Raw genomic sequence first — 141,391 nt, 5'->3', positions numbered from 1 at the left:
TTATTTCTTTTATTCATTGGTATTTGTACGTTTCCTGATTTAATTGCTTATGCCTGTTATGTTATTTGAATGTCAAGTACCCGATATTCGAATTAACCTAATGATCTAATGCCAAATTAATTGATTGAATCCGTAATTGTTCAATTGATTAATACCAGTGGCGACTAGCGTAATTGGTTTCATGTTAGAGAAATGTATGATCTAACTTAAACAAACCCTCGTAGCGTGTTTGTTGGTTAGGGTTGGGCTTTTCTAATTATTAATGCAATAGGGTAATTAAATCCTATGGTCGTACTTAGGGTTATTTCTTGGTTAGGGAAATAGTTAACGGTCGTACCTTAACTATCGAGAAATTAAGGAAAGGCTGGTTGTTTATCGCGTGTGTGACAACTATAACCAATCTAGTAATGAGTAATTAGATTATCTTTGCATCGATGATCAAGTGAATGGACCGTGTCTGAAAAGTTGTACCTTTGGCTAGAGTCGTATTGGTTATTGATTAATTTCTATTCGTTGTTTTATTAGTTAGTTAATCAGTTATTTTATATTCTCCAAAAATCCCCCATGCACTGAACTCTAGAAGAAACAAATTATCCCCAGTCCCTGAGGAGACGACCCTACTTACCACTGTCTACTATTTAGCAAATTTCGTCAATTAATTAATTCTGCTATATCGGATTAAGCAAACTCTTCGGGAACAGGGTGAATCAAGTAACCCATTGCACACTTAGAGTCCCTGCTCCAGTACCTAGGATTAATTATTGACTGCTTTTAGTGGTAGTTAGGTTTTATTTTTATTATTGCACAGGCTGACGCCCTGTCAACTCACCCGAAGGATCATCAATTTCCTCAGATCACACATCTCTTACTCATGGGTCCTCCCCAATTCCAACCTCGATAGAGGAGCAAACCTCCCCGCCGCACAGCCCACCTGGGAAATTGCCTCCTAAGCCTCAGCTGCCAATGCCGGCTATCAATCGCTACGTCGTAGGTGAGCCCTTCTTAGTGTCCAAGATGGCATATTCAGGTGGGCAAGGAGGAAGGGGATCAAGGGTAGGCTCATTTCGGTGAAAGGGATCAAGGATTTGCTATCACTGGGCCAATTGGGAAGGAGTGTGCTGATCTTTAGCCTAGGATTGCTAGTGCTGCCACTAAATACACTAAATACTTCTTACAGGTAATTAGCTTTTTTATGTCAAAAAAAAAATTGAGGTCTTTCGTGAAGAGCAGAGGGAGGTCTTCCCTCACAACCAGACCCAGGCTCACAAAGAAATCATCCCTGTAGTCATACTGCTTATTATCGTGAGGAGAAGCAAGAGCAACAACAGCTGTGGCGGTGGCATAGGTGGTGGGGTGGTAGAGGGGTCGGTGGGGCGAAGGTGCTTGGTAAACCATTCAGAAACTATAATACCCTAGATATTTGATCGCGTGTCTCACGAGATGATGCTTCCTATTAATTTTAACTGTTGGATTTGACAGAAGGGCTATGAATATATTGTTTTATTAGATCGAGGGCCAAACCTTTATTGTTAATTATTGAAGGGCTAAAATTTTACCTGGGAAAGAGTTGGAGGGCCATTGGGACTCTTTTCCCTAAAATGAACCTAGTGATCCGACCCAGAAGAATGATGAATAACGATTATCCAACTTTACAGTGATGACCCTTTTTATTTTTTTAACAGAATGATGACTTTTGCTATAGTAAGTAATTTGTTAAGCAATGGGCTAAACATAACCAGCAGACAACAAACACGTATCAAACCTCTCAGTATAGCAAAACCAATGGTAGATAGCATCTAATCCCATATCTAATTTCAGAAAACCTAATGGTAGATTTGAAACAAATGATTTCAAAATCTTGATTTAGTACTGATGATGTTCCTTTATGAGGATTCATGATCATTTAACTATTTTAACTTTTAGATTTACGAGTAAAACAAACATAAATTCAGGGTTCAACTCCAATTGAGCAAATCCATAAGCATTTAGGATGCACATGCACCAAGCAAAGGATTATATATATTAAGTATTTCACTAGTTTTAATTAAAGTGACTTCAGCAGATAGACACCTGGGAGACTTCAATAGATACAACAGGTAGCTACATTGGTTTATTCAACTGCAGGATAGAGTTGCTTTCACTTAGAAAAGGAAAAGAAAAAGTCTTCAATGCTGCAATAAACCCTTAGCCTTGAAATAAGCAAGGGCGTCATCATAAATGTCCTCAATTCCATGCTTAAAATTGAAACCCTCTTTGATAAGCTTCTCTGATGAGATGATCAACTTTGCTTTGGATGGAAAACCTTCAAATCTGCAATTAACCATGATAGTGTGAAAATGCATGGTGACATTTGTTTTGTTTAGGCCTCCAAATCTATTGGGCAGAAAGATATTACTGCAGTGTCTTGAAAGCGTGCTTACTCTGTTGGGATTTTGTAGTCTGGGTATCTTTTACTCAGAAACTTTGCGAGGTCAGGAACACTAGTATTGGCAGCGCAGCAAATGTAACGACCGGAAGCCGATTTTTTCTCAGCTAAAAAAATGTGGGCTTCACAGACATCTTCCACATGTGTAATGGAGATTGATCCTGCGAGCATCTGCATCCCTTTCAAGCCATTAATGAGGAACTCGTTTCCTGTAAAATGTTGGACACTTTAGCTGGAAATTAATTTGGATATATGCTCAAGTGCATTTGGGAGTTGGGACAAAAATTTTCTGACCTGATGGATTTACGACATGTTACAGCATGTGTGTGAGTATGATCATGCAAAATGCTTTGATTTTACCTGTGATCAAGGACATCGCAAGATTGACGCTCGAGGGAACGTTTGGTGTCAGGGGAGGACCAGCAATGAGACTTGGAATGACGGTAATGAGATCAATCTTATTCTCTTCAGCAAATTTCCAAGCTTCCTTTTCAGCTAGAGTCTTGGAGACAGGATACCCCTGCAGAGCAGATGTAAAATGTTCCCGATCATCATTTCATTATGCAAAAATGGAGATTAAGAAAAAAAAATGAATGCCACTATGGATGGACATAACATTGTTTATCTTAAACTAATAATGCAATCGAAGTCGAGAATTGCAAGTGTGCTGATAGTTACCCAAGTAGGTGGTTTTGCAGAAGTCAGAAACTCAACATCTGCCCAGTTCCCTTCATCCATAATCAGCCCTGTACCCTTAAGTTCGTTGATGGTTACAGCTGCAGCTGAGGAGGTAAAAATTACGCGTTTCACTGATCCAGCTTTTACGCAAGCTTTTAGAACATTGACAACTCCTTGAATTGCCGGTTTTATCATATCATTCTGCAACATGCGGAACAAAAATCTTAATCTGATTTCTGATACAGAAATGATGATAACCTTGTTGAATTGCTAATGTTTATTTGATTATCAATCTCATACCTCTGGATCCTCAGAGGCAAAGTTGACTGGGGCGGCCACATGAAAGACAAGGTCACAGCCTGCTACAGGGGCATCAAAGCTTGCTTCATCTGTAAGATCTGCTTTAAAAACTTTTAAGTCTCCCAAACTCTGTAGTGCCAATAGGTGAGTGATCTTTTTCTGATTACCTGGGTAGAAAAAGGAGAAGACGATGTTAAACAAGGCAAAGTACAAGTGTTGGAACAATAAACATGAGAACTATCTAGGAATTAATTACTATTCCAGAGCACAGTGATGTTGAGAGTTTGTGTTCCAAGTCCAACTTCTGTATTCTTAACATTTCCCAGCCCCAAACTAATGAATCAGAGCTGATCGCTACTTGGCTTCATTCTCATACATAATCTAAAATGTTGTTATACGTTTACATGCTGAGAATCGAGAAGTGCAAAGCTCCTTTGGCATTGGAATCACGTTCAAGAATGGAAACAATCTTCTTCCATTCTCCTCTACAAGGTGAACTCCGTACTTTTCAAGGGAATTAACTGAAGTTAAAAAGAACCACAGAAAAAGATAAGCATTGCATTTTCTTTGCTTCTTTGTGATGTCAAGAATAAAGTTTTCTTCCATAACGCGCCTTCGCATCATCCATCTTTTTCTGTGCAGATCACAATGATTCGGGCAAAATACCCTGATAATTCTTGGCAAATGGTTGTGTCGGGTCTAGTTCTAGGAAATCTTTGTCCATCCTAAAACGACCTTATCCTTGTTAAAGCCAGGGGATCTTTTAACAATAGAATTAGCCTTGACAAAATTGAGCATAAATGTAGGTTAATTTGCAGAAGAACAAAAAATCACACATAAGCTATGCATCTAAAATTGTATCAACTAAATACCACAGTAAAAAAACATAACTAACCAGGATCCCGAACGGTTGTATTCACTGCATACCCTTTCTGGAGCAATAGCTTCACCAGAAATGATGCCAAAAATCCACTGCCACCGATAACACAGGCTTTCTTCAGTTCAATTGCTTGAGCTGCCATCAGTCCTATTCCTATAGATTTTGGAGATTGGTACTGATCAAAAGCGAGCAACGGGGGTTAAATATGGTTTCAGCTAAACAAATTGTGGAAGTAGACGGTAAACACGTGAGGCCACTCTCACCAACTCCTCAAAGCTAAGGATGTTGTGGCTTGCAAAAAAAAAATTATACCAAAGAGTCAAAGACAAATATGTCAGATGCCCGGATTGCATGAAGAGCTTATGCGTATTGGTTAGCAGCTAGCACTGTAAGTTGACAAATTTGAAGTCCATTGGGATCGAAGAGCAGAAAATTAGAAGTTAATAGTGTGAGTAGGACTATGGTAGATATTGCCCATTTAAAAAAAAAAAAAAAAAATCTGCCGATTTGAAAAAAAATTAAAGCCAATAGTCAATAATAATTTATAAAAAGGAAATGTTCTTCGATAAGATCAAACATGTTTTAGTGCTACATATGTATGATCTGCTACTTAGTTTCTGTAAACTGGCCATGGGAGGTTGGCTTGCAGATTAGAGAATCCTACTTAGAAGGTTACTACCAGCCTACATCAAAATCAACTTTACTTTATCACTTGAGAAAAGATTTTTTTCGTTCAATTTTTATCTGTTTGCGGCGGACGGGCTCACTTGAGAAAAGATGACCTTTTCTATTTAAGCCAATTTGCACTTGCATGTAGTATAGCTCTTTAGTCTTTATTGCTTGTATTGAATTATCGAAGCTTAACTTCAAAAAGCTAAATTATAGCTGATCTATTGTGGCTTAACTTCAAAAGCTAAAAGTTTTTTTTAAAGTACAGAATACAGCTCTTCCAAAACTCCATAATATATATATATATATATATATATAGATATATTTATAGACACACACACACACACACATAATTCCAATTTTCAGTTGGTTATTGTACTTAATCAGAGATCGCTTTAATTACTTTACTCGTTTTTCATTTTATCGTGACTTTGTTTGTTGAAAATTTTAACTCATGTTCGATGTAGCTATGTTTTTAATTTACTATGAAGAAGTTTGATAACCCCATTAAGGTCCATTTAGGTTGCTGTTACTTATGAAGAAGCATTTCAATTAAATGAAATCCATGGCAAAGTACTTATTAAATGCTTAATTTTATTGTTTGGGCGCATACTTGCATAAGTGCTTTTTCTATTTAATAATACATAATTTTGAATTTCTAAAACATATTTATCTCTTTATTTAGTTCAAATTTTTTAATAAAATTGTTAGAGTAAATTTTTTATTCTTTTGAAACATAAAAATTGTTTTAAAAACATCAAATTTGAACTTATGCCAAAATGCTCTTATAGGCAAAAAATCCACTCCTGAATTCTAGGACTAATACTCACCAAACATGTTAAAGATGCTTTTGTCTTCCAAAAACACTTTTTGTGCAAATGTACCGCAACCCCATGCGGGCCGGGGCCTTAAATTTAATGCATTAAGTGCTTTTTCTATTAAGTTTGTTTGATAACCTAATTTGTTTACATATTTATACATTAAGATTTACTTAATTTTTATGCAAAAATTTGATTGAAAGTTAGATCACTTAAGTTGCTAAATTCTTTAACTAGCACAATATTCAAATATACATATACTTTCTTCTCACACAAACATATACGCGCAAACACACTTCCTCTATCATACACACACACACACACTTTCATATCACTTATTTTTTGGAGTAAATTTTCCATACACAATTTAGATCCACTTAATTAATTAAAATGTTCTATTTTTTGTTATTAAACACATCTGAACATGTTAAAATCTGAATCCACTAAATTTATGTGCTGAATTGGTTTATCAAGAAAGGCCTTACTTTTATCCATATGCACATGCTCTCTCATACACACACATACATTTTAAATAATGAGACATTGGTTTAGTGGCTAAGGTCGAAGTTCTTCCTCCTTGCTTCTCAAGTCTCACCCCTTCCTTGCTGAAATTTTTTTTTAAAAAAAAAACACATGCATACAGTCTCTCTCTTGGACATATACATATATACATGCGCGTACACTCTCTCTCTCTCACACACACACACATGCACATTCTTTTTCACACGTACCTTCACAAATGCACACACACCCTATCTCATATGCATACACACACACTCTCTCTCTTCTCTACACATTTTCTTCTAAAAGACACTTTTCACAAAATATTTATTTTGATTCTCTTGAATGCACACATTTTCAAACTAAAAACATATACTCTCTCTCTCACTCAGATACATACACACAAAAACACGCTTTCCATATTAGCATTAAGTTTATTAGTTTCACAAAGCAATATTTAAAAACTTGGTATAATATGAAAACAAACTCTAACATTACTATTCAACTATAAATACACATCATATTCAGTTGGTTGTCAAAATAGATTTGGCTTTAGGATTTAGCAAATTAGACTATATCAATTAAGTTTTAGTTCTCAAATTTCAAACTTCAATTTTTTTTCAATTTATGCTAACTAACCATCACAGGCCCCTTTTTATGCTTTGTAATTTAATGTGTGCCGTTCTACAACATTAGCATCCCTGATTTCTGCACACTGCCGTTTTTACTATAAACTATAAATACGTTTCTCCCCTTTGTCACCAAAGTTTTTCATCCCCCGTTATTTTGTTGAATTTCGGTTTTCAGATCAAGGACAAAACTGCTTCTCAATACGTCCCTGAATGGTAGAATATTTGTTAAGGTTGGAAAGCGATGGGGATTTGTTAGGTGGGATAACTCTCTGGTTGGGCAACGTGCTCCTGGGCAATCACGAGCATGGCTTTGTTTTGCAGATGGGAGTCAAAACTCAAAACGTGCACGGGGTATCTTGAAAGGTAGGCAGGTGAATAAAATATTCTGGTTTTTAAAATATTCTCAAATTAAAGTAGGCATCATGAGTTGGTTTTGCAATGTGTACTTACACTTTTGCTACGGGTGAACATAATTAATTATTAATATTGCGACATTTACAATATGAGGCCTGGAAGATGGAACAAGGGGGAAAGCAATTAGAGGTGATTAGTAAAGGTATATGCCTATATATTACTTCTAAACTGAGCAGTAAAATTCTCAAAATTAGTGAAAAATTCTCAGCTAACCACAAAAAAAACACAAACGTGGATAGAGGATGGGAGGCATTGGGATTTTTTTCTTTTTTCTTTTTTTAAAAAGGATATACGCGGGCTTAAAATTGGTCCAATGGATTGGGTATATTGGTGGATGAATCTCAAGGGCTGATCCACCTCTTTTTCATGACCCATGTTGTTCCTTAACTCCCTTCCCGAACAATCCCCAAAGAGGTTAAGCCCGACTCCAAGTCCAACTTGGGCTGGTCATGGTTTGGTTAAACAGGAAAAAACCTTCAGACCCAACTGTTATTGCTTTTCTCGTTCAAAACTGGCTTAAAATATGGGTTTAGCCGACATATATTGGACCCATATCATATATAAACAATAAAGTTTAAGTTTAAATTAAGTAGCATATATCTAAAGCTATTAGTGTGTGTGTATATTATTATTGTATAAGAGATTAATTCCTAAAATATTAGGTAAACAATTGTAATTAATCTTAATTTTTTATGATGGAATATGGATTAACTCAATATAATCAATTTCTATATAGACAAGGCTATATGCAAGAATTTTTCACAAAAAATAAGTCCCGAGGGCCATTTGGATCATCGTATGTAAAATAATAGTTATCTTCAGAAATATCTTTTCGTATACTACATTTTCAATTCAACAAATGCAGATTCAATTTTGATCTGTTAAGTTCAAATGTGAAAAAATAAAGAGACATCACTCTTAGATAATTTTTTTTTTTATTCTCCCAGCCCTCCTCACGTCTTTTTCAGTCACTCTAAAGCGATAACCTGGCACTTAGCACCATCTTTTTCAGTCTTACTCAGGGGAGGGGAGGAGCTAAGTTGTCAGAATTCAAGGCATGGGACATGGCTGATCGGAGAAGATGTTTATAGAGCAACATGCATTTGGGGCAAGTGGGCAACTATTCTGTTGACATGTTTTGGATAGGAAAATGCTATTTCATACCCCATGACTTTACACGGAGCACAACCCTACACTGTAGAAACACAATGAATGAGGATGGTCCACTTTTTTTTATTTTATTTTAGATTTACATTAGAAACAGACTGAAAAATGATTCACCTTCCTGATTTTAGGAATTCTTATATTATTTTGTTTCTATCAATTAGGCGTGTCATGATTTTTGTAGATTAATTTATTGAATATGTTATCTTATCCCTAAAATTTTTTTAGTTTTCAAAGTAAGTAAAATAAGCCCTAAAACCTATTCTTGGTAGCGAATAACAATAGGAAATTTTTGTGCATCAAGACATAAACTCTATGACCAACTCTCTCCTTAGATGATTTAGCTATCAAGTGAAGCATAAAGTGCAAACTTCTGGTTGGTTGCGGGCAGTAAAATGCGAGGGTGTGTAGTAGTTTATCCCTTTAACTTAAAGGCGGGATTTTTTCTCTCTCTAACCCCCCCTTGATTCAGTTCGACCCTACTTTAGTACAAATTAGAATAGATGTAGGAGTAGGGGTTGACAGTTGTAAAAAAAAAAAAAAAAAGGACATAAATCCTATGGTTAAACTGCAAGTTTTGACAAAATTAATACTCAAAATTTTTTGTGTCAAAGTTTTTTGACGGCAATTTTTTTTTTTTGTTTTTTTGCCTGCACATCAAGGGGTAGTTGGCAAAATCTTTTGGTTCTCAGCAACGGCGAAAATTGTCTTTATTTGCTGAAATTTTGCGAATCCAACTTGCTGCAAAAACATATCATTCTTGCATCTAGAATTTAATTTGATGTCATAGTACGTGAACTGCAAATTTCTGTGATGTTATCCGTAGTTGTCCACGCTAAAGTTCAGGGTGTTACGAAGGTTTTATGGGACTCGTAACTCTCCTGAAAGTAAATCTAATTAAATCACATTATGACTTTCAGTTGTAACCTCTCAGATACACTAGAATGCTAGGGCTAGCAGCCACAAACATATGTACAATTAATTTTTCTTTAAGCAATAATATCATATAAAAGAAATGCATTTAAATTTGCAGTTAGTATTATATTATTTCATATTTTTTCAGTGTATAGAGGAAAGAGTAACCAGCTGATGTCCGATTGATGTTTAAGGACAATAAAGCACGACTTAAAGATCAAAATTAGTGAAGTAAAGGATATGGAACTACCAGAAAAAGCATGTCAAAAGAAAATATACAGGAGACGTAGTTTTAAGGGAAAATCGTTCAAAACGCACATCATATTTTGTCAAATAAATTTTTTCGTTCTTTACTTTTGAAATGATAATTTCAATCCTCACAAAATTAAGTCAGTAAAATTTGACCGCAATTTAAGTTTTCGACCACTTTTTACCTTGAATCCATCATGAGACTCACACATTGTCATTTTCTTAAAGACAAAAAGGTTAGATCCAATATCTAGTTAAACAAATAAATCGATCTATATTCATTTTTGCTCCTAAAAAAATAGGATCTGATTCAAATCATATTCATATTTTCCCTAAAACAGTGAGATCGGATCCAATTTCTATTCATTTTTGCTAGTGTGATGGACATTTTTATACATTAAAAATGACTACATGCAGTGATTGAAAACTTAAATTGGAACCGAATTTTGTTAATTTGAATTTGTATGGGAGGGTTTGAACCATATTCCCTAGTTCTAACTTTTAAGTTTTAGGCAGACGTTAAAAAAACCAAAAAAAAAAAAAAGCATGCTGGGCCCCTATAGCAAGACAACGCAATCAATTTTCTGAACTCGGACGAGTCGAGAGATCAATTTTCTATCTTGTCTTGTATGTTGCTCCAGCTACACAGACATTCAACTGGGATATTTGTCCGTTTTCACAAATTAAATTCAAATCCCAATGCAATAGAGGACGTACTACATGTACTGCTAGATTTCTGGGCGTTTTCGTTAACTGAACGTGCATATCTTTGGATTGAATTAAGAAATCCCCAAAGAAATGAATCATCCATAATTTGGAAAGATTTGGTGTAAATTTGGAAGGATTTTTTTTTTTTTAATTTATCTTTTTTAAGAAGAGGACAAACGAGATGTACAGTGAAAAGTGAACCTTGTGATTAGGCGGGAATTCTTTCCCTTGAATGTTTACTCTTTGGTAGGTATACAATTACTCCATTTTATCTGCCCCATTCCCGATTCTCCAAATGAATAATTCAAGTTGGAAAAAAGAAAGACATGTACCTGAAGATAAATAAAAAGAGGGGGGGGGGGGGGGACTGTACACTTGATATGAGACAGATTCAGTTTCATCATTCGTGCAAAAACAAAAGGAGTAAATTTTATATATATTGATAATATATACATTATCACCGTTTGATCCATGATATGTGTACAAATGTTGAATTTTAAATTCAAATTTTGTATAGTTGTCATTTATTCAACACCGACAGTGTCAGCGTAGGAAAGATTAATCCAAAAGAAAAGAGTACCCCCATTCCATTTCCAACTTTCAAACTACAGAAGGAAAGAACGAGATCATTAATGGAAAGTTCAATATAAGTAAAACAATTGTCCTTGAAGAGAAAAAAAAATTGCAGAAGGGAATTTGATACAGAAAAAATTATATATATTTTGTCTTTAACAATGCAATCTTTCTTTTATGTTTTGCAAATCACCACGAAACAAGGAAGGAGAGCTTTGGCATTGAGCAAATAGAGTTCTTCAATATTAGAGTATAAGCCAACTTTTCCAGCCAATGAATCGAAACCTGATTGACCAGCCAGTTCTTGGACATTGTCCAGTGGTTTATGAACCCTGCCTGCAATTACTCTGCATACTATTAGAGCCTTCCTTAGAGAAGTTTTATCATCAGAAACTTCAACTGATTCAAATGCTCTGTTACTTGTGGATGCTGTGAAAACGCCAATCCCATTGTTCGATTCCTTATTCGTCGAAAAACCATGTCTTAGGATTTGACAAACGCCGCATTTGCCAGACGTACATAGGCTGGCTGAGCCATTCGTCCCAAGGGGGCATTCAACTGTTGTGCCATGGAACCTTAAAAGTTCATTGCCATCGGCCAAGCACCGCGGGTGTTTTTTGGCAAGTTTGCTAGCTTTGATCTTCACCGTTTCTCTATAGTCTTCGAATTGAGCTAGTGTCTTTTGCATATTGTGGACCTTCAAAATCCTCTCTATTCCTCCAGCATTGTTATCAGATTTTGACGAGCTAGTCCGGCATATTATCTCCACTATTTTCCTAGAAGAATCTCCTTCAAGAAGTTCAGTAACTGCAGAAGAAGGAAACATGGTTAAATATGACAGAAACGTCAATCAAAGACCACAGATTGGTGATTATTATGCAAAAGATGCAAATTGCAATGATTGAATCATACCTGTCCAAATTTGAGGCTTATGAACTAGTCAAGAGAAAGAGTATAGGCTAAATGTGCCTTGGCATTGCAAGTTTGTGACAAACTTCCAAAAGGTACCAAATGAAGTCGAAGATATTTTCCCTATTCACAATGATTCTATTCAAATGGTTCCCAATGAATTTCTTCTTAGAGATTAATCTTGCACAAGACCTTGCGAAGTCCGATTTATATGTATGGCAGGACTGGAACTGAATCATTTAAAACACTAACTGAAGAGAAGCATGATCTATCAAACATTCCTGTTCCTTTGGATTCAGTTTCAGTTGTACAGAACAAGTGATATAACTCATAAAGAGAATTTTTTTTATTGCATAATTATCTCTTACCAGCATGCTTGGATAGGTGATGTGCTTCAGCTGCTTCCCACTTTACAAATTGCTCACCACATTTATGGCAGGCTAAAGGTGAAAAGCCATGGGAATCTGCTCCAAAGGAATACCTGGTTCTAGAGCTATTACCACCAAATCCAGAGGCCCTCCTCCTGGAAAGGCTGCTGGAACTCCTCCTTGCAGGACTAGCTAGGCCTTTAGGATGGTGGCCTCCAGGGCCTGGAGTTCCTGGCTTCAGGGTTCCCACAAAGGCTGAACAACCACTTTCTACACCACCATTGGTACAATTAACATCTGAGAAACCACAGCCAGTTATTTTCAGTTCACAAGTTGAATTACTGAGCACCACCTCATGAGTAATTGGGTTCAGAAGTTCACTGCTTCCGATGGATCTTGGACTACATATTGGGGGCTTCTCCAGATGCCTCTTGCTTCCATGAATAACATCTCTGAGATTTGCAATAGACCTTGAACATCCAGACCTGCCTGTTTTCTTTGTCAAAATATTGCTCAGATTATTATCATTTTTGTTTCCACTCACCTTTGGATCGTGAACATCTGCTGGCCCTGATTTACAGTGCAACGATCTCTTGAGAGCAAACCAGACAGCAGGCATCTTTCCACCAAGCTATCCTTCTTGGCCCTTTAAGGCTTTTGGTGTACAAGACAAAAAACCTTTTAAATCCTTCATCAAGATTTTGTTCTATAGAGCAGATATTAGATAATAAACCAGGGAAACATATCTTTCTTCCATGTGTTGTTTCTAGTTTTACAAGAATCAAAAGTGACCATATTTGTCACACTGTTTCCATTCTTGGGCCAACTATTGTGGCACTATATACATACATATATATATATATATGCGTAATTTCATTTCATTTTATTTCAACTTCTCGTGATGCATATCTCTCACCTTCTCTCATCTTAAGCATTGAAAATAATGCATTTATCGGTTATTGTTTGTTAATTAAGTATTTTTGTATATTAATTTAAATTGAAGTTGTCAGACGAAAAATGATATTCGCACTCCTCAAAACACTTACACGTCAAAAAACTTCGCATGAGATTTTTCCGAGGACTTCTAATGTTGAAAGGGAAAACACAGGAACAGAACATCGAACAACGTGGTGACTTTGAATATTGAATGTGTATAAATGCTAACTTTGACCCCTCAAGTATATACAGTCGAGACAGGGTACTGCTGTTAATGAATCTGGAAAATTCATTCATTATACTTTTCATGAGACTTGTGTCATATTAGAGAAAATGTTTAAAATCTGACCTGACAATTTCAAAATTAAGAGAGAAAAGTCAGTCAAATTGCAATGATGGGCGAATAAGTTTAATTTTACAATAGATGGTAATTTAGCTAGTCAAATTGGTTGGTCAGCCCCTCCTGGGCAGCTCATCTGGCAGCGCACGCCTCCTTAGGAGCGCTTGCCAGGGGTTCGAGTCGTGCAGGGTTACCGTGCTTGGGGGGATGGGGCCTCTCCTCCCGGGCCGCTGGGGATTAGTCGGGCCGCCTTCGGGTCTTGACTCGGACAACCCCCAGTGTCGACAAAAAAAAAAAAAAAAAAAAAAAAAAAATGGTTTTGGTCAAGTCATTGTAATTTCAAAATTAGAGTAGGGGTACTTCGTAAACGTGATAAACTTCAGGGGAGCTTATGAATTCACATCACAAGCAAACTAAAATACATGTAAAATCAGCTGGTGTAATTATAAAAAAAAAAACACACAATTATAATCCTAATGGTGCAAAAGCATTGACAGCTTACTGGTTATTGACTGCCCCATATCCATATGGGAAAAACATGCATGGCCCTTAACAGGAAAAAGGCTGTCATCAAATTTGCTAGGGCAAATTACATTTTACCCCTTATGGTTTAGCATTTTTTTACGTAACCTTCATATGATTTCAAAAACTATACATAATCCCCTCATGATTTGGAACAAAGTGTCAAAGTGACGGAAATAGTCACTAATAACGGAATTTCTAAAAATGTCGAAATTACCCTTATAAATACATGACACATTAACCCCGTATGATTTTTATATTTTACTATATAACCTCCGTATGGTTTAATACTTTACCATATAACTCCCTTATGGTTTTCAAAATATACACATAACCCCCCTTGATTAATAAATAATTTTCAACTTTATATAAGGGTATTTTTGATATTTTAGGTGACTCCGTTACGAATGGTCATTCCCGTCACTTTGATACTTTAATTCAAACCATAAAGATGTTATGTATATTTTTTGAAACCATAGGAGAGTTATGTAAAAAAAACTTTAAACAACAAGGGGGTAAAGTGAAATTTGCCCAATTTGCTACGACAGAGCCGTCCAGAATATTAATCCCAATGCCTCTTTAATGTATGTGAACTTTTAAAACACGAGGAGTTTAGTGGCGTGTTGTTTATTTGCCCCAGAGATTCTTCATTTATTACACAAAACAAAGTAGTAATGCGGTAGCACGTTATCAAGTACAAAGCTCATTCAAATCGTTGCATCGTGGAGGGCCCTGTTTTTGATTGATACTATTTGATTTTAAATAGGGATAATTTCACAAACCTCCCCTGAGGTTTCTGACACTTGCATTGACACCCCTAAGATTTTAAAATTTTCACTAACCACCCTTTTGAGATTTTGGCAACAATTCAGTCCAAATAGGCTTAAAATATTATTTTCATGAGTAAGATGAGATTTTTATTCCATCAATGCCCTCTTGGTCCCTGTATTAGTAGAAGATTGCAAGTTATCAAAAGATTGAAATGATTAGTAAAGTTGAGGGAGTGTCAATATAATTCAAAAACTTTCAAACATCACACGGAAACATAAGCAACGTTTTAACAGGCATAGCAACGGCTACCTGCAAGTTTTAACTGCCAGATTTTTTATTCAGGTGGAAATGTATGTAAACATCACAATTACATCTACACCCTCGAGATTATGATTATGAGCAGCAAGGGTTTGGGTGCATATAAAGTTATTGTTTTGTGCTGCATTTAGAGTTCATATTGAAAACATTTAGTAGAAATTATAGCCTCTTCAAACCATAGGGGAGAATCATGGAATTCACCCTCATCTTTCAACAACAAAATACAACTTTTACTTAACATAAGATTTAAAACAATACACCAATATTTATTTCAACTCTTAATATCTTTCTATTATCCCTTTCTCATAGTTTAAATTTACACATAACAACATGATACATGAAGTACAAGAATTTAGTTTTATTACCAACTAAAAAATCTACTGATCAAGCAAAGTAGTTCATAATGTACTGTAGATAATATACTAGTTTTCTTGAAACCAATTCACAAGAACACTTTGTAATAGTAGGCTCTGATGAAAAGAAAATTTATACCTTGATTTCTGCTTTAAATCAGCTTTAGTCCTAATAAATGAATAGCATCTTCACTTTGTCTCCATTTTCTTCTTCTTTTTCCTTTGTCTCTTTCTTCTCTATTTCTTCCCTTCTAGTTACATGGCTACAATATTAGAAATTTGTTCAATCATCTTTGTCAAAGCATACCAGTCACAAAAATGGCACCAAATTTCTTCCTCAATTGGCACCTTTTTGTAATGGAGTTTTAATTAGCTTAATTAGACATCAAATTTATGTTATTCTAGTTAAATGTAATTAACTAATTTTGATGCATTTTTTCCCCAAATTTACATTAGTTATTAGTCCCAATTTCATAGGACAAAGTGGTAATTTCAGCTATCATGATGTAAGCAAAGGGTTCCAAATCTCTGCCAGCGGAGGTCAGTGAAATTTTTAAAACCTTGGGGGTGTCAGTGCAAGTGTCAGAAACCTCAGGGGAGGTATGTGAAATTATCCCTTTTAAATAACCTGTTATTGGGATATTTCAATTGTTTTTCTTTTAGGCTTTGAATTTTCTTAAGCTAGAAAAAAAAAAAGCTAAAATCAGAGGTTACAAGATACTAAAATATGAATGAACTTACCTCCCTCTTTTTTTTTGTTTTTTGTTTTGTTTTAGAAGAGATTTCAAGCTTTATAAGAGATGATAGAGAGAGAAAGAGAAGAACGGGGCACTTGGATTAAAAATCTCACGGTCATCTGATTAATGTTCTTATCGGCCAAACTGTGTCTTGGGGTCAAGAAAACATTTATAAGTGTGGGGAAACGGCTAGTAATGGACAAAATTGTTAAAAGCGACGGATAACTGAAATTTTTAGTGTTCCTTCCATTTCTCTGCTAAGAATCCTTCATCCCTGCAATCCACATTATCACCATATAGGCCCCATTTTACCCATAATCTGTAGATTATTCTGGCAGATAAATGTCCACAAAGAATTCATTAAGTCCTTGAATTTCGTTTGAACATGTAGAGTTTATCATCTATAGTATTATTACCATTTTAAAGGAAGAACTCACTCTTTAATATTTCACCCAGAGAGAGAGAGAGAGAGAGAGAGAGAGATTCTCTCCTTCTTTACATCTTATGGTCTATCTGAATTGGTAGCCGTTGATTCGTTTTTGTTTCCTTCTTGGTGTTTCTTCACCAAAACTCATACACTTAAGACCAAGTTGGCTCTATAAACAACAGAGAAATTGCATACTTGAACTATGTATGCTCTGCCCAACTCAACAACCGTTTTGATACACTAGAAGACTTTCAGAAGAGAACTACAATTGAACCCAGATATATCCCCAAGTAAAGGCGGCCTGGGGGGATGTCTAAATTTGGAAGCATACCAATCCTTTGCTTTGACTAGTTTTATTGCACCAAATTATTCCTTTCTCACCATCATATATAATGCAGAAAAAATTAACCTCTGGGCTTCGTTTTTTTTTTTTGGCCCCCCAGTTTGATGCTAGACAATAAAAAAGTAGTAATTGAGGAGATGCAAAGGACCATCAGGGTCTATTATGCGTACCAAGCAGAAAGAGTTGAAAGTAGTTGCCCGGACTCCACTTCATTTGCTTCTACTTCTCGAATTGGTTCGGGTACCAGAGGAAAACGGAGTCAATCTTGCATTCAAGTGCCAGAATCATTGAATTAGGTATCACATACAAGTGTGGAACAACTAATGGACTAGCAGGACAATAGTGGGTGAAACTTTAATTGCTTAAAACATTGTTACTGTTTAAAACCAGGAGAAAGAAAGAAGAAGGAAAAACCACCACAGTTAACGACCAATCGAGGTAAATAATGATGGAGCCACATGAAAAATGCCCTGTTTATCGAAAAAATGCTATGTAGAGTTACTTCAAAAAGGCTGATTAATTGACCCCTTGCAGAGTTTAGATAAAAGTAACAAGCATGTCCATAACTTCAAACAAAGTGTAAAGACTATAGAGCTCTTGGACAATAATGAGTCTTTAGACAATAGTAGGTTTTGGGAAGGGTATTTTAGGTAATTTTGCGAATAAAATCAAATATAGTTTATAAATACAATACAAGTATACAACTAAAACTTGATTATGGGCTTCTAATAGAAGCATGACACTTAATTTGTTTTCTCTAGGGAACACATATCTATGAAGTCAAATCACCACAGAGTACAGACCAGAAATAATTGATACAACCATTTATGATGCATTAACTCAGTTCTAGCAACCCGTGGTCACAGCGCACATTAACTTGGCACATGTTCTCAGTAGGGAACGGTGAGGGAGGGAAATGGATATTAAATATCAACTGCCGAAAGGATCAACATCAACAGCTAACGTTTTTTAGAACCACATGCGACATATAATCCCGAGTCCAAGTAGAAAAAGCAATTCAAAATTACAACATTATTATACATACGACAGACACAAACATAAAATCCCTAAAATCAAATAAATGAGTCATTTTTTCAGTTTGTTTCTAGGGATAATTTCACAAACCTCTCCTGAGGTTTCTCACAATTACAAAGAGCTCTCTTCAGATTTTAAAAATTACATATACCTCTCATACTTTTACTGTTTAGTAACGATGTAGATCTAAGAACTTAAATTTTCTTTCAAAAATTCTAAATTACCCTTTTGTACAAAACTAAAAAAGAAAAATATAGTATACTCAATCGTTTTCTTCCACACTTTGCATAAATCAACAAGTTAAATCCCTAAGAACTATCCAAACATAAGTTCTAAAATCAAATAACCATCTTAAAGATTCCAAATTGCATAGACAATATCCATACTTCCACGATAAAAAATACATACACACATACACAAAAAAACCCCATTGACAACTAATTTTATACCTCCAAATTAAATATCAATACTAAAAAATAAACTAATTTGACCTAAAACCACCATTATAACCCTCATATGGCTTTAAAAATATTAATATCTGAAATGTGAGAATAAATTCTACTTCCACAATAAAATCATAATAAAAATTTCTAATCCAATGAAAGAAAGCATTATGTAATTATTAACATTTTATAAAATTTTTTCTTAACAACAAACAAAATATGACAAATTCCACATCTTTAGTTCTTTTTCCTATTTCAATCATCAATTTTATTATTTATTTCTCTATCACTGCGAGTCTCTTCATTTTCTTCTAATTTGACATATAATCTACTCCCTTTGTAGATTTTGTAATTTCAAATTGTTAATATCCACAAAACTGAAGATAATAAAAAAAAGATTATATTAACTAGAAAATAGACAAGAGACAGCAAAATAGATTTTTTTTTAGATTTTGTAAATTTATTACTTTAAATTTCAAATTGTCTACTAAGTGAAGGGCATTATAGGTATTTTACTATGTTAAGGGAGGTAAGTTTAATTTCTTAAACATAAGGGAAGTAGAGTGAAATTGTCAGAAATCTCAAATGTGCTTTCTGAAATTATCCCTTATTTCTATCACTTAATTTGTAGGGTTAATTTCACATACCTCCCCTGAAATTTTTGACAATTGCAGAAAACTCCCCTTAAGTTCTAAAAATTACACCTATCTCTCTTATTATCACTATTTAAGTAACATTTTAGGCCAAAAGGCTATACTTTTTCTCAAAATTTCTATAATGCCCTTGAATTATAATTCACAACAAAAATGTAAATGGAAAAGATGGTTTGCAGTCTCTATTTCATTTATCTTTACTTGTGATCACTATTACCTGTCCATCAACATCCAAATCACCAATAAATAAACACTTATCTTTGTTCTAATGTTCATTTTTTACCTAAAAATTTCTGATATAGACCATTATATCAGCTATAAATGCTATATCAGATACCCAAAAACTTACCCACAATCTTATATCAATATCAGATTTTATTTAATACACAACAATATTCATCAATATCCCTAAATTTTAATTCCATGGCTGCCAACTTTTTAATACAAAATAATCTGAATCATCACTACTAATATTAATATTCAATATACTCCATTGGCACATAATTCAAAATCAATCAAATTCTCTCTATAGGAATGACATCAATAATTGTAAATCAAAAATAGAAATACAACGTAGTTATAAATATATACCAAGAATACTTTTTTTTTTCACTTCCTATCCTTAAATTTTTATTTTTTATCACTATCACTATTTTGATCTCCATCTGGTTTGATAATGAAATTAGCACTCAATTTGTCATTTGACAATTTTAAGTTGCTAATGCCTATCAAAAATTGGAAGCAAAAATGGGCAAGGAAACTATTTAATAATAGTGAAAAATCGAGAATTGGAAAAAATACCAAGATATATAAGTATTGGTGATTTGGTGTGTATGGTGATTTTATTAGTGGCGACAGTACACATTTGGTTGATATTAATAAATAAATGAGTTTGAAAGGAAAATGGATATAGGAGGAAGATGATAGATAGTTCAATGGGAAAGATGTAGTTTGAATTATTGGTTGATAATAAATGAGAGAGCTTTAATAGTTAATAGAATTTTTTAATGAGTTGATAATGAATGAAGGGCAGTGTTGTGTTTTTATCACATCAAGGGAGATCTCCGTAATTATGTAAATCTCAAGGGAGCCGAGTGAAATTGTCGAAAACCTAAGTGGAGGTTTCTGAAATTATCCCTAATTTGTATTGTTGATTAGTATAAGATTTTCCATAAATAATCCCACATTCATAAAGCAAGGTAGGCACTTGCCTGGTGAAATAAATCAAGATCCATAATCAATAAATCAAAAAAAAAATTCTACTTACTTGAGGGGAGATATGAGATTTTCAGCCAGCACCTGTTAGATTCATTCTTTTTTTTTTTTGTTTTTTTTGTTTTTGGGGTCCTACGTTGCTATGAAGATAAATGGCTATTGGTTTGTCAACAAAATTATGATTTGATGCAAACAAAAAGGGGATGGAAATGGTTTACTATTTGGCCCAGCAATGCCATAGTTGATTAAAAGTACAATGATTTCTCAAGCTGTTCTTCGAAGGCAATCCTTTGCTTTCCCAGTAGCCAACAGTGTCTATGAAGACTAACAAGGAACATGGCACAAACATCTTGATTGTAGGCCAATCATCAATTTCTGGGTTGTGCTGAATTTCCACATTGAGAAATTTAAACTATTATTTGGCTAATCGTGCCAATGAAGGCTAACCGGAAATATGGCACAGAAAAGTCATTGCTCTAGACTAATGATCAACTTGTTGGTGGTAGTATAGTCCCATCGTGACAATTCTAGACTATGATCTGGTTTTGTCCAAGTTACCTAGCATGAACTCTGTTTAAAAGTCAAAGTCCTCACTCCGCCTGATAGGCTGAAACAGCCCTTGGAAGCTACAAGATGCCCAAGTTAGTTAGCATCATAATCACTCTTCAGGGAATTTTTTGTAACTAGTCTCCCAGGTTAGTTGTGTCCATGTTCTCGCACATTTCACCATTTAGTTATGCTTCTACTCTTGTATCAGTTGTAGCTAGAAATGTAAGCAGTTTTCTTGAAATAATCTGCAAAATAAAGGAAATTAATACAATTTCTGTTTATGTTTTTGGTTTCCTCGTTGCCTCGGGTTGATCAGAAGAGACGGATATTGGACACTACAAATGGAAAAAGTCATAGAGACTACAAAGCTTACTTTCCCCCTTTACCCATAAACGTACATTTTACTCTTACCTTGAAAAGATCTCATAAGCAAAACCTCAAAGACACTAACAAGCAAGCAGATTTACAGACCTCACAATCAACATTTCTGTGCCAATGCAAGCAATGAGGTGGTTGGCTCATGCTAGTTGGCCATTATGTTAATGTCATAGCCAAGGCAAGGATCTAGATAACATCTCAACTCTACAAAATGCTGCAGAATGAAAACTTATAACAGAAAAAATCGCTTGATGAGGACGTCAACAATATCATATGGCTTGTTTGACTTTCTCCCATTGTTCCCGCGCGGTCTTCTACCTCTGCTTTGTCATTATCAGGATACACTCACTTCCATATTCGCTTTGGACAACTGTATAGTATTAGTTTTGGGCTGGAAAGGAAACGGAAGTGCCAAGTTTGGACATGATATATTCATTGACAAAGCAGTCAAAAGATGAATGTGATCTCAGGCAGCAAATTTTAAACAAGGGAACCCATAGAAATTCTGCGTTGATCATTAACGAACAAATCACATTGTAAGCGAAAGGTCCATGCAAAACCAGATGCTGAAAACATAAATTACGACACCGGCAGTATCTGAAAACGTGAATAACATATTCAAGTATTTTAATTCCCTATACACTTCCCAAGTTAATTAGAATAGAAAATGTGAAGAACCAAGAACTGATGTATGATTTTTCCCCAGGTTGCGCCCTCGAAGACACTCCGGGTCCATAACTTGAGAGTGATCCAGGAAAAGGTTCACCTAAAAACAAAAGATATGACAAAAATGTGATAATATTCTGCAAAGCGTATGATCATTTCTATAGACAACACAAAAGAAAGGGCAGCTTGCCTTGGGACCATATTGGAATAACTCAAAATATTTATTATGTTGGGAAAGTTAAACCACTTTTAGTCTCTCTTTCATTATTGTCTTTCTTTCTAATCATATGCATGTCACCATTCAAATTTAAATTGTGGGGTTAAAATTGAAAAGAGAAACACAAACATCACAATCAAACTATTATTATTTTTAAAAGGTTGGATTCTCCAAACATGATTAAATTATTAGGACGGAGGGAGTACAATAAAAGCCCTTATATTTCTTAATATAAAAATACCAATGTTTATACCATGATTTGTTCTCAAACATTTTAAGTATACTAAATAGGAGTATACTACTGTCATATTAAAAGATCTAAGACTGGACTTTTTCTGAAAAATTTACATTACAGCTGTTAAAGTACTATAATGCATCCTTAAAACATATTTCAATCGCCTTATATCTACATTAAAATGGCATACTACAAACATAAATTCCACTTGAATATGTCTTGGGAAAAATTGCTGATTTCTTGCTTTTTCTTTTATTTTTTTGGCATCTACATACTAGTACACTTGTTGTTCATGTCCGACATTTAATGACACGTTACACACATAAATTCGGTGTGACTTTGTTTGGGAAAATTGAGAATTTCTTGGTTTTTTTTTTTTTGGAACGTAAATTCTCTTGTGCTTTCATTTTCTTGATTAAAACATTTAATACCCAAAATATGTGATAAATTTATTAAAAGTTCCCAAAATGTATTATTCATTATTCTATTTCAGACAGTTGCATGTTAAATCGACTAAAAATGTGTTGCAGAACTTATAGGTAGTGAGTGTTTCTAGAACATGAACACACATGTAGAGATGAAATTTCTTCTTTACTTTTTTTTCCCCATGAAGTTCGACTACTATTTTTGGACTGACAAGTGCAATATACGGGTACTTGTTGACTGATTTTTAATATGATTTGACATTTTTTTCATTTTCTTTTATAACTTTCAATGACTTGCCAATTGTTTTGCACGTAATATTTTGGATGCACACGACTTCCAATTAATTTGTGTGCTGACTGATCAAATTTTAAAACGTTGATAGAGACCATCCATTAAGGCATTAACTGATACATCAATTGCAAATCATACAGGAATAATCCATTCTGGGAGGCTTAATTTTGGGTTCAAAGTTATCACATATAATTAATGAAACCACAAGCACTGGCTAGATAGATTTAACAAAACATTTGGGTACTTTAATTGAGCCATGCATGAACATTGAACGGCAATAGTTTGGTCTGTTCATTGTCAATGAAGTTGGACCGAACATGGTCTCGAGTCTCACGATCTTGGACGCCAAATCCATCTCCGTGTTGATACATAAAATGTGCTCCTCTTGCTGCATTTGTGATATATTTGGCTGGTTCTTGTAGAAATGGAGGACACGAAATACAGTATCCATTAATCCCTTTCCAGGCCTTCACCATTAGGCTTCTGATATGCTCCCTTGCCACTGCTTCTGAAACGTTTGCTTCTCTCATGTAACATAAGATTGATGAAGCAGCGTCTCCTCTCTCTAGTTCCGCCTATATCATTAGGACAATTAATTATCAATTAATACCAACATTTGTCAATTATGATGAACACAAAAAACAAAATTAAGAGATTAAAGAAATATATGATTTGCTGTACTAAGTAAATTAAAATCTGACATTAGCTGACAATAACAAGTTATGAAAACCATAACCCAAGTAATTATGTACCGCAGATGTTCCCTGATCATTGCAAAGCCGGATTACGAGTGAGGAATGGTGGATAATCTGCTGACAATCTTTAAGATATTCTGCAACATTTTGTGTCTTCCTATCCGCTACACCCAGGATTGCAAGCACAGAAAGCAGAGGCCCAGATGAAGATATCCAACCATTGTTAAGATACTCTTCAAGTGATGGCGTGTAACCCTTGTTGTACCACTTAGCTTCCACGAGCAAGGATTTCAGAAAATCTGTCCACTGGAAAAATGGGGAAAAAGAAACTTAAATAAATACCGTTGATACATGAAAGCTCACCAAAAAACACTTTCAAAAACTGATTTGGAGTAAATTTGATCAGATAGCTAATTACCGTTTTCTGTAGATATGGTAAAACTGATGTCCAACCATTTTCTTGCTCGATTTCAGCTGCCATTTCATTTGTAGTATTTAGCAATGTCCAGAAACATATCTGTATGCCTTCAGGTAGCTCTTTAATCTCCTCAGGGCTCCACCTAATTAAGACAATTCAAGTTATAGATCCTATGATTTGTCACGTACAACTTTATTTGTTGCCAGTAAGTACAACGGTTGACAAACAGGATTATAGTTATTTGCAAACCTCTCAACCGCATTGGTGAAGATTTCTAGTTCATCCAGGGTACCATAAACGTCATAAACATCATCTGTTATTAGAATCAAATTAATGACTTTGCTCAGCCATTTTCTTAGACTTGCTTGTTTAGGCTCAGGAGCTGTTCCCGCAGCATACAGAAAACTTTCAACCACTCGGTCCCTCGAAAAGCTCAGCCTTTCCTTGATTCCAAGATTCATCCACCACCTAAACGAAGAAATTAAAGGCTTAACAATTACCATTTGACAATTAGGATTCCCGTTAGTTGCATCTTCCTTTTTTTTTTTTCACTGCATGGTAAGAAGAACAAAGTGTAATAATCCTGAATAACTGAAGGCTAGAACGTAAAATTATCAGAACTCAACGGACTTTTTTCTTTAATTTGAAAAAGGAATCAGTTCAAACAATAAGCTAGAACAAATTGGATTTTTAATCTCGAGGTTAGTGTCCTTTCATTTGCCCTCCAAGATATTTTCTTTATTGTTATTCATTACCTTGAAACCTCCTTGAGATCTTCTTGGTGTGAAGATTGAAATTGAGCTTTGCTAACTCGATCAATTTAGACTTTGTTGATCCATGATTTTTTTCATGTGCCTGGACATGTTTCTTCACATTGTACCATTCCACTCTCCATTGCATTGGAAGACTTGTAGCTTCAAACACTTGTTTGGCAAGCATGTTATCCGACGAGGCCCCAAAACCACTAAGATTTTCGATGGAGAATAATCCTGCCTCAGTCAAAAGATCTTCTCCTTCTCCACCTAGATTTGATGCTTGAAGAAGCTCAAGCAACCCTTTGATGCTTACTTTCGGGCTAGGGATGAATTTATCAGCTCCATCCACAAAATCTAGGAACATATCTGAAATCCATCCAAATTGAAAGTGAGAGGAAAAAAAGTAAATTCTTTAGGCTGTGTTTTGATTGAGGGATTCGATGAAGGATTTGAAATCCTTTTAAATATCTCTAATCATTTAAATTATTTATGAGGTATTTAAATTTGTAAATCATCAATTATGTTAGTATTTAAAATATATTCTAATATTTGGTGAATTACAAATCCAAATACATGTTAAATAATTCAAGCAACTAGAGCGATTTTAATGGATTTGAAATCTTTCATCTAATTCTTCAATTCAAACGAAGCTTAAAGCGTTTCCTTCAATTGAAGTGTTACCCCTCCAAGACATATTGAATTACGTAGATTAAACGATTCAGAAGTCAATTTTTTTCTTCCATAGTTTGCTTTTCACATTCAATCAACTTTTGCCTGCTTTTGAGCACTCATAAATACTTTATATTTACAAGGAACTCTCTCAAGTAGTTTTTCATGTACGTACCTTGTGAAGCATGATAACCGTAATGCCTAAGAAGCCTAAAGCATAGTGCGGTAGCGTAAACGTCTCCTTTTAAAACAGAGCTGTTGTTCCTCAAGGCTATGGCATCTAGAGCTTCTGTGATCTCCTCCATGAAGTATTTGTCGAGACCCAATTTTGATATGCTGTCTATAAGCTCCAGCTTAGACAATGTGTCACTAGCTTCCACAAACATGCATTTGACATCCTCTTTTAGTGTCTCGGCTCTAGTTTTGTATTTCTTTTCCTGAAAAGAGAAAAACAATTTCAAGTAGAATGGAAGTATTGTAGCTATGGTGCAACCACCTTATCACGTGGTTAACTAATAGTTACTATATGCCAACTAACTATATAAAGTCCTTTTATTTATTTATTAATCACACGTACAAGAAATGAAGTTAATTAACTTTTTCTTAGGCAAGAAGTTAATTAACTTAGTTACGCTAATGTTTTAACTTACTAAAAGCACTCCTAATTTTAGCCATTGGTTGTGTATTATTTGGGCATACACAAAACTTCCCCGGTTCATCTGGAGAAAATATCACTAGTCGTTATAAATTGGGAGAACTCTAATCAACATGATCAAAAAGGTGACGTGGTTCAATTTGTACCTACAATGCTTGCTTTTATGCAAGAGAAATTTTTTTTGAAAAAAGAGGATGATAATTTAATAGGTCACTCTAGGTAGCATGGATATTTCCATTCTTGTGGATTGGAGCTTAGCTATCACATGCGTCTGTTGATTACATGCATGGCAATCAAGAACCAGAGTTCTTACCGAAAATTGGCTAGTGAGAGATTGAAGGAGTTCATGTTTCCATATGTTTGGCTTGTAGTTGGCTGTTCTCCTTTGAACACTTTGATCTATCTTGTCACTACTAGTTCCTGCCTTCGCTTTTGGGCTCGACAAAGGTTGCAATTCAACACTAGTCAGGGAAGAAGTAGAAGAAGAAAAGATCAGCATATGGTGATTGAAGGATCCTATCCTAGAGTTCATGCCTATGGTTGTTGAAGGATACATGGAGGAAAAACAAGAAGAAGGGATATACAATGCCGAGTGTTTAAAGATGGTTAGGCCTCTTCTTTGAACTCCATTATTTATAGTGGAAGCGGGCTGAAATTTCTCTATAAACTAAACTACTGGAATAAAGAATTCATCAAAAACGTGTTCCAATTTGATAGAAAAAGCGCAGAAATGCGCACGATAGTTGTGAACAACAAAGAAACTGTTATCTATTAGTAAAATGTAGTTTAGATAAATAGCTGTAAAATGCTCAAATGACGAATTAGCCTTTGATTTATTTCGAAGAGAGTTGGATTGACTGATAAGATAAGGGATCATAAGTAGGAGGAGACGTGTTTCACCGGTCGATAATCGAGAATTCAGTAATATATTTTAGATTTCTAAAGACGTACTTGACTTGGGTTAATGAATCGCTATTAGGTGTACTTAAATAAATGAAAATGACATTTGCATACACTTAAGTAAAAAGGTTTGAGATTTAGTACTACTTCAACAAACAAGTTTTGTTTCCATACTTGTTTACATTTAACTTGTGATTTTCACTATTAGGTGTACTTAAATAAATGAAAATCACATTTGCGGACACGTAAGTAAAATGGTTTGGGATTTAGTACTACTTCAACAAACAAGTTTTGTTTCCATACTAGGTTGACCAGTAATGTTTGGACTTAGGGTTTGAGTTCCGGTCGGGTTGGCAAATTTAGCCTTGACACGTCTGTTATGATGAATGTGGCACAATGTGATATTTCTAGAAGCCGCATTCCAATCTTTTCATTTGTCTAGTTTTATTGCACCAAATTATCCCTTTCTCATCCTCATCGTATATAATGCTGAAAAAAAATTAACTTCTGGGCTTTTTTTTCCCCAGTTTGATGCTAGACAATAAAAAAAAAGAAGTAATTGAGGAGATGCAAAGGACCATTAGGGCCAGGGTCTATTATGTGCACCAAGAAGAAAGAGTTTCAAAGTAGTTGCCCGGACCCCAGTTCATTTGCTTCTGCTTCTCGAACTTTTGGGTACATACTGGCTTTAATACTGATATTCCAGACGAAAAGAGAGATGCAATCTTTTTTCTTAACAAAAAGAAAAAAAAAAAATTAGCTCAACACTTGCATTTGGATTGTGATTTAAAAAAAAAAAATTACGTTTTTTTTAACATAAATTTCAATCATATTTTTATACTCGTACACATTAAATCGTTACAGTATATTTTCCTACAAAAAAGTCTTAAAAATAGTGGCAAATGGTAGGAGATAAGATTTGAACTCTTGACTTTTCACCCCACCAAATCTAAAGGCCATAGTGATGGCTAACAGCCATTTGAGCTGTTCGTTCTCAATTTCTTCATGAGGTTTCAAAATCTAATAGTTTAAACTTTTGGATTAGAGTTGCGCTCCTAACATATATATTAAATTTTTTGGTGAGCTCTCTTGAAATGTTTTCTCCCCTAACATGCTCCATTCAATAGAAATTCTCAGTCTTGTATCAATGATTATTCCACCGCACTTCTCAACTTCTTCATTCAATTGAAATAACATGTGTATTGTCCAAGATTTTTAAAGAAAGAGCGAAATACGCAAAACCTTGGACAATACATGTGCTATTTCAATTAAGCAAAACCCCAAGGACACTAACAAGTAAGCAGATTTACAGACCTCACAATCAACATTTCTGTGCCAATGCAAGCAATGAGGTGGCTGGCTCATGCTAGTTGGCCATTATGTTAATGTCATAGCCAATACAAGGATCTAGATAACATCTCAACTCTACAAAATGCTGCAGAATGAAAAATTATGACAGAAAAATCGCCTTGATGAGGACGTCAACAATATCATATGGCTTGTTCGATTTTCTCCCATTGTTTCCGCATTTTCCCTCCCCTCTTCTTCTACCTCTGTTTTGTCATTATCAGGATACACTCACTTCCATATTCGCCTTGGACCACTGTATATTAGTTTTGGTCTTGATGGGAAACGGAAGTGCCAAGTTTGGACATGATATATTCATTGACAAAGCAGTCAAAGATGAATGTGATCTCAGGCAGCAAATTTTACACAAGGGAACCCATAGAAATTCTGCGTTGATCATTAACGACCAAATCACAATGTAAGCGAAAGGTCCATGCAAAACCAGATGCTGAAAACATAAATTACGACACCAGCAGTATCTGAAAACGTGAATAACATATTCAAGTATTTTAGTTCCCTATACACTTCCCAAGTTAATTAGAATGGAAAATGTGAAGAACCAAGAACTGATGTATGATTTTTCCCCAGGTTGCGCCCTCGAAGACACTCCAGGTCCATAACTTGAGAGTGATCCACGAAAAGGTTCACCTAAAAACAAAAGATATGACAAAAATGTGATAATATTCTGCAAAGCTTATGATAATTTCTATAGACAACACAAAAGAAAGGGCAGCTTGCCTTGGAACCATATTGCTTAATAAACCACTCAGAGGTCTTAGGATTTGAGGCTTCAAACATGGTTCTCTCAAGGCCAAGACGCCCAATTATCTTCGCAATGATATCTGCCCTAACAGAATCAGCCTGCCGGCAGACATCATCACCATCAATCATTATCATGTCTGCCCCAGCTTCTAAGCATCTTTCGGCCCTTCTTATCAGAAGATCAACATCCTCAATGAATTCTGCAAGGTATAAGTGAAACTCACCAGTTAAAAGGCAGTAGCAGAGGAATTTCTGCTTGTAATCTTAAGCTCTGGATGCAAGACTGACAGTTTGTGATCCTACATCTCCGAACTGAGGACATGACATTCCTCATTTTTTGATTTTCTCTTTTCTAGTTTGTATTGAAGAGGAAAATTTGTTGAGGGTTGAATATACTCTGAACTGTCAAAACTTTCAGCCATCCATGCAAGCTGAACACTTAAAACTTCAAATCCCACTAGTGATCATTACTGGTACTATAGATTGGATGCCACAAATTGCTATATAGACTTTCATAAGAGCAAACTGAACTTGGTTTAAGCAACACTCAGAAATCATGATGTAATTGCAATAGCAAATTTTCCTTATACGGTGCTGGGAAAATTGAAGAAAGGGGAGAAAAAAAAAATTATAATTTCCTCCAAAGATGGATGGGGCAGAGTTTTAAAGCTCTGCAACAAAGTCATTCTCCAGAATTCTCTGTTATAACATGAGATACCAGTTCAGAAAGACGCCTAAATCTGCATTTACGTGATTAAGGTCAGCAACGATTCTAAGCCCGAGAAGGCAGGCCTCAATTTCTCATTCAGCAGTTCTGCTTCAACTGGAGAACAATTGAGATAAAATCAAAACTTATTAAGCACAGTAATCAGAAAGTTTATAATACACTTTAATCATAAGGCCAGTGCATGATCTGCACTCTCGTCATCAGGTTAACCAAATCATGTCTGCATGGGCTTTTGATTTATCAAACATGAGGATCAAAATAAAGTCCCCATTAGACCCCACAATTTGAATCACGGAGCATATAACTTGCTTGGTTACCAGAGCTTCTAGGTGCAGGTACCACATAAGATTCAAATGCTCTATCTCTGTTGACAGGTATATCAGACTTGTTAGTCTTGACTGCAAATTGAGGCTTAGCTCTAAGACCACCATTCTTTATCAACCGCACATATCTTAACAAAGTTTCTTCGGGAAACCCCATCGATCCCATGTTGAGCTCGATAGTGTCAAATCCCAACTGCTTACATTCCTGAGAGATGAATATCCGCAATGAGATATCATCACCTTGGGCTGTTGAATGCAATAACTGGAAAGGAATAACAGTATGCATACCTCGAGATATTCCTTAAAGGCAGACAGTCCTTTGCGGAGCATATGTTCAGCCCAGTCTCCTGTAGTGACATAGACATTGTGTTTATGAGCCATATCAGTAACTTCTCTTATGTAAGTCTTTGGCAATAGACTATGGGAGCCTCCAGTGAACTTTAACCCATCAACAAACTCTCCCATTGATTCAAAGATGTCCTGCAAACAATAATATCAAATTAAGAGAATTAAAAACATAAGCTGTCCTCCATTATGAAATGTAAAATGGGCTTCTAGCCACCACAAAATAGGCACCACAGAAAGTTCAATAAACAAAAGCCATCCTACTTATAGGAAGATTAACTCTCACAGCTAGTAAATCACCTGTTAACACCACAAACAAAATGGAAAATGCAGATTATTAATGCTAAGATTGGACCCTCTGGGAACTTAGTTGAGTTAAAAAGGACCAGTAACCAAAATCGCCTGAACTAGGGAGCAGGTAGGATTTATAATTTTCCAATTTCATGATAACTACAAAGGAAATGCAGTTAATCAGTGCTTGTGAAAGTTTTGACAAATTAGGAACTTGCATTGCCAATCAAGTTAAGATCCATTTACAAACTTATCAAAATACTTAGACTGAATCCATGTTCATCTTCGGTTATGGAAGATTTTCTTTGATTTTTAGTAAATGAAAGGGATCCTCTGTCTTTAGCATATCCAGAATGACCTGTTTATAGTATAGTGAGGATATATGCACACAGAACTTGCAAAACGAGAATATAAGTTTCCCTTTTTCCCTAGCTTTCTCCAACACACATCCCAGATATATTTGCCAGTTCATCAGGACCTTGAATGTATTCTAGTGCACAGATTTCATGTTGAAAATGAGCCTGCTAATCAGAATGATCAAGACGTAGTAGCCAAATATCAGAGAGAGACATTTGTTTGGCTAAGTGATGCAATTTAAAAACGGATCAGACCACTATTTCAGCTACTTCTTGACCATCCGGGGTACTACTTCTAAGCCAATTATCCCATCCCTCAACCCCATTTCCATAATCTCTCTACAAGTTTGCAGAAATGATTCAACTATAGATAACCCTATTAGACGCACCAAGTGTGATATCAATCTTTAACTGCAACATTGAATCTTCCGTGGAAATTTACCATATTACCATCCAAAATATCAGTTCCATTTCCTTCACTTCCTGCAAATTTCTATTTCCTTTTGTTAAAACAAGGACAGGCACATAGCAAATCTAGTGTCCATGAAACGCGGATTTGAAACAAGCCCTAGATACAAGAAAACTTTTATCACTTTAGCTCCAGCTCTTTTAGGAGGTCAAATTCCTGGTTCCTATGATGAAAAACCTACCAAATTTAACCTATCAAACAACTTGCATTACCATATTGAAGCTCACTGCCAATCAAATTGTACCCAGAAGGGATCCCCAAAAAATCAAACAGTTCAATAAGAAATCTAAGTATACCGCTAAAGCCATTTGATCATCAATCCATCTTCCTAAACTACTTAAGAAAAACCAACACCTTTATAAAGAATTAATGGAAAAAAAGAGAATCATCTAAACTGAAAGCTCCAATTGGGAATCTTGCAACAAAAAGGAAAAAAAAATCACATGGAAGGGAATTTCGTTCCATTCCACTTCAATCCAAAGGATTACAATTAAAATAAAAAGGGGGAAAGTATCAAAACCCATGGCATTTTATTCAGTAAAAAGCTAAAAGCTTTGTTTTCAACGTACCTCAAGGAGGTTTTGAGAGAAAAGGGAGCAATGGGGTCCCCTGACTTCAGTGACACCATAAGTTCTTGGCTTCTCAGGACGATCCTCATCTTCATAGAAGCTCTTCCATGCAAATGCCGACATTTTCTTTCCCCCTTCCCTTCTCTTTTGCTCTGAAAATTGTTGGGGATAGAGCTCAAAGTTTAGAGAAGCTTCACAGACTTATAATAGGGATCTTTACTGGATGTTTTCTTTTGATTTTTTGAGCAGAACAAAAGGAAAAGCTGGAGAAGCCTTGAGTGGTTTCTAGAAATGTAAATTGGATGTCATCTGTGATAAATTATTGATTAACGTCATTATCCAGTTTCTAAATTCAATGTGGTGTCACCCCAATTTTTCAGTTACACGTGTATTTTCTAGATTTTCCTTCTCCATCTTGAAATTTGGACAGGCCATCGACCGGTTGAGATCAAGGGTCAGGTCAATGAATCCATCCAATAATCGGATGATATCATTATAATGTTATAAATATATTTAATTTTAAAAATTAAAATATTATGTAAAATTTTTAAAAACATATTAATACTAAGAAAGATAGGTTCAATGTATGTTTGATGTTTCTAAAATATTTTTCAAGAAAATACAAATAAGGTAGTATAATTAAGTAGCAATTTATGCAATTTACAATTTAATGCATATTCAACGGGTTTATAACCAAATTGGAGGGCTTATTTGAAAAATAATACAAGAATTTAGGGTTCTAGCTATATGTTCTAAAATGTTTCTAGATGTAATAATAGTTTTCTAGTACTCTAAGGGTCAAATCATAAAATTGATAAAATGTTTCTAGGTGAATTTTTTACTTTCTTTTTTTTTAAAAATGTTTTATCCCTTTTTGAACTTAGATCCTCCATTGGAGTTGTTTGAGAGAGATTTACAGTACGATATGTGAAGAGATTTAAGAGTAGTTAAAAAAAAAATAAAAAAGGAAAAGGCGGAAAAAATCCGATTCCAAGCAGCTTTTCCCATTTATGATCAAATCTGATTTTTTAACTGAATTTAACCAAGTTTTTATTTGACGTTTGTTTAGGACAACTCGGATCGGATGTCTACCCGGTTCAACCAATTGAACCGGTCAGTCTGATCTGAATTTTAAAACGCAGCAAGAAACATGGAGTGGGTAAGGTTAGATTATCGTCTTAGTTTAAGGGAGCAAAGTGTGACTTACCTGTACATTAATGACAATCTATGTGTATTGACAAAATTCTTCAAAATATTTAATCAATAGTTGGAATGAGCTTCCTTACATTGATTCTTTTTTCGTTTAAATTGATCAATGGTTCTCAAAATTCTAAGAAGCTTTTCGTTTTAAGTGGTTTTGAATTAATTACGAGCAGCTTTGTTATGCTAAAAAAACTTAAGCATTAAAGCATATTAGAAAGAGGTAACTTAGAGACTTGGGCATAAAATGGTATTTGAGTATGGATTTGTGGTAATTTTTTATTAGTTAATCATAAAAGGGTAAAATGAGCCTGGCATTAACAGTTTTTCAACATAACACGTGATTTATATAGAGATATTGTATACAGGTAATAACTTGGGATACTAGATGAGAATTAGATGCATTATCCCTAAAACTGATCAATAATGAGTGCTTCCTAGGTAAGTATTTAATGTTACGTATCCTCAAACTTACAATTTCATGATTGTTAAGTTGAGTGCTCTCTTCTTTTTTTTTTTTCATTTTTCTTTCTCATTCTTGGGGGCTTCTTCTGTCATGTTCTTTCTTATTTGTTGAGGATTTGGGACGATACCAAACGATAGAGTGCCCGAAGGGAAAGGAAATTCCTTGCAACTTATCATCTTCAAATGCGTTGAGTAGTTCTTTGTTATGACTGATAGGGCATTGTGCATTATTTAGGTCTTAGGATCAACTTTTCATGCTTGAGAGAGCGCCCAGAAATGAAAATTCCTATGATGTTAAGATAACTAATCAGGATCGCCAGAAAGCCAGAACGAACTTAAGTAACTTCTGCATGGTATCAAGGTGACCGTTTAATTTAGAAAGATGGCAGATGGATATCACCCTGAAGAGTGAAGGCTGTAGAAGAAGCAGGAAATAACGCACAATAGCCTCAAGAAATTCCACGCTGCCCGGAACGAGATTGGCCTCGAAGAGGGCCTTTGGAAGTTTTGCTTCGCCCCAGATGCATAAAACTGGACGTCTGAAAGCACTTCTGTGCTAGTGTGTTTGGATTGTTTTCTATTTCACTTTATTTACACCTTATTTACACACATCGATTTACTCTTGTATCATCAACACATTTTTCAATCATCTTTTTTATCTCACATACATCACATCAAAAAAGTGCTACAGTACTTTTTCACAAAATTATCTCAAATAATTTACAATCCAAACACACATTTAGTATGTTTTAGGCTAGATTGTTTAAGAGCACTTTCTGCAGCAATTCAGCATTAACATTTTAGGCTACTGCTTCATATGTTAAGCTCAACAATTTCGGATTTAAACAGATAAATTTGAAATGTCTATTTGTTTACCAAACAATGCAGAACTACAAAATTGTCGAAGTTGTCGAGCGTTTTTCATTTTTTTTTCCGCGCGGGCGGGGGGTTGGAGGAACTGCTCATTTTTTAAAATATGTAGCACTGATGATGGTCAAATTTTGTACCTCAACCAGGTTAACTACACAAAGTAATCAACTTTTTGAACACATATGCTCATACAAGCATCACTTGGGATCCTCAGTGCCACTTTTTTAATGACCATTTAATATCACTTTTATATTTATGTTAAGTATTCTGTTTATTTAATTTGTTATGTGCTGTTTATTTAAATTTCTTCTACTATCACATGATATGTGAGATTGACACTGAATTTGGTACCGAATAATGGCACAGAGGATCACAACTGCCCAAATCTTGAAGTTTTGGGAGAGGAAAAGATGAATGCAGCGCTAATGCCATGGTGCCGTGCTTGGCTTGTCACCAATGAAAAGAATCCAAATCTCAAAGAGCAGAGGGAATGAACGTAGAATAAAGTCATCTCTGAAGACAAAGGAAGCCTTTCTGAGCGGATTATACTGCTAGCCATTCTTATATATAAGGATTGATTGCATTTGCCTCCCTTTAGGTTTGACCAAATTACGAATCAAACCTTGAAGTTTAACTAAATTACATCTGCCTCCCTTGTCAATAACACCGTCAAGAGCAAATAAATAGAACAAATAAAATGACAAATTTACCCTCTACTCACAACAATAAATAAAGTCCATAAAAAAAATTTCCAAAAATAAAAATTGTGAGAGTTTAATAGAGAAAACATAAAGACAATTGAACAAAATAAATCTTTATCCTAACGCCTAAAGTTAACAAATTGATAGATAAAAGAAAAGATGGCAGAAAATAATAAAAAGGAAGTTCATTAGTACTAGATACGGGAAAGAATACAAAAAATTAAGAAGAAAAAAGATTTCCTGTTGTCCATGGATCGTACTCCTCAAAATCGTAATTGCTTCTCTTCCCATCTTTAAGTTATCAACCATCTCTAACACACTCCCACTTCCAAACTATTGCAAAATCATTCATCTTTTAACACCATAGCTTGTGTTTTTTATCATCTCCTTTAAAAACCCACAAAAAATAGACATATAATTGCCGTATACAAAACCAAATCATGCCAACTCAATTCTTTGTACACATTCAATTGAAGCAAAGTCGGCAAAATAGAAACAAGAAAGCAGCAAAATTTGATGCTAGGAGAGCCACCAAAATCACACGCAAAACCATAACCCATCGTAGCCACAAGCAATGCTCAGAATCTCTTCTCTAGCTCCTCATAAATAAGGTTCATCATTCAAGTCTCATGTTTAGAGGAGAATCGTTTGGACTAAAGATTTGGTTTTGGTAGTTAAATTGCAAGATCTATATTTTGAAAGGAATTGCAATTCGTGTTTTTCCTTTCCTTTCTTTTCCTGCTTTTGATTGAATCTAAGGCTGACAATTTGTGAAGAAATAGTGTTTTAATGGAAGAAGAAGAAGGAAGAAAAAAAAAGCAGCAAGGAGTGATTTTGATAAGCAACTAGTGAATGTGTACTCATTTGAATCCATTCTACACGAACAACGAAGAACTATTATGCAACCAACAATTTTGCAACTCCGTTGCTTTTAGTCCCCGAGAAGAAGGGCTGAAGACTTAAAGGGAATAATCTTGTGGGTAGTTTAGGACATTCACTGACCTTTTCGTTTAATATCAAGCAGTCAACGTTTGTTGACTAATGATAGGTGGCTTTTAGTTAAGCTTTTGTGAATTCAGAGGGCTCTCCGTAGTTTGGCCAAATCTCGGGGCTTAGTTTGTAGTTTGGCCAAACCTCAAGGGAGATAAATGTAATTAACCCTATATATAAAGGTATGATGCTGCCCAGCTGCATGCATCCTTCCACTTTATTCAGATTCTTCAAAGAAAACTCTAATTAGCCGTACCATTCACGAAAGGCAGCATAGAATGAAGTCATATATATAGTTATATGCACAAGGCTGCGCCATCTTTGCCTTCCACAGCCATCTATCTCTTTTAATTTTTGGAAGTTGCTGATTAAGATGGTTAAAGAGGTTTATTACATAGTTGGCCTTTTGATCATGGTCATGGACGTTGTAGCTGGTATTCTAGGCATCCAAGCTGAGGTTGCCCAAAACAAGGTACTGGTCAAATTTATGCATTTATATATTCATTCGCTCGTTTGGAAACACTGTAGAAGATATGGTAAACCGCATGCCATAGTAGTGGTTCAAACATGAGTCTAAAGATCGATACAGTACAGAGTTTGGGGATCACGGGAGGAAAACTTTGAATTCATCTACCACGGCTTTTTTGTTTAGGGCTATGCTTATTGTGACCATTGCAAGAGAGCTCTGTTTTGCAGGCCATAACCCTTCGGCTGTGGATATTTGAATGCAGACACCCAAGCTATGAAGCTTTCAAACTAGGCATGGTTGCAACAGTACTATTGACCTTGGCACATGTCGCTGCCGTTATGCTCAGCGGGTGCGTCTGCATTGGGTCTAGGGAAGAGTTGGATCAGTCATCTAACATTAAGCGGCTTGCAGCAGCTTCTCACGTTTTAGCATGGTACGAGATTACTTTTATTGCATTTTGTCCCCATACAAACTATAATCACAGATTAGTCAATAATAAAGAGTTGCGAAATTGTTTGGTGAGCGAAAATTAATTTTCACCAAACTTTTCATGCAGCAGCAGTTCATGTGAAATAATTCTTGCTATAATTGATTTTGCTTGAAAAGCATTTCGCTTCAGCAGATTAAAGCCACAACCACCAAAAACATGAAGCAATAGGGGCTTAATATGCTCCCACGATCTTTGAGAATCCATCTTTATCTATCATTAACAGACTACCGTGGTGATGTATCAGGGTCATAATGGTTATAGCATTCTTAATGCTAATCAGTGGGACAATATCGAACTCAAGGTCGAGGCAAAACTGCGGAATTTCAAACCATCATCATTTGTCCATAGGAGGAATTTTGTGTTTTGTCCATGGACTTTTTGCCGTCACTTATTATATTTCTGCAACAGCAGTCATTCAAGAAGGAAAGAAGTTGAAGCATCCTGCAACTGCAGGTGCAGCTGCCAATGCTTGAAAGGACCTGAAAACTATTCAGTTCGTTTTTTGTTTACAATTCAAATGCTATTGATTTGTAATTATTTTGCAAGAAGCTTGCTGCAATGTGCTTTCATCGTTCTTTCTTCTCTCTTTTCAAATAGGTTCTTGCTGATGTTTAAGGCGTGTTTGTTACAAAGTTGGAGTTCATTATCTTTCTGAAGCAAAAAAATTTAGCGGGACTATAGTGTTTTGCAGGTTTGCTTAATTACAAGAGTCTGGTGAATAAAATTCTACTGATCAATTGTTAACCAAACAAGGCATGACAGGGGGTTGGTAATTCAGTTTTATGTCATTCATAGGATCAGTAACCCATCATGTGCCATCCATGGATCAAATCGTGCCTTATTATCTGGTTTTGCCAAATGTTGTGGAAGATCATTTATCTGGTTCAGATGCTTTGAGTCTTTGACCCTGTTTCATTTTTTTTTTTTTTTGTTACAAAAATGACTTTTGAAAAAAAAAAGGGGGGGCTTTTGGAGAGTATTGAAAAATGAGTCTTGTGATCCGCAGCCCAACTTATGACCTAAAATTTAACAGGACTACAGAGAGACGCGGACCTAATCAATTAATAATTCTCAGCAAAAAATGTTAGGTTCATGAGTAAAGGATTATGTCTCACGTTAGTTCGAAAGATGGAGAAAGAACGATTAATATGTAAGTAAGGGTCCGAGGCCTAATCGCTTAAACTTTTGGATCAGAGTTGGGTTCGTGACTTACATATTGAACTCTTCGGTGGGCTCTTCCAAGGTATTTTTCCCTATCAAATTGGTATCAGAGTTTTAGGTCACGAGACTGGACTACTTATGAGTAAGTGGATTCTTCTTGGAGTTGGACCAGTAAAAATTCTCTTCTTGATAGTGAACCGAAGTGCCAAAGAGTTTGATTGGTGTTGGACCAAGTGTGCCAGAGTGAGTCCATGTTTGGGAAAAGAGATGATGACCTTAGGTGATAAGGTAAGCTTGCGTTGAGTATTAAAGTGGACTCGAGACCTAATGGCTTAAGCTTTTGGATCAGAGTTGGGTCCTGACTTACATATGGGGAGGGCCCAAGGCCTAATGGCTTAAGTTTTTGGGTTAGAATTGAGTTCCTGACTTATATATTGGCCTCTTTAGTGGACTCTCTCGAGATGTTTCTCCCTATAAAAAAAAAAAACATAATAAAATAAAAGTGTTACAAATGCTTGTGGTTATTTACTATGACAAGGAGTCCAATGCACATTTTCTTTGTTAAGGAAATGGACTCTCATAGTGTAATTGGTTGTCTTCCATGAGCACTTAAACTTGTAAACCAAGTGCATTTAAATCTTTTCCTGTTTCTTCATCAAGAATCTCAGTTTTCAATCTTCTTATCCCAAGCAAACGTATGATACGGAAGTTCAGTTAATATAAAGTTGATGATTTGGGTGTTGCAATCCAATTGTTAATGGTTAGTTCTTCCCTTTCACAATCTTAATTTTTAATGGTGCATTAGTGGCTGATTTTATTGAACAGTACAATTTGGACTTTTTATTGATAGTAAATCTTAACAAAAGGTTAGCAGCCAAGATAAATTATGTGGGTCACTCTGATTGCCTTGATGGACTAAAAAACAGTTTGTAATAAGCAGTTGGACTTTTCTGTTGTTCTGTTGCCTTTGCTTTCTCTATTGGAATTGGAATGATGAAATTCTGCATAGATACCTAGAATTTCTGTGTTTCTTGGGATCAAGTTTGCTCACTGGGAGATGTAAACGAGATTTGCAGAAGCTGATCAGAGAAGACCAAAAAACTAGTAGAAATATTACTGCAAAAAACTGATGTTCAGATCACGAAATAAAATTCTTCCAGCCCAATGAAATTATTTTTGAGATCTTAATTAGACTGACTGTGAAGTCTGTTGGCAGATGTAAATGCGTGTACAAGACGTGGGATGTCATTGTTGAGGAACGCAAATTCATCGAAGAGCAGATGAATCGATCAGACGGTTTATGAGTACAGGGGAAAGGCATATGCTATAGGAGATGAAGAATTCTTATGGCCGTTTGTCATTGACAGACTGGTTTTGAAGAGAAGTAGCTTGACCAAAAAATATCGTGTCAGGAACCCTGCAACCAAGAAAATGCTTGATCTGTCTGGTCCTTGAGACACAGTCAATGAAATGTGGATGTTGTATCCTCAGACCACGAACAAGTACAAGTTAGCCTGTGTGTGTGTAGGGAAAGGGACAAAACATGGTGGCTGTGGTGTCCTAACGCTGGGGAGGAGAGATCTCAATTGGAGAACCCTTGATATTCCAAATTTGTATGATCTGGGTAGCAAAGGGGTGAGGTCCTATGTTGTAGCTACCGGCGATTTGTTCTTTATCACCAAGCTTTGTGGTGCTCGATTTGTCATTTCTGAAGTAGTCTGCCTTGACATGGGAGGTGAGAATTTTGTCAGTATCAGGATTCCACGGGATCTTTTCTCGAGTTGGAAGAATGTTAGGACTTTGCTGTGGGACAAGAAGTTATCTCTATTGGATTTAGTGAAACAGGAACTTCAAGTCTATGTGCTGGAAAATTATCAAAAAGCAATCCTGAGTAAAAATCCAGACTTCCAATTTACTTTTCCAAATAAAGTGGAAAATGGTTGGCTGCGGTTTTATCCAGCAGATGCACGTCATATTGCACATAACTTTGAATCCAAAAGACTGCACATTGCTAACCGTCTACCACCAGGAAAAAGGAATTCAGGCTGCATCCAGTACAGCCTAGTTAATTTAGAAAAAATTCAGGCAAAAGAGCAAGCCAAAGGACAGAGTGAATTTGGAACGGATTCAGCAAAAAAGAGGAAGTGAATTTAGATGGGATTCAGCGAACAGGGGACGTGAATTTGCAAGAGATTCAGCCAAATGAGAACATGAATTTAGAAGGAACTCAGCCAAAAGAGAATCCAAACACGCAGAAACCGGAATTTTCACTCCTTGTCTTTTATCACATTCGTGAATTCTCACTCATTTTTTTATTTTTTTTTATTTTTTCGGTTTTCTCTTGCACTTCTTTCTTTCAAACACTAGATCGCATTCTATATAAAACGCTGTTTCTTTCTTTATCCAGGCGGTGGTTGCGCAGACTTGTCAAGTGACGATAGGAGGGTCAAGAAATTATGCAAGGTGGAGTAACTGACCAGTTTCTTCTACCGTCTTCGACAGGCAATACACTGGCACTCTTCAGTTCTATATTTTTGTTAGAGAGCAATTTCTCTTAATGATTCTACCAAAATTGAGATTAAAAAAGGTCTCCTGAATAGTTTTCATCGTACTGATGAACAGTTTATGCATCTATTCTGCTATTAATATCCTCAGAGACGCATGAGTTCTTTTCATGGTTCTATAACTTCTCTTTATTATCTTTTCAGCAATTGTTCATTGACGCTTATTCTGGTAAAGAATTGCGAAGGCTAACTGCAGCAGAAGTGATGGCTCTTGTTACTGCTGTTCATTAGCATTGATAATTTTCGTTTATACCATGCAATTTTGCGGCACAGAATATTTTATGTATTGTAATTTGAGCATTCGGTCCTTGGTGTCTTTGAGAAGATGGGGAAAAGGCAATGATTGATTTTTCAATGTCGTTTGATTTCGGAGGGAGAAAGATTTGGACCTGAAAAGACAGTTTTTGTTTACGAGAAGAGTTAAATTAAAATGAATTTTAAATCAATAGTCAAGATCACTTCGAGTTGAACTTGCCTGATCTGAGCCTTGAAATCCCCTCTACGGTCAAAAAAACCCGGATCCCCATTAATCTTGGAGTAAGAAAACATTAGGAGCTATTGAAACCTGTGTTTTCAGACTCGGACCGGACCGGCCGGTCGGACCGGTCGAACCGGGAACCGGCCAGTCATCCGGTCCGAGTTAGTTTAAGAAACCGGGTGTTATAAAATCGGTTATAACCGGGTTTGACCGGTGAACCGGAAATTTTGGTTAACCCCGGTTTTTGTATTTTTTTTCTTTTTCGGCCTTTTTTCAGTCAAAGTTTGACAGTTGACTGACCAACTAAAAGGCTAAAAAATGACTGAAAAAATCGATTAAAATTGACAAAACTTGGGTCGGCCGCTACTCTGCTTCTCCTCTCATAAGTTTTCTACTTTTCTTCCTTTCTTCTTCAGCGCCGATAACACGCCATCTCTTGAGATTCATCGATCGTTTCTTAATCACGATTTCTAATATTCATCTGTCCTTCAATCTCTAGCCTCCACCGCCGCAACACCACCAGTATCTTCAGATTTCAAGACAATCAAGTAATTAACATGCGGGTGAACTGAAGCTAAATCTGGTAATTTTTACAGTCTGAAGGCTATTATTGCTGATTCATTATGCTAAAGTTGATCTGTGATTGGAATTTCAGTATTTTTTTTGATTCATTATGCGGGGCATTTAGGTTTTGGATATTACGGGTGTGAATAATACTTCCTTATTAGAGAATCTGGAGAAAGAAAAAGAGAAGCAGGAGAGTGAGAGAGAGACTAAGAGTCTGCGAAAGATATGAATGGGAGTGGATCACAACAGAATTATTCTTCATATTGTTATTAACTACTGTTGCCGCTTGTATTTTGGGGAAATTTTGAATTGAATGAGAAAGCCGCCTACTTTACTTTCGCTAACTATAGATATAGCCACTTGTATTTTTGTTCTCTGTACTATTCAATTTGTTTCCTATTTCGCAATTAGTTTGAATCAGATGTTAATTCGATACATTGCTAGTTTAAAGATTGAAGAAGTTTTATAAGGGCCAAGGGAAAAGTAACCTTAGAAATGGCCGATCGAGAATCCCCTGATCGGTTCTCTAGTGGATTGGATGAATATTTGATTAGTTTGAGATGTGATTCAAGTGGCATATACTGTTGCTTTAACTTTCTTGTTGCAATTTATGTTTGTGCTACATGATGTACTAGAAAAAAAAAAAGTTTGGAAGTTGTCATCTAAAGTGGCTGTGGATAAAATCAAAGATTGAAAAGAAAAAGGAAATGTTGTTTTTTGGAGTGACGAATTGTCGAAAAGCTGTAGAACAAGTTTTAGTTCTGAGCGTTAATCTGTAAAAGATGCAGGATTGCAAATTATCATTTTGAGTTTTTTCATCTTTGACGATAGTTTGGTTCAAATTGTTTGAAGTGGGTAAGAAAGCTGTAGTTACAAAATGTAAATGGTTGGCGTGGGTTTTTGCATAATCTAAGGATGAGAATTAGTAATGGCTTGAAGGTAGCCACTTTTGAGAACACGGCTCAATGTTGTGTTTGGATAACATTAATCTGAATGATGTTTTTCTATGGCTACTTTTGTTATATTGTTGACTTAGAAAGTTTGCTAACTAAGTCTTGTGGTAATTTTAAGTGCCATTTGTTTCTTCTTTCTACTATTGTTGCATAAAACTGGATGTCTCTTAGTTGTGTTATATTTTTTAAGGTTTGAGCTAAATTTTAAGCCTTAGAATCATTTATTTTTGAACTAGGTTGAATGAAACATGGGCAAGTTCAATGAATGCCTGTTAGGATGGCTTGATGAGACTTAGGTGCCCCCACTGCTCATTAAGCTTCTTTATAACCCACTCTTTTGCTCTGTTTTGGTTTTCTGTGGGTTGAAAGTTGATATTTGTCTGCATCTTACTATCTTGTGCATCAACAAAATAAATATAATTTGCTAATTATTGAATTACCTTGAAGTTTGTTATGCTGGTTCTGATGCTCTTACCTATGTTCCAACTTCCAAATGCTCAAATAGAAAGTAGAATTGAAAGGTACTGATTTATAGAATTGAAAGGTACCTATGTTCCAACTTCCAACTTCATGTGTAATAATTGATGTAGATTTTCATTTATAGGAGGTTTTTAAAATTATTTAATATTTTCAATGTTCTTTCTAATGTAGGACAATGGAAGATGAAGATGAAGAATGGCTTAGATAGTTTTTTGGAACATGTTGTTTTATTTAAATTGATATTTATCAAGCATTTGAACATGAACTTGTTACCTTATTTGGATTGCTATTTGTTAAGGATTAAACATGTATGGGATTTCTATTTTATAAATTTTGTGAGTTTGGATGAATTTGGTGAATTGTTTGGTGAATTGGATATAAATTAGGATGATTGGGCTCTTTGGTTATATTGTGTAAATTTGATTTGCAGGAATATATATATATAAATATATATATAAATATATATATATATGACGTATATATGACGTCATCCGGTTCGACCCCCTATCGACCTCGGTCGAACCCATTGACCCCTGACCCCTAACCTCGACCGAGTCGAGTCCCGGTCCGAGTCTGAAAACATAGATTGAAACCAAAGATATATTGCAATGTTTGGTGATATGTTAGTCAACCCCTTGTTGCCACTATCAGGATTAAGATGGAAAGAATTAGAGAATTTGTTCTATGCTTGGATGGTAATTTTCCAATTCAACTTGTGAAAGTGTGCTATTTTTGTCACGACAAAAAATGCTCCTGCCGGTAACATGCTTCTTTTCCGTATTAGCCAACTTTATACAATAACAGAGTGATCAAAACAGAGCAACTTCAATGGGTATATAAATTGACCCCAAAAAAAAAATAAGTGCAACTTGAATGGGTAAATTGACCTGGCTAAACTTGAAACAGTGGAGCACTTAATGCTAAACTGTCAACACACGCAGCAGATATGGAAGGCAGCACCATTACAATGGGATGGTGCTATAGACCAAACAGGGGACTTCAGAAGGTGGTGGATCAGAATCACTGATGCAAGGAATAGGCCAAGGGGGATGGAGCATATTGGCCTGACTGCGAATATTTTATGGCAAGTGTGGAAAGAAAGAAACCAGAAGGAATTTGAAAACAAGACCAGCTGCTCTCCTGCTCGAACAGTTGAAAAAGCTCATAAAGAGTGGCTGGAGCAAGAGGAAATTATGAAAGGCAGAACTAGCCAGAGCACAAGAGAAACATCTTTCACTCAGGAAGAGCACTATAAGGGACAGGATAAAGAAGGGACCATCTGTCTAGACGTGGCTACAACAAGTCAGCATGGCCAGGTCTCACTGGGGATTGGAGTGACTGCGATAAAGCACCCAAACACTAGACTTGCGGAATGGGCACTTAAAGAGCGAAGTAAGGGAGACAAAGTCACAGATGAAGCAGTGGCTATCCAGCTGGTCATGTGCAAGGCTCTTGAGCATCAGTGGAGCAGAATCACGATCCAGTTTCAAAGCCAGGACCTTATGAGGCAGATAAAGCACAAGAACCCTTCTAGCAGTAGACTAGCTACCTTGATAGATGACATCCTGAGCATGCAAAAGTTGTTTCGCATGTGCTTGTTTAGTTTAGCAAAGGAAGAAAGTAGTAAACGCAGTAGAGAATTAAGTTCTCATGCCTATGGCATTTTAGTGGATGAGGAGTGGAATCTCATCAGTGCTAGATGAGCGCTATTTGTACAGTTTCCTTCGAGCCTTTGCTCGTACATGTAACTTCTTGTTTCAAGGAATGGAAATCTTCTAACGTTTCGAAAAAAAAAAAAAAAGAATGGGTAAATTGACCCCCAAAAAAATCGGAAAAATTACATTTTACCCTCCTATGGTTTAGCCTTTTTTTACATAATTCCCTATGGTTTCAAAAGTTATACATAACTCCCTCATGATTTGGATTAACGTATCAAAGTAACGGAAATAGTCATTCGTAACGAAACTTTTAAAAATGTCAAAATTACCCTTATAAATACATGACACACTAATCCCTTATGGTTTAATACTTTACCATATAATCCCCTTATGGTTTAATACTTTACCATATAACCCTCTTATGGTTTTCAAAATATATACATAACCCCCCTTGGTTAATAAATAATTTTTAACTTTACATAAGGGTATTTTTGACATTTTAGGTTACTCCGTTACGAATTATTATTCCCGTCACTTTGACACTTTAATCCAAACCATGAGGGGATTATATATAACTTTTAAAACCATAGGGGGGTTATGTAGAAAAACGCTAAACCACAGTAAGGTAAAGTGGAGTTTGCCCAAAAAATATTATGTTATTGAACTTTAGGTAAAGAATATCAAAGATAAAACACACGCTGTCAGGTGTCTCCAACTTTATCTAAACAATATCAAAGGTTGAGCATATTGTAAAACTTGCTTTTTTTAGAGGTAATTGTGACCCACATGATTGATTCTAAAATGATTGATATCTTGATTAATTGATTGATATTTTGTCAATAATTAATTAATTTCTTCCATTTGTTAATGATTAATTGTATCTTCTGCTAATTGATATCTTATTCAATCATTTAACTGATCCAATCAATCAATTAGTTAGAAAGGGTTATGGATTATGCCAAAATTTCTTTAAAGGAAGAGAACCCTAGAAATTCTGGTATTTGCCAGTAAGGATCCCTAATCTAATCTATAAATAACCTGTAGTATTCCATCAACACACCCTCTAGTTAGGCATATGTTAAAAACTCCTAACTCTTACAAGGAGAGATCAACTTAACTTGTATTTGACAATAATGGTTGGAGGTAAGTCTATTCAGATTTCTACTGCGTAGTATATCAATATGTACATAATTAGTTTAACACATATCACTATTGTCCTCAGTAAATTAATCATATACTTTAGTGTATAAGACCCCATTTAAGAAATGCAGTCTCTTGAAGGCGTGCTGATCAATTGCACTACATAAAATACATAATCCATCATCAGGCCAACTCCCAAAGGCCCTGACTATCACGCCTTTGTTGCAACCCCTAGAAGCTTGGATGTTGTGTTCGATGTTGGTTTCATTAAGTTGTAAATCACGTCAAAAAAAATTAAAAGTTGTAAATCACGTCTACTCTTAGTATGCAAACTAAAGAGGCAAAGCTACAATTCATTTGAAAGAGGATTTTCATTACGCCGAAAACATTTGGCTAAAACTTGCATACTTTGCAAAGCATTTAGCCATGTGGCCTTAAACAATGACTAAACAACATTAGCATAAATATACCTTTTGTTTCTGGATGCAAGCGAGGTAGGGAATTTTGGTTGGAGATAAAACTTAGATGCACTTGTTTAAGGAGAGAACTGGAAGAAAAGAAAATTAATCATAAGCTAATTGATTAAATATAAGGAAACCTGGTATAAGAATGGATGAAATTAGAAGGTAATTGATTGACTAATTGTAATTAATGAATCAATTTCTTAATTAGTGAGTGTCCACAAGCAGGGGATGGATGTGCCTATAATTTAGAAAAATAAGTAGCTTAGTTGTACTAAAGTACAATGAGTAAAATGGTTTTTAACAGCCCAGATCACAATGTCTATAACGTTGAATTTGTGTGTCATTTGATAAGGGTTAATAAATAATGGTTAATGGATAAAGTTAACACTAAATTAAATAAGAGTTAATGGATAAAGTTAATATCAACTGAACTACACACCCTTTATTATAGTAAAGACTGGGGGAAGGGAAGTGCCTGCACATCGCGCGGGTGTTTAGTGCGTGTGGCTATGTTTTCAAATTCGGATCGGGCATCGACTCGGTCGAACTCAGGGGTCAGGGGTCAATGGGTTCGATTGGGGTTGAATCGGATGACATCATAAATAAAAATAATTTAAAAATTAAAATATTATATGTAAAATACTTAAGAGCATGTTAATATTAATAAATGTGTATTCATATATATTTGATGTTTCAAATATATTTAATAAGAAAATACAAAGAAATTAGAATGATCAAGTAGAAATTTATATTATTAAATGAACATTAACAAGTTTAGAATTAAAATTATGGATTTGATTGAAAAATAACACCAAACTTTAGGACAACATTTATAAAGTATGAAATATTTGAGATATATTAATAATTTTTAACAGTCTAGGTGCCAAAACATAATATTGAAAAAGCTTTGACCTTTTCAAAAAAAAAAAAAACTTGACATCAAACCGGTCCGGTTTTCCGGTCAAACCTGTGTTTGACCGAGTTTTTATACACCCGATTTTTCAGAGTAACTTGGACAGGACACTTGCTCGGTTCTCGATTCGATCGGTAGGACTGGCCAGTCCAGTCCGAGTTTAAAAACATAGGCGTGTGGTTAAAGAGAACTTTTCATTGGACAAATAATAGTACATTCTGAAAAGAAATAGTCATCAAATATAACAAAAATAATAATAGTACATTCTAATTGCATCACACACTTGTACACTTTACTTTTACAATTTTACCATTTCTAAAAGACCCCCACATATGTGAAAATAGCCTAAGAGGAGGCATAAGTTGTTTCAGACAAAAAAATACCCTCCAACGGCTAGTTATAATAATGTATTAATTGCACAACGTGTTAATATGTTTTTGTGTTAATTGCACAACAAAAGCCACACTTCAATTAAATATGTCTATAATACCATTTCAATAATTACACCAACACATAAACTTATATGAGTTGTACTCGATGCAAAAATGGTTGCAAAATAATTCCATGTTCTAGAAATACCCAAATGTCTCCATAAATCAAAACTTTAAATGTACCAAAATGAGGACATTTCGGTAAATATACCTAAACACATGCTGCCCTTGATTGTATCAAAAGTTTTAAAAAAACTACACAACATTCCACATTCCCAAAAAATCCTTATCCATGCGGTTGAAATTCAAATCCATCTTTGAGCACAACTCATTCTTATATAGTATAAGGATATTGTATAAAGGTTTTTAACTTGGGATACTAGATGAGAATTAGATGCATTATCCCTAAAACTGATCAATAGTGAGTGCTTCCCGGGTAAAGTCAGTTGACGTTACATATCCTCAAAACTTACAATTTCATGGTTGTTGAGTTGAGTACTCTTTTTTTTTTCATTTTTCTTTCTCACTCATGAGGGCTTCTTCTGTCATGTTCTTCATATTTGTTGAGGATTTGGGACGATACAAACGATAGAGTGCCCAAAGGGAAAGGAAATATGTAGCACTGATGATGGTCAAAAATTGTATCTCAACCAGGTTAACTACACTAATTAATCAACTTTTTGAACACGTGCTCATACAGCATGGCTGTTGGAACTTAGAAACATGAATTTTCAGGTGAATATAATTTGAAAGGATAAGAAAATTGAAGACGAGTTGAAGACACCGTAACATGCAAGTGAATATTGCTTTTGGAGTTTGGGATAGGCATATTTCCGGTTTGTGGAGAAAACTGGAACTGAATGTGAGCTGTCCAGATCTTGAAGTTTTGGGAGAGGAAAAGATGAATGCAGCGCTAATGCCATGGTGCCCTGCTTGGCTTGTCACCAATGAAAAGAATCCAAATCTAAAAGAGCAAGAGGGAACGAAAGTAGAATAAAGTTATCTTTGAAGACAAAGGAAGCCTTTCTGAGCGGATTATACAGCTAGCCGTTCTTATATATAAAGGTATAATGTTGCCCAGCTACATGCATTCTTCCACTTTATTCAGATTCTTCAAGGAAAACTCTAATTAGCTGTACCACTCAAGAAAGGCAACATAGAGTGAAGTCATATAAATACACAAGGCTTCCCCATCTTTGCCTTCCGCAGCCATCTATCTCTTTTAGTTTTTGGGAGTTGCTGATTAAGATGTCTAAAAAGGTGTATTACCTAGTTGGCCTTTTGATCATGGCTATGGACGTTGCAGCTGGTATTCTAGGCATCGAAGCTGAAGTTGCCCAAAACAAGGTACTGGTCAAATTTATGCATTTATATATTCATTCACTCTTGTTCGGATACACTGTAGAAGATAAGGTAAACGGCGTTCCATAGTAGCGGTTCAAACGTGAGTCTAAAGTTCGATATGGTAATATGGTATAGTCTTTGGGGATCAAGGGAGGAAAACTATGAATTCATCTACCACTGCTTCTTTGTTTAGGGCTATGCTTATTGTGATAATTGCAAGAGAACCTCCGTTTTGCAGGCCAAAAACCTTCGGGTGTGGATATTTGAATGCAGAGACCCAAGCTATGAAGCCTTCAAACTAGGCTTGGTTGCAACAGTACTATTGACCTTGGCACATGTCGCAGCTGTTATGCTCAGCGGGTGCGTCTGCATTTGGTCCAAGGAAGAGTTGGATCAGTCATCTAACAATAAGCAGCTAGCAGCAGCTTCTCACGTTTTAGCATGGTACGAGATTACTTTTATTGCATTTTGTCGCCTTTCAAACAATAATTACAGATTAGTCAATAATAAAGAGTTGCGAAATTGTTTGTGAGCGAAAATTAATATTCACGAAACTTTTCATGCAGCAGCAGCTCATGTGAAATAATTCTTGCTATAATTGAATTTACTTGAAAAACATTTCGCTTCAGCAGATTAAAGCCACAACCACCAAAAACATGAAGCAGTAGGGGCTTAATATGCTCCCACGATCTTTGAGAATCCATTTTAATCTATCATTAACAGACTACCGTGGTGATGTATCAGGGTCATAATGGTTATAGCATTCTCATTGCTAATCAGTGGGACAATATCGAACTCAAGGTCGAGGCAAAACTGCGGAATTTCAAACCATCATCAATTGTCCATAGGAGGAATTTTGTGTTTTGTCCATGGACTTTTTGCCGTCTCTTATTATATTTCTGCAACAGCGATCATTCAAGAAGAAAAGAAGTTGAAGCATCCGGCAACTGCAGGTGCAGCTGCCAATGCTTGAGAGGACCTAAAAACTATTCAGTTCGTTCTTTGTTTACAATTCAAATACTATTGATTTGTAATTATTATGCAAGAAGCTTGCTGCAATGTGCTTTCATCGTTCTTTCTTCTCTCTTTTCAAATAGGTTCTTGCTGATGTTTAAGGCGTGTTTGTTACAATGTTGGAGTTCATTATCTTTCTGAAAGCAAGAAAATTTTTCAGATTCGTTCAAACGGATACATTTGTATGCAATTGAACGTAAGCACAAAGAGAGCTTAAACTTGGGGTTCAAATTCGATGAATCTTTCTGTTCTATCTTTCAGTTCCAGTCAATGAAATATTTACATTATCAGAAAGCTTGCAAGCTACTAAAGTGAAAAACATATTCAAAACAAGACATACTAGCATCAACAGAAGCAGCATTCAAAATTCTCAATAGTCAGAAATTCAAATTGCTGCTTGCCCAAAAACCTGCCAAGTCAAAGTTGATTTCAGACTTGGTGACAAGAACCAATGAGAAACTACCAGTGCAATGACACAACATAATTTTCAGATCATGAAAATAAGGGAATATAGATCATTCAAGTAACAGAATCAGTTATTACAACCAGGTATCTTTCTCCAATTGATAGATGGATTACTCCATTGCCGAATAGACCAGAGATTGAAGTATCAGATCCTCAAACTCAAGGTTTCGTTTTATTTTTCCCTTCAACTCTCTACATGAAGACTACTTGGGACCATCACAGGGATGACAAAGACTAATTACTCGAAGTTAGAGATCAAGCTCCTAAACTACGCTAACGATAATCTGCTATCATCCTCTCAGGCACAAACAATGTGTCCCTGCAGAGGAAATTGACCAAATATACCTTTTTAACTTGAAAATTAGGAATCGCCAACCTTCAATTAGTCATTGTCTTGATTTTCTATTCTAGTTACTGCAGGGAAATCTCCACTTGTCAAAGTTGTTTATTGTAGCTACCTGACTACATGAAGTTGGCAACGATATCAATATTAACCACGGTACTGCAAAGCCAACATCCTAATTCAGCATTTAGATAACGAAAATATCACCATCATACAAGTTGCAACGCTATTAGCATGCAAAATATCATCTACATAAGGCCAACTATAATCCATAATTAGCTAATTAGCAACCCTACAGCCATAAAAGTGCTAAAGATCAATTAAGCAAAACAATGCACCATGTTCCACCGCATCAATCAACACAAACCCCATTAACATAACTGACCTTTCACATTCTTCCAAAAACTCAACGCCCTGATTGTTTCAAGCCATTCAAAATCAGCTTAGTCAACTCAGCCATCAACTCCGACCTCCTAAAGGCCCTGACTTACACACCTTTGTAGCAACCCCTAGAAGCTTGGATGGTGAGTGTTCGATGTTGGTTCCATTAAGTTGTAAATCACGTAAAAAAAAAAAAGTTGTAAATCACGTCTACTTTTAGTATGCAAAGCTACAATTCATTTGAAAGAGGATTTTAATTACGCCCAAAACATTTGATTAAAAATTATATACTTTGCTAACATTTAGCCATGTTGCCTTAAAACAATGACTAAACAACATTAGCATAAATATACCTTTTGTTTTTGGATACAAGCGAGGTAGAGAATTTTGTTGGGGATAAAACTTAGATGCTGTGGCTAAGGAGAGAGCTGGAAGAAAAGAAAATTAATTATAAGTTAATTGTTTAAATATAAGGAAACCTGATATAAGAATGGATGAAATTAGAAGGTAATTGATTGACTAATTGTAATTAACGAATCAATTTCTTAATTATTGAGTGTCCATAAACAGGGGATGGATGTGCCTATAATTTAGCAAAATAAGTAGCTTAGTTGTACTAAAATACAATGAGTAAAATGGTTTGTAACAGCCCGAATCACAATGTCTATAACGTTGCGATTTTCTTGTGATACCACAACAACGCAAAGTTCTAGAGCAACATAAGCTTTATCGATTCCTTGATCGTCTGAAGACACAAACCTAACTGGCATTAGACTGCTACTTATGCATCGAAAAATTTAAAAGTATAGAATTCGAATTCTTGATCCTTTTTTCGTTCACAGATATAAATATTAAAGTACAGCGTTTAAATTCTTGATTTTGTCTTCATGCTGATTCCATCTGATTAATAGTCGTATTAGATCTTACCCATAAAATATGGTTTTCCTTCAGTTGGAAAATATCTAGTAATATGCCTTGAAGTAATAGTCATTGAATTTCTGCAAAAAGAGCAGAGCGCGGAGACTGAAGAAATTCTTGAAATCAACTCATGTTATACCCGTGATTCATGTATGTATTTAGTTCTCTGACGATAAGTTGGTGCTCTCCTGTTTCAAATTGTTAACTTTTGAGTATCATGATGCTTTGTTTTGCTTTAAATCATTGGTGTAATCTCACATGCACTGGCTTAAGATAAAGATTGCCAGTTTTTCAGGAAATTGTAGATCCCACAACTTTTTAATACTGTTGGAAGGCTAGAAATTGATAGGATAAACCAATAGAAGTTAAATGAAGGTGGGCAGGTGATGGGTTTAAGCTTTAAGGTAGTAACTTCATAGTTAAATCGGTAATTTAATCAGGACATTATTAGAAGTATCCAAGAAAAGAAACAATTGTTAGACTACTATCATGTGGCATCCTGTCTGTTTCTTAGCTATCATTATGTTCTGCTTCTGCTTCAGCTTATGCGTCTGATACAAACTATTGCGCTTTGCTGAGCCAATATCAATCTCCTAAGTATCAAGTCTTTGGAGCAAAATGTACGAATTTATGAAAGCATGGCGCAGTTTGAGGATATATAACAGGGTTCGGGACAAAGAAAAATTTCTTCCTGATGAATTAATTGTTGAGATCTTAATTCGATTGCCTGCGCAGTCCGTGGGAAGATGTAAATGTGGGTGTAAGTCGTGGTGTGCTCCAATTCAGGATCCCAAGTTCATCGATGAGCATTTGGCACGATCGAAAGTTGTCTACATATACGGAGAAAACACAAATGAGAATGGAGATGAAGAAATACTCGAGCATGTGGATGGTCACGATGGATTATTGCTTGAGAAGAGCAGCTAGACAGGAAAATTTCGTTTAAAGAATCCTATAACTAAGCAGATGTTAAATCTGCCTGACCCACATGGTAAAGGCGAAAACATGTGGCTGTTACTTGTTCCAGAGAGTAACACTACTAAGTTGGTTGATGTCTATTGCAAGGAAGAGACAGAACATGGAGGCTGTCAAGTCCTAACAGTTGGCACTGATCTCTCATGGAGAGCCATCGATTGTCCTAGAATTCAGAAACTCGGAGAAAAAGGGAAGTACTTGACTGCAGCTATCTGTAAAGTATTCTATGTCATAAGTTTTTTCATAATGTTGGATTTGGTGTTCCTGCAGAAGTAGTTTATTTTGAGGTTGAAACCGAGCATTTTGCTGTTGTCAAGATTCCGCATGCATTGTTCCCAAGTTTTGAATGTGTTAATCCTCTTCCCTGGGATAGCAAATTGGGTCTGGCTAATCTTGTGGAACAAGAGCTTCACATCTGGGTTCTAGAAGACCACAAGACGCAAAAATGGACTGAAAGGAAGGTAGTTAATCCATCGACATTCTTTGGCAATCATTACTATATAAAAAGTATCATGAGCCCTAGTAACTTGGAGTGGTGTATAAGCACTATTATGATCTTATTTTTTTGTCATTCCAATTACGCCTTTATTAATTTATGATTAAAGTTTCATATAATCTTAATTGTAGGTAGCTTAGAAGAAAATAATGATTGATTTGGTAAAATCACTATATTACATCATACCATATTGATTTAGAAAGAAACATTTTCTTAAAGTTACTAACAGTGAAATGATTTGAGAAACATTTCTTGGATGAATTAAATAACTTGTTCACATCCAATTTAGAAGGGGAAGAAATTTTCTTGTTCTACCCAATTGAATTTCAATTTACAAAAAGGTATAACAACTTTATAACTGAAATAGTAATATTAAATTGGAAAAAAAATCTGAAATAGCACCATATAAACCATTATTATCATCAATAGTAACCCCTCAAAACAAGAAAAACTGAAACTATTTATAAAATGACATAAAGTGAATGACAAATGAATTAAAAAGCTGGAAATACAATTCAAATAATATCAAAGACAACATCCAAATCACTGACATTTAAGGGAAGATAAGCATTGTTATTTGTAATAATATAGTAATGCTTCAGGGAAGATAAGCATTGTTATTTGTAATAATATAGTAATGCTTCATTTGTATTGGTTTGAACAAACAAGTCCATCCATCAAGCCATGCAAAAGTCATCTCCAATTATAAAATAAGAATTATAATAAGAGTAAACTTAAAATGAAGAATGATATCCAAATTATTTTTTTGTGATGCCCAAAACAACCTTATTTTTCTAATGATTACATGTGTCTATTGTACTGCAATGTTAGTGAATAATGGTAGCAGTTATGAAATGAAAAACTTTAAAATTAAGTAAATTTCATTTATGGTGACAATTGTAATTAGACAGATTTAGTGCATTCCAATAATTGAAAAATGGTAGATGTTATGGATTAAAGTTGGCAATTGAAAAAATAAAATACTACAATATACTAAAAATTAATATTAAAATTGTTAATTAGCCAGAATTCTCGTTCCAATTCCATGATTATTAAAAACACTGATATCGAAACAAAAAATATTGTGCTCATATGAAAAAAGTAGACTTGTTGCTTTTGCTTTGCATTGGATTGTGCTAAAAAATATGATTAAAAGAAAAAAAAATGGAAAAAACTCAACTATCTCTATCTATGAAATTTCAATTGTCAGAATATACAAGCCAAAAAAAAAAAATACTTTACTTGGTGGATCATTTATACTCCATTATTGACAAAAATAGCAATAAAAAGAATACAAATAATTCAAATTACATGTATGTTTATTATTTTAGCTTAATTATATTCTTCATTTATAAAAAATTGTAACGATTGTAGTCATATGTAATAAAATCATGAATATACAACAATTTTGGTAAAACATGATATTATCAATATTTGATATGTTAGAGTTCAAGCTATAAATCAAAAAAATGTTTGGTTTATGATTCCAAATTTAATACTATGAGACATGTTAACTATATTGGAATGCTTTTTGTCTCTTTCCATTTAATAAAATTTCTAAAAGTAACTGGCTAAAGAAAATAAATAACATAAAAATACTATATTATGATGTTGATGATCAAAATTTCACAAAAAATTTTAGTATCTAAAAAATAATATAATTTAGGATATTATAATTACGTGCAAATCACGTAAACTATTACTAGTTACCCCAAGAATCTGGACACGCTATTCCCTTACTCATTTGCCAACGATTGTTTCTGGTTTGAGCGATGTGACGACTTTCAAGTCCTGTATAACCTCCAAAAGAACCGAAATACATTTATAGTCCTCCAGCAAAAAGGAATTTGTGTAAATTTCTTCCCAGCCTGGTTAGCTGGGAAGTAAATCATGCACAAGAGAAACTTAAGCGGAAGCAAAATAGAAAGTCTAGTAAAGCTTAAAGGAAAATCGCCAAAGAAGAAAAAGTAAAGCGTAGAAAAGCAATTAACAAATGTTGTGTAAGGTCAGTAATTTGTCATTCGGCTTCTTTCTTTTACCTGTGATAATTGGTTTCGTTGTTTGTTATTTTCTGCAACAAAGTAAGATGCATATTGCATAGTTTTAATAACTTTTGTGTAATTTATATGGCCCAACAGCATCTTTGTTTTGCATACTCAATCTCCCACGAGTAATATAAACATTACTTGTACAGGCTGAAATTGTTTCTGCCTCTCTTTGTCCAGCTGACTTATCAATGTTATCATGCATCTGCTTCTAAAGAGGTGGTCAAGATTTGAAGAGTAGGAAAGTATCTAGATTTGCCTCTTTTTTTTTTAACGCTTTTCTAGTATGATTATGAGATGGAAAACTTTTATCCTGAGGGTTATGTTCAAGTCTTGAATAGTTTGAGTCCTAGAAATTTGCTTCTTGATTCTCTTCGGCGTTAGCAATGAATTACTCGGCATGTGGACGGAGAAAAGCCTGACTTCTAATGTCCCATGCTGGTTGTGAAGTCCTAGACACATCTTGTCTGTAATTCTGCAAAATTCTGTAAAATGGTCCATAAACTGAGGGGATTTGTCGTGCTACTTTTGCGTTCTTAGGCACAATGCTCTATATTGCCTGTTCTGTCTTGGGCAAGTATCCCTCTGTGATGAATCAAGTTCAGAACTTTCTCATGCATGCAATTTCCAAGCAATTTAACGGAGTAAAATGTCAGACACCTTACTAATGGTTGAACTTTCTCTGTTCCAGAACATTCAATTTTGTGGCAAACATTTCCTGCTCTCTTTGTCCAGCTAACACAGCATGCGCAAAAACGTATGATTAAGATCTCAAAGCGTCAGGCTATTTCAAGATTTTCCTGCTTCTTCTTGAGGCCTCACTACCATGAATATGACATGAAAAACATTTTCAATGTCAATTCATCGACTCGAGCTTATCTCTGTCTTTGGCTATCAAATTTCAAAATTCTCACAAGTTGTGAGGTGCCGCATTCTTGTTATGGTCAAAAGGGAAGAACTTTTGTACAATAAACATTTCTGCTCGTGAACAAATTTGTTATCTTATTCTCTTGCAGAGCCCAATATCTGTTCAGGATCCTATATTGGTTTCTGTTTACATTTGTGGTAATTGGCATCCTTGACTGAGTTAAAACAGAGTATTTATCCGATGATATTCAGTTTTAAAGGGCCACGATCCCTCATTCTCTTTGATTAGCTGGAGGTCCTGGACCTAAATCAACGTCTTGGACGAATTATTACGGCAACTGCTACTTTACACCAGCCTAAGACTCAGGCTTGAGCACATAAAGTGATAGTTTTGTGGCTCTCTATTTGCCTTTCCAGTTATGAAAGATTCCTTGAGAAATTAAATTTGAAAGTGTCATCTGATTTCTCAACAAAAGCTTACACCAAGGTACATTGATTTTCTTTAACCAAGTTTTGATAGAACATCATTTAAAGTAGATACAGTTGCTGCATAGTACTTCTCTGCTTCAGGAGTGCTCTTGATCTTCGCTGCATGATCCAACTGTTATGCCAAAAAATTGCACAGTTACATGGCTTCGGCCAATTAAAAAGTATGCAGTTCACAAAAACAAAGTTGGCATGAAGGAATATTTGGTCAACTTACATCGCTGATGGTCTGGAACAGCTTCCCGGTGAGATCTTTCAGCTGTTTCTTCTCATCTTTGGGTTTTGCTGAGATGACAGTGTTGAGATCATAGCGAAGTAATTCAGCCTTTAGACGAAGGTCATTTTGTACATAAGGCCAAGCCTTCTTGTCTATCAATCCCTTTACATTAATAATATCCTTGGCACTATCCTTCGCCCTCGCTGCTGCCCCAGCCGGTGACAGCGCCTGAATGAAGAAACGGTCCTTCAGTGGCAAATCAAGGTCTCTCGGAATGTCTGAGTTCAAAGTTCCGGCTGCCAAATGCACAAATTTTGACATAATGATTAGTAAAATCTCAATTGCCGACTAGCAATCTAACATTATCTATCCAAAGAATCTGACTCTATGGTCAAACCTTGTGGCTCTATATATCTCAGATGATTTTTAATCAACAAAAACCAAATTCATTTCATAGATTGAAAGAGATATCTTGAGGTAAAATTTCGATAGGTTATGTGAAGTAGCTGACAGCAATGGAAGTGTGGAAATTCTTAGCTATCCAACATTGGATCACCTATTTTTAGGATAAATCAGCAAGAGCTCATGTGAAAACAACGTGGCCATGTTCTTACAAGGAAAGTCGTAGAAGATGGGAATGGAGAAGAACTTACGCAACCCGCCAGAGGGCGGTGGTGGTCCTCCAACCTTGATTGCCCTGGCTTCAGCAAGCGCTGCCTGAACAAAAGATCCTGAGGCAATCCCAGCTGCAACAAGCCCCAACATGGCTCGGCGGCTTGTTTCGGTCTCGCCTGATCCTTGCTGGGCTCTAACGCTGAATCCTGGTCTAGCCAAGGCAATTCTGGTGGTGCTGGATGTGCTCAAGCGGCCAGAACCGCTGAGCTGGAGGCTGCCATCCAGCACAGCTTGAGAGGATCCACGTAATCCTGCCATTGAAGCCATAGCTTGGGCCATTGCTTGTTTATTTCAGTTTGCAAGATTTCCAAAATTCTCAGGCAAAGTGATGGAAAGGCAATTTGCCGAATATAACTTTCGCAGCCGGATGATGATGTAGGGGTTTTGTTTTAATGTTTCTGTGATGGAGAGCGAATGCTCAAGAGCACCTTATCTGCCTTTGGATATGCCCTCGGCCAATGAATGTTCAAGTTTTTGACAAGTTGGATCAGGTTAGAATTGGTTCAATATCGTTTTGACACGTGGACTTACAAAGATTTCATATGTGCGTAGAAATGTCAAGGGATTTTTCATGAGCATCAGTTGTATGATTTATTTTGAAAGCAAATTGAAAACCAATGAAAAGTAATCATACTAACAAACAGGGTCATCTGGCCTAATATAGAATATTTATATTTGGAAAATTGGTGCTATTATTGGATGCGTTAGCTCCCAAAATGTCTATCTTAATTACCTAGTTTATGGTTACTTGTTATAAGTTGTTAGTGTGAAAATTTTTCAACAGAGCATGTTAACATTTTAGTAATACATAAACTCTTTATTAATCGTTGTTGGGTTAAGTGGCGAGGAACTTGATATCCCTTAAACAAGATCTCAAGTTCAAATTTTGTGAATCGAAAAAACAACGTTAAAAGAGTTGCTCGACTTCGGATTAGTCGAGGCCCAATACGGTGACTAGTCACCAGATTAGCGTTAACACAAAAAAAAAAAAGAAAAAAAAAAGAAGATATAGAAACTATTCTAGTTCCAACCCAACAAAAAGAATATTAATAGAATATAAAAGTTCAGAAACATAATTAGCAAATTGAACTGCGAAAAATTTTAAAAATTTAAGAACACTGTTAAACAAACTCTTTTCTATATTGAGCTGAGAAAATTGAAATGCCTTTAACTTCCTCAAATTTCATATATAAGTATTGCATCTCAGCAGTTTGACAAAAACCATTAGCAGAAACCAAAGGTAAGTTTGTTTTGCCAAATTGCACGCATAGCTAAAAACAAGAGAAATTTTTAAGGCAAATGACCCAAATAGTCCTCCAACACTTTTATTGAACTACTTCTGGTCCTTCAATTTTAATTTAGGGCAATGTCATCCCTTATCCTTTTACTAGATCAATTTGCTCCTTTCACTTTAGTTTGGGATAATTTCGTATCTTAACCTTAATTATCGAGCTAATTTGGGCATAGCCCCAAATTAAAGTAGAGGGATCAAATTGATTGAATAATAAAAATTAAAGGATGACATTATCTTAAATTAAAGTTGAAGAACCAAAAGTGATTTAATAAAGAATTGAAAGATTATTTGGGTCATTTCCCTAATTTTTGAAGAAGTAACTTGATTGTCATATCATTTCAATATGTCATATCATTTTTGAAAATTATTGAATGCGGGACAAGGACGGTCATTAGAACCACCATCCTTAAACAAAATGTCTCTTGGGCTTCAATAAGAGACGCTAGTCTTGCTACATGAGTGGGAATAGAAGAAGAACAAAAAAAAATAAGAGAGAAAAAAACCACTAAGTGATGTCGGAAAAACTAAAATGTCTAGGCCAACAAACGAAGGGATTAATTTCGTGAAAATTTTTAATCTCGTCAAATTTGGATATTTCATATGCTCGCATTTTGTCCCTCTCTCTAATATTTCAACTGCACAAAAGTCTCTTTTTCTTTTTCTTTTTCTCACTCATATAGCAACTTTAAGGTGCAAGGGAAGGAAGCAGAGTGGAATTTTTGGATTGATGGGTTTTAGGACGATGATCTCAGCCCTTTTAATTTCAAATTCAGAATTGAATTTCATTCTCTAAGTCTGCCAATAAAATTTTAATTTGAGATTTGCCGTGTATCTTTAAAGGTGTTAATTTGTAGTTATATAGTGATTACACACCCATTTCACTTTTCAACTTCTCCTTGCAAATTCGTATTCGCCTTTGTCCGTCTGGAATAGAGTCCAAGAAAGAAAGATTTTAGAGACAGATGAGTGCCCTCATGATCTTGATTTCTTGAACTAGTATTTCCTAAATTGTGTGAACAAATCCACATAGGAGGATTTGCTTCAGGTCCTCAAAGAATCTTCAACCTGACCCGACAAATGTTAATCCAATCTACTAAAGAATGGGCAAATGCACTGTGGGCTGTGGGTAGAGGTGGCAATTTGTCCCAAGTCCCAATGGGTTACCCATGCCCATGGGGACTTTGGGCGGGATGGGTATTGGATTTTGATATTGGGTTTAAAATGGGACAAATCCCAATTGTACCCATTAATTGATGGGAATACTTGGGAAATACTTGGGTACCCATTGGGCTCAAATAACAAGGGCTCTGTTTGGTTTAACTATTTTTGGGGGGTATTTTTGAAATATTTTATTATAGCAGTGTATATGAAAAATTTTTACTATAAAATTTTTTTGAAATATTTGATATACTAATATGGATGGGATGTTTTTTGAGTTATTGTATATTACTGTAACATTGTATTTGAAAAACTTATTTTTTGAAAAAATAGCCAATCCAAACGGAGTCTTAGATTCAAAAATTATCTTTAACAATTTTTATAGTCATACTAGAGAATATAATCTAGTAGTTTTCCTAGTCATTATCCACAAGAATTTTCAACATTTCAGTCAATTTAGACATGTCATCTTTGGACAATGATGAGAATAAATATTCAATACCTTAAGTACCTTGGCCATCTTGAAATATGTTGGAATATGACTGTATATCTATTTTTTCCTTTATTTGTTAATCCAATTTTTTATGGGAATCCTGAGTATAAAGCACTTGCATGTTTATTTAATAAAATTAAAAAAAATTTAATAAATCAAAAATATTAAAATTATATAAAAAATAAAAATGAATTAAAGGAAAAAAATATGTAGAAAATAGATTTGGGTATTGGGCGGGATCAATCTAAACCCATCCCAAAGTGATCCCGCCCAACTTAGTCCCAAAATACATATGGGTAAGATTGGGCCCAAACCCATATGACCCGGTTCCATCACAAACCCAAGCAAATCCCGCCCATCCCGCCTATTTTGCCACCTCTAGCTGTGGGGACTACATAATTGCACAATGTATATCCACAAGTGGGGTCCGACGCCTCAATTTAGCAGTGATTTGCTTTGCCATCTTCTGGAAAAAATTAGATGTGATCTTTCTTTAATGGTTTAACTACGTATAAACATGTTTCAACAGCTATGGTGATTTGATATTTCTAGCTAGCCAGGCCATCCAACTGCAAGAAGAAGAAGAAATGGAAGGGCAGGAGCATCAAAGTAAGTCAAGAGTTGTCAAGGTGGATTCGCTGGAGTCCTGGAATTTTCATGTTAATCAGGCAACAACTCGAGGCAATCCTGTACGTTGTGTTGTATCTGCTTAGCTCTTTGTACTTTAAGCTTGCATATGCCTTTAATTCTTCCGCCTGCTCACTGATTTATCTTCCTCTCTATTATTATACAAAACAAAGCATCTTATTTTCACTGTTTCTGATGTAATTGGAAAAGGGCTCTTAAGGAATAGTGTATGGGAACAACCGAGCAATTGTTTCAATTTTTCGGAATAAACCTTGAAAGATTAGTTCGTTTTTATCTCTATTTAAGCAATTCTTATATGAGGAGTCAGGCGTCCTGTTTTACCGAAATTACATGAAATCAGTGAAATCCTGAAGTGTTTTTTAGCATTGAATTGCATTTTAATTTAATTTCCTCAATGAATTTAAGCTCTACAAATAAGTATTGATGGGTGGGGTGTTGTATTGTATGTACAGATTGTGGCACACTTTTCAGCTTCTTGGTGTATGCCATCAGTGGCAATGAATCCGTTCTTCGAGGAATTGGCTTCAGATTTTCAAGATGTTTCCTTTTTGTCCGTTGATGTGGATGAAGTCAAGGTAATACTCCACTTTGTTTCCTGCCATACAAGCACCCCCCAGAAAAACCCAACCACCCCGCCCCCCTTCGCCCCCTGGGGTTAGAGGTGATTTTCTGTTGGCATTTAATTTAAGTTTTAGTATGAACTCGGCTGACAAGTATGTAGAAGGATGTTGCATTGGTAGCAATTGTAAAGCCTGTGTGCTCCTTTCGATTTTGTACTGCATTAGTAGCTATGCATCTATGGATTTTTTAGTTTAGCAGAAAGACTCAGGCAGTTCACTTTCATTTGCATTTGTCAAGTACAAAAATCACTAAACTGCACAAGGATGAACAGAATTAAGCTTGTTTGTTAAAATCTTAAGAAAATTAGTACTATGCTAGAAGAACCAAGGATGGATGCACCACCTGTTGTCTTGATGTACAACAAGCTTAATTATGCATGCTTTAGCTACTGAATTGTCATCTCGTCTAAGATCATGGATCAATTTAATTTCCACTTCAGTCAACCAAAGAAGGGTAATAGAGATTTTCAAATTGTATGCATATTCTTCCCCTTCCATAACTTTGTTATGCTCAAAAAGATCGAATCTGATTCCAGACATCTTTAATGTTAATTAAAACTTGCTAGTACTTGGGGAATAATGCAGGACACCGCTCAATACGTAGTGTAACCATTTCAGCTTTGCTGGCTTCTATCAGAAATAGTCTTTGTTTCATGATCCTTCCAATTGCGCTCTCTAAAAGAAATATCTTATGAATTTCATGCGTTTTTACATTTGTGCAGAATTCTCCAAACCAAAGAGTTGCCTGGATAAAAGCTGATAATACGTATGCAAATCAAATTTGTTTGTCTTTTGTCTTTGAGCAGATCTAAGTTCTAGTTTATCTGTACTCGATCAATAGACTGCAATTTAAGATTGTTAAATCTCCTCTATGTTTGGCGACACCTTAAATCCTCTTTGGTTATCATATGAACTGCTCTGGCAAGCTGCTCAGTATGACTCTCGTATTTCACCTGTCTCAAAGGTTTTTTTATCCTTTTCCTATGCTATTTTGGTGAAGATGCACTGGTAAATCCGTTTTAAGTTTTCTGTACTGTTGTCCACAAAATCATTAAGGTCTCCGGTGAAGTAATTTTTGTAGAACATGGAAATACCCAGAGCTTAACAGGAAGGTAAATACTTCCAGTCAAAATATTCAAAACTTAATTCAAGAAATTTTATCTACTACCATTGCAATAGTTGAAAGAATAATGGTATAATACAGCCTATGGCCTCTGACTACCATCAGCATTCTAAAGATCATATGAAGTACATTCCCTAGAGCATTTCAGTCATCTAAAGCACATGATAAGCTTGCATATAGAGTGTAATATAGTGGGACTTCATTATCTGTCATTTGACTCAACGAGACTGGTAGCCTTGAATCTTACTTTTTGTGACCGCACTAACGTCATCTGCTATGATTCTTGGCTTCCTATAGTTCAACTGTTCATCTCTGTAGTAGTTGCGGGTGGGAACTGTTCCATCATGAATACTTATGGTATATGTTTGTGATTGTTGTAGTTGTAGAATAGATAAATAGAAAGGAAGCCAGAAGCTAGACAGAGCATCCAGGGCTGGACTGCACAGTTGGAAGAAAATTGTGAGCTAGTGTTAGTACATTCTATTCAATAGGTAGTTCATGTTGTTTACAACAGAAGGCCATGATGAATGTGTTAGAATCTGCACAATATTTTGAAGCAATTTAAGATAGATAATGACATTCTTGGCAGATTTATTCTGCTTGCCTTGTGTGTTCTTGAGGTTTGGGATTCGACTAGCTTGTTTTCTTAGCATTTTTTTGTCTAATTACTGTTGTTTACTGGAGGCTAATCAGAGGCAATTCCTCATATGCAAAATAGCTATTAAATTTTCACATGACATCTTTACTGAGTCACTTGCTGCAAAGTTGGATAGCTGACTGTTATGGTTTATATATATCTTTACCATATCGTTTTGCAATTATGTATGATCTTATTGGAGTTAAGGCCTAGATTCACAACGACCATTTTCTTGTCTCAAGAAGATAGAAGGTAGAATTATAGATATGTGGTGATACTAAGAAATTTGTATTCCCTTTTCTTCTTTTGTTTACTTAGGAGGTTGCAACCAAGTATGAAGTAAAAGCCATGCCAACATTTCTCCTGATCAAGGAAGGAGCTTCCGTTGACAAACTGGTGGGTGCCAATCCTGATGAAATTCGGAAGAGGATAGAGAGTCTCGTTCAGTCGACTCCTGCTCCATTGGCATAAAGGAAATGTGCTTTTCTTTGTTTTCAGATTCTCGTTTGTTTGCAACTGTATGTTCTGCTGCTATTTCAGTTCCCATTGTATATAACTGTTTTGAGTAATGCTTGTGAATCAGAATATGTAACTGGCCTGCAATGTGTTGTCTATTGATGATAAACCTGGAGTTGAATTTGTAGTTTACAGATTATATATATCACTCTTTTGATTTTGAAGCTGGTATATCATCAAACCTACTGTACTTTCGTATGTTGTTAGCAATACATCTTCATTCCTGGGAACTGGAAGCAACCAAAAGAAGAACTACATCTATCAAGCTGTTTTAAACGTACACTTCCCCTCTTAAATCTGTCTCGACAGTCTCAAACAATGCGAGAAAAACCAGGTTCATGTAAGCTGTTCCTTAGTCTGTGACAGAGCTTTTAGAGCATCAACTCACAAAAAGAGCTGTTCCTTTCCTTCAGAAGACTAGACTGCATAGCTTTCTGCTAATGTCATTTTTCAGCAGCCCATGATGTTGCCCCGGAGTTGATCATATACACGTGGTGAGGTTTCCCTTGTTTTAGAACTTTCCGAAAGTCGGATCAAACATCAACATCTTGAGGCATTGATCTGTCAACTTGTTATGTACAGATAATCTTGGGTGGCCTCTTCTAATGGCTACCAGCTATTTTGGTGATACAAGATATCGCATTATGAACAGGATCTGGATATTGGGAAGTGTGCTTATGGTTATTGATCTTCCTGTGTGCAAAATCCTGTATGATATTTTGCATAGGATAGAAGCAGCCACGGTTCTCAAAGCTCTAGAGAAAAGGTGCATAATATAAGGGTGTGGCTTGAAATTAAATTGATCATCAGTCCTTGGACCATAGTGGTCAGGAAAGAATTACACTGCATATATTCTCAATTGAATTGACTCAAAACCGAAAATAGTTCCCAAAAAGGAGAAACAGGGATCGGGGATAAAGAATTTTTTGTCTTTGGTTCTGTTTGCAATTCTGCATCAGCCGAATGTTTTCAATAGAAATCATTAAAGAGATGTAAAATAGATCAAACACTATTAATATGTGTAATCTCTATAAAACAATCTTGATTATTACTATATTACTATGAAAATGTCTTTCCTTCTTGGATTCTTTGTTTTCAACTGAGAGAGAAAAAAAAAAAAACAGCTTTCTTGGGATCCAGTGCATCAATTTCATCTGGCATGCTTAGTCATCAATTTTACGAGCGTTTGGATGTCAAAATTTTTTCTAGAACTATTTCACTTGCGTCGTTTATGCATTTTTCAATAATTATTTTTAAATATCTTTTTATTTCACACAAATCACGTAATTTACACGTACCTGCTAAAATAGCATATGCAATTCATTATGCAAAGAAAAAAAGGACCACAAAATTGTAATGGAGGCCACCATATTCCATAAAATAATAATAATATAATGCTCTTGAGCACACCTTGGATGGCTATGTTTGAAGTCAAATATTGCCTTTTAGTTTGTGTCGCATTTGTTCTTCTCTTTATTCTTATCCTTATTCACTTTTCAAGGAGTTCGATGTGTCTTGTGTACTTTGAGACACCTAGTCTAATTTTAGACCATGCATTCAACTTTTACAGTATTATACATTAATTTGTTGTACCTTTTCAAAGTTTACAAATTTTTATTTCTTTGATACAAGTTTCCTATACTGCTATATATGATCTATAATTCCTTTCATATATCCAAACATTTTCCTTGAGGGATTGGTAGATTCAACTGTCGAATCTTCGAAATTGGTTCACAATTTCAATTAGAAAACCAAAAGTGAATGTAGTCAATTATGAAATTCTCTTGCGAGATTACGCAGTTAATTAAATCCTCAATATTTATTTGAGACATTCTATTGATTTTTTTTTTAAATAAGAGGTTTTGAATCCAAGATCTTCTACTTACAATCTCTATCACATTACCACCTAATTCAACTCTCCCCGGATAAACTCAAATTTCTCAATTTTCAGTGGTGATTACTTATTACTAGTACTTAAAAGGGTCATATTCAACAACTTCAGTTTTTAAACATGAAACATTTTATGCATGTTCGCTGTTATATTGGCTATTTAGTTCATTATTTAACCGAAAGAATACCTGGGACAGTCTTAATCCATTGCAGGATGTTCATTTTCGTTCAACATTCATTTGTTTCCTAACTGAATGACTACAAAAAAAAAAAAGGCAGTCCAAAAAAGAACTTGATATAGACATATTCTTCCTTGTTGCTGAGTTTCATACTTGAACATCGTGAAAGAAATTGTTTTTGTAGCCCACAAAAACCCAATTATGAGGCATAGGAAGAAAATTTTAGATAAAAATGACAAAGAAATATTTTTATTTCCGAAACTTTTACGATGTGATATACCATATTTGCGATATCTCATTAGTTTTTTTCTTTTTTTTTTCACACTCTTGTTCTGCAATGTGATTTACCACCACATTGTAGATTTTCCCTTTGATTTCGGTTGAATTCTTTGACTGAAATTTTATTATTTTTATTATTAAAGAGGTTTTTTTTTTTTTTACAAGTTAAAGAGGTTCATATAACCCACTGCACCATTTTAACCAAAAAGGATGAATAACCATGATGACCTTTCGACAAAAAAAATAAAAAATTCCATGTCACTTCTGTTTAGAATCACTTTTCCACAAAGATGACGTCATAACTAGCTCCCCACTAACCGTTGAGAGAGCCAACCATTTCCTCCCGCCACATAAAATTTTCCTCCCCTTCCTCATTCTCTTTCTCTATCTTTGTACTTTTCCTTTCCATTTTCTCTCTGAATTTCCTCTTCACTCTTGCACTCCCCAAAACAGCTCCACTAAAAAATTCCTTCCCAACAATACCCTTCGGAGAAAATGGCATCTCCGGAGGAAGACTCCAACTGGGTTTTCGATTTTGGATTGATTGAAGACATTCCGGTTCCTGGTGGTGACCTTCCTCCTCTTGATCCCGGTTTTCAAAATTGGTCCAACAATTCATTTTACAATCCAAACAGGTCCTCCATTTCCTTAACTTTTAGTATGTGAAATTTTTCTGTTTCCCTTCTCGACTCTTGCATTGCATTTATTGCGAAATTAGATGAAAATTCTTGATTATTTCACTTGGATGTGGATTTTATGGTATTTATTGGCCTGCGAATTTCTTAAGTGGTCTAGGCTTTTGTTTTTTTGTTTTCTATTGTTTCTTCCTTTGGTTTGGCCTTTTAATCTGAGCACTTGGGATGCTTAATTTTGCCAAATTTAGTAAAAAAAAAAAGGGAAAAGAGTTTCTTGAAATAATTTAGGAGCTTTTTCGACAAATAATTTTCAGAATAATGTTCGCTTCTGTTGCAATTTTGCTGATTGGGCTTCTTCACAATTTGTTTGCTTGTTTTGAGAAAAAGGAATTTGTTGCCTTTTGCTGCAGAAATTTACTTTATTAGAGAGCAAGGATCTCTTCAGATACAGTGTGGTGTGAAACGAATGCAATGTTCCTTGCTTGGAGGTTGGGCTAGCCTACTTAATAGCCCCCTTCCTATTTGCTTAACCAAAAGCGAGAAAAAAAAATAAAAAAAGGAAGAAGAAAAGAGGTATATGCATTGATGGACATTCAAGAGTTGAATAATATTCCTGTATCGATGCATGTGTTCCACCTAATATGAAGAAACAGTTTGAGAAAGTTAACACCTTTGGTGGCTTTACCGATAATTTAAATGTGAATATCTGCTCATCGCACATCCAGTGGCCTCAACGACAGACTAAACTGTGATCTGATTGCATTGCTTATGTTTTAAGAGTTACGTTGACGTGTTGATGATAGGAAGTTCACATGGTACAAACAATTTGGTGCTTGGCTTCATCTAGTTCCTGAATAGATTGAACATGATGTGCTAGAACGTTAGTCCCCTTAAATTCTGGCAAAAGTTGCACATTGCTTGATTCGTATCGGTTTCTGTTTGGGGTAGATGAAAGAAAACCAAAAGGAAAAAGACTCTTGCCTGCTTTTGTTGTGAGATAAACTTTCGCTGCTCTGTTCATGCAAGGAAGTGAAAATGAAAATTAACAGCTTCGGTGTTTGGGATAGGCAAGTTTATGGTTGAAAAAGTTGTGGTTTGTCAGAAAATCAGAATTTGCATTTACAAATTGTTGACTATTAACTATTCGTCCCTGCCACTTTAACAAAAGTAGCATCATAGAAAGTATAAACGTCTATGCTCGCATTTGATGATTGCAGATAGGTACTTACTTCCATCTTTATCTGTCACAGGGAAGGACAATTATGTTTGCCAAGTTGTGGGATCTTATTACTTGCTCAATAGGATTTCAATTTCCTGGAGAGCAACTCATGTTTTTAGCTGTCTCATTCTGTTGCTTGGGATGTTATTTCTTTGATTCCTTTTGTTGTCTGTTCTATTAATCAACTTCCCGATTGATTTTAGTAAAAACCCTCTCTTTACTGTCCAATTAAAAACCTGTTTTATGATGATGACGTCACAGTGTGGAACTTGATGGTGCATTCCAAAGTTCACAGAGCAGGAAAGAAGCTTCCTCAAGAAAGAGGTGTGTACTTTCTTCAGAGTAATCAGCAAGCTCTTTCTTTTGTAACAATTAGGAAAAGTGTCAGATGGGTCAATGTACTTATGTGGAACATCTCTTTACTCTTAAAGGGGCCAGCATAATGGGTCTGCCGCAATAAACAGCCCCCTCCACCTCTTGGCATGCAGATAGCATACACAGTCTTAATCTGTTATACAGCATTACTAGATTTATATTTTTGAAAGAAAGTATTAAACCTCTTTTGCACAGTTAAGTTTTAGTGTATCTGTTACGTTAGATGATTTTTTTTTAATGATGTTGAGAGGAGTGAGAATACTTATATCAGGAAGTAAGAATACCTGTATCAGGATGGAGATTGTAACTGGAAACTTGGTTTTTTCTTTAAACCCTCAGCCATTTCACCCTTGCCAATAGGATTTTGGTTGAATGTTAATTGTTTTAGCCTAAAAATCCTGGTAAGAATTGCAATTCAGCATTTTATTGGCAGAATGCTGTTCACATTTATTTCATAGAAGCTTTAAAAATTTTTTGGAATCAAACTAGGATTAAGTGTTTGGGCTCAAATTTTTTGATGACTAGTTAGTACATATATATCAGAATTTCATGCCAAAGTTAGATGCCTCTCTTTCTTGTTCATTTATCTTGAATTTCTACATGTATGTGCCATAGCATTTCTGCCCAGTTGTCAGGAACTAATGCCACTCCCTTTGCCTTGTACTTCCTTCTCATCTACTTCTTATCTTCATCTTATTTCCATCTGACTCTTGAAGTTTGATGTAACTGTATTAGGGCAAGGTCTGGACCATGCAGTGCAACAGATTCCAAAGCATACAGGGAGAAAATGCGTAGGGATAAATTGAACGATAGGCAGACTCTCTCTCTCTCTCTCTCTCTCTCTCTATCTCTGTGTGTGTGTGCGCATCTGTGTATGTGTGTGTGTGTGTGTTTGCAACTCATCTATTTTAGAGTTTGTGAATGGGGTGCACATGAGATTACGCAATGTTGACTTTATTACACAAAGCGTGCATTTTGCAAAGTTGACTTTGTTTCTTTTCCAAGGTTCCAAGAATTAAGTTTTCTCCTGGATCCTGAAAGACCCCCAAAAGTGGATAAGTCTGCTATACTAGGCGATGCCACAAGGATGTTGATTCAGTTGAGAGATGAGGCCGAGAAGTTGAAGGAGTCATACGAGAGATTACAAGAGAAGGTTAATGAATTAAAGGTGTGTCAAATTTTTGTCATTCATTCCTGTAATTCAAATTCTTGTTTGGAAGCAAGTTTCTATTTAGGCATTCCGATAGTTCACCTTCACTGGGTAGATACATCCCTTCCTATTGATCCACAATAACTTATCATATAGGCTGAGAAAAATGAACTTCGTGATGAGAAGCAGAAGCAAAAGGCAGAAAAGGACAAACTTGAACACCAATTAAAAGCCTTAAGCTCTCAAACTGGCTTTTTATCCAACCCTTCTGCAATTCTAGCTCCATTTGTAGCTCCGCATCAAGTTTTCAGCAGCAAGATGACACCATTTGTTGGCTATCCTGGAACATCGATGTGGCATTTTATGCCACCTGCTGCAGTTGACACTTCGGAAGATCATGTCCTACGTCCACCAGTTGCTTAACTCATAATAGCTCAGCTCTGAGCTGTAAGTGATCAGAGAAAATATTCTCTTTCAAAATATAAATAGTTAGATTTTAATACTTTGGTTTCCAGTTTTGAAGCTAGACTAAGTTTGTATTGGTAAAACTTTTTTGAAATGGATGAGTTACTGGCGGCTTTCACAAAGGAGTAGAGTTTGCAAGAAACTCAAAGAATTCTAATGTTTTTATGGTTTAAGGATCATGTCATTGGCACGATGTCCATTAACCTACCTCTGTTTCTTACAGTTTTGAAACCTTTAGTCTTTGTATAGTTGTTAATGTGAAATAAACTATGATCTCCAATTTCTTTTACTATCATCACTCTTTCAACTGCTGCTAGAATTGTATTTTCTGAATGTTCGTAAGTGGAACTGGCATTTATCTTTTCCTTTTCTTGATAAGCTTGAGAGAGCTTTGTCGTTGATTTTTTTTTTTTTTTGGCATTTTGAGTATAATAGTTATTACAATTTTACAATTGATATTGTTTAACATCCTCAACCTCCACTGAAATGATAGATGCATATTAAGTTAGACATGCATGCACTTGAAAACGGCTTATTCTATTATAGTGCTAGCTGCTATAAAGCTAGAGCCCTGCTCCAAAATTATCAGCTGTCAACTTCAATATAGAATTTTTGCACATTGTACCTGCTACAGATTCCTCCGATTAGTCATTGATTTTGAGCAATGATCGATAGTTTTTCTACAATGTATTCTGCTTCTTTTGCATGTGTAAACAGTTGGTGGGGAGAACTATTTGGAAAAAATTATGCATTTCAGGTTGCCTTGCAGTTTGGTTGCTTAAGTTCCCTCTAGTGATTGTACTTGAGTTTTCTACTTCTGTTTGATGCGTGGTGAAGGACAAACACTAGTACCTAATAAAAAGTGGGAATTCTTTGTATTAATCGCCAAGGATATCAACGTCTTATCTCTTAAAACTTTGGAAGCTGTTATTCCCAGACCAGATCTTATCCAATAGCTCTTGCATTACTTTAGTTTGTATCCACATCTTATTAGAAATGCTTAGAGATGTTGACATATAGTCACGAATGGTCCACTATGTCAGAATCAGACATACAGGAATAAAGATGCTATTTTGCTTTTATGCAACTTTGACATGGATCTAATAATTGTTGGGAAAAAAAAAGGATCGAAGCATCCTTTGTCTCAATCAAATTGACAAAAAAAAATTCCACATCTAAAAGTTTATACCCACTAGATAAGTGAAGGATACAATGGTCGCATAGCCACACTTTTAACATTACAAAACAGGAATTGAATCATACCATCCGTAGGGGATATTTCTGCAGGTTGGATGCAAAGAAACTTTTCTTGCTTCCTTTCATTCTTATTCACCTTTGTTGGTCGGTACTAGAAACTGGTTACACCATTCTTTACTGCAACATAAACATTCTTAATGCCTTCAATTAGAGAGGATCAGACTGAAACTGATGCATCTTATCAGCTAATCTGGAACTGCACTTTCGTCTTGTTGTGATGTGTGCCAAAAATCACCATCAACTGCATTTTATGTCTATAATGCAACTGCTTTCGATCTTGATGTTGCATTCATATGTAATTTTCTCGAGCTCGTTATTTATCTCTTCTGCAAAATCTAGAGCACGGTTTAGCGTTTATGGCCTTATTCTTCCTGGACCAGGTTATAAAGTTAGTAGGACCACTGATTCTCCTCTTTTCCCCCTTTTCAACAGGGCTTCTTGAATCCCATATATTTTCCAGTAATGTAGTCCCTCCAGACGTCAACAGCTCCAAAACTAGACATCAGAATAGTGCTCACAGCCATCACTATACCAACTGAAAACACAATGAGCGAGGCTCTTCCCTGCTTCGCTATAGCACCTTGTACAATAACCAGACCAATAATCGAGGCAATAAAACAAATTATTGCATATATGATGGCAGCGTAGACATGGTCCATTCCCAAGAGTAAATACTGAAAAGCTGACATTGTTGAGGAGAAGAATACCATGAATGAACAGGTAGCCGCCGTAACCTGTACCAGGAGCAAGGTTACACAGTTAAGCTAATTGATCCGGCACAATTACCCGTCAAGATTGGACAACCTACAACTCTATAACGATGATTGCTGCTAACCAAAGACATGATAAAATTCTGAAATCTAAGATAAAGAGTATGTATCAAACAACTTACTTCAGGAGCTATGCCAACTTGCAGAAGAAGTGGACTTATCAGCATTCCGCCTCCAATTCCAAAAACACCACCCAACCCCCTGCTAACAGCGCCATGATTGGGAACACGAACATGTTTGGCCCTTGATTTTTCGCGTCACTTCCTAATTCCTATACAAAGAAAAGGACCCTGTCAGTAGTCTTGCATGTTCAAGGAGAAAAGGATCAAAATCGGCATTAACTACAAAAAGAAGTACTAAAAGGGATTTTTCAAGCACCTGCTGCTGAAACTGATTTGTGTTGCTTTTCTGCTATACAAAATCCATAAAGTGAAGATTATGCAAAGAGGAATTTGGGTCGATGAGATGATCCAGTATCCCACTCCACAAGTCTGCATAACTATAATTCCCTGCATAGAGTTCATATAGTTAGTGCATTTTCCTTTTCAGAAAAAGCCACTGGCTAATGTACTCTTTTAGGATCAATACATTAGTCTGATCGTTAATTACACTTGCGTCCACCGTCTGGTTTTCATCGACTGGATAGTCAATTTTCTAGTGCCAGCCCAGTTCGCCCATTGGTTCTGACAAATTTAGCTGAAAGTCACAAGCTTGTTAAATCTTTACCTGACGAAGGTTCTGAACAAAACAGAAATACAAGAAGAAGTTGAGCAAACCCCCCATTTCCCAGTTTGCTCATTGTGCATATTAATTTGTCTCTTTTCCAATTTTATTTTGTTTCTCTATCTTTCCACCAATAATCTGTCTGTCATAACTTGAGTTGCTTTCTTGCTCAAAATTAACGTAGCACGTAGTCTTAATTCCTATCCCTACGTGGAATTAATTCAGGACTGCCTGGGTAATTGGTTCACTGAACCAGCTAATGTGTTTCAAGAAAAAAAAAAAGAGGAGGAAAAAGCTAACTTGAGGAGTGACATCTACTACTAGATTCTACTACCGGGAGTATATCCCGTACGATCACATTTCCTATATTTATACTTCTGAACAATTCTTCCCTGTTGTCTTAATTTCCCTTTTTATTACATTGGGGCAGAAAAGAAAACACGGACACTAACTAGCTATAGATATATCCGGTACTATCTAAATATTAAAAGGAATTGAAAAAGGAAGTCCACCGACCACACACCTGTCCATAGCGATTCCCCCGAAGAAGATAGAGAACAAAGAAGCAAAACCATATCGCGACCAACATCCCCAGCTTCTGCCATGGTATGTCGAATTTTAAACTTGTTTCTTTCTGCAATAAAGGCTCTTCCGAGCTCTGAACAGTCTCTCCACTTTTCCCATCAATTAACATCCCGCTTTCCAATTTTTGGCATCTATTTTTGCTCATCCACTCTGATTCCAATTTCCAATACGATATTCCTGATTTGAATGTCTTGAATGTGGACCAAGCAAGAAAACAAGCAAACATGATTGTAATGAGCCATTCAGGGAGCATAAGATTACAGATCACTCCAATACTGACTCCCAGGAGCATGCATGGCTCGGATAAAAGTGCTATATCGTAATCAATCAATGTCTTACCGCCATTTTTCTTTCCTTTGATGATCATATTGCACGCAACATTAGCAATTGACCCTCCTGTGACCATAAATGCTGAAAAGCTTGTGGCTGTTTTGAGGTCTAATCCAGCAACTATAGACAGAATTGGTATGAATAGCCCACCACCTCCTATCCCGCCAGCACTTGATATGGATGCTGCTACAAAGCATAAAGCTCCTGATATCATCACGGAAACTGTAGGCTTCAATTTGGAATCTTGGGATTGCAGTTGCATCTGCTGATTAGCCCTCCATTCAAGAGCTGTATTCAAGAATTGATCAAGTTTTTCTAAAATAGGCTGTGTTTCTTTTGCATGGCCTGATTTGAATGTTGTCAGGATGATAAATAGAAAAACCATCCATTTCAAATTTCTTTGCACTTGCATTTTTATTGCAGTTCTTTCTGGGATATTGAGTTTGTGTTTCTCTGAGTAATGGATCGGTGGCATATGTGGTAGGAGTATTAGAGATGGAGGAAGAGAGGATGGGTTGCACGGCATTTTTATAAGGCAAAAGCACAAAAAGGCCAAAGCACAAATGGATGGGACAAAATTGGGTATGCAAGAAAAGGTGCAACCAGCTTAATATTATAGTCATCAGCCAATTGAAAGCCAACCTGTTTATTGACTCGAAGATTAGTGGGTCAAAAATTTAAATAATTATCGTAATTATGAAAAAAGGAATGATAAATAAAAAAAAGGCGAACAAAAAAAAGAAAATTATGTTAAGCAGCGCAACTATCACGAAGAAATATCACTGAGAGGAAATGGAGAATTTTTTTTGATTTGAAAGCCCTGCGAAAAGAAAAACAAAAGAAAGACACTCACCTTTTTTCTTTTTCTTTTTCTAAATTTTGATGAAATCTAGGTGAGTTTCATTTGGTTTTAAGCATGGATTTGGCTAATCGATACCCTGGAGGCATCTATTAGAAGAGGTTTGTTAAATTTTAATAAAATTAAAGTTAATTTGAAAAAGTGTTTAAATACAAAAGATGTAACAATTATAAACGTGTATGCTCACATAATAAATTACTATGTTGTGTGTAATTTAGATGCAAATCCCTCTTTCACTTCTTTAATTTTTTTAAATCCCACCCATTTTTTACTAAAAAAATTAAAACATATATGTATAATTTAGGCGGATTGACGAGTGCTCTCAAAAAACCCATTAGAAAATCTTTCAGTTAATGCACTACTTTGCAAAAAATTTAAAAAAAATAAAGTTTGAAGTACTTCAATACAAAATTGATAGATTATGGTGCAAGGTGGTAATCTTAAATAGTTAATGACTTGATGTTCAGATATTTTTGTAACTCTGTGAAAGTATTTGAACTAATTAATCTACAATATCGACAAAAAAAATAATAAAAACCAGTCAGATGATTGATTTCTCAAATTGCAAAATTTGGTCGTTCAATAGCGAAAGGGCAGCAAGAACAAACATGGACACCTAGATACGGACAAGCACGCACCTAAAGAAAAATGAAGATTTGTTTTTCCTTCCAAGAAGTCGCCGCATTTTTTTTTTAAAAAGCTTTTCACACTTTTTCAATCACATTTCACTCTCAATCGTGAGATACAAAATTCGAACGCTGATAAGGATAAAATTTATTATTATTATTTTTACACTGCAATCTTAGTCATTACTCAAATGCAAACTGGTCTGAACTGAAACTCTTGATCCCCTTCAACATTTGTCTGAAGTATTAAGGGTTACCAACAGGATCTGCTTTCTGTTTGAAATGTTTCACAATCTCCTTTACATCTATTGCAATTTATATTATGAACTTATCATGAATGCATTAAAAGTACTTCGCCTGTAGGTTTAATGTGTTCGCAAAAGTACAACTTTCTCATCCAAAAACAATAACGAAAAAAAAAATTAAAAATATTTGATGAATCCAAGCTTTAAGAATGTTCTTGCATTTTTGTTAAGCTACTATGTACACACAGATTTGGGGCAGGAACAATTGCAAGAAGCAACCGTTCTGAAAGGTTGATGGCTAAGATTTGATTAAAAAAAATGTGAGATTCAAATTTCATCTTGTACATCGTTTTTCATACAATGCATGTGACCCACAAAATTTTATTCTATAGTTACGCATTGTGCAAAATAAATTACATTGTATGCAAATTGAGTTACAACTTGTGCAAAACGCACAAAATCGATTCAGACGGTTTTTCTATTGACTGTTGTTGCCCCAAATTCATGTACCCACACCTACAATGTATTTTTGTCTACCATACATGTTTGTCTTTCTGCTCAAAAAAGCATTGCAAATGTATGCAAAAAATTAAAGAGGGTCAAGGAATATCATTAGCATTCTCTAAAACAGACGTTTTAGAATACGTGACAAGAAGAACAAAGGAGAAATTTAAGATTAATTTAGGCATGCGCAGGGGATTAATGCCATAGACTTCATATTGTTGAAGAACAGGCAAATGATATTTGCACTTCAGAAAATGTTAACGGATACTCTACTTTTCTTTTTTACTTAATGAAATAAAACAAAAACCCATTAAACATTCTAAAAGACAAATTGCCCCTCTGTGTATTGGCCAATAACTTCTGTCTCTTCAATTCACTTAGATTTTCATACTCTTAAATTAGTCTTAAATTATTGTATAACTAATAATAAAGAAAGCTCTTGGTAAGGATGATTTTAAAAATGTCGTGTTTATATAAGTTCTTGAATAAAGGAATAGATTTTGTGGTATGGAGTTTGTATTATTTTTGAGTTTGTTTATTATTTTTAGGTGAATTTTACGACTTTAAACATTGTTAATTTTTTTTTTAAAAAAAAAAAGAGTTAAAAAATTAATATTTTATAGTCAACCCTGTAAAGATCTCAATAAAAGTAATGCAAAATGATCATTAAAATTAGGCCTTGAGGTTAATTTTGGCATTTAAATTATTAGAAAATCTAGATTATGGATGTAATGTCATTTTTAACGGTAATAAACAATGGTCAAGTGCCTGAAGGTTCTTACAGCGTGCCGGTGAATAGTGATTCAACACTTTGAGCAAACCGGCTAGTCTTACGTTAGCAGCATTATTAAACATTATCTTGATTATGCTACATTTCGACTGGCGTAATGGATTCCTGCTGTCTCCACATCGACAGAAAACGAGTTAATCATTTTAATCATGGAAGACACATTAATTGAACAACTTTTCTGGGGCTCAGTTTAAATCCTGAGCCATAGGCTTTAGAACTTGTACATTGCAAAAGCTATAAATAGATGTTTACAGTGTTAATTGTTCGTTCTGCGAACCAAATCCAATTAAAAATGTGCAAAAAGGAACGTTTGGTAAGATTTGATATTCCAAGTGGGAGACTGATTGTCACAACAATTACACGTTTGATTTCTTATGATGTTTACAGCGTTAATTATTGTCCTGTGAACCAAATCCAATTAAAAATGTGTAAAAAGCTCGCTTGGTAAGATTTGATGTTCCAAGTGGGAGACTGATTGTCAGAACAATTACATGTTGGATTTCTTATGGTGCTAAACTAAAACCTGTTTGATAATCAAATTCAATATTTAAATTTAATGGGATCAGATTTTAATATGTTCAGATACGCTCGATAATTAATTGTGAAATATTTAAATTAATTAATTGATACTGAATTTTTTAAAACAAAATTCGTTTCACAAAATAAATGATAAGTTATTCACTTACCACTTAATGTGATATACATTCAAATATAATATTTTACACTTCATATTTCAATATTTAGACCTCAGTTTGATAATATTAAATGCATCCCAAGTGTTTAGAGCTGCTGGTTCGCAGCTGAACTATCTCAATTTGTTTAAGATTAAGAATAGAGGTGGAGCTACAGGTGGTGCCAACAGGGTAGCCGCCCTAAGTTTTGGCTAGTCCCCCTTCAATCTCTTAGAAACTTTGATAGTTTTAAGTTATAGCTACTCATAGCCACTTGGGTTGGTTCGGATGGTTTCGGAGTAGCTTAATTAGGTTTCGAAATCGTGTGTTCGAGTCACTTCTCTATCCCTTGTATCTCCTTAGGGCGCGGAGTGTATAGACATAAAGAGATTAGTCTGACAAAATTGGGATATTTCCTGTATTAAAAAAAAAAAAGTTATAGCTACTCATGGAGATGGAGTTTTTTTTCTTTTTCTTTTCTTTTTTACCTCTCTTTCCTTTCTCACATGCTTGCCACTCCCGACTGCTAGATTCACAAATCAAACCCGAATTTGAAAGTTAAAAAAATTCTAAAACCTCTCTCTTGACCACAGAATCAACTCCAATGGTTAATAGGGAGGTAGATTATTAGTTCAAATAAATTGTAATGCAAAATGATCTAAAATGTCACCTAAACGACAGACTACTGAATCAAACGGAAAAAATTATAGCATACATGAGTTTTTAATAGGGTTATGCTTCTGTAGATGTTGAGTTCTCGGAAATCCCCCAAAGAGAGAGAGAGAGAGAGGAGATGTCATCTCATGACCTGCCATAAACTCCTGAGGACATCTGGTCTCCCTAATGGCAAAGTGCAAATGTCAAATTGACTTGATGCGAGAAATGACTCCGCAGCAATAATAACAGGTAACAGCATTACAAAATGAGTCCGCACAGAGCAATGCTAACAGGTAACAGCGGCACACAGCGACTAGGGCAATTACGTGTCTTCAACCAGTTGGGCACTAAACCATGCAAAAACAGAGGGTGGATGATGAACCAATAATGTTGAACCCAGCTTGAATTTCTTGATGATAAGTGAATACAGCCATTAGGGCAATTACGTGCCTTCAGCAAGTTGGGCCACTGAATCATGCAAAAACGGAAGATGATGTACTAATTATTACAAGCTTGAATTTCCAGATGATAACGATAAGTGATAACATCTCATTATGCATTACCATGAAAATCCATCAAAGCATGAATTAAACATCATTTGGTAGGTCTTTGGGCCTAACTTACAATTTTCTTTATTTTTTGCTGTCTTTCAATATACTGTCCATTTTCAATATGGGTTCAGCCAATGAATGTTCGAGTAAATGGTTTAAGCAGTCCATTGACTTTTCGAGGTGATCAACCTGTTATTTTACCTGTAACTAGTTTTTTTTTTTCCTAACACTACTGTTCAACCCCTCTGATTTTGTTCCTGTTCGCTTATTGGGAGCCAGTGCAAGCGTACAAAGTCATGTTGCACTAAAAGAAATTGATTGTTTGGGATGCGGGCAACATTGCAAGAAAAAGCCTTCAAATTTATCCCAATCACATGCACATTCTCCCCGCCGTCTCGATTGTGCTTGCATTATTGCGTAGGGGTGCAGCTGAAAATTGAAGGCTGCTTCCTTTCGATAGAGCTTTAGATGATCATCAGTCCAAGGTCCACACTGCTAATGGAGACTAATCGATTTCATCTTAAACAGCCCGAAGGGAACTTGGGGATTGTAGCTGTACTTTTAGATGCTAATAATATGCTTTGTGAAAAGCAAACATCTCTCAGACATATACTACGAGGTATTTGAGAACAAATAAGAAATAACTTTATCATGGCCTGGCACTTAACTCTGCTTGTGTTTGCTTCAGATTGTTCAACTGAAAAGTCCTGCCTTACCAAAATCTACAATTTTGGGGATCATATGTATATCCGGAAATACATAAGTTGCTTTCTGATGGCTCGAACAATCGTACTGAGAATTTTGGTGAATATACAGTAGCCCTCTTGCACCAACCATTTTGCACATATATACTTTTTGTACCTTTTTTTTTTTTTTTGGGTGTGTTTTACGTAAGTATATGTGGTGAAATGATGCACACTCACCAATTCAGGATAACCTTGTACCAATTGAACCCATTATTATTAGCCCTTTCACATTTACACACGTTTTCTGAATTTTCCTTTTTTGTACTATTCAGCTTGGCAGGTAGAAGGTATCCGATGCGTAATCCAAATCATCGAGTAAGAGAATTTGGTAATGGGAATTAAAACCCGTAGGATTACCAAATAGAATTTGGTAAAACTGCGAGTTAGGGCTTGGTGAGAGTAATTTTTAAGGATATCCAACCCATTGTCATCTCCAATGTAAGAGATGTTTGAAACAAGTTTTATTAGTTGAATTGAAAATTTTTGCACATTTTTCTGCAGATTAAAACTGGAAATTTTGATTGAGGCCAGGTCCATTGTCGTGTCTTTATAAGTCAATGCGAGTCTTCCTCAGAGAATCTTCCAAAATTGCCTAACGACAAGGAAAAATCTACATTTAGAAATGATGAACCTTAAAGTGGATGAGAATGCTGGAAAAGACAGGATGTTTTCTCCAATAATCTTAAATGATTTATAATGAGAATAATATGGAAACCAAAAGTGTCAGATTTGAATTCCGTATGAAGAAAAAAATGATAAATTCCATCAAAAGTATTATTTTTTATGGGAAAAAAGAAAAGAAAAGAAAAGAAAAGGACTTGACATACCATAGCCACTTGCATTCTTAGGCTTAATAGCAACATCTTCTCAAAGTATTATTGTGATTAGGACAACATTGATTTTCCATATTTGAACACGATTCATGAAATTAAACTTGTTCCACTTACCATTAGAAATGTAAACATTGCGTATTCACATCTTCATCAACAGCTTCAAAGCTCAAGAGAAGACAAAAGCATGTATTGTATACAAATACAAATGGTCGCTAGACCATTGGTGTAATAGTATTTTGAAATAACATTTATTTTGGTGAGAAAGAAAAAAGAAAAATTGCTAAGCAAAGAGACTGGAAATCTATTGCCCAGGTTCATAGCCTTGCAAGTTGCAATGAGAAATATATAGATGCCCGGTTTCTTCCTCTACCTCGGAGACAATTCAGTAATTGATGCTTCATTTACAGGTCCTTCATCAGCCTCCAATTGCTCTTTCCGCCAGCCCTCTGTCCCGCTAGACACAAAAAATGCAGGTCGAGAAGGTGTTGGCATGGTGTGAGAAGAGCTATACCGTGGCCATGTTAGGTCTTTCCTCAGCGTCTTCTTGAGCACAGAGTAAGCCAATATGGATACGCCGGATGACTTCTTCTCTGGCACAAAGGTTTGCTATATTAGGATCCACCAAAGCTAGTGGTGTTCCATTCATCCATTGCTTCCAAGCCTTCAAGTTAGATCAATAAAGTTTGTGGCAATCTCAAATTAGATATTATTGTCGATTTAATGTGAAGACTAATCCAAAAATGAGTACACTGAGCCTCCAATTTTATGATATTTATTACTATCACTTACATAGCTTAGAAGTCCATCAGCATTATTTGATTGGTTGAAGCTGCTGTTCTTCTGTCCACTTACAATTTCGAGGACTAAAACACCAAAACTGAACACATCAGATTTTACAGAGAAATGGCCGTGCAACACATACTCAGGAGGCATGTAACCGCTGCAAACCAGAACCACAAATATGACCGGTTAGGGTATAAATTAACTAACTATCATATATAAGAGTAAATGACGTGACCATATATAAAAGCGTCAAATATACTAGATGATTATATGCATGATTTTCTACAAACATAATTACTACAAGATTAGGGTGAAGTATTCACAATGTCCCGGCAATTTTACTTGTAGATCCTTTAGTCTGATCCACTGCAAAAAGCCTTGCCATGCCAAAATCTGCTATCTTTGGATTCATATTTGCATCTAGTAAGACGTTGCTAGCTTTTAGATCACGATGGATAATTCTAAGGCGAGAGTCTTCGTGTAGATAAAGAAGTCCTCTTGCTATTCCTTCGATGATCTTGTGTCGTGTCGACCAATCCAATGTCTGTTGCTTTTCTGTGCCTATGTTATCACGAAGACCAAAAAAGGAAAAAAACTTGCCTGTTAATCTCATGAACTATGACAATGCTTTCCACAAGATGACTGTCTTTCATCTCGCTTTGATGTTTTAAGGGAGTATTTCTTCATATTGTGGTCATTTAATCAAAGAGAAGGGAAAAAAAAAAAAAAGTAAAAGGAGAAAAAGAGAAAGACAGAAGCACGGATTAAAACAGACCAAAAAGAAAGCAGTCAAGACTTCTGTTTGGAACAAGTTCATAGATAAGAGCCTTTTCTTCTCCTTGCAGACAATAGCCCAGCACTCGAACCAGGTTCCTGTGTTGAAGCTTTGCGACCAGTAGAATTTCATTTTTAAATTCATCTGCACCTTGAGTCGAACTTCTAGATAGCCTCTTCACAGCTATCTCTTGTCCATTAGGAAGAGTACCCTTAGAATGTATGACAGGAAAAGAATTGTAAAAACAATTTACCTATTCGAATGTGCCTTGAGAATTCAGTAAAGACCAATATATAAGCATTCTTGCAATGAATCACCGAATATTCTGGTACCTTGTAAACTGATCCGAATCCACCTTCTCCAATCCTGTTATCACTATCGAAGTTGTTTGTTGCAGCCTGAATATCACTTAGTTTATAGTGTAATGGTTCTATGGTTGAGATATCAATCCCATCTAGATATGGAAAAGAAGATAGAGTCAATTAAGAAGGAAATGTAAGTATATATAGAAGTGATTTTATTCATTCTATTTTGGGTTATTTATAACTTATTCCCTTAAGATATACCTTGATTATCACTTTACTCCCCAGCCTTTATCTTTATTCTTTCTTACTTAACCCTCTAAGATACAAAAAATACCTCTCTATTACGTTGGGTTTTTTTTTTTTTGGTCTCTCTTCTCTTTTCTAATCTAAATTAATTTTCTTTTTTCAAAATTTTTTTAAGAAAATAAAAAAATTTCTCTAACAAAAAATTTAGGATGTTCATTGTCTAATTTACAAAATTGAAGAAATTATATATACATTTTTGCAAATCAATTTCATCTATTCTCCAACTTAAAAAATTCTAAAAAAAAAGTGCATTCTATTTCCTTGTAATTAGGAATTCAAATCAATTATCCATCTTTATAATTGCACGTTTACATGTCAATTATTGGACATTTATTTTGCTATTTTTTCACTAATGCATTTTTTGTTATTAGGAGTTTTTAAAAGTATATTATTAGTGTATTCCTTAATATATGTACTAATTTCATGTGAAACTATATCACCACCAATTAGAGTAATCAAAACCAAATCACATGTTAAAATTTATTGTTTGAAGGAAGTAAAAAAATTAAAAATAATAATTTAGCATAATAAAGGTGTATTTTTGTCTCATAGGGGTTTAAATAATAAAAAAATAAAGGTTAGGGGATAAAGCAAGAATCAAGATACACCTTAGGGGATAAATTGTAATTAATGCTTATATTTTCCATCCTTAAAATTACCAGCATTTTTTACTATGGTTTTGTATCTCTTCCTTGATCTACTTGCTACGAAGCAGCAGACCAAGATGAACAGCACACTGGCAATAAGGAATGCTGCAACAATACCGACTATGATCCGAGTTGAGATTTGCCGCTTTTTTCCTGCATTCACAAAAGGTGATTAATTAGCTAGAGTTGTGCAGTTATTGTAGGCAATTTAAATTCATGAATCACGACGGAACGTTCCAGTTGACGACGGGTGGTTTTATTTGGATAGTATCGGATTTAGTCGCAGACTCTGAAACAGAAGCTAACCTTTACTGCTTGCTGGAGGAGGACTGGAAGGAGGAGGCAGAGGCGGACTTGGTGGTGCAGGGGCAGAGATATTGTAATAGCGTCAGTTCTCAAATCTAATATTACAGCTAGGCAAGAGAATTCTAGCTCCCAGGCGACTGAGGCAGCAACTAGGCAGAACAGAAATAGAATCTCTAAGGCATGAATGGCAATCTGCACCGGAAAGATCTGGCGTGCACTGTCCAAGTGCACATAAACTCTGAAAACTGAAAATTCGGCTTCCTGAACAGCAAAATACTTGCCTGAATCAAGAATTGAGGCCCTTCTTGCTATCTCATCCATCGTGCTCAATAATACCTGATTAAACCGATCAGTGTCACTGACATTGAGGAGGCATACTGAGTTATCACCACACTCACATCCAACCTGGAGAAGATGGATTCACTCGAATAACGTAACAAGCACCTGTCATACCAAAAAATGGCAGTCTTTTGATCCGGGCATAGCTCTAGCGCTTCCCTACAGGCCCTGCTCACGCATCTCTGGCACACATCACTGCTAACATCGCCTCGACATAGAAAGAGGCCGTAGGCTGTGTTAGAGATGTCTTGTGGGACGCCGCCGGAAGTCGAATTATAGAAGCCGTTAGCAGCCCTTGAGGCATTTGAAGATAGAGTGGTAAGGAGGAAATTTAGGTTGGATTGGTACGTACTGTTAGCAGCAATAATGAGATCAGTGTTATCACATCTTTTATCAAGAATCTGATCGGGGTTACTATTATCTTGTGCTCTGGTCGTAACAATAAATAAACAAAAGCACGCAACACAAAATACAATAAATTTTTAGACAACATGAAGGCCGACATCTTTTCTTTTTTGATAATAAAAGAAACTATATATTGAAAAACTTTAAGTCATAGGTACAAAACGAAAGAAAGTAGCATTTTATGCGGCGGTACCGTCGAATTTGCACTTCCAGGAGGCCTTCAGGTGTTCATCATAAATACCTGCCAGATCAGAAAAAGTGTGGTGGGCTACAAAAGGTTGTGGCTTAGAAGTTTCATTTTCCAAACCCCAAAATGGACTGCCACTTAATTAGCTGTCAAAAGGCGTGGAATTCTAGAATTAGAACAGCTAATGGTTGAATGCTTTGTTCGACGTATATTTTTGCCAGACTTTTAGTTTTATGGAAAAAACTCAATTTGAGCATTGTACTTGTTTTAGAATGGCAATTTCATTTTGAGTATGCGTGTGATAAGTCTATACTGGAACTTTTAATTTGTAGCTGTGGTTTATCTCGGTAGTAAGTCTAATTTCCTTCCTAGAACTCGTTTGAATTTATCAGGGAAGAGTACCTGAAAACTTATTGAATCTCTCTAGAGGGAGTACCTAGAAATTATTAGACTCACCAAAAGGAGTGTATGAAAACCATTGGACCCTCATATTGAATTAATATTAGGCTGAATTGGATTTTGGACTATCTACATTATAATTTTCAAATAACTTGAATTCCAATTTTGCCAATCTTTGGTTATTTACGCAATAGTGATTTTCAGGGTTTATTCCAAAATCATGATTTAATTTGAAGGTAAATTAGTATAAAGATTATGGATTTTTAGTGAATAGTTAATATAGCTTTTTTATGTCCAATTTACCATTCAAATAACGAATAATATTTCCATTTTTTATTAAAAATTCAATTAATATCCCTTATATTGACATAGTTATACTATATACAATAGATGGCCCTTAACCTCAATTTTAATTTGAACTTCAAGTTTTGCATATATAACCCTGCTAGTGTATACACTATTGAAAAGATTAATTTTTCAAATAATTATACACCCTCATCTATTGCCTGCATATTTTTTATTAGAATTTCAATTTTTTTTTTAAGAAAGGGTGAATGTTAATATAACTTTCTAAAGTAGACCAACGTCTCTATTCAGCCCCAAAAACAAGCAATGTCCCAATTAAGTTGTTTCAAAGAAGCCATTTTATCAATTCATGTTTGGTCCATGACATTCGACGGAGCTTTAGTAGTAAATTGAAAATTTGGAGTAATTAGCCTATCGCCTAGGCGAAAAGGAATAAAGTAATTGTTTATGTAATTTGAAAGAGGTTTGCTACTTTTTAAAAATCTTCCACACTTAATTCAAGGAGAACATCTTATCTTTTTTAACTCATTTGGGTAGGAGGTTAATTGTTTTAGAGTCCCTTAAACATTTATCAGATTTAATTATAACAATTTTGAATTAAGAAAATGGCTTATTGGGAGTGCAGATTCAATTAGAACTTATTCATCATCAGGTGCTAAGCAACACTTTAATCTATTTTGGAAGGTTAAACAAAAAATTTGATCGGTCAAAAGATTAACATTTAGTTTTTTTTTTCTTAACTTTTCACAGATTTTTTAACATATCATCTAACTATCTTTTAATCTCACACATAAACATTCAAATAATTGTCGTTCAGTTATTATGTTCTTAAATCTTCTCAGACAGATTAAGATTTTCTTTTTTAGGATTAATCTTTTCTACACTGTCAGCGTTGGATGAATGACAATTATATAAAATTTAAATTTGAAATTTAACTTTTGCACATATGTCATGAATCTAACGGTAATAGTGTATGCACTATCAGTGTATATAAGATTTCCTCTTTTCTTTTAATCAGTGAAAAGTTTTAAATCCAAAATTTCACACTTAGAATAATAACTTCTCCTTTATCACTCGATTCAACCCCTCCCCTCAGGCAAGTTAAGACTTGAGACGGGAAATTCAAACAGTGGGCCAACCTTAATTCCTCCAAGTCAATCCATGTCTGCACTGGAATTCCTGTAAGTGTAAAAATTTTCAAAGAGTTAGATACGTGAAAGCATAGAATTGTACAAATTCTCAATAGATGGAACTTATTCACCTAACTCTATATGTCACCACCACGACAGTAATGAACATGAATATGATTACGGTTCACCATTTGGATAGCGAATTATTTACACAAATTTATTACTTGCATCATAAACAGATTTTTTTAATTATTTTTTCGTCTCACATACATCATATATATATATATATATATATATATAAACTATGGTTTTTTTTTTCAAAAAATTATCCTAAATAATCTCCTATCCAAATAGACTCATATATATCTTCAAATAAAGAAAGAAAAACCCACATGGAGAGTACTACTCTATGCAATTTGAATTGGAGCAAAAGATTTACCACAGCCTTAGCAGCCCAAGATTCTATTTCACCATTTGGTCTCAAACGGTATTACATTTTGTGGACCATTCCAATATTGCACATTTTCTTATCTCTTTTCCGGTCAGGACACACCTAAGAGTTGAATAAAGCACATGCAAACAAATGAAAATGTAGTCACTAGTATGTTCTTTCTTTCATTACGCACAAAAAGGAAAAGTATCATCCAAATAAAAATTGGTGGAAAAGTAGAACATATCACCCCTGAAAGAGTCGGAGTCTACAAGTAGAATATTGCTGAAGTATTAACTTGAAGGGGCAAAGTTAATACTATCATATTAACTGTATAACATCATATAAAAATCTTAAATATATGTGTGGGGGGCAAACATGTTATTTCCAAAACCATCCCTTTGAAATCTTTCAAAATTTTAAAGGGTGATATATAATTTTCTGGGTCTTGGGGGCGTTGGCACCCACCGCGACTAGTCGATTTTTTTTTTTTTTGATAATTCGATCCAGGGTAAGATTTGAATTCAGGACCACAAGAGTTCTTAAGAACCCGCTTAGCGCTGGATCACCCCGCCGCCTAGTCGATATTTTCTTCTTGATTGCCGCAAGTCAATTGTCAGTTCTAATGGGCCCAACGGTAAGTCTTCCTGGTTGACAAAGTCAAATTCACCTAGAAGCGTATTCGTTCACGCTTTGGTCTTAAAGACAAAAAAGATGGGGTTTTGTGGCATTTAGGCCAATATAAACACTCTATTTAAAAAAAAGACAATAAGTCTTCCTGGTTGACAAAGTCAAATTCACCTAGAAGCGTATTCGTTCACGCTTTGGTCTTAAACTAGGAGGGGATCACCGCGCGATGCGCGGTGTTAATTTCATGTTGCCCAGAAAATGCCCAGATTTTCAAGTGGAGATATCATAAATCGTATGTATTGCATTTAAGTTATTTGGTTATAAAATGATTAAGCTTTTAACTAAGCAATGTTGTAAGAAAATGCGAGTAAATAAAGGTTTGCATCTAACATGGTGTCGAGAAAAAGATCGAAAAGAAAATAATTGAAGCGAATAAAATTGAAGCTCATCAGTATGATTTTGCTTCATGTAGAGATGGGATGAAGTGTTGGGAGAAGTAAATGGGAGATTCAAAAATATTAAACAATGAGTAAACACTATTAATTTTTTCTATTATTCTGTAGACGATTGATTATTTGTGGTGTTTTTAAACTGACAACGAGCATAAATTTTGATGTTATTCAATCGTTTCTATATTGTTTATCCAATTCTTTGCATGTAACATGAAAATCAGAACAACTAACGCAACAACTCTAGTCAGGAGAATGGAAGTGTAATACATGATATGAAGTAGGCGCACACTAAGAATGAAGGGGGTTCATATTTTTGAAAAAGAATCCTCCGTGCAACAATCTATCTTCACAGTCAATGGAAACGTTCCCTAACCGAAGTTTATTGTTGAGAGAATGAAATAACCAGTTAACAAATAGAAAGGTGGAATTCTTGACGCACTTGAATTTCATGCCATAACAGGCCATTTATATGAAATTAATTATTGATTATGCGGAAAAAGGTAGCAGGAAAACGGTGAAAGCATGCAAATTGCCCAATCCTGGCCATCTAACTTGCAAATTGTTGTGATGACAGATGTTGAATTATTTGAGGCCATACAATTAGGAGGCATATAATTAGTAAAAAGAATTATTGAATTAAAGAGGTAAGTGAAAAATTGCAATTCAGTGTCATTAAGAATACAACACACCGTAACTGGTCAAAATTATGAAGTACATAATAGGTCCAATATACACAATATGATGCATTGAAACAAAAGTTGGTTACTATCTTTACAAACAAAACCTCTTATTTAAAATGTAAAAGGTACATAATGTCTACAATAATATGTATCCAAAAATGAGGCTAATAAATAATCACTGTAGATCCATGCAGGACAGACAGAAATAATTCCAATCTTGATTCTAGGGGTGCATGATACTTCAATCATGATAATGCAACGGAAACGGTAAGAGTTTTTCCACTCTTCGGGTTTTGACTCATTGCTAAGCAAAACAAGCCTGACAAATCATTAAGCATTCTCTCAAATAATTTACTTAATTTGAACTCAAGCCACACAATCAAATAACAGTAAGTATAAAGATATCTGATTGGGCCTAGAACAACAAAACCTAAAGAAGTGTCAGATGTTTTAAATGAGGTCCTTTAATCTCCATATCTTGACTAATAACCTGCACATAGAACAACAGAAACATATTCCAAGGAAAGTGAAGAAAATTCTCTTAACAAATTTAGCAAGTCAGCAAAATGTTGAACTCAAAGTCATAGCTCAGGAAATCCTCATCAATCCATTTTAGCTGTGAGGAGTCAAGACAAGTTACATTAAATAGCTATCAATGTTACAGGCAACCAAACACATTAGCTCTATTATGGTAAAAGAATATTGAAATGGTCAAATGATAGTGAATTTCCCAAAGAATACGAAACTTAAATGACCAATGCCTATCTTAGAGCCAAGTAACCCAAGGGTCTTTTCTTGAAACTGAATCTCTAGCTTTTTCTTAACATTTTAATCATTACAATAATGACCATAATGATTTTAGTATCAGTATTTCAACTTGCATTTTTTCGCACACCTTTCTTCTTTTCTTTTACGTCTCTCCTCATACTGCCAATGCCTCTCATCCTTTTTTCAACAAGTTTATACCTATAAATATTGAAGTTCAAGAAATGAACCCAAAAGGTTAAAGATGAAATATACAAATTTATTACCAAGTTAAACCTACTCTAACAACAAAAGTGAAATCAATCTATACAATTAATCAATGAATAGAAACTAATGATTCGTTATTCAAAAGCCCATCAAAAGAAGATGACATTTTCAGACTACAAAATAGTCTATCTAGATAGCCAAATAAGGAAGCTGCCATGCTATGGAGTTCCAAATACAGATGTGCACAATATCTGCTCAACCAAGTCACCTAGCTTAAGATATTCTCACGGATCAATTAAACAAAAACTCAATTAATTAGAACTTATACTATCATTAAAACCCAAAAAAGAAAAAACAACAATAAAAGGTGAACAAACACCTATTTAAAGGCTATCTTCACCATTTGTTTATTCCTGGACCACAAATAAAGATTGCTTCTTCCTGTACTGGATACCAGAAAAAGAGGAAAGAAGAAAGAAAAGGTTAGAGATAAAAATCTGATGGGAAAAAATTTATCCCTGAGAAATTGCAATGGCAAAGTACTTTCAGTTGTGTAGACAATCATCTCTATAATCTTACTCTCAAACATATACTACTTTAGAAATATTGACTTGTCCTATAAGATGCAGAGACAGAAATTGCATGAAGACCAGGTCCTATATTCAGTGAAAAAACAAGAAAAGAACAAAAGGATTCAACTTTTAACTGAGCAAAAAATGATTCCTGAACCAGCTTAGAGGTTTCTTCGAAAAATCTTTAAACTTCTCTACAAAAGTGAAAGTGAAAAATCTTAACCTCGACCCTTTTGTTCCATATTAGTTAATGTTATTTATCATTTAACTTCTGATTTAACAGATGCACTTGATATAATTTTGGCAGATTTCATTTTGACAGGTAAAAGGATTCACTCAAAGCTAGTATTTAAAAGAAGACTATTAAAATCTAAAAACAAAAGGCCCAAAGTACCGTGAAAAAATTAGGAGCAGGAGTTTTACCACAATTTTTTGCCATCCTCCACAAACCTCTGTCATAGAGGGAAAGAGGGAAAGGTCACAAATTGAAAAGGGAAACAAACCAGAGCAAAAAACTTGTGGGTTAAAAAGTTTCTTACCACAGAGGTTGTTCTTCCTTTTCTTCCTCACTCTGTAAAAATGCAAATTGTAATATGAGAGTATAAACGAAGTTAAAAGACGAGAAAAATCACAGATGAATGTGCACCAAGAAAAGAAGCAATCAGTGTTTCTATAGCACATTAAAAACCTTCTCATGCCAAAATTTAAAGACGAGACCTTCTATGGCACATTCTTGATCCTAGTGTTGCACAGATTTCATTTGAACACCTTCACCAGACTTAAGGTTACAAGTACGCTTGCTCAAGAAAAAATAGACGTGATGTCAACACAAAGACAGTAACGCAATGGTATTAATGACATTCTGTTTACCAAAAAGGAGGATAACCAACAAAAGAACTTCATTTTTTGGCTACATCTTAATAAATTAGCATAGAAGTAAAAATGTGCTAGTAAAGCACTTGCAACACAAATAGGACTGATCCCTATTCCACACTGCAGAAAGCCATCAAAAGCATAAGAAATTTTTCATGTAGCCAATCTAGCATTAATGGTATGAGCAGGATGAGATGCTATAGTTGCACAATCTGTAGCATTAATCATTTCCCAAAATGCCACACGAGTATATGGTATAGCACATAATATGACCCTGAATTTTGTTTTGAAATCTCTTACATTATAGTATTTAAATGCTTACTGTAATCACATACGCACGAAAGTCAAATAGATCCAAGGTCAATTGTACTTTTTCCATTTGTAGATGTTCAAATCTCTATGACAGCAGTGCCAACTGTTCTGCACTATTCACTACTCGAGATTTACAAAGCTCTATCTTCAAAAATAAATTATCAAATGCAGTCCTTTGAAAGTGACATAACTCCAGCAACGTCCATCCCCATTTCTCCAAAAAATAAGGATTAAAAAAGGGAAAAAAACAAAAAAATGCTTCATTTTTCTAATTCTTCAGAAACCAGGGGACAAAAAAAAAAGAAGAAATCAGATATAGATACTTAAAAAAAGGCTCAGTTAATTTCTCGTGACGACTAAACACCTACAAAACATGTAATTTAATATTACCAAAAGCCATCATTATGAACATGTTATCTTCTAATTACCATAAAGAGAGAAAAAAAAGGAGGAGAATGAATTTCTACCCAAATAACACTAATTGAGCAATGCAGGATGTTTTCTTTCATGCTTTTGGGTTGTGAAGCAGGACAAAAAAAAAGGCGCCCAATAGATTTTTCCGACTAACCAAGCTTTTTTGTACTGAAGAAAAAAGTATTACTATTTTTTTATAAAAAAAAATCATCAAATATCATAATTACTTCTCTATTAAGACATAGAGGCTTGCAAGACGTCCCAAATACTTAGATATTTAGTTAGACATTTCATTATAAACTTCATATAGTTTCTACATTTGACCACAAAATTTCTCAAAAATTTAAAGCACACTGACAAAAGCTCATCAAGGTCACTATGTGAATTGTACCAAAGCATCAAGCAATTTCTGTAGCATGACCAAGATAATATAAAGCTAGAGTTTTGTCATAAGTAAAACATCATACGATGAATGAGTTATAACTATAAACCAAAGTAGCACACCTGAGAATTTTTGGTATAGCTCTGTCGAGATTGCTTCAAAGGTGAAAACAACCAATAAGAACATCAGAAATTGTCATGATCCGAAAATTATTATACAAACAGAAAAAAAGGAATCAGTGATCTTTTTAATTAAATTAAGCAGTAATTATGGTAGTTTAAAGTAAGGCTCAGGTTTGTCAGCAATAGTCAGGCAGAGATGAGAGTACCGCCTTGGCTGCAGACCCATTACATTAGAAGGGAAGAATGAACCTCAAATGCAATCAGGGTTGCCTCGCCAAGATACGGCAATCAATTTAAAACCTGAAATACATCTAATGAAACCAAAACCATATCATCATAGCCTAACTGAGAACAAAATAAATTAGCCTATTTACAACTTTCATCTGCCGTAATACTCCAGCCAGAAACCTACACCCTTTTCCAAAAAAAACAAATCGCCATTCATCTTTGTAAAAACCTAACAAGAAACAAAAGGAAACATGAAGAAATATTCAAATCCAAGGAAAAATTAAGAGAAAATTGCTCATGAATAGACACATTTATTCAGAAACATGTATAAAGCACTTCCAAAAGCAGTTTACAAGTTCTACAATCATCAATCTAACTAAAACAGAGCTCAAGGAATTAAAAAGATAAGAATACATTAAAAAATTAGCAAACTTACTCAGTGAAGGAGAACTTAGCACAACAAAAGCACAAAAACTTTCCTAAAAAGAAAAACACACGTATTAAAAACAAGCAAATTTAACAATAAGCATAATATCAATCTAAATATTCCACAAGAAAAGAAAAATCATGCCATTCAAAAACTGTAAAAATTGGTCACTGTAAGAATTAACAACAATATGGAGAAAAGCATAGATAAATCATAAATAGATGATTTTAGTTATATCAGGTCTAATAAAAAGAAAGAAAAAAAAGGTGATGATAGAAAGTTCTGGAAAAATAAGAAAATTTTGAACAGATCTGCAATGTATCTGGAAAAAAAAAGACGATTGCTTGAAACCAGCCCCAACAAAACTCGATAATATTATTTTCTTGACAGTCATAGTCCATCCAGACAGAAAGCATATGAAAAAAGAAATTTTTTGGAATAGATCGGCAAGTACTTGGAAAAAAAGAGAGGAATAAAAGGCTGAGTGTCCGGATAATTTTTTACCGAGAAATAGAGAATAACGGAGAGGAGAAGATCATGGACGAGGAGTACAGCAGCCGTAGTGGTCCGAAAAGAAAAGTTTTGGAATAGATCGGTAGATAATTTTTTTTACCTAGAAACAGAGAATAACGGAGAGGATTCATCGGTTTCAAAGAAGATTCATCAAGTACACTATTCCCAGATTGTTAAGAACACGTTTTGGAACAGATCGGTAGATAATTTTTTTACCTAGAAACAGAGAATAACGGAGAGATGGGGTTCCAAGATTTTTTTTTCCCAGATTTTTTCTGAAAGACCCTAGATCTCTTGGAGCATATTAGTTAAAACATCAAGACACGAGATGGGGTTCCAAAATTCTAACCTTAGGATTTATGCAAAATCTTGACGGTAAGGGCTTCTTTAGATCTCAAAATCTAACCTGAAAGCTCTTCCAACACATACATTCCAGAGGATTCCACTAACAGTTGCTGAAAAATCAGGCAATAATTTAGGAAGAAAATAGAAAAACAAAAGAGACTTACTTTATAAAAAAGGGAAAAAGGTTACACAATCTTACTCTCATTGAGATGCCGGAGGCTGAAAGACATTTCCAATTTTTTGCACCTGCAACGTCAAAGATATATACAAATTAATATATAAAAATTTGACTGCTAAACCCCTCACAAAAAAAGATCCAAATGGCTAGAGAAAGAAAGAAGAAGAGATTACAAACCCAAAAAAAATCCCAACCATCCTCCTTGTTGTAGTTGTTCTCAGTTAAAAGTGAAAAAAGAACAGATGAAAACAAAGAGAAGAGAGGATGAGGGTTTTCTGAAGAAAGAAAAAGAAAGAGATGACGATTGAGAAAGGAGACTGACGGACAGAGAGAGGAAAGGAAGTTCCTCTGAAGCATCGAGCCCAATGCAATTCACGCGTGGGAATTCACACGGGCTGGAGGGCTGGACGACCATCAATTCGGAATTCCCACGGGCCGGACGATCACCAATCAACCAATGGAAGCCAGCCACGTCAGCAATTGAAGCCCAATTGGAAACAACGGCATTCGCGCATAGACTAGATATGTTAATAAAGACAAAAATGATGGGGTTTTGCGCATTTAGGCCAATATAAACACAGTATTTAAAAAAAAAAGACTACGTTCTGAAATATTGATGCTTGACAGGCAAATTTGTGGTCTTTTTATGATTGGGAAATTGTTTCTGTAGCACCCATTTCAAGCCAAAATATTGCGTGTAATTTGATGATAAACTTCAGCACTTGACAAAGCTGAAGCTCCCATGAGATTCTCCCAGTCTTTTGCTCTTTTGGCATTTTCTAGGTTCTGCTATGACAAAGAATTGGAGGCTGATTAGGTGCTGGCATGGTCGCAGAATAACTGTTAAGCATGAGAACTACTGCAGCCATGTTAGGCCTCTGTTCTGCATCTTCTTGAACACATAGCAAGCCAATATGGATACACTGAATGACTTCATTTCTCGAGGAGGCGTCTCCTACATTGCGATCCAGCAACGCAACTGGTGTTCCATCCCTCCATTGCTTCCAAGCCTGCAAAACATTAATGCAAGCGACATTCAATTAAGAGCATCATGATATTTCCTTTCAATCTTGATTGGACGGCATGATATTGATGCATAAGCATTCTCAAATGAAGGCAGGATGACATGATGTTTATCTGCACTAACATAGCTCAGAAGATCTTCAGCACTGTCTGATTCGTGGAAGCTACCGCTCCTTTTGCCACTTATAATTTCCAGAACTAAAACACCAAAACTGAACACATCTGATTTTACGGAAAACTGACCACGCATTGCATACTCAGGAGCCATGTAACCACTACAAGCCAAATCAATCAATCCGTTAAACTTAGTACTAAATATCTTGAGATATTTGACATTAAGCATTAGGATATGACTCAATCTGTATGTTTCACTAATCAGACTAGCTTACTGAAGAAGAGAATCGTCCTTGAGGATTAACCGTTGGTATTTCATATGACGAGAGTTAAAGGTGAGCAGCTTACTATGTCCCGGCAATTTTGCTTGTGCTGCCTTCAGATTGGTCAACTGCACAGATCCTTGCGTAACCGAAATCTGCTATCTTGGGGTTCATACTTTCATCTAGCAGTACATTGCTAGCTTTAAGGTCGCGATGAACAATTCTAAGGCGAGAATCGTCATGAAGATAAAGAAGTCCTCTTGCTAATCCTCCTATGATATTATATCGTCTTGACCAGTCCAACACTGGTTGCCGTTCCGGGTCTTTAAAAAGATAAGGACAATTTTTGCAGATTAGTCTTGTAAATCGACATTGTGCTTAGGCACGACAAGGAAATGAAGTGTCTAGAAAAAAAAAAGAAAAAAGAAAAAGAGACAGAGAGAGAGAGAGAGTAAATTGAAGTGTATAGATCGAAGCTAACCAAAGAGGAAGTAATCAAGGCTTTTGTTGGGAACAAATTCATATATGAGTAATTTTTCTTCTCCATGAAAACAATATCCCAGCAGCCGAACTAGATTCCTGTGATGGAGATTGGCAACCAGTCCTATTTCATTCCTAAATTCTTCAAAACCTTGCAATGAGCTGGTAGACAGCCGTTTCACCGCTACATCTTGTCCATTATGAAGTGTACCCTGAGTGTCCAGTTACAGTAGATAATCCATTAACACACTTACACAAAGAGTACAAAGAATGAAAGATGTTAACAACGGCAACCACGAAATGATCAAATCCGAATTGCACTCTTGAAATCTAGCTCTCACTGTACCTTGTAGACACGACCAGATCCCCCTTCCCCAATTCTGTTACAGGCAGAAAAGTTGTTTGTGGCTGCTTGTATTTCATTGAGATTATACTGTAAGGATTCAGCATCTAAGCTTTCGCTTCCACCTACATGACAAGTAGTACATAAATCCGGTTTGTTTAGTTTATCATTTTATGAATAATATTGCATAGCAGAGAGTACAGAGCTCTCATCTTCTAGTGCTGAGGATACTAATGATTATGACTTACCAGTTGCTTCCACTACACGATCACTTCTCTTCCTTAATCTTCTCCTTAGGAGAAATAAGGCCACAAAAAAGAGAAACACAGATACGATGATTGGGACAACAATGGCAATAACTACTTCTCTTGAATTTTGCCCTTTTTCTGCATCAATAAACTTATTCAACTCAAAAATCTGTATTGATAGCTAATTCTTCTCTTATGCCTACAATAAAAAATTGATAGTGGCCAACCGTCACTCACACTTACTATGTTAGGTGTTGAGAGTCATAATCCTTTTTAGATTGGGATTATTAAGAGTGCCAGATTAATTTCTTATGCAATCCATTATACCATGGCATTCAAACCAAATATATTGTCAACATGCAAATGAAGAGAAAAGGGAGACTGTTCCTCACTGCTTGACCTGAGACACCTGACTTATTTTCATGCAGAAGATGGAATACCTCATCAATGTAAAGTCACTAACTGTTATCATTTGTTCTCATGAATCCTGACGGTCTAAGTTAATGTGAAAAAAGAACCTCCTCATGCTTTTACAAGATAAGCCGACAAAAAGAGAAACGACAGTCGAAATGAGGGTATTTGATGGGGCATATGCATGCCTACAAATGAACATGTATCATTCAGCAAGCTCTGAGGGTTACCTTTACTGCTTGAAGGAGTACTCCACGGCAGCAGAGGAGGTAAATTTGATGCAGCGGTTACAATATTGTAAAACCGGTAGAGCTCATACCTGACATTACAGCTTGGATAGACAACTCTACCTCCTTGACGGTTGTAGCAGCAACTCGGAAGATTTGAAACAGCATTACTAAGGCATGCCATGCAGTCAAAACTCGAAAGATCAGGTGTGCACTGTGCCAGGGTATATAACCTCTGAAATGAGGAAAAATTGGCTTCTTCAACAGCAAACTTCTTGCCAGAACCATCATTTGCCGCCTGATTGGTAACATTATTCATCAGATTTAGCAGTAGAGGGTTGAACAGGTCTGGTCGAGTGACATTCTGTCCGCTCCAAAAATTTATCCGAAAGCTTGCGTCCTCCCTGGAGAACATGGATTCATTTGAATACCGTAATAAGCATTCGTCATACCAAACGATTGCAGTCTTTTCATCGGAGCATAGCTTTAGAATCCTATTACTGGCATCTGCCACGCACTGTTCACAAATGTCACTGCTAAGATCACCTTGACAGAGAAAGAGACCATAGATTTTGTCAGAAATGTTATGGCCAGCAGTGGAATTATAGAACCCGTTGATGGTGTGAGAAGCATTAGAAGATAAACTGCTAAGCAGAAAGTTCAGGCTGGCGCTGTAAGCGCTATTAGCCTTCGGATTGTAGGTTGTATTTTGGCAGCTACGTGCAAGGAAAGTCAAGCTTGTTACTCTCTTGCTGAAGGAAAGGAAGCCAAGAATGCAACAAAAGCGAAAAAGGCTTCTGGGGATCATGTTCAAAACAGGCGTCAATGAAATCCTTCCAACTTAGAATCTAGGTTGGTGTTTTCAGGTTTTGAACTTATACAGCATAATTGTGAACTGGTGGAGTTGAAGTAGTGGGGAGTGTTAGATAACATACTACCCCAGCTGCGAAGAATTTGGCAATATATTCAGCAGTCAACCATTCAACTTTCCGAGCAATGTTGAATTGTCTATGGTATGAAGGGCTCAAAGCTCGTATTTTGGTATGGCATTAACGATCGGAGTGAGTATTTGGTCAAGCACGTCTATGGGAAGTCATGGTGGGAATCATTTACTAGTTGAAATAGTTGAATCATGCCCAGGTAAACTGGCGAGCTGGAACTTCATTTGTGTACATGGGAGATATTCGTATCAGTCGGTCTCTTGCTTATTTTGACGCTCCTTCTAGTTGGAGGTTTCTGTAGCTGGCTATATTAAGATGGACTTTTCATTTTCCCCCTTAATTTTTTCTTCTTTTTTTTTTTTGACCGAACACATTCTTCCTTTTATTTTTCCTTTCAGACATTTCTTTAGTTAACTTATTATGTGTAACATCACTAGGAAGTAATCAGCATTAGTGGAGGAGACCTTGTGGTTTAATGGTTAAAATTAAAATTTCACAATTTAGAACTTCTAGATTTAAATTCCCATTTTACAAATTCCAAAAACCCAAAAAAAGTAATGAGTACAATATATATATATATATATAATCCTTGCATTACGCTGAACTAATAAATAAAGAACAATTGAAGTAACCCAAAAAAAAAAAAGTAATGAGTACTACTTGTATATAGTCATTGCATTATGCTGTCCTACCAAATAAAGAACAATTGAAGTTAAAAAAAAATAAATTCTCTTCTTTCTCACTTCTTAAATTTAAAAAAAAAAAAAAGAAAGATAAAGCAATGAGTAGTGAAGAAGCACGGAACTTCCCCGGACCGAGCTGAACTGATGAGCTCGGCTTGCTGATGGAAAGAGCGCGTCCTAAGCCTGAAAGACAAACAAGAGAGTGAACTAGCATGGGCCCTGAGGTTGTCCCCGAGGGCGCTCCGACGGTCAAGTTAGTTTTCCGGTGAGTGAGATTCACTGGAAATAGAACGGTCGGGAGTAATTGTCCAATAGTGAGCGTACCTTGCGCAGTCGGTGTGCGTTATTATTTATACCTGCTTAGGAGCCCGACTCCGTACGTTTCGGGACCTGCCCAGAATAGCATCAATCCCGCACTGAGGGGGAGCAATCCCGACCTAGGCGGGATTGCTCTCTGGAGCCCCTTGGAGCCCTAGCGGCGGGGAGCCGCGGGACGGTTCCCGTGGGCCTGGGGGTTTGGGCCCAACTCAGACCCTCTTGGGCTGCCACGTGTATAGGCCCAGGACGGGGCCTCTGCACTAGCCCCCTAGATTAGGTAGGTCTTCCAGGCAGACCTAATCTGTACCCCTGGCACGTGGGAGCCCAGCGTCACACTGCTCTGCCGCGGTCACCTCCGGTACAGTGCTGCCATTGGGAAGTGGCGTCCGCGTCCTTTCAGTTGTCGCGTCCCCTCGGTCTCCGTACCGCTCTTAAATGCGTTCACATGGGGCGGTTCAAATTCAAGCAACCGTTTTCCCCCATTCTTCCCCCTATAAATAGGGACTCCCAAACTCTCTCAGACTCTATTTGCCATTTTTCCTTCCTTCGTGCATTTTCAATTTTCCAACAACAAGGCTTCCGGCTTCCAGCACCCAGATTCCGGCGACTTCTCCATCCTTTTTTCACTTCGATCATCAGTAAGTTCTCTCCCATCCTCTTTCACATTTCCTCTTCTCCTTTGGCCACCTTCTGCATTTTATGTCGGACCATTCCGGCGTCACTTCCACCGCATCCCAGATTCCGGTCCGTCGTAGAGCCCCCAGAATCTTCATCTCCTCCTCGTCTTCATCTTCATCGTCTTCATCTTCATCTTCTCCTCCTCCTCATTCTTCTTTTTCTTCCAATCCCAATTTCCCCATTCCTGACTTGTTAGAGCCTATTGACATCATGAGCTCTCAATCCACCCATTCTCCTTCTACCCGACTCCTGGAAGAGGTGGCCGAGCTCGATGCCCTCATCGAGCAGCAAGCCACTTCTATCCCCTCCCCCAAGTCTCCACATAACTCCCCTGGCGGAGCCCAGGGGGGAGCTGGGGAGGACAGGAACACCTCCGAGGGGACCCCTGCTTCCGAGCAGAGGGATGACTCTGAGTTTAACTACGGTCACCCTCTCACCCGGGGCAGTGGCCGAGCTGGCCGCCTATTTCTCCATCCCTCCGGCCTTCGAGTCGCGAGCCGCCGGACCCACCGATCGAGCCTGCCGACCTCCCCGGGCTTTGTAGCCATTTACAAAGAGCAACTGGTCGCGGGGCTCCGACTCCCCATTCCTCCGGCCCTGGCCGAGATCCTGAGCTACTGGGGGCTCAGGATCACCCAGGTCCACCCTAATTCGATCAGGATCATCATCGGATTCCTGATCTACTGTCAGATCTGCTCCATCCCCTACTCTCTCTCTCTCTTCCGTGCTTCCTATGCCCTCAAAGCTTCTCTCCCTGGGTGGTACTACTTCTCCCGCCTGTCCGCCAGCAATCGCGGCGGTAAGGACACCCACGATCTTTTCTACGGGGTCCCCTCTTCCGTAAAAAATTGGAAGGGGGACTTCTTTTTCGTTAAAATCACCCACTTTCCTCCCAATGCGTGGAAGGTTGGGGGGGTCGGGGACGACCCCCGTCCAGAGGACCTGGACACGGAGGCCTTCGGCCAACTGCTGGGCTCTGCGGTGAAACTGTACGCAATCAAGTTCTCCACCGAGCAGATTTCCGCGGCCAGACTGTTGGGGACGTTGTCCGGGTCCCCTGGAAAAGTGGCGTTCTCCCCCGCCGACTAAGAGACCTGTAATACTGCACATGTTCCTTTGTTATCTGTTGCTTCATCTTCCCTTCTGTTACTGACCTTTTTTACTGACCTGACGGTGTTTTGCTGCAGTGAGGAAGCTCTCAAGGCTACTAGGCGCGCCAACCGAGCAGGCCGACCCTACCACGCAGCCGGAGACCACGAAGAAGGCCCCGGAGGCCTCTGCGGCACCTGGGGGCTGCTCGGCCCCCCAGAAGGAGGCCTCCCAGTCTCAGTCCCCCTCCAAGGAGGTCGCCGGCAAAAAGAAGGCGACGGGGCAGAAGAGGGGTCGAGAGGACGAGCCTTCCCAACCCGGCAAGAAGCCGACGCAGGCCTCAGCACAGCGTCCTCTCCAGCTGACGTCGGGGGGCCCTGTCCACTTGGGAGTTGGCTCTGTGGAGGAGCACGCGCGGGAGAGCACTCCTCCGAGCTTGTGGCACTTCCGCTACGTGGCCCCCGTAAAGCCGGGACAGGCCCCCTCCATGCGCGACCCCCGTCGCTTCTGCCCGTCCTGGGAGCTCTCCCTCAATGACCGAGTCCAGTTCCCCGAGGTGGCTCGCGAGTGGGTTGCGGGATCAGTCCTTCCACGTGACAGAAAGTGGATGGAACTGGCCAGCCCGTCCGAGCTCCAGGACGTGTACTGCACCGCCCAGGTCCAAGTAAGCCCCTTTTCCGCTTACGCCCCTTGGGTTTCTGTTCTTTCCTTTGACGAAGTGCTAACGTTTACTTTCCTCTCCCTAGGCCCATGCCGCTGGTGCCGCCCTGGTAACCCGCTTCTCCGATCTGTCTCCCGACTTAGAGAAATTACAAAAGAAGAATCGGGAAGCCGAGCAGAAGCTTGCCCAGGCCCTTAAGGAGGCAGGCTCCCTTAAGGCCAAACTGGGCAAGGCCGAGAAGGGGCTGGAGGAGGCCCAAATCCAGCTCGCCGCCACCCGGTCCGAGCTGGACCAGGAGAAGAAGGGCGTGGCGAAACTAAGGGAGGACCACGCCATTGAGCTCTCCGGCACCGTCAGCCGGGAGCACAAGAAGGCTGTTCGGGATTTCCTCTCCTCCGAACGATTTGCCGAGGACGTGGCCCTCCTCAACCAGCTCATCTTCCAGATTGGCGCCACGCGGGCCCTGAACCAGGTGAAGAGTCTCAACCCACCTGGCTTCAACTTGGCTGACTTCAAAGACTACAACCCTCAGCCGAGGAGAAGCTGGACTGGCTCTTCGACGGGTACTGCAAAGGGCATGCCCTAAAGGACCTGGTGGGCAGGAGCGATATGGGGACCGAGCTGGCGGAGCTTCCCTTGGAGGAGGAGGAGACTCCTGGCAGGGCTTCCGGGAAGGAGCCCGTGGCTTAGGGCAGCGGCCACTCCAGAAACCCTTTTCATCCTCTTATAAGGATGTGACCATGCCCCGCAGTCCACGATCTCCACAGATCCTTTTTAACAGCCTTCTGCACCCCTCTTTTCAACATGCTTAAGGTGTACCTTCAACTCCCACCTCTCAACAAGTTTAAGGTGTACCTTCAGCTCCCGCCTCAAGCAGGTCGTCAGCCAGAGGAAGGCATAGCTAGGTTTTCCTTTCCTTGTATAGCTCGGTAGGTTTTGTAATAGATAGGGTCTGAATGTATATATGAGATGAAATTTGAATAAAACTATCTGATTTGTCTTTCAATTCCCTGTTAACGGCGAACTCTAGTGACCGAAAAGGAACACCGACCTCCCTGGTAGAGCATCAAATAGATCCACCAAGGTCGCATGCCGACCTCTTGGGTCGAGCATCTATCACCCTTTAGGCTAATGGCTAAGTTGTCAGGGACACCAAATCACCAGGCTGATTTGGCAGTCGAATTCCAAATAACCGGAGTGACGCGCCGACCTCCTGGGCCGAACACAAAACCTCTAGGTTTCAAGCTACGCCGACCTCTAGGGTTGAACGTCAAACCTGATCTACTGAAGCGGCGTGCCGGCCTCTTGGGTCGAGCATCAAGCCCTAAGGTTTTTGAGCTGCGCCGACCCCCTGGGTCGAGCGGCAGAATTTTAAAGACAGTCTTGCCGACCTCTTGGGCCGAGCGTCAGAATCTAAGGGTTTATGCCCTGCCGACTTCTTGGGTCGAGCATCAATTCTCACACTTTGAAAGCTTTCCGTCGATTCGTTATTTCGATTTGTCCCCTAGCCGCCGACCTCCCGGGTCGAACGTCAAAATCTTGAAGATAATCATGCCGACCTCCTGGGTCGAGCTTCAAAGATAACCGTGCCGACCTCCTGGGTCGAGCCCCAACTTTAAAGGTAGTCAGTTCATTATCTCCGTCAATTCATTATCTCGGTCATATCACCCCCGAACCCCCCACTAGGACACTTAGGATTATCTGAGTGTGCTAGTGCAGAAGTGAGAAGTTGAACAGTAACGGGAAGGGACTTAAAATTTGAAAAGCCAACATTTATTAAATGATGAACTTGTACGAGGATTCAAAAAAAAAAATACAGTAAAATACCCTGGACTAGCCTACCCTACGAACAACCGTAAATTTGAGAAGTGCCAGGTGCGGGGTACCTCTACTCCGTCTAGTTTCGCAAGCCTACAGTACCCAGCCCGGCTTGTCTCGATGACCTTGTACGGCCCTTCCCAGTTTGGATCAAGCTTGTTGGAGTTATGAGCTCGGCTGACTGAGTTCTTTTTTAGGACGAGATCTCCTGGCTGGTATTGCGTACTCCTCACCCTTGCGTTGTGGTAGCGGGCGAGCTGGCTTTTATACTTAGCCATCCGTATCGCCGCTTCCTCACGTTTAGCCTCCAGCATGTCAAAGTTGCACCTGAGTTCTTCTTCATTGGCTGATGCCACGAAATTCTGTGTCCGAAGCGAGGGGAGACCGACCTCCGCGGGCACCACCGCCTCCGCCCCGTAGGTCAGGAAAAACGGGGTCTCATGAGTGGCCGTCCTTGGCGTGGTGCAGTAAGCCCAGAGAACGCTAGGGGTTCGTCTATCCAGTTAGACTGGGTTAGTTCCAACCTAGTCTTTAGCCCTTGCAGAATGGTTCGGTTAACATTTTCCACCTGACCGTTAGCCTGGGGTTGGCCGACCGATGTGAAGTGTTGGCTGATCCCGGGCTCAGCGCACCAGCTTTTGAAGGGATTTTCAGCAAATTGTCGCCCGTTATCGGATATCAAGACATGCGGAATCCCGAAGCGGCAGACTATATTTTTCCAGAAGAACTTCTGAATCGCCCTTCCGGAGATCGCGGCCAGGGGTTCGGCTTCCATCCACTTTGTGAAATAGTCGATAGTCACCACGAGGTGTTCGTACCTTCCAGGAGCTCGGGGGAAGGGACCCAGGAGGTCAATCCCCCACTGGGCAAAGGGCCAAGGACTATAGATGGGGACCATCTCCCGAGTGGGTTGATAGCGCAGCGGGGCGTGCATCTGGCATGCTCGGCATTTCTAAACTAGGGCTGCGGCATCTCGAAACACCGAGGGCCAGTAGTAGCCTAGGAGCAGGCATTTTTTGGCCAACACTCGGGTCCCTACGTGTGCCGCACACAGGCCTTCGTGCACTTCTCGGAGGACATAGTCGCTCTCCTCGGGAGTTACGCACTTTAGCCAGGGAGACAAGTACGACCTCCTGTAGAGGGTCCCCCCGGCGTAGGCGTACTTGGCAGCTCTGAACTGGATTCGGCGAGCCTCGGTCTTATTCACTGGGAGGGCACCCGAGCTGAGGAAGTCCGCCAGGGGGGTCATCCAAGAGGCCGGGCTGTCTATAGCCAAGACCTGGACCTGGTCGATACTTTTTTGTTTGACTACCTCCACCAAAACTTCCTTGCTCAGGTGGGCAAACGAGGAGGACGTCAGTTTCGACAGGGCGTCCGCCCGCTTGTTCTGTGACCGTGGTACCCGCTCGATCTCAAAGAGGTTGAACAGCTTTATCGCCTCCTGCACCTTAGCCAAATACTTCTTCATGACGTACTCCTTGGCCTCGTACTCCCCGCGGACTTGGTAGACTACGAGCTGAGAGTCACTCCGGACCCTGATCGCGGTTACACCCATCTGGTGGGCTATCTGTAATCCTGTCAATAGGGTCTCGTACTCAGCCTCGTTGTTGGATGCCGGAAAGTCGAACCTAAGTGCGTAGGTCAGCTCCTCCCCGGTGGACGAGATGAGTAGCAGGTCGGCTCCGCTTCCTTCCTTACTTGAAGCCCCGTCAACAAATAGTATCCACGGCTCTTCCGGCCGCACCGCCTCGGGCATAGAGCTCGGCTCAGACGCGGGTAGACTGGTTCCCTCGGCGAGGAAGTCTGCCAGGGCCTGGCCTTTGATAGAGGTGCGAGACTGGTAGCCGATGTCGTGCTCGGCCAGCTCGACGGCCCATTTAGTCATTCTGCCCGAGACTTCAGGTTTCGTGAGTATCTGCCGCAAGGGTTGGTCCGTCAGGACAGTGATGCTGTGGGCCTGGAAGAAAGGTCGGAGCTTCCGGGCGGCGTGCACCAAAGCGAGGACCAACTTTTCCGCCGGCGTGTACCGCGTCTCCGGCCCTTGTAAGGCTCGGCTAACGTAGTATATCGGCCTTTGAGCCCCATTATCCTCTCGCACCAAAACCGCGCTAACGGCCTCGTTGCAAGCAGACAGGTATAGGAACAGGGTCTCCCCCTGTTCCGGGGCGGTCAAAGCAGGCAATCAGCCAGGTACGCTTTCAGGTCGGTGAACGCTTTCTGGCATTCCTGTCCATTGAAAGTCCTTTGGAGCTTTCAGGATCCGGAAGAAGGGTAGCCCCCTCACCGCGGAGCGTGAGAGGAATCTATTCAGGGCGGCCATCCTCCCCCCGAGCCGTTGGACCTCCTTGACGCTCTTCGGGGGGGCCATGTCCATGATGGCCTGGAGCTTGTCCGAATTGGCCCGGATCCCTTCCCGGGAGACCAGGAAGCCCAGGAACTTTCCCGATCTAACCCCGAAAGTACACTTCTTTGGGTTCAGCCGCATCCGGCTTTCACGCAGAATGTTCAAGATTTCCCTCAGGTCGGGAACGAGCTGCTGATCAGTTCGGCTCTTGACGATCATATCGTCAACGTAAACCTCCATACTCCTGCCGATCTGATTCTGGAACAGCTTGTTGACCAGACGTTGGTAGGTAGCTCCGGCGTTCTTTAGTCCGAACGGCATGGTCCGGTAGCAGTAAGTTCCTTCCTCGGTGATGAAGGAAGTCTTTTCCCGATCCTCCTCGGCCATCTCTATCTGGTGGTATCCCTTGAAAGCATCCAGGAAGCACGAAACGTCAAAACCAACAGTAGCATCTACTAACCTGTCAATCCTCGGCAAGGGGAAGCAGTCCTTCGGGCAGGCTTTATTTAGATCTGTAAAGTCCACGCACATCCTCCAGGACTAGTCCTCCTTCTTCATCAGGACAGGGTTGGCTAGCCAGGTCGGGTAGTAGACCTCCAGAATGATTTTGGATTCCAGCAGCTTACCGACCTCCTTCCTGATCACTTCATTCCTCTCTGGAGCGAAATTCCTCTTCTTCGGTTTCACCGGCTTGAAGCGGGGATCTATGTTGAGGTGGTGGACAGCTAAGTCAGTCGGAATCCCAGGCATGTCCTCTACTGTCCACGCGAATACCTGGGCGTACTCCCTTAGTATAGTCTTCAAGTCATTCTTCTCTTTGGGGGGTAGCGACGCACCGACACGGAGGACCCGGTCAGGCCTGTCTTCTCTCAGCGGAAACTCCTCAATCTCGTCCTGGGTGCCCAATTGCTGGGCCTCCTCCCCTGGGATGTAAGGCTCCAAGCTGGTCGTCTGGGCGACCACCTGCTCATGTCCCAGGAGCACGGTCAGGTAGCAAGCTCGGGCCACCTCTGGGTCTCCATGCACCTCAGCTATTTCTCCCGGGGTGGGGAATTTGACGCTGAGATGAAGAGACGACGGGATAGCTCGGAGGGCGTTCAGGGCGGGCCGTCCCAAGAACACGTTGTACGGGGATGGTTGCTTGACCACCACAAAATTGACGGGGATGGTTCGGCACTTGGGCACCTGCCCTACCGTAACTATCAGGGTGATCATCCCCTCCGGAGTGATGGGCGGTCCGGTAAAGCCCACCAGGGGTGTCCGAACCGGGGTTCCGCGCTCCCCTAGTCGACGTACACCTTCTTCACCCGATAATTATTAGTCACGACGTCTATCACGATGGCCTCGTGGTTACCAGACGCCAGGGGAAACGCGTCTCTCGGTCCGAAGGTGATCTCCTCATCCATGCGCAGACGTTTCAGGGAGTCATTCCCCTCGGGGGGAGGTCGCCGGTTCTTCCTGGCTGCATGGCTGTCCCCCCCGTAGGGCCCTCAGCGATGGTGTTTATCACCCCCGCTAGGTTCTGGGTGTCCGGGTCGGGGTAGTCGGCCCGGGGCAAGTCACGGCGCTCAGGGCGGTCGCGACGCTGGGCCTCCCCGCGGTCACCGCGGTAGGCGCGTCCTGTCCCCTGGCCCGGTCGACCTTGCTGCACGAATCGCCCCAAGAAGCCGCGTTGGATCAGATCCTCTATCTCCTTTTGAAGGCCCAGCACCCCTCCGTATCATGCCCAACGTCACGGCGGAAGGCACAGTACCGGTCCTGGTTCCTCTTGTTCCGAGGTGTCCCCATCTTAGGTGGCCGCCCCCTAGGCTCTCCGCCTCCATAACGGCTAGAACTTGGGCTCTGGGCCGAGTTAGGGGGGTGTAGCCTTTTGCTGGAAGCGGCGGCTGAGCGGGGGCTTTATCCTTTGAGAGCCGGTCGAAAACATTCTTCTTGGCCGGGCCTTCCTTATGCTCGGGCGGGTTCACCCGTCCTCTGCGATCTCCGAGCTCCCTATCTGATTCTCTCTTCAGGCGACCAGCTTCTTCCGCATTAGCTGCCGCGTGCGCCCTGGTCGAGAGTTCTTCCAGGTTACCGGGGGGCTTCTCGGCGAGCTTGTAGAAGAGCTCTTCCACCCTGAGCCCGTTTACGAAGGCAGCCATGACCACCTTTTCATCCTTGTCCCTGATCTGCAAGCTTTCTGTGTTGAAGCGGGTCATGAAATTTTTCAGGGACTTGTCCGGCTTCTGCTTGATGGCCATCAGGTGAGCCGCGTTTTTCGAGTAAGTTTTCGAGGAGACGAACTGGGCGGCGAACTGTCTGGCCAGCTCGGTGAAACTCCGGATAGACCCCGGTTCCAGGCCCTGGAACCAGAGAAGGGCTGATAAGGATACGGGCGCACAAGAACTCCAACCTTGGGTCAAGGACCCTTTGATCAACATTGGTGGTCCGATGACAAGATCAAGAACCAAGAAAGTGAAGGAAGCTTTACGAGCCTTGATCATTCACCATACAAGCAAGGAGCAAGCTAGGTTTGAAGATCCAACTCTGATATTTACAAGGTTGGGAGGTTCTAGGAGGGTCTTCCCCTAGGGTTGCCTAGGCTCTGATACCAACTGATATAGGCAACCCTAGGGGAAGACCCTCCTAGAACCTCCCAACCTTGTAATTATCAGAGTTGGATCTTTTCTCCCAACAGAAATTGAACTCGATTGTTCTCATGAACTCAAGACCTCTGACACACAAAGGTAATCAGCAACCTTAAGCAAATAAGGATGGATGAAGCGACACCACGATTAGGGAACAAACTAATCGATAAAGTCAGATTTGAATCCTAAGCTATGAACTCAAGAATCCAAGAGTAAGTTCGATTAAGAACTTGAAGGAAAATTCCTCACGATTTCTGGTTGTAATATTCTCTCCCCATTTACTCTTACAAGAGGTGCCTTTTATAGGCTAAAACTAGGGCAAAAGTCCGGCCCACATAAACCTGGAAGAAATTCGGTCCCACAAAGAGCTTAAAGAGCCAGCTCTTTAAGGCTTTCCGATAAGGCCCAATATGTAATAAAATACTAAACGCCTAACAACTACTAAACTAGACAGTCTTAAAACAGTCTTAAAACAACTACCAACTAAGCTAACAAGTATGAGATCATTCATTCGCTTCAAACGTACAAGTGAACAAAGTAACTTCATGGTCCATCGAATCTTCAAACCTAGCTTGCTCCTTGCTTGTATGGTAAATGATCAAGGCTCGTAAAGCTTCCTTCACTTTCTTGGTTCTTGATCTTGTCATCGGACCACCAATGTTGATCAAAGAGTCCTTGACCCAAGGTTGGAGTTGTTGTGCGCCCGTATCCTTATCATTCCCTCTTTCCTCGAAAAGATTCGTCCTCGAATCTTCAAAGTCTCCTCTTGAAAGTGAGTTGTCCACAAATCGATGGTGCGCTTAAAGGACAGCAGTGTTGGAAGTAGACGAATGACTACGAGCCATGTTGCATGTCGTTTGGTCAGCTTCGGGAAGCGCTCAAACAAGGACATGCGCCAAGGTAGGAAAGAGCTTGTGTAAGGCGTGTGAAAATCCCAAGTGGCAATCCAAAACTCTCTAATTAGCCTTTGGTCATGAAGCTTCACATTGACACCTTGATTGTGCAAAGGTGTAAAATCCAGCACTAGTTGACATTGATTTGAATCATCTTGCATGGATAAATTGGGAGCAACTTGTTGCATGGATGAGACACTAAACAACTCGTGGAGGACAGCTTTGGGATCTTGCGTGACACACAATTTCTCATCTTCCAACATATAAGGTAGCAAACAATTGAATTCCACTTCATGAGGGTTACTCGAACTAGCACAAGTTGAAGCTGACAAATTGAGCACTTGGCCACCAGCTTTTGGCTGTGTGAATAAGCATGAAAGATCACCACATTTAGTTGGAATAAGCACGAAATCAGGTTGTAAGTCTTTAATCAAAACTGAAAAATTTTGGACAGCTTTACAACCTACAAAAACAAAATAACCTTCAAATTGAAACAAATTAGAAATTGGGTAAAGAAGTAATGGTACATCATCAACTAAATGGTAAGAAGGTATAGAACAAGTTTAAAATGTGAATACTCCCTTTGCCACTTCATTATTCCTTCCACCAATTGATTCAACTTGAGAAGGCATTGCTAGTCTTTTACACTTTTCTTCAAAATCTGGATAAGAAATACAAGTGTTAGGATGGAAATTATACTCAAAAGAAGGTAAAGATGATGAATGACCCATAGGTAGCAAATGAGAGTCAAATTTCGGAATTCTCCCTTCATGGTGGATTTGACGTGATTCCCCTTTGGTATGGACAGATTTGAATTGAAATTGTTCCATGAAATGATTCCAAATCGATTCAATTCCTAAAAGATAAACTCCATGGAAACTAGTGAATTGTACAAGTGACTTTGGAATGGAGTATGGCATGACTAACTTCACTTGACTTTGCTTAATCTGCACAAATGAAGAAACACTAAATAAAGCAAAGGTAAGTTCGTTAGAAAAACAATAAGCCCTCACATTTTTGCTCACAATCGTCTCACTTTCTCTCTTTTCTTCCTTTTTACCACTCATCTCATCAGATTTTTCCATCTCTTTATCTAGTGTAACGCCTTCGATTGTTTTCTCATCATCAATCTCCTCAACAAATGGTTCAATAGGATGAGATACTCCTTTGTTGGGAATAGGGTCAGCTATCTCCTTCTTAGAAAACTCACTTTGATAGCTTCCATTTGACTCCATTTGTTTTTTGTGGAGAAGACGTTGATATGTCTCCCAAAATGACTCCGCATGAGGTGGTTCAACTCTAAGTTTAGTCTTAGAAAATGCTGAATGAACCTTCTTATCACCTCTTGCATAAACCGGATTTAAAGAGGTAGATTGCATGGAACCTCTCCTCTTGAGAGATTCGTTCTCTCGTTGGAGCCGATCGTACAAGTCCGTAGTATAATGGGAGGGTACAAATCGTTTTCTCATCACTTGCTTCATTTCAGTCCAAGTGTCAATCGGTTGTTCCCTATTTCTCCTCCTTGTGGCACATACTTGCTCCCACCAAATAAATGCATAATCTTGAAATTCAATAGCTGCAAGTTTCACCTTTTTCTCTTCAGAGTAGTTGTGGACTTCAAACACTTGCTCAACTCGTCTAACCCAATCCAAGTAAGATTCAGGATCATTTTTCCCATGAAAGGTAGGCATCTTGGTCTTGATGGAACCAAGATTGTCATCGGTTCTCCTAGGTCGGTCTCGATCTTCCCTCGCTTCCCTCTGGCTTTTTCTTGATCGAAAGGAGATGTTAGAATGATACCCCTCATCATCCGCATCATGATCAGCACTCTGAACACTCAAAACCCTATTGTGTGTATCTCCGGTACCTCGCATCGCAATGGCAGCCACCCTGTCGGATAGTTGTTGGAGAGTTTGGAGCACCAATTTGAGTGACACGTCGGTCTCAGACGGCTCGGCCATGTTCCCCTCTTGAGACATATTGTCAAACCTGCAAAATAAATGTATCCTAGTCTACCTTGCAAAACACTCGTGTATCACTCAAGAAAACACACTCACTCTCAATTTTCCTTCTCGAAGTTCTTAAAACAACTCAACTCTCAAAAATTCCAGAATTAATTACCCTATAAGCAAGTAACAAGACACAAAGCAGAATTTTACAAATCTTAGAAAACTCTACCCGAAGCTGGAACTTTTTAATTTTTTTTTTGAGCTGTTGTTTTGCTGAGTTTCTGGTCAGTACGTTGGAAGGTAAATGGTGTTTCTGGAGTGCTCAAACAATCTATGAATCAGTCCTCAAATTTCAGTCAAATCGGATTGCAAAACTAGCTCAACCGATTTTAGAAACTCAAGAACTCCAAAGGCGGTTTGGGGCTAAGGTGTTTGGTTTGGTTTTGAAAACAGAATCTGGTGTGTTTGGGGCTGGTGAGGTCGTTTGGGGTCTTTGGAATTCAATCAAGATTGGAACTCAAGAGTTGGAAACCAATCAAGATTAGGAAACTCAAGTTTTGGGAAATCAACCAAGATTTGGAGATTAACCAAGATTTGGGAACCCACCAAGAATTGGAAACTCACGATTTTTTTGGAAACTTGATTTCCTTTGTATGAGAGCCAATTCCTTCTCTTCTTCCTTTTTTTTTTCTTTTTTTTTCCGGCTCTTCAAGGAACACAAATTCAGATCACACCAACAAGTTCAAGAAAACGGATGAAAGGTTATGCCAATTCCAAGAAATCCCTAGTTCTTGGTTTATTGTTCAAGAATTTTCAAAATAAGACTTGGTGGTCCAAGAACTTCAAGAATTTGTTCAAGAAACACAAGAATTTCCCCAAATTATGTTGCGGTGTCTAGGGTTTGCAAAAAACAACAACCAATTCTCAAGAAATAGGCAAAACAGAATTTCAGCAATATTCAAAAGAAAATTCCAGCAATACTCTAGCAACTTGAACACTAAACAATATAAGGTACGTGACTCTTTTTTTTTTTTTCGTTAAAAACCCTAACAACCCAAGAACTTGGACAAAAACACAAAAAGACAACACCCAAACAGTTTTTTAAGGATGAACAGTAACGTGAACAGTACGCTACAGTACGATGAACAGTATTCGGAATAGTAACGATGAACAGTAATCGCTACAGTTTTTTTTTTTTGACAAAAGACACAACTAACAAGATATGAACAACTTCAATTAAAAGAGAATTAACCTGATGCTCTGATACCAACTGATATAGGCAACCCTAGGGGAAGACCCTCCTAGAACCTCCCAACCTTGTAATTATCAGAGTTGGATCTTTTCTCCCAACAGAAATTGAACTCGATTGTTCTCATGAACTCAAGACCTCTGACACACAAAGGTAATCAGCAACCTTAAGCAAATAAGGATGGATGAAGCGACACCACGATTAGGGAACAAACTAATCGATAAAGTCAGATTTGAATCCTAAGCTATGAACTCAAGAATCCAAGAGTAAGTTCGATTAAGAACTTGAAGGAAAATTCCTCACGATTTCTGGTTGTAATATTCTTTCCCCATTTACTCTTACAAGAGGTGCCTTTTATAGGCTAAAACTAGGGCAAAAGTCCGGCCCACATAAACCTGGAAGAAATTCGGTCCCACAAAGAGCTTAAAGAGCCAACTCTTTAAGGCTTTCCGATAAGGCCCAATAAGTAATAAAATACTAAACGCCTAACAACTACCAAACTAGACAGTCTTAAAACAGTCTTAAAACAACTACCAACTAAGCTAACAAGTATGAGATCATTCCTTCGCTTCAAACGTACAAGTGAACAAAGTAACTTCATGGTCCATCGAATCTTCAAACCTAGCTTGCTCCTTGCTTGTATGGTGAATGATCAAGGCTCGTAAAGCTTTCTTCACTTTCTTGGTTCTTGATCTTGTCATCGGACCACCAATGTTGATCAAAGGGTCCTTGACCCAAGGTTGGAGTTGTTGTGCGCCCGTATCCTTATCAAGGGCCTTACCCTTCAGAAACATGGGGAAGGTCTTGCAACGGAGTGTATCCGCAGCGGTTTGCAGACGCATGTGCGTCAGGAAGACCGAGAAGTGGTCTTCCGGGTCAGTCGAACCATCGTACAGTTCGATGTTCGGAATTTTAAACCTCCGAGGTAACGGGTAGTCCTCTATCTCTCGGGTGAAGGGCGAGGCTGCGTAGTTGTCCTCGTACAGTTGCGGACACAGGATCTGCTCGAGTTCGTCCCGGACGGGCTGCCATTGGGGAGGGTCCCGTGGCCGGCTCTTGATAGATCAGGCGGGGGAACGCTCAGGCTCGTTCCACGCAAGCTTCCACGAGGAGGGATTCCTTGGTCGGCCCCCAGCGGACCGGTCGCGAGAATATCTCTCACTGTCCCCGACCACCGAGGCCCGCGGCCTGGGGGAGTCCGCGGTCGTTTCCTCTTGGGGGGCTGCTCCAGTGACTCGTCCTCCGAGGGAATGGGGGGCGACTCCCTCTCCTTCCCCTTCGCTTTAGAGGTCTGCGCACCCCCGACTTCACCCCCCTCCTTCGCCTGCCGGATTATGTCTTCCAGCATGGGGAGGTTCTCCGTTACAAACTAAAAGATCTGCTATCTCCGTTCTCCTGAAAGGGCCGAGCCCCCGGCGCCTCGGGCCCCCTCGGCCTTCATTCGCCGGGAACCCTCACCGGCTCCAGGATCGGTGTTCTCTACAGTTTGCTTTGAACGCGTTCTCGCCATCAACTCAAACACTCGTGCCTTCTCGTTTCCCACAGACGGCGCCAACTGAAGAAGCACGGAACTTCCCCGAACCAAGCTGAGCTGATGAGCTCGGCTTGCTGATAGAAAGAGCGCGTCCTAAGCCTGAAAGACAAACAAGAGAGTGAACTAGCAGGGGCCCTGAGGTTGTCCCCGAGGGCGCTCCGACGGTCAAGTTAGTTTTCCGGTGAGTGAGGTTCACGGGAAGTAGAACGGTCGGGAGTAATTGTCCAATAGTGAGCGTACCTTGCGTAGCCGGTGTGCGTTATTATTTATACCTGCTTAGGAGCCCGACCTCCATACGTTTCGGGACCTGCCCAGAATAGGCTCAATCCCGCACTGAGGGGGAGCAATCCCGACCTAGGCGGGATTGCTCTCTGGAGCCCCTTGGAGCCCTAGCGGCGGGGAGCCCTAGCGGCGGGGAGCCGCGGGACGGTTCCCGTGGGCCTGGGGGTCTGGGCCCAGCTCAGACCCTCCTGGGCTGCCACATGTATAGGCCCAGGACGAGGCCTCTGCAAGTAGCATATGTACATAGTCATTGCTTTATGGTGACCTACCAAATGAAGAACAATTGAAGTCAAAAAAGAAATGGGAAGTTGATGGCAAAGATGAGACCTACCTCTCAAAATAAAAATTAGAAACACATAGGCACACCCATAATGAGAAAAAATTTTGTCTAATGGAGACTCCAAAGTATAAAAAGGAAGAAGGAAAGAAGAGGATTTGAAAATCAAATTAAAATTTTCACGGTTATTTGATTAATATCTAATGTTTCTACTAGTTAAGTTGCGTTAACAAATTTCAGAGATGGGTTACAGCCCACTAAATGTTTCCATAAAAAAATAAAAAGTGAAAAAAAAATCGATTATAAATGACATAAATCAACCAATTGAACGGATGGCAGAATAAAAGGAGACCTAAGCTAGGATTGCAGTGCCTTGCTAAGGTTGATTCCTAACCCTTTCCCGAATATATGCCCTGTTAGGCACCATGTGTTTGTGATAAGGTGTAAAATTGTTATTTAAATAATAACTATTTTTGTTATTTTAATTATTAAATTTTATTTATATTTGATTAATTGTACTGATTGTAGGGCGTTGGAGCGATTTTGGTTGATGCCATTTTGGTTTCTCGGATGAAAATTCGTGTTCACACTCTACCGGTGTTATCGGCAGTCAAGAGCGCTAGAATACTACTGGCACTAAGATTTAGTCAAGCAGGTGGGGACAGGATTGAATCCCATTTGATTGCCCGTTTCCGATTTTCCACCCGTCATAGTCACGCACTAGTCGTCTACTTGGCTAGTTCCTCTTGGTAAAGGGCAAGAAGGTAAAAAAAAAAAAAAGGGACTTTTAGGACACTGTACTGCGTTATTAAGCTGACCAGCAACATGAAATTCCAAAATGAATACTACGACCTTAAGATTGTAGGCCATCTTTATCTTTGTCTTTATCATTTAATTCATTTAATCGAAATTATATTTTATATTTTTTCCATGTCAAAATATCATATCTCTCCAGGAGCCAAAAAGGCTAATGATTCATCGTGTAAATTAGTGTGTGTTCGGAGAAGTTATTATTTGAAAAAAAGAATTTACTTAATTGACAAACATATTTTTTAATTACTTTTTTATCTTTTTAACTTTTTTTTTTATCTCAAGTACACTATATGATGCTTTGACGTCATTTTTCATCTAGATGACAATGTTGTATATAAAGAAAAAGAGGCATTATCTTTGTGCAAAACAGCAAAATAGGCACATGCTCAAGCTCTGGGGTGGCGTTGGTGCTAACATCATTTACTTGAGCGAAACAAACAATTGCTACAGAATAGTTGGATATGATTTTTTTATTATTAGTAGATTATTGACTTTATTATATCAGGATTATTGTGACAGCAGTGTGCTTTATTTTTGGGAGAGATGGAGTAATTTTTTAATTAAATGTAGAGCATCAATTTTAATGTGTCAAAAATATTTATTATGCTTTTCATCTTGTTAGGGTTTATATTTTTTATATTGGTGTTTACATCCTCTATTGTCAGTATTGATGACAGCAAAAACACTTGATACATTAATAGCATTATTATATTATAATTATTATAAAAAAAAAAAAAAAAACCTTTTCAAGCCCGCCAAATACACTCGAGACTTAGGGTCTGTTTGACAACATAAAAAAGTGTTGAATCTAAATTTTTCAAACATTCAAATGTTTTGAATGTTTGATAAATGAAAATTTATTTGCTGAATTTGTTAAGTAGTGTTGAACTTGTGTGTATTTTTTTCAGCATAAGAATCCTAACTGAATGCTTAATTCTGATAAGAATCAATAGAATTACTTCAATTACCTTATCTTATCTATCAAATCTACCATTGTTTGTTAATTATATTCAAAATTCTTATCTAATTAAACAATCTAATATTCTTTATCTAATGATTTTCTATTTCTTTTTTCTCCCTTTTCAATGATTTTCACATCTTCTCCATACTCCTCATATAATATATTTCATCTTTTATATTAATTTGATAAAAATAAATATTGTCATTTTCACACCTAAAATTTTTAGCTAGTTAAATCATAGGTTCTATTTCTTTTTTGGATGAAAAGATATAAGGGCAAATTTGTCAAATTTAACTTATTAAGCATTCAGTTATAAATGTTTATCAAACAGTATAAATAAGTTTAACATTAAAATTCAGACATTCATATATATTTTTTTTAATATTTAAAATTTAACAAATTAATTATTTCAGTATTCGAATTTCAGAATTCAGAATTCAGATTCAGTTTTATCAAACATAATCTTAATCATTGGAGTCGGCCCTCGATCCCAAGGTATTCTGTCGCATTCAGTGCAGTTAACTGTGTTCTTACGTGTTGCTTTCGCTGACCGCGTCTTTCAAAAAATTGGCTCAGCTAACGCATTATTGTCACATGCCGTTCCACCCAAAATAACAGAATAAAAATTAAAATAATAATCCTTGCTATCAAGCCTTGGAACTCAGAGTACTTTAGTTTTTTAATGCAAGCGTAAATTTAATTAATGTTATATATTTGACTAAAATGAGCAACAAAAATAATATTGCCCAACAATCAAACTTTTTCAATTTGGAGTCATTAGAAGGCAACTAATATATATTCAAAAATTTCTAATACCTATGTACAGTTAAATATGGATATATTATTAAAATAGCAAACTAATAATTATTTAAAAAAAGAAATAGACCTATGATTTAGAGGAGGCACAAAAGGAAAGTGGGCCTATTTTTACGGGACGGTGAGAGTATTATGGAAAAGCTCGTTCTCCAACTTATTGCAACTTCCTTGATTTTGAGGGCCGGTAGACTTGTCCAAATTACATTAAAAAAAAGTTAATCCTATAATTTGACTGCATTAACGTCTATCCTAGTGAATGAATCGCATTCCCCTTTCCCTCAATGTTCTATCCCACATCGATAGAAAGAGAGATGTGTGTTGGATATAAGCTCCTCGGCTCCAACCCAAAAGTCAGCATGCCTTTTGGGTTGGGTCGTGGGTTTAGTTTATATCCGGTGTGTGTGTGTTTCTTAACTAAAGTAAGGGAGTGAATGAATCGCATCAAAATTCTTATCAAGGACATCATTAGTACAAAAATGAAATTGCAAGTAAAATATTCAGCAAACCTTCTTCCCTCTCTTTTCCTCCTTTATTACATGCTTCGCAGTTCACATCCACTGTCACCAACTTACCAATAATCGCCCCACAACCATTCCACACACATAAAATATTGGTATCCGCGCATGAAATTGAATGTTCTGTCACGTTTCTTTCGTGAATTGAAGATTAGAATTTTGTTTCTGATCTCTAATGGAGTTGAATTGGCTTTTCCCCTTTCTCATTGTAACCGCCAAAAATGTTTCCATTAGTTTATTTTTGGGTTATTCTCACTTTACCCCCTTAACGTTTGGTACCACTATCAATTTCCCCCTTAACGTTATCTTTTAGTCACTTTACTCCCAAGACTAACGGTCAAACTTAAAGAAGTTTGTTAATTAAAGTGAAAAAACATGTTTAACTCTTAAATTTATTATCACTTTACCCCCATAAACTATAGTCTCATTATCAATTTATCCCATAGAGTTATTTTTTAGGCAATTTATCCTACCATTAAACTAACTTAGCAAGTTAAAAAAATATTAGAAGCAAATACCCTCCTCTTTGTATAATAAAAATAATAAAAAATTTAGAGTGGCTCTTCTCCTTTTTTAGTATCAAGAAAAAAAATCAAAGAATTAATTTCTTTCTTCTAGACAATCTTATTAATATTGAAAAAAAAATAGAAAGATGGAGAGAGGAAGGGGAGAGGGAGAGAGAGAACTCAATTCTTTTTTTAAAAATTACAAATAAGAAAGAATTGAATACTTTTATTATTTTAAAATTATTTCACTTTTCTATTTACTACCAAATTCCAATCCGAATCTCGACAAACTTAAAGTAATACGATAATGTTAGACTTTTCTTTATTTTCTTTTTTTGTAAAATCTAATTTTCTGTTTCCTTCTTTCCTATCTCTTTTTCTTTTTCGAGTATAAACAAGTGTGAAAAAAAAGAAACTTGAGAAACCCTTTTATTTTTATATTTTTCGATCTCTTAAAGTGAAAAAAAGGAAGAATAATCATTCCAACTTTTTTATTTTTAATTATATATAAAAAAGGGTAAATATATTTTAAAAAAATTTTGACCGTACTAATTAGATTAATGATGAGGTAAAATGTCTAAAAAATAATGTTAGGAACTAAAGTGATTGTATCACTATAATCTAAACGAATAAAGTGATAATAACAATGTAATATTGCTATAAAATAAAAGGGTATTTTTGTCCAAAATTTCGTAACATGTTGAGTTCAATTACTCATGAGGGTAAAGTGACTAAAAGATAACATTAGGGGGTAAACTGATAATGGTGATATAGTTTAAGGGAGGTAAAGTGATAATAACCCTTTATTTTTGACCCATCAAGTATTGTAATGACCACATAAGAGCTAAGGTCCGTTTGGTTCATGGAATGATATAGGATTGGATTAATCATTTATTCATGGGATAAAATAATCCCATGGGGAGGTGATATTAGTCATCCTAGAATGACTAATGGATAGGATGATAAAATTTTAAATTAATTTATCCTTTACATAATACAAATTTATACTCTCATAATTATATAACCCTATTCCCACATGATAATATAACATCAATGGGTAATTTGTTCCTACTGATTAATTTTAAAGTTTTTTGACTAATATGCCCCTACTACTAGCACAAAAAAAGGTTTCCATTAGTTTATTTTTGGCATGGCATATCTAGTATTGGAATGATCCCATGAGAGCTAGCAATAGTCAAGGAATTTCTATGCCTTTTGGGCAGGTTTTGTGAATTGATTAATACAAAGCTTGGATGCATGACCGTTGGTAGTAATCTCCCTTTGGATCTAAACTCTATTCGGACGAGTGAGAGATCGGGTTCATGGTTTTGCTTAAACCGGCATGAAAGCAGGTTGGACGACTTTGGGCCACTCTAAAGTCCCTTCCGAGAAGTGGGACATGACTTGGTTCGGCTGCAAACATTAAAAAGCCGTTTGACAACCATTTCAGGTTTTGCTATTTCTTGTGGCAGCTTGAGTGCTGGGTCCACAAGGCTTGGATTTAGAAACTCCTCAACAGTGGCGAAGCCAGGATTAATTTCCGGTGGTGGCAAAAAACAAATAAGGTTTCTTTTAACAAAAGTCACTAGCATTTGTTAAAAGGGTAAATCTTATACACACTGATGCTTTATACATCATCACGATTAGATATACGACACATATGTAAAATTTGTGTTTTAAATTCAAATTCGAATTATTTGTCATACATCTAATGGTGAAAATATATACACTGTCAGTGTACAGAAGATTAATTCTAAAATTGGGTGTAGGTGTTTATTTTTTTGGGAAAAAATTATTCAAAAAAGTGTATAAATGCAATAAGGGACAATAATTATTAATGTTTGCATTCACATAATAATTGTTACTCTATTCATTCACATGATATTTGAGTTTGATTTAGGCGTACCATGAGGAGGGATCCATTAGAAAAACCTAAAATAATATTATACTTCCATATTTTCTCTAAAGGACACAATAGCAATATTTGCATAACAAGTGAAATTATATTACATATTAGGGATGCTGTGGCATAAAAGGACATGCTCAAATTTATTGATAAGATAATTATTTTCTTTTAAAAAACATACTAAATATTTTTGACCCACACTACTTTCTAAGCAAAAGGAAACGAAAATTTCTATTTACTAAAAAATGTCAACCTATTACCTTTGCTTTATTTTTACTTGAGCAGCATAACTATTTAATTGTAGATACATATCAACGTTGCATTTTATGATTGACTAGAAAAAGTCCAACTCAATTAACCATCGCGTAATAAATTAAAATGACTTCCAAGGAAGCTAAAAGATTAGGTGAAAAAGCTTTTCATTTTGGATTGTTTAGGGTTCCAATTTCGGTCAAATTATAAAATTAGACATAAAATATGTTCGCAACTAAATGATTTAGAGGGGGCAAAACTAAAAATCTACTAAAATTGAAGGCGTGCAAGAAGAATTTTGTGGGGGCCCCCCAACGCCCCACCTTAAATGATAAATCCACCACTGCTCCTCAAGCTAAAACATGCAAAGATCTCATAATAATGACAAGAAAAATATAAGTTGCAGAGATGGAGATAGCCCACTGAATTATTCCAACTTCATTAAAAACAGAAAAAAAAAATGAAGAAGACCACGTAAATCCATCAATTAAGCTACGCATGGGAGAATAACAGGAGGTCTAGCCTGGGAAGCAGAGAAGAATTGCAGTACCCTTCCCTCCCCTTCCATATATATGCCCTGTTGGGTACCTTCTCTTGCCCCTTCCAACATCCTCGGAAGGTGTTCTAGCAAGTGATGTACTCAATGCTCAGTGTGAAAAATAAGGTATCTCTGTCTTTAATCAAAGATGTCGAATGAATTCGAAAATTATCTCTTTTACAGTAATAGTATAAAAACTATTTAATTAACCGGTCCCGATACATGTTACCTTGTATTGTATCTGCTCAAATTTAATTTCACATCTGGCTTGTATTTAGGCTTATAGGAGGCAATAAACATTTGAAAATACTTGACCACATCAGAGAATTTACAATTTTCATCAAAAAAAAAAAAAAAAGCTAAAAGCTTTTACTGAAGAAAGAATTGTGTGGTTAATGGGCCGTGACCTCAATGCACATACATCGCTCAACCAATGAAAAAAATTAAAAATGTCATCAGTCCTAAACTTTTGTGCTAAAAAACACAAAAACCTAAACTGCAGATGATGATGAATCAGTCATGGAGCCAAACAAAAACTTGGTATCAGATCGATCTGATTCTAGCTCTTCAGGAATGCTCTCTGTTCTTTCACGCCGGGAAATTAGTGGAAGATGCGGATCAGGAAGGGTAACAGAGTCGCCACTGAGCATGTAAACCACGGAAGACATCATAGGTCTTCTATCAGCATCTTCTTCAACGCATAGCAATCCAATTTGGATGCATTTTAGGACCTCAATTTCGACACAAGAGTCTACAATTGTTGGATCCAACATGGCCAATGGCGTGCCATGTCTCCATTGTTCCCAAGCCTGTTTTAAATCAATCCAAAGTATCGAGTTCACAATTAGTAAACGGCAAATATTAGTCAAGCGACACCTGTAAGTATGAACCCAGTTGGACTAGTACATCATGCAAAGATTTGCAGGTACAAAAACCGTAAGAGAAGGAATCGTAGAAGTGGTGCTAAGATTTGTTGTGTGCACTCACATAGCTCAAAAGGTCTCGAGAATCCTCTGATAGGTAGAAGCTGCTGTTCTTCTTGCCAGCAATAATTTCCAAAATTACGACCCCAAAACTAAAAACATCTGACTTGACCGAGAACTGCCCGGTCGTAGTGTATTCAGGAGCCATGTAACCACTGCAAGTCGCACTAGTTAGCATGATTATCAGGATGAGAAGACAATGTAATATGTTCGAGGAGAAGCATATGTAGTGCGTATCATGTTGTTTTTGTGTATTTCAAAAAAAAAAAAAAAACCCTCGTGGGTAATCAAATTAAAATCCGGAGGGCTATCTTCACCATAAGTGGAATTTGTAACCTAACCTATGATATTCTAGTGCTATCAGTCGGGACAGTATATAGGTTTACAACACAAATCACCATTAGTAGAGATTGATCGTTTGGATGCATGCAGAACTTACATCGTCCCGGCGATTCTATTTGTGTTTCCTTCAAATTCATCGACTCCACAAATTTTTGCCATCCAAAATCTGCTATCTTTGGATTCATCCTTTCATCTAGTAATATATTGCCAGCTTTAAGGTCACGATGAACAATTCTAAGACGTGAATCTTCATGAAGATAAAGAAGTCCTCTTGCTATTCCTGTAATGATCTTGTAACGTTTTGACCAGTCCAACAATTGTTGCTTTTCTGGATCTTTAGAATGACATCAAAGAAAATATTCCGTCTCAGTTTTAGGAACCACGAAGTCAAGCTATACACAGGACAAAGATGTAGAATAAAATGCTCATTGACCTTCGTTGAGATATAAACTTTTTTACACTAACAATGTTTACACTAATGGATTTAGATACATGCTACATATGCAGAATTTGAAGTTTAAATTCCAGCTGAGATTAATCCAAAAAGCAAGTGTGTGTAAAGAATATTTTGTGGAATATTTTGCAAAATGTCATTATGCAAACAGATCTAGAGTGCATTTCTCAATGCTTAATCATAATCGGGAAATTAGACGAAAAAAGAACAACAGAAAAGAGGAAAAGCATTTGAGGAAGAACCTACCAAATAGGAAGTAGTCAAGGCTTTTATTTGGAACAAATTCGTAGATGAGTAACTTTTCCCCTGCTTCCAAGCAAAATCCCAGAAGTCGAACCAGATTTCTATGCTGAAGCTTGGCAACTACTGCAATTTCGTTTTTAAATTCTTGTGCACCTTGCCCTGATCTTCTAGATAGTCTCTTCACAGCTATGTCTTGTCCATCTGGTAGTTTACCCTGTGAGATTATATGAACAGCAGAAATTTAGGAGTTGATTGGAAAAGTTATTATCACTTATACGTCCGTTTGAGGGAATGTTTATACGTGAAGTGTGTATGTTTTTCTTCAAAGCACCTATTGCACATACTGATATACGCGTACCTTGTACACAGGACCAAATCCACCTTGGCCGATTTTGTTATCAACTGAAAAATCGTTTGTGGCAATTCGAATTGCACTTAAACTGTACTGCAGTGATTCGGGATCAATTTGTAAGCTTTCATCTCCGTCTACACAGAAAACATAAAAATGACTGAATTTTACTTATTTGATCCAATGTTTAAGGGCAAAAAATTTCTTTAAAAAAAGCAAATAAATCAAAGATAGTTATGTTTTGTTATGGTGCATTGCAATCCTTATAGTTTTACCATATGCCTCTTGTATTTCGGCATCACGTCGCTTTCTTGATCTTCTCTTGAGGAGGAAAACAGCGAGCACCACAAACAGCAACACAGAGAAAATGGTTGAAAGAGCAATTCCAATAGCTGCTTGTTTTGATATTCCTTTTTTGCCTGAATCAAGAGAAGAACATAGGATTAAACTAGACAGAAATGTCCTCCTCACCGATTCGACGAAGTATGTACTCTAGCATTTTAATTATTTTGACTGAAAAAATAGTTGGACCCACAAAGGTTAAAAATCTTGACTTTTAATTAAGGTTTAAAAAAAAATAGTTGGAGTGTACCGTGTATCACTATTTATTCAACAACTTTATCTAACAATTTACTAACCTAATTTGCCATAGTTGATTATGATGGATTACCTAATTAAGTGCGTCACTACTATATATTTTTTTTTTAAAAAAAAAAAAAAAGGGGTGTAGCTAGGCTGAGGGGCTTGAATTTACCTTTACCACTTGATGGGGATGCAATGTTGTAAAACTGGAAGAGCTCATACCAAATCATGCAGCTAGGAAAGGCAACTCTACATCCTCGGCTATTGGCGCAGCATCTGGGCAGCAGCGAAATAGCATCACTCAGGCATCTCCTGCAGTCTGTCCCGGAAAGTTCAGGTATGCACTGGGCTAGCGGGTACACACTGTTGGAGCTCGAAAACTCGGCTCCCCCGAGTCGGACAGCAAATTTCTGCAGGGGTCGAGTATCATTGGCAGCTCCATCCGCAACCTCATTCATGCTACTTCCCAAAACCTGGTTGAACTTGTCGGCCTCGTCAGAACTAACATTCATCGTGTTCCACGCACAGGAAGCCACGGCAGCATCCGCTTGGGAGAAAACAGAGAAGAATGATTGGTTCGAGTAACGTAAGAGGCAGTTATCGTACCAACCATACCCAACCATCTGACTGCAATAATTAAGGAAATCCGTGGAAGCCGTCGAGACACAGTTGGCGCAGGCATCGCTGCTGACATCACCCCGGCACATGAATAAGCCGTAGACTGTATCAGATGGGTCACTGCCGGTGGCGGAGGTATTGAAGTCCTGGGTGCGAGAAGCAGCAGCGGCTGAAACTAGGAACTGGTTGAGGTTTTGTCGATAGGGGTTGACGTCCGAGAGATTGGTACCTTGGCAGCCGCGAATTAGACTGCTAGGGCCATCCGCCGCCGCCGACGCATGTGTGCGCAAGCTGCCGCAGCTAAGCAGCCAAAGCAGCACGCAGCACCACAGCAAAAGACATGATTGTACTACTTTATTGATCAAGAAATTGTACTTGTTCATCATGTTCAAGTTCTTGGCTAAGCTTTTTGTTTTTTCTCAACTTGTGCGAAACAAACCATTGCTATTAGACTAGTTGCATATGACTACCAGATTATTGACTCGTTGATAAGTATTATAAGTATCAAAGACCATTTCAAGCCAGCCAAATAAGCGCAATTATTTATTGAGTTCTTATTTTTACTTCTAGATTGTGGCAAAGGAATGAAGTACTTAGTCAACCAATAGAAGCTGCAGATTAATTATCGTGGAAGTTGATGATGAGACTGGCATGCTAATCGGATTTAATTGTAGATTATTACAAGTAATCTTGGCTGCCGTGACTGTTGTCCCTTCCATGAAATATCTAATTGCTCTGGTCAAACCACAGGATCTAAAAAGTTGAGAGAGCAATTAAAATATGAACCGGCCTTGGATCAAGCTAGTCTCAGCCCGAATAATGCATGCCCATTTACTATTATCAAGCGAAAATATTATAGCGCGATGTTTAAACCCTGTCCATGTTTAAATTTATAAATTGATACGAAATAATTGCACATTTTGTGCACCAACGGTTTAATCATTATAACCATACAAGTGCATTTCCTTTTCCTCTTATAATAATTATGGAAAATTCACAAGTGCACTCTTATCATAAAATTTAGGCTAGCCCAATCTATAAAACTGTTAGAAACAACAATAAAATTTCACCTTTTCTTCAAAGTAGCTCCCCTGGTTCAATCCCAGCCCTGAACTTCAAAATAGCTAATCTCCGCTCTTAATTGCCAACATCAGTAATTAGCCCTGTTTTTAACGGAGTCCCTCCTTCCCCAAAATAATCGATCGATTCTTTTATACCAGCAAAAATTTAACACCTAAATACATGGGGAAGGTACAAATTATGTTCCATCTTGAAATTTTTTTACTTGTAGATAATGCTTACAATCTTGAAACAAGAAATGCCCAATTTCTTCCTCTATCTTGGATATAATTTCGTAACTGTTGTTTCATTGACTCATGCTGGCACTGAAATGCATGCGGATACATCAAAACGAAACTCTTTTGCAAAGCTCTCTGTTTTACTGCTAACAAAAGAATGCAGGCTGATCAGGTGTTGGCAGCGTGGCATAACGACTGCTAAGCATAGGAACCACAGAGGCCGTGGTTGGCCTCTGATCAACATCTTCTTGAACACATAGTAAGCCAATATGGATACTCTGAATGACTTCATCTCTGGCAGAGGAGTCTCCTGTAGTTGGATCCAGCAATGCTAATGGTGTCCCATCCCTCCATATTTCCTAGCCTATAACAATTATAGCAATGGATGTCATAGACTCTTGATATATTTCACGCAGGACAACTTTCGAATTTAGAGGGCAAACAAAATCATATCAGGTTGTTAATTTGCACTCACATAGCTTGGGAGATCATATGCCCCATCTGATTGGTGGAAGCTGCTGTTTTTCTTGCCAGTTACAATTTCCAAAACTAGAGCACCAAAGCTAAACACATCCGACTTCGCTGAGAAATGGCCATGCATGGCGGCATATTCGGGAGACATATAGCCACTACAATCAAAGCCAATTGGGTTGACAAATATAAAAAATTGCCAATGTTGCGAATGTGTGCAGTACTATAAGCTTCTATTAATATCGTATTAGCTATGGAAAAAACCTGTTATTTTTTAGGATAAATTATACAAGATCCTCGTGTGATTTAGCACTTTATAATGTAACCCTTTTATGATTTCAAAAGTTGTACTTAATTCCCTCACAATTTGGATTTTAAGTATCAAAAATTGATAGTAGTTGCTTTCAAGATGGAAATTATTTGTTGACTATAAGAGACTATGTATAGATTTTAAAAATCATAAGAGTCTTATGTTGAAAAGCGTTAAACTAGAGGGTGTTAAAATGTAATCCATACTACATTTATAAATTTTTGCCACTTCAATTATTTTAGTTTCTAAACGAGGATAATCTCGACATTTGAATAATTTTCATCATTTTGACACTTCAGTATAAATTGTGAAGGGGCAATGGATAGACTTTGAAATCATACAAGAGTTTTATGAAAAAGTGCTAAATCTCACGAGATCCCTGGTCATGGGTATCCAACTAAATTTGGAAGAGATCCCTGGTCATGAATATCTAACTAAATTTACTCATATTCGCCCATGAATAGATGGATATGGATATCTTAAATTTTTGTATATAGGTATAAATGGGTTATCCAATAATACCTATTTAATAAATGGGTATTATTGGGTAACCCATCAAACCCAATTAACCTATTTAAAATTGTCCTTCCCCAAGTCTTCTCTCTTCCCCCATTCATTTTTTTTCTCAGATTCTTTATTTTGTCATGATATTAACTACTTTTGTTTCATTTTCATTATTATTTGTTGGTTTTATCTTATCATTTTATTTAGTCTTAATTTGTTAACTTGCTCATTTTTTAACATTACCAATTTATGAAAAGTTTTAACTTCTTTTCCTACCTTTCCAAAATGAAATTTTAAATTTACACACGAAAAAAATGCTAGGGATTCAAAATTTTTGAATTAAGTTTTTATGTTAACTTTTATAGTACTTAGTTCAAATTTTTATATTTTTATTGTTCAATTATTAAATAGTATGTAATTTTGTGACATAGAGTACGGATGAAAAAAAAATTGGTAATTAGGCTTATTAAGCATTATAAGTAAATATTTAAAACTAATGATGGATGCAAAGAGTGGTATAAATTGATAACTTAGTTTGCAAAAAAGAGTTTAAATGAGTTTACAAAAAATTATAATAAATGGGTTATAAATGGGTAATTGGGTTATCCAATTCATTTTTTGACTTATCTATTTATACCTATCTAATTAAATGGGTATAAATGAATTGATTCACTTATACCCATTACTTATTTTAACCAACCCAAACCCACTCAAGTCACCTATTTTGACACCTATAATTTATAGGTACCTTATATAAATGACCAAAGCAACCTTGACCAATTTTGTTGTCAGCAGAGAAGTTACTTGTGGCGGCTTGAACTGAACTCAGATTATCTTGCAGTGATTCAGGCGTTAAGACTTGAGATCCATCGACAGAATAAATTTGTTAATTTTCATAGATTACATGGGCAGGCATTTGAAAGATTCCGAAGCACAAAAAGGATTAAAATATTTTCTTCCCTATCTAATAATACAATTTTTAACTGCTGTAATTTACCAGTTGCCTCATTTCTCTTCCTTGATCTTCTTATTAAAGATAAAGAAGGCTACCAGAAACAGCAAAAAGGAAACGGCCACTGGAACAACAATGGTGGTAATTATTCGTGAGCCTACATCTGTTCCTGAATTATTCAAAAGAAAGCTCTTCGGTTCGAAAATATTATGTATCCCACCTTTAGCACATGCAAAACTCACAAACGAGATGTCTAGTTTCTTTCCATTACAATCCGGTTACCCAACATAAATATTGGATCCCACCTTTACAACTTGTTTGTAACTCAAATTTCTAATTCATCCCTATTGTAATGGAAATCTGCCTTTTGTCTTGACTCTGTCGAAATTTATTTCAGATTTTCAGATTAACTGCTCAATTAAGTACAACAAAAAAAAATGCCATTTTTGAGTTTTACTTTAGAAAATTAAAGCCTTCTTAAAAGGGAAAATCGTTCAAAACGTCCCTCACATTTTGCAAAATAACTTTTTTCGTCCCTCGATTTTAAAAATATAATTTTACGTCCCTTACAAATTCACATTGGTCAAATTTAGTCCCTACTTAGTTTTCCGACTAGTTTTTTATCGGAATTCACCACGTGCCTTGCACGTGATCATATTTTAAGGGCAAATTTGTTAAACCAAATTTTATATAATTTGATTCATAATCCGTCACATTTCATAAAATAAATTTTTTCGTCCCTTACATTTCACAAAATGAATTTTTTCATCCTTCACATTTTTCAAAATGAATTTTTTCATCTTTTATTGATCATATGTGTGAATAATTTTTTTTAAATCCATGTATATATTTATTTGATTTCACCTGAATAGTACGAATAGCATGTAAAATCAAATAGAGATATATTACATACTATTCGTATTGCTCAAGTGAAATCAAATAGATATATACACGGGTTTAAAAAAATTGTTAGTTTTTCACTTATATTCATTTTCTTTTACTCGAAATTTGAAAATAAAGAAGACATTTAATCCTAAATATTATCGAGTGTTTATATCGAATTAAATTTGGATAGAAAAAGTAAACAAAAGAAAAGTATAACAAAAAGAAATAAGTGATTGGCACTTTCAAATTTTAACACAATCACAAGGCAAGTAATTCAACTGTTGGTCTTAAAAGTGTCGAGTAGAAATTTCAGATTTAAACTGAAATTTGTTAGCACAATTATAGAATTCGAGTTAGGACCCATTAATTAGATGACCTTATTATACAACTCAATAAATAAATTATTACCAAAAGAGAAATGTCACAAATATTGAATAGGTTCAAATGGTGAAATCATATAAATATATACATGGGTTTCAAACAAAATTATTAGTTTTAAACCCCTATATATATATCTATTGAATAGCATGTGTATAACTACGATTAGCATGTTTAGATGAAATCCAATAGAGATAAATTACATGTTATTCATACTGTTCAGGTAAAATCAAATACATATACGTGGGTTTATAGAAAAAAAGCTATTCGTATACATGATCAATGAGGGATGAAAAAATTCATTTTGAAAAATATGAGGGATGGAAAAATTCATTTTTTCAAATGTGAGGAACGAAACAACTCATTTTGTAAAATGTTAGGGACGAAAAAATTCATTTTGTGAAATGTGAGGGACTATGAATCAGATTATGTAAAAATTTGATTTGACAATTTTGCCCTTAAAAAATGATCACATGCAAGTCACGTGGTGGATTCCGGCCAAAAACTAGTCGGAAACCTAGGTAGGGACCAAATTTGGTTAATGTGAATTTGTAAGGGACGTAAAATTACACTTTTAAAAGTGAGGGACGAAAAAAGTCATCTTGTAAAAATGTGAGGGACGTTTTGAACGATTTTCCCTTCTTAAAACAAGTAAAAGTTCATCACTACTTGATTAAAGTTGGTTTATTAACATATTTGAAAATTTTATTCTATTTATTACGAAGAAGAAAATTTTTCTAATTGAAAATTGCCCTTCATAGCGAAACTTCTTTCTCATCCCGAGTATGGAGCAAATGAATTGTCTTTCACTAAGTAGACAATTAAACTACACTAGCACCTTACCTATCCAAACAAAGAAGGAGAGAAAGAAAAAGAAAGCATAATCACCATATCTTTCTTATTCTAATTAGTAATCCACACATGCAAATTTCGAATGCTAAAAGCTAATAGCAAGTCTAGAACACAATGATAAAACCTTACACGTTTAATTAAAATTCCAATTAAGAAAGACTTTGTATACCTAAAGGTAATTATACATTTTGGAGAGGAAAAAGGACGTTATTCATAGCGTGGAAGGAAAAACAAAATTTTGTGTATGTCTTATCAGTTGAACTAATGTTTAAAGTAAACATATGTAGTGGTATCTATATACATTATGCCTCATATTCATGTTGTAAAAATAGCTGCTATAAATATTAAATTTGAGAAATTTAAAATTTTTACAAGCACCTAACTGGTGCACAGACTTATATCTTAGTATTTGATTATTATTAGCTTAACATCCCATGTGATTTTGCACCAAATCTGGAATTGCAGTATCCTCAACAAGTGACCAAACCTTTTCATTTGATTAATAGATTCGAACCTAAATATTTTTATTCTATTCAGTATTTTATATGTCGCCGCGTGTCGGTCCAATTAGAATAAATGGATTTTTTCCCCTCAAAAAGTCATGTATTCAATTCTCATTATTGATATGAAGTTGCGGCGAGAGATAATATGTTAGTACTCGCATATGCGACTTGTGGCCTTGAAAGTCTATTCTGATTCGTAGTAATAAATGCAGCCGAAACCATTTGCATTAATTATTTGCATAAAAAATTCAAGAATTATATGTCACATAATATACTAGACTAAGATTTTGTTGTGAAATTTAAAGGCTCTTTCCCAGCTTTTAATGAGATAATTGAGTTGTAAGAAAAAGAAAAAAAAACTAATATTTAAAGGGTAGTTTCTTTAAAAAAAAAAAAAAAAAAAAGGACAAGCATTATGAATGATTAAGTTGTACACGATGCAATAATTCATTTATATTCAAGTAGCGATGTATGTTTTAAAATTGATTACATTTTGAATAATCATATGTATTTTATATTTTATTTTCATGTAAAACTCATACATTAGCAGACCATGAGCAAATTAAGACGAATGGTCTTGTTAAAATGAATCCGACAACCGCAACATCTTTAGTGAGTGTTACTTTTAAGGATATTTTTTGTCAGTTTTCTAGGCAAACCAGGAGCTCTTGGCCGTCAAGCCATGCAACAATCGACTTCCTCAATTTTTGGTCAAAATATCTTTTCATTAGATTTCAATGCATGCAATTTGGCCATGCCGTACCTCTCTATCCCCATAATGAGAATTGATTATGCTCCATATTTGAATCTCTGTGGTCTCTAATTCGGGATTGAATTTTGGTAAAGCAGGAGAAGAAGGATGAAGCTTTTGGAATGATGGTGGGAAGTTTGGTAGAGAAGACCAGAACTAGGCGAAAGGATGGGCAGTTGGCTTTGGAGTCTTGGACTTCTGAGCGGGAAGTGATTGGAGGGAGCATTCCGATGACAAGAATAGCTTTGTCTTCACCTTTTCTTCGATGTAGCTCCCCTGATTCAACCCCATCTCGAAAATTCAGAATAGCCAGTCTCCACTCTTAAGTGCCAACACCAGGAATTAGTTATTAGCCCCCTCATTGCTGAGTTCCTCGATCCCCGAAATACTTGATTTATTCTTTTTAGCAGCATATTGTTACTAAAATTTAACAACTAAAGTACATGGAGAAATTACAACATATGTTCCGTCTTGAAATTTTTACTCGTACACAACTTTTACAATCTTGAAACGAGAAATGCCCAATGACTTGCTCTATCTTGGATATAATTCCGTAACGGTTGTTTCATTGACTGAAGCTGGCATTGAGTTGGATGTGGATGCATCAAACTGAAACTCTCTCGGAAAGCTCTCTGTTTTACTGCGAGCAAAAAATGCAGGTCGATCTGGAGTGGGCAGGGTGGCAGAACGACTGCTGAGCATAAGAACCACCGAGGCCATGTTAGGCCTCTCATCAACATCTTCTTGAACACATAGTAAGCCAATATGGATGCTCTGAATCACTTCGTTTCTGGCAGAGGAGTTTCCAAGAATTGGATCCAGCAATGCTAATGGCGTCCCATCCCTCCAATTTTTCCAACACTGCAACATTTATAGCAAATGGATATCATAGACTCTTTGGAATTTAGAGGGGGTTAAAAAAAGAATCATAACAGGTTTGATAATATGCACTCACATGGCTTAGAAGATCTTGTGCACCATCTGACTGGTAGAAGCTGCTATTTTTCTTGCCAGTTACAATTTCCAGAACCAGAACACCAAAACTAAACACGTCTGACTTTGTTGAGAAATGGCCATGCATTGCATATTCAGGAGACATATAGCCACTACAACCAAAGCCAATTGGTAGACATGTTACAAATATATTAGAAAGTGCAAATCTTGCAAATATATGGACAGTGGAGTAGTATTAGCAGTACTAATGTGTTAGTGTTACAAAAACCTCGTATGCTTAATTGCAGCAACATAATTGAAGAGCTGTCAGGCCTTTCATAATCAATTTCGAGAAAGAATATTACTTCGCGGATAACTAACATATATCCAGGCAGCAGTTAAAGAAGACCTGTCAGTTAAAATCCTTTTTTTGGCTATTTCAAGCAGATGATTTGTGCTTCTAAAAAGGATTAGGAACATTGGATGTGTTCCACACTTTCATCAAAATTGTGCAAAATTTCAGAACTTACTATGTTCCGGCAATTGTTTTTGTGGTAGCCGCAGACTGATCAGCACCAAAAAGCCTTGCCATGCCAAAATCCGCAATCTTTGGATTCATATCTCTGTCCAGTAATATATTACTGGCTTTAAGATCGCGGTGTATAATCCTAAGCCGAGAATCTTCATGAAGATAAAGAAGTCCTCTTGCTATTCCTGCTATGATCTTATAGCGTCTGGACCAATCCAGCATGTGTTGCTTTTCAGGATCTTCATGATAATTGAAAATAATGTTTCAGGTCAGTGTTGCGATTAGCATGCATAAACAGCCAGAAACGGAATACCCATACCAAAGAAAAACGGAAGTGTTCCAAAACGCATAAAAAAGAAGTGTAATGCCTCAAAATGTCCTACACCATATGTATGCAGGCAGTGGTCAAGACGTCATGTTATATTAAGAGTATTGGACTGTGGTTAAATTGACACTCCTATTCAACTTGGCTTATTTATTCTGGGTCAATGCTATAAGATCAACATTGATCATATATTTCCATATTAAGGTATGAAGTTCTAGACTTTGATTGGAAGTCAAGAAAATAATATAAAAATAATACAAGTAGCTATTGAACTAAGGCCTACCAAAGAGGAAGTAGTCAAGGCTTTTGTTAGGAACAAATTCATACCTACACTTAAGAGAAGAAGTGTAAGAGAACAAATTCATACATATGTGTTCCAAAACGCATAAAAAAGAAGTGTAATGCCTCAAAATGTCCTACACCATATGTATGCAGGCAGTGGTCAAGACGTCATGTTATATTAAGAGTATTGGACTGTGGTTAAATTGACACTCCTATTCAACTTGGCTTATTTATTCTGGGTCAATGCTATAAGATCAACATTGATCATATATTTCCATATTAAGGTATGAAGTTCTAGACTTTGATTGGAAGTCAAGAAAATAATATGAAAATAATACAAGTAGCTATTGAACTAAGGCCTACCAAAGAGTAAGTAGTCAAGGCTTTTGTTAGGAACAAATTCATAGACAAGTAACTTCTCTTCTCCTTCGAAGCAAAACCCAAGCAATCGAACTAGATTTCTGTGTTGGAGATTGGCAACCAGTAAAATTTCATTCTTAAACTCTTCTAAACCTTGCATTGAGCTTCTGGACAATCTCTTCACTGCTATCTCTTGTCCATTTTGAAGAGTTCCCTAGTCAATAAATACAGCAAGGAGGAGTTGATTAGAACTACATTATATAACGTGGATACATATCATTCTTGGAACCATCTAAGCTCATTGTAGGTACCTTATAGACATGACCAAAACCACCTTCACCAATTTTGTTCTCAGCAGAGAAGTTGTTTGTGATGGCTTGAATTAAACTCAGACTATATTGCAGCGATTCAGGCGTTGAGAATTGAGATGCATCTACAGAATAAATGTGTTGAATTTCAGAGAAATCCATGGTTAGACGTCAGAAAGATTCAGAAGCACAGAAGGATTGAAATACTTTCTTCTTAATTACTAATCATTTTAACTGCTGTAAGTTACCCGTTGCCTCCACGATGGCATCATATCTCTTCCTTGATCTCCTTATTAAGAAAATGAAGCCTACCAAGAGCAGCAAAATGGAAACGGCCACTGGAACAACAATGGCAATAATTGTTCGTGATGAGCCTGTATTATGAAACGGAAGATCTTCAGTTTGATAAATATCTGTATCTGTGGATGACTAGTGAACTATGAACTCGTTTGATCCCAGTCCAAACAACATAAATAAAGATGTAAAATGGAGTGTTCATAGAATTTACATCAAGAATTAACCTGTAAGCCTTCTGAAAGAGGATGCATCGCAAAAGGAAGAATCTAATATATCTTAAGTTTGTGGCAGATTACCTATCATTATTTTGCCTATTTCCGCGCAGATCAAATTGGGCTATTATTGTGTGTGTGTGTGTGTGCGCGTGTGTCTGTGTGTGTGTCTGTGTGTGTGTGTCTGTGTGTGTGTGCGTGTGTCTGTGTGGGTGGGGTGGGGGTGGGGATGCATGCTAGCGACGACATATAAATTTAAAACTCTCGTAAAATATACATACTCAGTTCCCTTCCCCCCTCCCTCTCCCTCCCTCTTCCCCTCTTTTGAAAACACGCACTAAATTCTTGTTTCAGAAAAAGAGTATATATAGTTGTCCCAACATAATCCAGAGATATCTTGGAGGGAATTTAATCCCCAAAATAAAATAAGGAAAACCATGGTTTGGCCAGATTGATCTTTGAAAACTTGGACTTCCTAGCCAACAAATCAGACTGACCTAGCCCATTCTCAAAAAAACTGAACATGCATCTAGGGAGTCCGGTGCTTGTTTCAAATAAGAAGTTAAAAGAACAAAGTAAGTCTTGATGCTTGTACTTGAGAGTATTTTATTCTTTTTAATGTGATTTAATTAAATTGTACGATTGGGTTGTCAGCAAATTAGATTATGAAATATTTGCATACTTGAAAGTCAATGATCACTCAGGATATACAAGTACTGAAATCCATTATGGAAGTTCTTGGAGACGTAGTCTGTATTGACAAGTTCCACCCAAGAACCTTCCTGATTCAGGAGCTCCAGAGCTTACCTTTACTGCTTGAAGTTGTCGGAACAGGAGGCAGGGGAGGTGGCGGAGGACTTGGTGGAGGCGCTGGCGCAGGTGCTACGCTATTGTTGTAGAAACGGTAGAGCTCATACCTGATGTTGCAGCTGGGATAAAGAACCCTACCTCCCACACGGTTATGGCAGCAATTTGGAAGAACTGAGATAGCATTACTGAGGCAAGAACCACAGTCCACAGTGGAAAGATCAGGTGTGCACTGAGCCAGGGTGTACAATCTCTGGAAAGCAGAAAAATTGGCTTCCTCAACAGCAAACTTTTTCCCTGAAAGATCATTTGCAGCCCGGTTCTGAATCTTATCCATCAAATTGTCCAATAACGGGTTGAATCGCGCTGCATCAGTTACATTCTGTACGTTATACATAGCGAAAAGTGTGAGAGCATCGCCTCTGGAAAAGATGTACTGATCTGAATAGCGCAACAAGCACTCGTCGTACCAAACGATGGCACGCTTCTGATTCGGGCACTCCTGAATAATTCTCCGGGAAGCAGAGGCCACGCATTGTTGGCAGACATCAACGCTAAAGTCGCCTCGACACAGAAAGAGGCCATAGATTGTATTAGAGGGATCGTTGCCACGGCCAAGAGCGGTAGAATTGTAGAAGCCGTTAGTCCTTGAAGCATTGGAAGATAGTGTGGAAAGGAGGAAATTCAGGTTGGTTCTGAAGGGGCTGTTGGTAGTGTTTGGACTATAGGTGACATTTTCGCAGTAGGGTACAAGAAAATTCAAGCTATTTGCTCTCTTGCTGAAGCCGATCAGCAAGCAGAGTAAGCAACATAAAAACACTGAAAAATCTTTGCATATGATTTCAAAACGAAGCATGATCATATGAATTGTTGAATATGGATTTATGACTATGTAGTTACTCAGAATATCTCTAGCTAGTTTGATGGCTTGGCAGTTTTTAACTAGCAGTTTGACAAACTTTTATAAGGTATTAAGGTGGGTACAGTGGTTTTCCTTTAGAATCAATTAGATCAGGAAATGAGTGGTTGGCGGTTGCATCGTACCAGGAAATGAGCACTAATTTTTCGTACCCTACGTTTGCACTGCCTGCCAATCATGCTTTAGCAGCAACTCAGATATGTATATGATTTTAAAATTTTAAAAGGTCTATTTAATGGGTGCTATCGGTACCCGTTAAAATACAGCATCATAATTTTTAAAATATAAAATTATTTAAAATAAAATAAATAAATATAATGGAGAATAGATAAGATTAAATAAAAAATATATATAATGCAATGCAAGAGAGGATAATAATTATTAGTATGTGTACGTACATGATAGATTAAATAAATTTTAGCTGTATTAATAAGTGGCCAAACAAATCTAATTTAAAAATATACTCAAATTATTGCTTCTATACATTTAGAGACTTTATTGATATTTTTTTTTTTCAAAAAAAAATCACAAGAACTCTCATATTCTTAGGATTTTATTTTATTTTTTTACGAGTATTCATTAGCACTTATTTGACAAACTTTTTTTTACAATATGACTTTTACAAAGGTGACGACTGACTGACGAGTAAGGGGAAACATCCCGGATACAACAAATGGCGAGAAGTAAGAATGAATTTTGTGTTAAGTTGATTTTTCCATTACAGAAGAATAGTGAAAAACAGGAAATTAGTAATTACTCCACAAATGAATTTCAACTAAATGTACATCATCGTTGATGTCACGTGACGGAAGCGACGATGACGTTTGGTACAATTAATTTGGGCAGTAGCCATGAGAATAATGAAGATCCGTCTGGGTCACGTCGTCTTTGGGTTAAAAGGGCTGCACCAGCACATGTCGAATTCATGGACTCCTCTATTTTTTTTGGTTGCAAAATTAAGCAATTTGCACAGGGAAACTGCCCTAGCTTACAGTAGCAGGATCAATACACATAAATCATAAACTCAATAGCATCACATAAATAGTGAAATAAAAAACTAACGGATGAACTCGACTAAATTTACATTTCATAAGATTTGTATAGTGAACTGCTGTGTTTGGTTGCACCTGGATATATTGAATTCATTCTAAGTAATTCAGTGACTCTTTTGGACAGAGAGACTAAGGGCCTATTTGATAACTCTATGCGAGGAAAATTAATTCATTCAGAGCTTTTGGATTTAAAGTGTTTGACAATAAAAATGCTTTATCAATTAATGTATTAAGTGCTGATTAATTCGTGTACAAAATTTTAAGTGAAAAATTTTCGCTGAATCTTCTAAATTGATTACATATATTATATATCTCACACACATAAAACACCTTCATACTATTCTCGCATGTGGTATACGTCTGTTTTCTTTATGTTTAACACACATAGAGACACACATGCATGTACACACACTTTTTTACACACAAATATACATATTTAAATTCCATCTTTGAATTGTTTCATTATTCTCTCTCACTCTCTCTCACTTATTTTTCTTGTTCTCTAAATACACAAATAAAGGTAATTTTTAAAATATATATATAAACACATTTTTGTGCGATATTTCAATTCAATATTATAATCTAGTTAGTTACCAAACAGATACAATGTAAACAATTCAACAACTTAATACTTTTAACACCAACTTTAAGAATTTAGAATTCAGGCTTCAGTTTTACCAAACAGCCCCTAAGCATAGCTCCAAAAAAGCATTACCTTTAAAGTTCAAACTCGTGGCATTAGCATGGAGTTGATTGGTCTTCGAAGTTACAGCATAAATTAATCTTTCTTAATCACCAAACATTAGATAATCTTGTGAATTCTTAACTGATTCCGTAAAGATCATTATTGCAATAACTTAAAATTTATTTGGCTGTAAAAGTTTTTTTTTAACTCCTACTAGATACGCAAAGGCAACTATTCATGTTCGAATTTTTGAAGTGCTTAATCATAGTGCAAGATCCTTTGAGTATAGTTCGTGTAACACGACATTTAAATGAAAAGCTAAAGATACACCATCTGATCATGTCCAAAGGTATTTTAAAAAATATGCTCTAAATATTTTAATCAATCAAGATATTTACAAGATAGGCTAGTGTAATATTGGAACACCAGTCGAAAATGTATCTTTAGGTTGTGTTTGGATTGCATTTTCTAGGATTTTTTGTAGAAAAATTACTGTATTGATTTGATGTATGTGAGAAAAAAAGGCAATAGGAAAATATGATCACGAAAAACGACGCAATTTTCCGGCAAAAAATGGCTGTCCAAACAAGGCTACATCTAAAAATAGTTTACTTTTTTTTTTTTGGGTCCTTTCGTAAGCATAAGTCCTGCACATGTTTTTAGTGGTTAAAATGAAACTATTTGTTTTCTTTAAAAAAAAAAAAAAGGGGAAAAGCAGTCAGTGTAGCTGTTTTAATTGTAAATGAGTGTTTCTATTTATTTTTCTCTTGATTCGAGTAGTTCTAGAACAAAGATTAACTAATCTGACATCGCACCCACTGGCCGAAGACCTTTCTCCTTCCAACTGTTTCAAATTGGATGAAAAGAATTAATCGCCCATACACAAGTTTCAGTAGACAGGCATTTGCCGGAGGAAGCTTCGTCGAGGTTAAGGAACAGGAAAACCCTATCCTTCGGGAAATAAGAGTAAACGACGGTCCAAAAGTTGCCCGGAGAAAATGGTATTTGGGTCTTGACCACTTTCTCCTCACGTCCAGTCCAACAGTCTTTCTTGCCTAATGCGGTGATTATCTTGAATAATCCGAAAACGATGGCTTCCAACCCCATTACGGACTCCAATGCCATTTTGGCTTTTTTTTTTTTTTTCTTCAAAACGACAGCACTTTATTAATATGCTAATCCGGGTACAAAGGCCCTTACAATCTGCTTGTGCTATCTCAATTCTCAAGCGGCCAAACTGGGAAGTCATACTTCCATTCAGCAGTCTTTTTCAAGTTTATAGCAAATTTAATGCCATTTTGGTTTCTCGGAAGAAAATTCGTGTTTACACTTCACAGGTGTTATCAGCATTCAAGACGGCCTCTTAGTCGTCAAATTCTAACTAAGATTTAATCAAGCCGGTGGGGACACGTTTGAAATCCCAATTTATTGCCCGTTTCCGATTTTCCACCCGTCATGCTCGCGCACTAATCGTCCTCTTGGTAAAGGGCAAAAAATGGGGAAAAAAAGGGCCTTTTAGCTACTAGGATAGCCACCATGCCAGAGGGCCTGGTGGTCACTGCCAAGTATTTAAGTCTTGATAGTATTAGGAACCCTTGTTTCTCATCAAAAATTGTCACTATATGTGACGATTTTCAGTGGCTTTCTTCGATGGAATTCCTACTTCCATCGGTTTCCCTCTCCCTAAATTAAGATAGATTAAGTTATAGAAACGTTACCATTGCGACAAAAAAAAAAAAAAAAAACTACTGGGACACAATATTGCTATACTAAGTTGAACATGAAATTTCAAAATGAATAGTATGAGCTTAAGATTGTAGGCAACAAGAAATTTCAAAATGAATAGTATGAGCTTAAGATTGTAGGTCATCCTTATCTTTATCTTTAGCATTCAAAATGAATAGTATGAGCTTAAGATTGTAGGTCATCCTTATCTTTATCTTTAGCATTTAATTCGTCTAATCGTAATTATATTTTATATTTTTTCCATGCTAAAATATCATATCTCTCCTGGGGCAAAAAAGGCTAATGATTCATCGTGTGAATTAGTGTGTTTGGAGAAGTTATTATTTGAAAAAAAAAATTACTTAGATGACAAATACGTTTTTTACTTAGATGAGTTAGTATTTTTTTCTCATTTTAACTTTTTTTTAATCTCAAGTACATTATATAGCAAAAAGCTTTGACGTCATTTTTCACCTAGATGATAATGTTGTATATAAAGAAAAAGAGGCATATTATTATCTTTGTGCAAAACAGTAAAATAGGCACATCTTCATCATGTTCAAGCTCTGGGATGGCGTTTGTGCTAATATCACTTGCTTGAGCGAAACAACCAATTGCTCCAGAATAGTTGGAAATCATGTATTTATTAGTAGATTATTGACTTTATTATATCGGGATTATCGTGACAGCAGTGTGTGTGTGTGTGTGCTTTTTTTTTTTGGGTAGAGATGGAGTATTTTTGAATTAAATGATGAAAATTAAATGTAGAGCATCAATCCTGATGTGTCAAAAATATTTATTATGCTTTTCATCTTATTGGTATTTATGTTTGTTATATCAGCATTTACAGCCCCCTGTTGTCAGTATTAATAACAGCTAAAAAAAAATCGTTTGTAAGCCAGCCAATACGCTGAAATC

At 37.0% G+C, this 141,391-nt stretch overlaps 13 protein-coding genes, 2 long non-coding RNA genes and 3 pseudogenes across 20 annotated transcripts; 5 read left to right on the top strand and 13 right to left on the bottom strand.

The window, feature by feature from the left end:
* Positions 1-1,954: 1,954 nt before the first annotated feature.
* On the bottom strand, positions 1,955-4,464 carry LOC113761146 (anthocyanidin reductase ((2S)-flavan-3-ol-forming)). Its single transcript, XM_027304005.1, has 6 exons — positions 4,299-4,464; positions 3,404-3,570; positions 3,104-3,304; positions 2,786-2,945; positions 2,421-2,634; positions 1,955-2,310 (listed from the first exon to the last, which is right to left on the bottom strand). Exons 1-6 carry the CDS (start codon positions 4,423-4,425, stop codon positions 2,166-2,168), a joined length of 1,014 nt encoding a protein of 337 aa, XP_027159806.1. The 5' UTR covers positions 4,426-4,464; the 3' UTR covers positions 1,955-2,165.
* Positions 4,465-10,911: 6,447 nt separating this feature from the next.
* On the bottom strand, positions 10,912-13,017 carry LOC113762475. Its single transcript, XM_027305939.1, has 2 exons — positions 12,204-13,017; positions 10,912-11,733 (listed from the first exon to the last, which is right to left on the bottom strand). The coding sequence occupies exons 1-2, from the start codon at positions 12,820-12,822 to the stop codon at positions 11,102-11,104; spliced, it is 1,251 nt and encodes a 416-aa protein (XP_027161740.1). The 5' UTR covers positions 12,823-13,017; the 3' UTR covers positions 10,912-11,101.
* A 10,286-nt stretch (positions 13,018-23,303) lies between these two features.
* On the bottom strand, positions 23,304-24,960 carry LOC113756334 ((E,E)-alpha-farnesene synthase-like). Its single transcript, XM_027300032.1, has 5 exons — positions 24,927-24,960; positions 24,421-24,639; positions 24,172-24,313; positions 23,811-24,059; positions 23,304-23,633 (listed from the first exon to the last, which is right to left on the bottom strand). The coding sequence occupies exons 2-5, from the start codon at positions 24,630-24,632 to the stop codon at positions 23,304-23,306; spliced, it is 933 nt and encodes a 310-aa protein (XP_027155833.1). The 5' UTR covers positions 24,633-24,639; positions 24,927-24,960.
* A 3,825-nt stretch (positions 24,961-28,785) lies between these two features.
* LOC113761159 (protein HEAT-STRESS-ASSOCIATED 32) lies at positions 28,786-32,641 on the bottom strand. The gene is made up of 5 exons (XM_027304020.1): positions 32,340-32,641; positions 30,598-30,789; positions 30,304-30,514; positions 29,236-29,459; positions 28,786-29,145 (listed from the first exon to the last, which is right to left on the bottom strand). Exons 1-5 carry the CDS (start codon positions 32,460-32,462, stop codon positions 29,035-29,037), a joined length of 861 nt encoding a protein of 286 aa, XP_027159821.1. The 5' UTR covers positions 32,463-32,641; the 3' UTR covers positions 28,786-29,034.
* Positions 32,642-36,920: 4,279 nt separating this feature from the next.
* Positions 36,921-38,163, top strand: LOC113764191. Its single transcript, XM_027308279.1, has 3 exons — positions 36,921-37,037; positions 37,262-37,467; positions 37,769-38,163. The coding sequence occupies exons 1-3, from the start codon at positions 36,939-36,941 to the stop codon at positions 37,995-37,997; spliced, it is 534 nt and encodes a 177-aa protein (XP_027164080.1). The 5' UTR covers positions 36,921-36,938; the 3' UTR covers positions 37,998-38,163.
* Positions 38,164-42,091: 3,928 nt separating this feature from the next.
* Positions 42,092-45,462, top strand: LOC113763339. Of its 2 annotated transcripts, none has more exons than XR_003467334.1 (2): positions 42,092-42,310; positions 43,899-44,118. XR_003467334.1 is itself a non-coding variant. In XM_027307107.1 (2 exons), the coding sequence occupies exon 2, from the start codon at positions 44,645-44,647 to the stop codon at positions 45,428-45,430; it is 786 nt and encodes a 261-aa protein (XP_027162908.1). In that variant the 5' UTR covers positions 42,092-42,310; positions 44,634-44,644; the 3' UTR covers positions 45,431-45,462. The 2 variants fall into 2 exon arrangements, 1 of the variants encoding a protein (XP_027162908.1); XM_027307107.1 differs by lacking the exon at positions 43,899-44,118 and adding an exon at positions 44,634-45,462.
* Positions 45,463-49,485: 4,023 nt separating this feature from the next.
* LOC113763977 lies at positions 49,486-50,760 on the top strand. Its single transcript, XM_027307981.1, has 3 exons — positions 49,486-49,680; positions 49,916-50,121; positions 50,422-50,760. The coding sequence occupies exons 1-3, from the start codon at positions 49,582-49,584 to the stop codon at positions 50,648-50,650; spliced, it is 534 nt and encodes a 177-aa protein (XP_027163782.1). The 5' UTR covers positions 49,486-49,581; the 3' UTR covers positions 50,651-50,760.
* A 6,838-nt stretch (positions 50,761-57,598) lies between these two features.
* Positions 57,599-58,937, bottom strand: LOC113761315 (oxygen-evolving enhancer protein 3-2, chloroplastic-like). The gene is made up of 3 exons (XM_027304254.1): positions 58,538-58,937; positions 57,885-58,180; positions 57,599-57,782 (listed from the first exon to the last, which is right to left on the bottom strand). Exons 1-3 carry the CDS (start codon positions 58,836-58,838, stop codon positions 57,684-57,686), a joined length of 696 nt encoding a protein of 231 aa, XP_027160055.1. The 5' UTR covers positions 58,839-58,937; the 3' UTR covers positions 57,599-57,683.
* Positions 58,938-61,962: 3,025 nt separating this feature from the next.
* LOC113761798 (thioredoxin-like protein CXXS1) lies at positions 61,963-65,212 on the top strand. The gene is made up of 3 exons (XM_027304936.1): positions 61,963-62,193; positions 62,605-62,727; positions 64,851-65,212. The coding sequence occupies exons 1-3, from the start codon at positions 62,092-62,094 to the stop codon at positions 65,001-65,003; spliced, it is 378 nt and encodes a 125-aa protein (XP_027160737.1). The 5' UTR covers positions 61,963-62,091; the 3' UTR covers positions 65,004-65,212.
* Positions 65,213-67,752: 2,540 nt separating this feature from the next.
* On the top strand, positions 67,753-71,532 carry LOC113763614 (transcription factor bHLH115-like). Its single transcript, XM_027307486.1, has 5 exons — positions 67,753-68,031; positions 69,512-69,574; positions 70,361-70,438; positions 70,631-70,793; positions 70,932-71,532. The coding sequence occupies exons 1-5, from the start codon at positions 67,892-67,894 to the stop codon at positions 71,196-71,198; spliced, it is 711 nt and encodes a 236-aa protein (XP_027163287.1). The 5' UTR covers positions 67,753-67,891; the 3' UTR covers positions 71,199-71,532.
* A 1,209-nt stretch (positions 71,533-72,741) lies between these two features.
* On the bottom strand, positions 72,742-75,382 carry LOC113762783 (annotated as a pseudogene).
* Positions 75,383-81,753: 6,371 nt separating this feature from the next.
* Positions 81,754-87,466, bottom strand: LOC113756317 (annotated as a pseudogene).
* Positions 87,467-89,517: 2,051 nt separating this feature from the next.
* LOC113761790 lies at positions 89,518-93,817 on the bottom strand. 5 transcript variants are annotated; one of them, XR_003467158.1, is made up of 4 exons: positions 93,779-93,817; positions 93,115-93,147; positions 91,551-91,807; positions 89,518-91,463 (listed from the first exon to the last, which is right to left on the bottom strand). It is a non-coding gene; the product is annotated as an uncharacterized LOC113761790 (long non-coding RNA). The 5 variants fall into 5 exon arrangements; XR_003467161.1 differs by having other exon boundaries at positions 91,551-91,582; positions 93,779-93,789; XR_003467160.1 differs by lacking the exon at positions 93,779-93,817 and having other exon boundaries at positions 91,551-91,582; positions 93,115-93,385.
* Positions 93,818-94,625: 808 nt separating this feature from the next.
* On the bottom strand, positions 94,626-95,248 carry LOC113761792. The gene is made up of 3 exons (XR_003467162.1): positions 94,983-95,248; positions 94,827-94,873; positions 94,626-94,737 (listed from the first exon to the last, which is right to left on the bottom strand). It is a non-coding gene; the product is annotated as an uncharacterized LOC113761792 (long non-coding RNA).
* A 168-nt stretch (positions 95,249-95,416) lies between these two features.
* On the bottom strand, positions 95,417-98,722 carry LOC113756304 (cysteine-rich receptor-like protein kinase 10). Its single transcript, XM_027300027.1, has 7 exons — positions 97,918-98,722; positions 97,277-97,414; positions 97,032-97,153; positions 96,687-96,897; positions 96,291-96,528; positions 95,953-96,103; positions 95,417-95,815 (listed from the first exon to the last, which is right to left on the bottom strand). Exons 1-7 carry the CDS (start codon positions 98,720-98,722, stop codon positions 95,585-95,587), a joined length of 1,896 nt encoding a protein of 631 aa, XP_027155828.1. The 3' UTR covers positions 95,417-95,584.
* A 6,332-nt stretch (positions 98,723-105,054) lies between these two features.
* On the bottom strand, positions 105,055-106,977 carry LOC113756302. Its single transcript, XM_027300025.1, has 2 exons — positions 106,444-106,977; positions 105,055-106,257 (listed from the first exon to the last, which is right to left on the bottom strand). Exons 1-2 carry the CDS (start codon positions 106,975-106,977, stop codon positions 105,055-105,057), a joined length of 1,737 nt encoding a protein of 578 aa, XP_027155826.1.
* A 15,078-nt stretch (positions 106,978-122,055) lies between these two features.
* Positions 122,056-125,518, bottom strand: LOC113756293 (annotated as a pseudogene).
* A 6,843-nt stretch (positions 125,519-132,361) lies between these two features.
* On the bottom strand, positions 132,362-137,023 carry LOC113760807 (cysteine-rich receptor-like protein kinase 25). Its single transcript, XM_027303539.1, has 7 exons — positions 136,093-137,023; positions 135,025-135,150; positions 134,780-134,901; positions 134,472-134,682; positions 133,503-133,740; positions 132,995-133,145; positions 132,362-132,900 (listed from the first exon to the last, which is right to left on the bottom strand). Exons 1-7 carry the CDS (start codon positions 136,952-136,954, stop codon positions 132,574-132,576), a joined length of 2,037 nt encoding a protein of 678 aa, XP_027159340.1. The 5' UTR covers positions 136,955-137,023; the 3' UTR covers positions 132,362-132,573.
* Between the last annotated feature and the right edge of the window lie 4,368 nt (positions 137,024-141,391).

Source organism: Coffea eugenioides, chromosome 2 (assembly GCF_003713205.1).
Source record: "Coffea eugenioides isolate CCC68of chromosome 2, Ceug_1.0, whole genome shotgun sequence".
In the NCBI taxonomy this organism is placed as follows: domain Eukaryota; kingdom Viridiplantae; phylum Streptophyta; class Magnoliopsida; order Gentianales; family Rubiaceae; genus Coffea; species Coffea eugenioides.
The sequence above is the reverse complement of the archived record's forward strand: the minus strand, read 5'-3'. Positions and strand labels throughout refer to the sequence as shown.

Excerpts from the sequence above, each read along its gene's own strand:
- LOC113761146 (XM_027304005.1), bottom strand. The coding sequence starts at position 4,425 with ATGGCAGCTCAAGCAATTGAACTGAAGAAAGCCTGTGTTATCGGTGGC. Across the intron at positions 3,571-4,298 it reads TACAACCGTTCGGGATCCTG|GTAATCAGAAAAAGATCACT; the intron begins GTTAGTTATGTT and ends TTTTCTACCCAG. Across the intron at positions 2,946-3,103 it reads CTGCAAAACCACCTACTTGG|GGGTATCCTGTCTCCAAGAC; the intron begins GTAACTATCAGC and ends TCTGCTCTGCAG.
- LOC113762475 (XM_027305939.1), bottom strand. The coding sequence starts at position 12,822 with ATGCCTGCTGTCTGGTTTGCTCTCAAGAGATCGTTGCACTGTAAATCA. Across the intron at positions 11,734-12,203 it reads TCACCTATCCAAGCATGCTG|TTACTGAACTTCTTGAAGGA; the intron begins GTAAGAGATAAT and ends CTTCTTCTGCAG.
- LOC113756334 (XM_027300032.1), bottom strand. The coding sequence starts at position 24,632 with ATGAATCTTGGAATCAAGGAAAGGCTGAGCTTTTCGAGGGACCGAGTG. Across the intron at positions 24,060-24,171 it reads TACCATATCTACAGAAAACG|TGGACAGATTTTCTGAAATC; the intron begins GTAATTAGCTAT and ends CCATTTTTCCAG. Across the intron at positions 23,634-23,810 it reads ATGATCAGGGAACATCTGCG|GCGGAACTAGAGAGAGGAGA; the intron begins GTACATAATTAC and ends CTAATGATATAG.
- LOC113761159 (XM_027304020.1), bottom strand. The coding sequence starts at position 32,462 with ATGTCGGCATTTGCATGGAAGAGCTTCTATGAAGATGAGGATCGTCCT. Across the intron at positions 30,790-32,339 it reads TCTCTCAAAACCTCCTTGAG|GACATCTTTGAATCAATGGG; the intron begins GTACGTTGAAAA and ends TATTGTTTGCAG. Across the intron at positions 29,460-30,303 it reads ACCTGCACCTAGAAGCTCTG|AATTCATTGAGGATGTTGAT; the intron begins GTAACCAAGCAA and ends TATACCTTGCAG.
- LOC113764191 (XM_027308279.1), top strand. The coding sequence starts at position 36,939 with ATGGTTAAAGAGGTTTATTACATAGTTGGCCTTTTGATCATGGTCATG. Across the intron at positions 37,038-37,261 it reads CTGAGGTTGCCCAAAACAAG|GCCATAACCCTTCGGCTGTG; the intron begins GTACTGGTCAAA and ends TCTGTTTTGCAG. Across the intron at positions 37,468-37,768 it reads GCTTCTCACGTTTTAGCATG|GGTCATAATGGTTATAGCAT; the intron begins GTACGAGATTAC and ends GTGATGTATCAG.
- LOC113763339 (XM_027307107.1), top strand. The coding sequence starts at position 44,645 with ATGCTAAACTGTCAACACACGCAGCAGATATGGAAGGCAGCACCATTA.
- LOC113763977 (XM_027307981.1), top strand. The coding sequence starts at position 49,582 with ATGTCTAAAAAGGTGTATTACCTAGTTGGCCTTTTGATCATGGCTATG. Across the intron at positions 49,681-49,915 it reads CTGAAGTTGCCCAAAACAAG|GCCAAAAACCTTCGGGTGTG; the intron begins GTACTGGTCAAA and ends TCCGTTTTGCAG. Across the intron at positions 50,122-50,421 it reads GCTTCTCACGTTTTAGCATG|GGTCATAATGGTTATAGCAT; the intron begins GTACGAGATTAC and ends GTGATGTATCAG.
- LOC113761315 (XM_027304254.1), bottom strand. The coding sequence starts at position 58,838 with ATGGCCCAAGCTATGGCTTCAATGGCAGGATTACGTGGATCCTCTCAA. Across the intron at positions 58,181-58,537 it reads ACCGCCCTCTGGCGGGTTGC|CCGGAACTTTGAACTCAGAC; the intron begins GTAAGTTCTTCT and ends TGCATTTGGCAG. Across the intron at positions 57,783-57,884 it reads TGTTCCAGACCATCAGCGAT|TTGGATCATGCAGCGAAGAT; the intron begins GTAAGTTGACCA and ends TTGGCATAACAG.
- LOC113761798 (XM_027304936.1), top strand. The coding sequence starts at position 62,092 with ATGGAAGGGCAGGAGCATCAAAGTAAGTCAAGAGTTGTCAAGGTGGAT. Across the intron at positions 62,194-62,604 it reads CAACAACTCGAGGCAATCCT|ATTGTGGCACACTTTTCAGC; the intron begins GTACGTTGTGTT and ends TTGTATGTACAG. Across the intron at positions 62,728-64,850 it reads TTGATGTGGATGAAGTCAAG|GAGGTTGCAACCAAGTATGA; the intron begins GTAATACTCCAC and ends TTGTTTACTTAG.
- LOC113763614 (XM_027307486.1), top strand. The coding sequence starts at position 67,892 with ATGGCATCTCCGGAGGAAGACTCCAACTGGGTTTTCGATTTTGGATTG. Across the intron at positions 69,575-70,360 it reads GAAGCTTCCTCAAGAAAGAG|GGCAAGGTCTGGACCATGCA; the intron begins GTGTGTACTTTC and ends TAACTGTATTAG. Across the intron at positions 70,439-70,630 it reads AGGGATAAATTGAACGATAG|GTTCCAAGAATTAAGTTTTC; the intron begins GCAGACTCTCTC and ends TTCTTTTCCAAG.
- LOC113756304 (XM_027300027.1), bottom strand. The coding sequence starts at position 98,722 with ATGATCCCCAGAAGCCTTTTTCGCTTTTGTTGCATTCTTGGCTTCCTT. Across the intron at positions 97,154-97,276 it reads TCGTGTAGTGGAAGCAACTG|GTGGAAGCGAAAGCTTAGAT; the intron begins GTAAGTCATAAT and ends CTTGTCATGTAG. Across the intron at positions 96,104-96,290 it reads AGCAAAATTGCCGGGACATA|TGGTTACATGGCTCCTGAGT; the intron begins GTAAGCTGCTCA and ends TTTGGCTTGTAG.
- LOC113756302 (XM_027300025.1), bottom strand. The coding sequence starts at position 106,977 with ATGTGCGTGGACTTTACAGATCTAAATAAAGCCTGCCCGAAGGACTGC. Across the intron at positions 106,258-106,443 it reads CCCCGAAGAGCGTCAAGGAG|GGGGAGACCCTGTTCCTATA; the intron begins GTCCAACGGCTC and ends GCCCCGGAACAG.
- LOC113760807 (XM_027303539.1), bottom strand. The coding sequence starts at position 136,954 with ATGATCATGCTTCGTTTTGAAATCATATGCAAAGATTTTTCAGTGTTT. Across the intron at positions 134,683-134,779 it reads GTTTTGGTCATGTCTATAAG|GGAACTCTTCAAAATGGACA; the intron begins GTACCTACAATG and ends TTTATTGACTAG. Across the intron at positions 132,901-132,994 it reads CACAAGATCTTCTAAGCCAT|TGTTGGAAAAATTGGAGGGA; the intron begins GTGAGTGCATAT and ends TAAATGTTGCAG.